General features: G+C 39.5%; 10 protein-coding genes and 1 long non-coding RNA gene across 14 annotated transcripts; 3 read left to right on the top strand and 8 right to left on the bottom strand.

Annotated features, from left to right (window-relative positions):
• Nucleotides 1–11,631: 11,631 nt before the first annotated feature.
• On the bottom strand, nucleotides 11,632–31,350 carry LOC135476198 (P2X purinoceptor 4-like). Of its 3 annotated transcripts, XM_064756143.1 has the most exons (12): nucleotides 31,214–31,350; nucleotides 28,690–28,846; nucleotides 28,221–28,292; nucleotides 26,051–26,126; nucleotides 25,019–25,121; nucleotides 24,095–24,181; nucleotides 22,054–22,201; nucleotides 21,252–21,382; nucleotides 19,651–19,807; nucleotides 19,333–19,434; nucleotides 16,936–17,001; nucleotides 11,632–12,232 (listed from the first exon to the last, which is right to left on the bottom strand). In XM_064756143.1, exons 1-11 carry the CDS (start codon nucleotides 31,348–31,350, stop codon nucleotides 16,942–16,944), a joined length of 1,230 nt encoding a protein of 409 aa, XP_064612213.1. In that variant the 3' UTR covers nucleotides 11,632–12,232; nucleotides 16,936–16,941. The 3 variants fall into 3 exon arrangements, with proteins under 3 accessions (XP_064612213.1, XP_064612212.1, XP_064612211.1); XM_064756142.1 differs by lacking the exons at nucleotides 16,936–17,001; nucleotides 22,054–22,201 and adding an exon at nucleotides 22,859–23,000; XM_064756141.1 differs by lacking the exon at nucleotides 16,936–17,001.
• Nucleotides 31,351–33,432: 2,082 nt separating this feature from the next.
• Nucleotides 33,433–41,049, bottom strand: LOC135476199 (eukaryotic translation initiation factor 4H-like). Its single transcript, XM_064756144.1, has 8 exons — nucleotides 40,987–41,049; nucleotides 40,446–40,650; nucleotides 39,360–39,408; nucleotides 38,712–38,776; nucleotides 38,009–38,096; nucleotides 35,931–36,170; nucleotides 35,335–35,559; nucleotides 33,433–34,732 (listed from the first exon to the last, which is right to left on the bottom strand). The coding sequence occupies exons 1-7, from the start codon at nucleotides 41,046–41,048 to the stop codon at nucleotides 35,369–35,371; spliced, it is 900 nt and encodes a 299-aa protein (XP_064612214.1). The 5' UTR covers nucleotide 41,049; the 3' UTR covers nucleotides 33,433–34,732; nucleotides 35,335–35,368.
• A 6,061-nt stretch (nucleotides 41,050–47,110) lies between these two features.
• On the bottom strand, nucleotides 47,111–54,344 carry LOC135476485 (uncharacterized). The gene is made up of 10 exons (XM_064756517.1): nucleotides 54,339–54,344; nucleotides 53,459–53,529; nucleotides 52,997–53,048; nucleotides 51,888–51,938; nucleotides 51,019–51,090; nucleotides 50,485–50,529; nucleotides 50,274–50,339; nucleotides 49,163–49,264; nucleotides 48,406–48,503; nucleotides 47,111–47,638 (listed from the first exon to the last, which is right to left on the bottom strand). Exons 1-10 carry the CDS (start codon nucleotides 54,342–54,344, stop codon nucleotides 47,203–47,205), a joined length of 999 nt encoding a protein of 332 aa, XP_064612587.1. The 3' UTR covers nucleotides 47,111–47,202.
• Nucleotides 54,345–54,788: 444 nt separating this feature from the next.
• On the bottom strand, nucleotides 54,789–55,975 carry LOC135476207 (uncharacterized). The gene is made up of 3 exons (XR_010445100.1): nucleotides 55,896–55,975; nucleotides 55,574–55,623; nucleotides 54,789–54,902 (listed from the first exon to the last, which is right to left on the bottom strand). It is a non-coding gene; the product is annotated as an uncharacterized LOC135476207 (long non-coding RNA).
• A 1,024-nt stretch (nucleotides 55,976–56,999) lies between these two features.
• Nucleotides 57,000–70,491, bottom strand: LOC135476484 (myb-binding protein 1A-like protein). Its single transcript, XM_064756516.1, has 16 exons — nucleotides 70,372–70,491; nucleotides 69,551–69,643; nucleotides 67,366–67,494; nucleotides 66,565–66,632; nucleotides 66,044–66,218; nucleotides 64,944–65,037; nucleotides 64,056–64,180; nucleotides 63,259–63,312; nucleotides 62,734–62,835; nucleotides 62,110–62,173; nucleotides 61,478–61,626; nucleotides 60,696–60,753; nucleotides 60,063–60,292; nucleotides 58,569–58,702; nucleotides 57,692–57,749; nucleotides 57,000–57,143 (listed from the first exon to the last, which is right to left on the bottom strand). The coding sequence occupies exons 1-16, from the start codon at nucleotides 70,489–70,491 to the stop codon at nucleotides 57,000–57,002; spliced, it is 1,797 nt and encodes a 598-aa protein (XP_064612586.1).
• Nucleotides 70,492–72,027: 1,536 nt separating this feature from the next.
• LOC135476483 (uncharacterized) lies at nucleotides 72,028–81,321 on the bottom strand. The gene is made up of 7 exons (XM_064756515.1): nucleotides 81,133–81,321; nucleotides 78,923–79,030; nucleotides 78,234–78,323; nucleotides 76,816–76,887; nucleotides 76,102–76,212; nucleotides 73,166–73,282; nucleotides 72,028–72,204 (listed from the first exon to the last, which is right to left on the bottom strand). The coding sequence occupies exons 1-7, from the start codon at nucleotides 81,319–81,321 to the stop codon at nucleotides 72,028–72,030; spliced, it is 864 nt and encodes a 287-aa protein (XP_064612585.1).
• Nucleotides 81,322–81,581: 260 nt separating this feature from the next.
• Nucleotides 81,582–103,311, top strand: LOC135476528 (THO complex subunit 5 homolog). The gene is made up of 19 exons (XM_064756574.1): nucleotides 81,582–81,699; nucleotides 82,701–82,853; nucleotides 83,552–83,659; nucleotides 83,956–84,053; nucleotides 84,658–84,733; nucleotides 85,425–85,495; nucleotides 85,680–85,794; nucleotides 86,643–86,775; nucleotides 87,560–87,634; nucleotides 88,119–88,165; nucleotides 94,243–94,342; nucleotides 95,158–95,269; nucleotides 95,893–95,994; nucleotides 96,407–96,612; nucleotides 99,514–99,617; nucleotides 100,438–100,525; nucleotides 101,108–101,223; nucleotides 101,734–101,924; nucleotides 102,677–103,311. The coding sequence occupies exons 1-19, from the start codon at nucleotides 81,592–81,594 to the stop codon at nucleotides 102,738–102,740; spliced, it is 2,067 nt and encodes a 688-aa protein (XP_064612644.1). The 5' UTR covers nucleotides 81,582–81,591; the 3' UTR covers nucleotides 102,741–103,311.
• Nucleotides 103,312–105,795: 2,484 nt separating this feature from the next.
• Nucleotides 105,796–108,346, bottom strand: LOC135477240 (protein adenylyltransferase SelO-like). The gene is made up of 2 exons (XM_064757413.1): nucleotides 107,726–108,346; nucleotides 105,796–107,043 (listed from the first exon to the last, which is right to left on the bottom strand). The coding sequence occupies exons 1-2, from the start codon at nucleotides 108,216–108,218 to the stop codon at nucleotides 105,959–105,961; spliced, it is 1,578 nt and encodes a 525-aa protein (XP_064613483.1). The 5' UTR covers nucleotides 108,219–108,346; the 3' UTR covers nucleotides 105,796–105,958.
• A 311-nt stretch (nucleotides 108,347–108,657) lies between these two features.
• On the top strand, nucleotides 108,658–112,124 carry LOC135477206 (bolA-like protein 2). The gene is made up of 3 exons (XM_064757363.1): nucleotides 108,658–108,759; nucleotides 110,791–110,885; nucleotides 111,783–112,124. The coding sequence occupies exons 1-3, from the start codon at nucleotides 108,691–108,693 to the stop codon at nucleotides 111,877–111,879; spliced, it is 261 nt and encodes an 86-aa protein (XP_064613433.1). The 5' UTR covers nucleotides 108,658–108,690; the 3' UTR covers nucleotides 111,880–112,124.
• Nucleotides 112,125–117,560: 5,436 nt separating this feature from the next.
• LOC135476777 (cytochrome P450 2J6-like) lies at nucleotides 117,561–122,404 on the bottom strand. The gene is made up of 5 exons (XM_064756908.1): nucleotides 122,167–122,404; nucleotides 121,586–121,873; nucleotides 119,733–120,518; nucleotides 119,290–119,389; nucleotides 117,561–117,819 (listed from the first exon to the last, which is right to left on the bottom strand). Exons 1-5 carry the CDS (start codon nucleotides 122,171–122,173, stop codon nucleotides 117,561–117,563), a joined length of 1,440 nt encoding a protein of 479 aa, XP_064612978.1. The 5' UTR covers nucleotides 122,174–122,404.
• A 144-nt stretch (nucleotides 122,405–122,548) lies between these two features.
• Nucleotides 122,549–130,732, top strand: LOC135476301 (nuclear cap-binding protein subunit 3-like). Of its 2 annotated transcripts, none has more exons than XM_064756290.1 (10): nucleotides 122,549–122,724; nucleotides 125,411–125,476; nucleotides 125,818–125,912; nucleotides 126,714–126,868; nucleotides 127,553–127,681; nucleotides 128,333–128,538; nucleotides 128,878–129,025; nucleotides 129,458–129,528; nucleotides 130,272–130,299; nucleotides 130,621–130,732. In XM_064756290.1, exons 1-9 carry the CDS (start codon nucleotides 122,695–122,697, stop codon nucleotides 130,275–130,277), a joined length of 906 nt encoding a protein of 301 aa, XP_064612360.1. In that variant the 5' UTR covers nucleotides 122,549–122,694; the 3' UTR covers nucleotides 130,278–130,299; nucleotides 130,621–130,732. The 2 variants fall into 2 exon arrangements, with proteins under 2 accessions (XP_064612360.1, XP_064612359.1); XM_064756289.1 differs by having other exon boundaries at nucleotides 122,549–122,801.
• Nucleotides 130,733–144,179: the final 13,447 nt, after the last annotated feature.

The following is a 144,179-nucleotide window of genomic DNA, read 5'->3' as shown; positions in this document are numbered from 1 at the left end:
CCACAAAAAACTACTGCTTCTATGTTGTGTTTGTTGCAGGCTGCAGATTATTCTATAGTCATGACCCTTACAAATACCGGGAGTACGTGAACGGTAAATATATCCTGAGGCCGTGTGCCCCTGGCACGAAGTTTGTCCAGAAAGATTGCGGCTGCACCAAAACATACGAGGTCACTCCAAAAAAGGCAAGTTTTCAGTTAACTACCTGGGTTTAAAGAGGTTAAGATAAAACAGTTTTCTTTGTATTAGTAATGTTTTTCTTACTTTTTAAACACAAAGCAATATTTCTAAATGTGTTTAATTCCCAAACAATTTAAATAACCGTCAAAAAAGTTTTTAAAAGCTTTGATACTGCGTAGCCTAAGCGTGTTTCAGAAAGACTGATAAGAGCTAAAACGTTATCAGGACATTAATACATTTGATGGATCGTTTCGCTCCCCTCAGCCCACAAGCAAAGTATCGAGGCGTTGGCATTCTTCATGTGTAAAAATATTCACAAAAAAGTTCAACTACCATTCCTTCCGTTCACTCTTGCACACACAGGATGCCACCCGGAAGTCTTCATTGACTTTAAATACGGCATCAGGGATGTTTCTGGTAACTTTGTGTCTGTTGGCAACGAGTGGAACCGAGTCAAAAGTGTGAGGAGCTCTGCCGCCAAAGACGGCTTCGCCGGCGAGTTTTACAACGGTCAGCTCATCCTCTGGCGATTTGCCAACGCTCCTTTGGGACCACCTCTGAAGATATCCTTCTCATTCGTCGAAAAGGCACACCAGAAAGGTGGATACGGTGGCAAAAATGAAGTCCTCGTGAGCAATGGGGACTGCGGCAAAGGTCCTTCAGTCAGCATAACTTTCGACAGGTCATCCAACACTGTCACTGCTCTTGTTCTCACAAAATCCAGCTACAACAAATATTACAAGCCTGTCACGGTGACAGTGAAATATGCAGTGAGTACTGAAGTAGATATGTTAGATATTAGATAACCAGCGTAGCGGTGTACTGCAGAAGTTAGAACCTTACACTTAGAATGATGTCAGTGTGTCAATGAAGCGGGGGGGGGGGGGGGGGGGGGGGGTATGGGGATGGATGGTTTTGTAAGTAACTATGCCTTTACATGAACAGTTAGAATAATACCTTAACTGAGGTAAACTGATTCATCGCTAACGTGCGACCATTTGCCAACTATCACACTGTTGTCGCTGCTCTAGTTTTACTTTTCATGCTCTAGTCTTTTGTAATAGATATAACTAAGACAACAAACGTCAGAAGGATGTTAACTGCAAACAACAGCCGCCCTCGCAATCATCACTTTTGTTCTGGAATCAGAAATATCTGGAAATAAAGGCAAACACAAGACTATAGAATCGCTCATTAGTCTTTCTAATTGTGCTTACAAATGAATTCCCTCGTAACATATAACAAAAAATTGCATTTTTTGGATTGATAACATCAAGAAAAAAGAATATGAAAGTACTTCTGAACTGAAGTACAGTATTGGAGAGGCTGTTGATCTATAAGTTAATCAAGCTACCATTTCATCACTTTTAACTGTCTCTGTTTCAGCCCGGTGAATTGAAACATGTGACCTATCATTACGACGGCAAATATCTTACTCTTACAGTCAACAGCCAGTCATCTAAACAGACCAAATACGTGGCCGTCTACGGTATGTTCTCAGAATTTAGAAGGGCGGATTGATGAAAAAGACTGGATTATTCAGTGCACTTAATTACAATCGCAGCGACAGGAGATAATGCAAAATTAGGTCCAGTTCCACCCCTCTTCCGAAATTACAATTGTTATATTATTTGTTGTCTGTTCTTTTAACGTTGTATGTACAGATTTTTGACTGATATGAAGACGGTAATGTTAACGGGTGGAAGTTAACGGACAGAAAACCACCCATACAAAAAAGCCACTTCCCTCATGATTCAAAATTTGAAATACTATTTGACAGCATTTTATGAACCCCAAAAACTTAAAAGCTTATTTTAATTTTAACTTAACGCGGAAAAAGTTTTGCGGAATCTGCCCATGGGTTGGATCTATGTCAAGCAAAATTCAAACACAGCTACAGTTGTCCTGTATGAAATTTAAAATTACTGTTTACTGAAGAAATATGCACCACCACAATTTGAACTGTTTCCTGTTCTGAGTTCGGCTTTTTAAGCACTCGCTATTTCTTAAGTTGCTTTATAAATAAGAGATGTAAATTAATATAAAAGACAATAGCACTGAAAATAAAGCTATTCGTCGAGGACAGTGGAAACAGCTTTTTATCGGCTCATAATACAGGACACTACCAACATTCAGCATGTTTTGTTATGATCTCACTCTACCAATGAATGCTTGCGGTCTGTTTAGGTGACATCGCAATAAGCCAATGCGCTCTCAGTATCGGTGGCGTTAAAGGTGCTACTTACTTCTACGGTCTCCTCGATGACGTAAGTGTTCATTATTTACACACAAAATAGTGACTATTTAATTACAATGTGCTTTGTCTCTTTGTAAATATATGGATGGTATGACAAGCATATTTACAAATCAGTCATAATGATTAAGAGCTACAGCAATGTGAAAAGGCCTGATGTAGAGTATTGTGGACATAAAAGACTGTTAGGTTTGAAAGCTGGAAATGTATCAGTGTGAAAGTCAATGATTTTCAGTCGTTGGCAGGCATTGTGCTGTCTTATGTTGTAGTTTAGTCTGAAGGGCAGATTTGAATTTTTCTTTGCAGAGCTAATGCCTCTTTAATTAACCTTCGCTACTGAATTTCTCCAGTTCCAGCTTTTCCAGTGTGTACCTAAACCCGTGGGCCCCACACCGTACTACCCTGCCCGAGGAAACCCTAACCCGGCGTCTGGAAATCCATACCCTGCACCAGGCAGCCCTTACCTAACCCAGGGAAACCAAGGGCCCGCATACCACCCGGATGGAAAGCCCTATGACAACTACCCAAAATACCCAGTCGGCCCCAGAAAACCTTACCCGCCCCCAGGGGATGCCTATCCACCCTCTGGTTCACAGGGTGGAGTCTACACTCCACGTTCGAATGATCGCAAACAAGGATATTTTGATCCGTACTATAACAACCAGAAAGTGGCAGAGCCGTTCAACAATCAATACTAAATCGACTGCCAGAGGGCAGACGCCCTGTGTGTCGTGCCTACACCAAAAAGCATTGTGGACAGATTTAACTATGGACATAAAGCAGGATGCCGAACATGTATCTGCGTTTGAACTTATTGACGCGGATTGTCTCATGATTTAAAATGTTCAACTGGCCTGTGATTGAGTCTCTGATGTTTGTTACAAATCATGGCCTCAATCCACAAAGCAGTTGTAGATTATGTTGAGTGTACCTACTTTGGCAACAGTTGACTGTAGCGACGGTGGCAACAGTTGACTGTAACGACGGTGGCAACAGTTGACTGTAGCGACGGTGGCAACAGTTGACTGTAGCGACGGTGGCAACAGTTGACTGTAACTACGGTGGCAACAGATGTTGTTGGGATGCGTGGCCATGGTAGTTACAATCAACTTGATCTGCGACCATTTTGTGGAGTCGGGTCTTGAAGGAGGCCAGCTTTTTACTTGTGCTACATCTGCGGTTGGCGTTCTTACCTTGACATGAATATCAGCAATTGAGAGGAATTGTATACAAAAACTCACACGAGTCGATACGTTATTAGCTGTCCGTTTTATACACGAGTATCAGAAATACCTCGTACTTAATATGGATAAGCCATGACAACTTAGTTATTCTAGGAATAACTATTTTATTCTAAATTATTGAAATGGTGCGGGCATCGTTTTGTATATATCATGGTATGGTTAAATCTTGGAGCGACCTTTCATTTTGATGTGTGTAACAGACACACTTACAGCCGAGTTGGCTTTAATTGAAGCTTTAATGTGTGGTTCATTTATTCTTTTATTATTTTTAAACCTCATAAGTAAATACAGGAAACAAAATGCATCATGCAATTTTTCATTTCGTAACACTGAACAGTAATATGGCTTTCGATTGGTTTAGGTTTGCATTATTAGTTTCATTTACCGTATAATACCACTATTTCCATTGGATGTTACCACTTTTTTCCTTAGCCCGCAGATCATACTGAATGCGTTAGCTATTGATGGAAAATTAGCGAGGCAAATGAAAGCATTTTATTCTTAGACTGTTGCGAATTTATATACTACTTAAAACTATTCCATCTAAGACAATGTTATTTATGACTTAAATGTTTTGTACTTTCAACAGATGTGTCAATTTGCTCATATGGATCTGATCGGTATTTCGGTCTTGTTATGTTCATGTGCCATAAATAGCAGAATAAAGTAGCTTATGCATAACATGTAGTCTGTGGTGTGGTTGATACTGACATCCTTGTTATCATATACGTCGCAGATTTGATTTTATTTGTCTTGAGTGCTGTCTGACTACCCACTCAAGAATATTTCACTTATACCACGATGGTAAGGGCCCACATTAACAAAAGTTGGTAAGTCATATTTCTCGTAATTTTCTTTTCTTAAAAGACCTTGTCTGGGTTATAGTGCCTTAAGCAAAGTAAAAGTTCCAAAAAATTATGAAGTTTTGTGCATGTGGGCCCTGCAGTCTACCATTTCATAATTTTATGGGCGGATAAGCACCGTTCCGGATTAAAGCAACGAACTTAGGCAAGTAGATCACAAGCTTTCCCACATGTGATTTGCATAGTTGATCACCCGCAAAGCAGGCTCCATGTACACGTCATGATTATACTAAAAGCAAATGAACACCCGCAGAGCAGGCTCGATGTACACGCCATGATTATATTTAAGGCAAATGATCCCTCGCAGAGCAGGCTCGATGCCCACGCCATGCTTATACTTAAGGCAAATGATCCCTCGCAGAGCAGGCTCGATGCCCACGTCATGATTATACTGAAGGCAAATGATCCCTCGCAGAGCAGGCTCGATGTACACGTCATGATTATACTGAAGGCAAATAATCACCCGCAGAGCAGGCTCGATGCCCACGTCATGATTATACTGAAGGCAAATAATCACCCGCAGAGCAGGATCCATGTGCACGTCATGATTACACTTAAGGCAAATAATCACCCGCAGAGCAGGTTCGATGTACACGCCATGATTATACTGAAGGCAAATGATCACCCGCAGAGCAGGCTCGATGTACACGCCATGATTATACTGAAGGCAAATGATCACTCGCAGAGCAGGCTCGATATACACGCCATGATTACACTGAAGGCAATGATCACCCGCAGAGCAGGTTCGATGTACACGCCATGATTATACTGAAGGCAAATAATCACTCGCAGAGCAGGCTCGATGTACACGCCATGATTATACTGAAGGCAAATAATCACCCGCAGAGCAGGCTCGATGTACACGCCATGATTACACTGAAGGCAATGATCACCCGCAGAGCAGGCTCGATGTACACGTCATGATTACACTGAAGGCAAATGATCACCCGCAGAGCAGGCTCGATGTACACGCCATGATTATACTGAAGGCAAATGATCACCCGCAGAGCAGGCTCGATGTACACGCCATGATTATACTGAAGGCAAATAATCACCCGCAGAGCAGGCTCGATGTACACGTCATGATTATACTGAAGGCAAATGATCACCCGCAGAGCAGGCTCGATGTACACGCCATGATTATACTGAAGGCAATGATCACCCGCAGAGCAGGTTCGATGTACACGCCATGATTATACTGAAGGCAAATGATCACTCGCAGAGCAGGCTCGATGTACACGCCATGATTATACTGAAGGCAAATAATCACCCGCAGAGCAGGCTCGATATACACGTCATGATTATACTGAAGGCAAATGATCACTCGCAGAGCAGGCTCGATATACACGCCATGGTTACACTGAAGGCAAATAATCACCCGCAGAGCAGGCTCGATGTACACGCCATGATTATACTTAAGGCAAATGATCCCTCGCAGAGCAGGCTCGATGCCCACGCCATGATTATACTGAAGGCAAATGCTCACCCGCAGAGCAGGCTCGATGTACACGCCATGATTATACTGAAGGCAAATGATCACCCGCAGAGCAGGCTCGATGCCCACGTCATGATTATACTGAAGGCAAATGATCACCCGCAGAGCAGGCTCGATATACACGCCATGATTACACTGAAGGCAAATAATCACCCGCAGAGCAGGCTCGATGTACACGCCATAATTATACTGAAGGCAAATGATCACCCGCAGAGCAGGCTCGATGCCCACGTCATGATTATACTGAAGGCAAATGATCACCCGCAGAGCAGGCTCGATGTACACGCCATGATTATACTGAAGGCAAATGATCACTCGCAGAGCAGGCTCGATGTACACGCCATGATTACACTTAAGGCAAATAATCACCCGCAGAGCAAGCTCGATGTACACGTCATGATTATACTGAAGGCAAATGATCACCCGCAGAGCAGGATCCATGTGCACGTCATGATTACACTTAAGGCAAATAATCACCCGCAGAGCAGGCTCGATGCCCACGTCATGATTATACTGAAGGCAAATGATCACCCGCAGAGCAGGCTCGATGTACACGCCATAATTATACTGAAGGCAAATGATCACCCACAGAGCAGGCTCGATGTACACGCCATGATTACACTGAAGGCAAATAATCACCCGCAGAGCAGGCTCGATGTACACGCCATGATTATACTGAAGGCAAATGATCACCCGCAGAGCAGGCTCGATGTACACGCCATGATTATACTGAAGGCAAATGATCACCCGCAGAGCAGGCTCGATGCCCACGTCATGATTATACTGAAGGCAAATGATCACCCGCAGAGCAGGCTCGATGTACACGCCATGATTATACTGAAGGCAAATGATCACTCGCAGAGCAGGCTCGATGTACACGCCATGATTACACTTAAGGCAAATAATCACCCGCAGAGCAGGCTCGATGTACACGTCATGGTTACACTGAAGGCAAATGATCACCCACAGAGCAGGCTCGATGTACACGTCATAATTATACTGAAGGCAAATAATCACCCACAGAACAGGCTCGATGTACACGTCATGATAAAACTGAAGGCAACTAATCACCCGCAGAGTAGGCTCAACGTACACGTCAGAATTATACTGAAGGCAAATGGTCACCCGCAAAGCATGCTCGATGTACACGGCATGATGTACACGTCATGGTTATACTGAAAACAAATGATTACCCGCAGGGCAGGCTTGATGTACCCGTCATGATGTACCCGTCATGATGTACACGTCATGGTTATACTGAAGGCAAATGATCACCGACCAACCTCATGTAAGACTACCTAAACGAAAAATTAAAAGATGAATACCAAAGAAATTAAAGTATAAGTATTAATGCGTGAATGTTTCAAGAACAGTTACAATCAAAGCGCAACTGAGATACACATCTTATTATCGACAACTTATATTCTGGCATCCTCTTAGTTCTTTGGTGGTAGTTCGTGTTAAACCTCGTTTTGGGAATTGTCCAGGAACGTCCTTATTCGTTGACGACTGGTATACGAATGTCTGTTTCGTGGCATAGATTCTAATTTATACTAATTTTAGATGCACGTATTTCTTGTTTTTTAAATCACCTGCGGATGGTCGAGGGTTTCCTCCGGTGTCTGCAAGATTTCCTACCACCATAATGTGGCCGCCGTCGTCTCAGAGAAATATTCTTGAACACGGCGTAGAACACCGAAGAAATATTTTTTAAATCCTTACAATATCAAATTCCTGAATAACAACCAAGCCATGAATTTATTTGCTTGGTGTTTTACGGCGAACTCATGAATATTTCACTAATACGATGGCGGCCAGCATTATGGTAGGAGAAAACCGGACAGAGACCGGGGGTTAAACCCACCACAATTTGCAGATTGCTGGCAGATCTGTCCAAATACGGCCGGTGATAAAGCTAGTATGAGCTAATTTGAACTCACAGCGACCACATTAGTGAGAGTCTCACGGGTCATTGCTTTCTGTTGGCACGCTGATCACCTCGGCCACGGAGGCCCCACGAAGGCCCGACGAAGCCCTGAAGGATCGTCCATCAACCTTCAGCCAGTCAGAGAAAGTTTCCCAACTCAAATATATAAAGATGTCAGAAGTGAATTTTGTCTGTTTAAAACAAGCCTGAAGAATTTGTTAGAGTTATGGCTTATTTTATGTCGGTTCGAAACCAAAAGGTACCAGAGCAACGTGCCAGTCTGTATTACCCTTTTTTAAGCATCATTGCTGTAACACTTACTTGAAGGTCCTACAAGTATCACTGCTCTAACACCTACTTGTAGGTCCTATTAGCATCACTGCTCTGACACTTGCTTGGAGTCCACATAAGCGTCACTACTCTAACACCTATTTGGAGGTTGTATAAACTACACTTCTCTAATCTATCTGTGCATGGAAACAGACATTCATCCAACAACCGTCAACCAGTGAGGACGTTTCAGGTCAATAATCGTAAGGCCAATTTCCCAAACGACGTCTAACACAAACCACCAAAGAAATAAGAAAGTATATGAAGAATGAAAATGGGCCAAAATCAATTCAAAAAAGAAGTGGTCAACAGTTTTCAATGTGGCGAAAACTTGAGCATTCCTGTGAACCTGCAATGTTTTTGAGACATAGATCAGTTGTTGAAAGCTGCCAATTTTTGACAATACTGCCCCAAATTGAACCATTTGAAGACGAGACATGAAGAGAAAAGAGAAAAAATAGCAGTAAAAAAAAATCTGAGTAAATACATGGTTTAAAGTGGAAAGAGAGACTTGTGACACCATATGGTGCTCATCAGCCCCTAGTCCCAAGTTAGAAGCAATTTTAATTCCCTTGAATATCATGGAAATATTCACAATCAAGCAGAGTGCCGGAGATTCTGGATCAGTTATAATATAAGAGAATTATATTAACTGAAAAACGTAAGAAATTCAGAAGGAGCGCGATTGATGGAATGGCCATGACACAATAGTTTTGACAGTAATAAAGTGTGGCGTTGATTGAAATAGTAACATAACACACAGGACCTAACCAATGCTACTAGGCGAGATGTGTGCACCCGAGATTCAGGACCTTTCGATATAATGATATTCAAGTATGCATAATTTTAAATGTCAAAACTGAAACCATCCCTCTTTCATTCAGTAGCAGGTTGTGAAAAAAATTACGATTATCTAGTGCGGAAAAGGTGATAGACGACAAACTATCAACCACGAAACAGCACAAATCTAATATATACTGCAACACTTTGAAAAAACAAAACAAACTTAGAACACAAAAATATCACAAACAGTGTAGCATTGAATCTTTTCCTGTGACATTCATCACACGAAAGAACACAAGTCAATTATTTCAAAAATAATCTAATTTTATTCCTTTTTTATCAGAAAATCACAGATAATGTCATGAAATTGATCCCGTTTGGATAAAAAGGGTTTTATAACAGTAAAGCATATCACATCAACTACAACGAATTCAACATTGTTAAGCACTCATATCGTAATAATAACTGGGTTATGTTACGTGTGAAATGGCAAGACACAAACTAAGTAAGTAAACAGGCCAAGCTGGGAAAAGCACTCAGTATACATACATGTAGTTTCGCTCTCTGAAGGTCAGAATGACACCTTAATTAGGATATTTCTACGCAAGTAACTTAAACAAATCATGCAACAAATCTGAAACATTTCATGTGTCTTAACTAAAACAAATAATTCTCTGATTGCAATGTTGTGAATGAAATACAATGTAAATATGTTTTTTTTTTTTTTTGGGGGGGGGGGGGGGGGTACATGCCACTATTGGGTACAGAAAATTTGTCGCAAAACCGCTATCAATGTTTGCAGAATAAAAATGAGAATTATGCAGCATACCAACTGTGTTATTGCTCAAGAAAATTTCTGCCACTAACGATAAATGATTTTTTGACGATTACGCCATTTTGAATTTTAGTTGACTTTTTTAAACATTGCACAAAGGAAGGGGAAAAAGTGGCATGTTTTACAATTGAAACAGCCTAGCTTTCGAATAAGAGGAGACAGGAATCACGCATGTTTTAGCGGTGAAATACCCTAGCTCTGAGTAAACCAAGAATATTAACCTTTTGGGAATACATAATCTCATGTAATGCATGTATTACCCATAAAACAATTTTTTGGCATATTTTAGCATCGTCCCCATGTAATTTATAAGCATAACACAGAGCGTAAATACATATAATAAGCAGGACATTTTATGTTCTTAGGCCTCAAAAAATTAAGATTCTTTACCCTTTCAGAGATAAATAAGAGTGATTACTTTTCAATCCTTTTAGAGGGGAGCAATGCCATATGAGGGCGCCCTCAACCAACCCCTTGTAGAAAAATGCCGAAACAGCCAATTTTTGGTGTCAGTACCATAAATGCAAATGCCTGTTATTTTCAATTTTTCATTCTGGCAAAAACCAGCTATTTTAGGACGGCTATGTGATGATTTAGAAGACTTTCACTTTCTAAGAACGTTCATACTCCTCACATTTCGCAGAGCAATCCACATGAATGGTGAATATCACTTGTCTCCAAATTCCTCATCTTTTCTTAGCACTCACTGGTAAAATTGTAAAATTTTTTTGGAGAACATATACAGTGTATTTTAAAACTGCTACCTGATACTACGCATCTGCAATTTCTCACAAATTAATTCTATCTTTTAAATCAATATGCATAACATTTATACCCATTTCTGAGATACTCAAATTAGAACAGGTCTGAAGGCAATTCATCATTCTTAGATAAACTGCCTAGTGATATTGCCCGCAGCACAATTCTTTATTTAGTAACATGTGATATATATATCTTTATAATAGTTTATAATATAAATGTATTTATCCCTAAAAGATCCCAGTCTCAAATGCCCAGTACTCTGCAACTTGTATGTTAACTACATCCAGTATGCAATGCCAAATGTGCAATGTCAAATGTGCAATGCCAAAAAAAGTCTTTCATTAATACCTATACTATAAAGGTCAGTAGTTGATCTACATGGCGTTAAGTCACTGCTCTTTACCCCATCATTTTATCCACAAAATTTGTTTCCATGATATATCTATTACATTCACAGCCTTTTCAGCTGATACATCAAAATATTAATGTCCATATAAAGCCAGAGATGAAATCAGCTAGACATACATGTCCATCCATATCACACACAGCACCCTCATAAACTATCTTTATTAACATATGCCTCTTAAATGATCTGGAATTGCATCTGAGCAGGGTATTATCAGAGGAAAATGAATGTTATAACAAAATAAGTAACAGGTTGTTATTTTTGGTGCAGAAACACATTTTACCAATAGGATAACATCTTACCTTCCAAACAAACCTAAAAACACTTTTCTATTAAAAAAAATCGAATAGAACTCTCAGAATCAGGCAAAAGGAGCACCTTAGTCAATGACCTGTGGTTTCTACACATGGAGCACTTTAGTCACTGACACCATTCAATGCACACATATAACGTGGGATTTCTACACATAGGGACTTGCATCAGGCAAGCCAACATGATCCCCCAGCCCCACCCACCAAACACCCACAATCCCCACCCCCCGCCACTTCCCTTCATACCCTCACACCCCAATCCTGCCTACCTTTCCTTATACTACTTCCCACACTCCAGATAGGTTCTGAAACACACTTCTTAATAATTACATATATAGTCAAGACAGAAAAAGTTTTCAGGAAAGATTTTCAAACTTCCTAATAAGTACATGTACCATGTGTACATCATAGCCACAGAAATAATCAATTTCCTTTAGAAATAATTAATCATGGCTGAAATAATCTGTAATAATAATATAACCCGCAAAAATGACACTTCATAAAGGTAGATACGTACGCAAGCTTAAACAATGACTGTCATGAAAAAAAAACAACAACGTCGATTCCAATTTCGTGTTTACGGATTAACAACTCTAGCAGACCTCTGCCTTAGCACTATAAAAATAAAAGTCTTAATGAAACCCAAGACATTTCATGTTTCATTATTTGACCAACTTTGGAATGATACTGAAAGGTTAGCAGGCGGCTCGTGGTCCTGGTCATGTGACCTCCTGTAGCTGTCAATCTTCTGCTGCCAATGAGCCATCTTGCACAGTTGTTCTCTTACGAGGTGTTCCGTTTTCTACTTTAGCAGCACTCTCATTTGTTTCCTCTTCCATTATCTACAAAAATTATGAAATATAATGATGAAAAAGTTAAAGAGGCTACTGAAAACTGAAATCTAAGCATCATATTAGACATTCACATACCAAACATCAACCACATTGAATACTCCAGGTCAGTAATTCCAAAACCAGTTTCCAAAACAACGTTCAGCACAAACCACCAAAAAACTAAGAAAGTATACAAGGTGAGAAATTAGGCTAGAACCACGCGGACAGAAGCAATCAACAATTTCTTTTGCCGGAAAGATGAAAGAAATGTTTTAGATGGGTAAATTGAATCAATCCCTCAATGGTTTGGGCCCTATCATCCTAAATAATAAGTCATTTCTTAAGTTTAGTTACAACATGTCTGAAGGTCTTCATAAATGAAGACCTGCTTAAACCTAGGAAGATAAGGTCTACAATCTCCACACAAGAAAACAGACATGTTTCATTTCAAATGATTTGTGTTTTTTTTTTTTTTTTTTTTTTTTTTTTGATTGGTGTTTTACGCCGTACTCAAGAATATTTCACTTATACGATGGCGGCCAGCATTATGGTGGGTGGAAACCGGGCACAGCCCAGGGGAAACCCACAACCATCCGCAGGTTGCTGGCAAACCTTCCCACTTACGGCCGGAGAGGAAGCCAGCATGAGCTGAACTTGAACTCACAGCGATCACATTGGTGAGAGGCTCCTAGGTCATTACGCTGCTCTAGCGCGCTAACCGACTGAGCCACGGAGGCCCCCCGATTTGTGTTTTATGCCATATTCAAGAATTTTTCACTTATACGACAGCAGGTAAAGCGTTATTGCTGGAAGAAAGCAGAGTGTCTGGAGTAAATCAACTGGGTTAAAATGCTGCCGTTGAAGACAGGTTGAAGCTGGGTTGAAGTCATCAGGAATAAGCAGAGAGAGATGCAGATTTCCAGACACAGCCTCAAGTATTGAAGTATGAGGAAAACAGCTAGATGTCTAGTCAAATATGGTATTTACTCATTTACATATTTATTGGCTTGGTGTTTAAGGCCTTACAGTCAAGAATAATTACATTTTTTATTATTATTTGTTACATTTTAAGAATTTTTACTTGATTGCATTTGGATTCAAGTGTGTCTTGGTTAAAAAAACAAGAGGCCTTTAACTACCACATAGCGCACAAATCACCTAAAGCCGTGGCGAAAACAGCGAGAGAGATTTGAACCTGCGACGTACTTTATCTAATCAGACCAATACTAAATGAGCCAACACTGGAAGAGGAGTCAGGTTTACAATGATGCCATTAGAAGAATATCATATATATCACTTATAGACGGATATCAACAACAGCACTAGTATCACCAATCTACCTACCCTTAGATCTAGTACAGATACAAACAAATATACTAGAATACAAATACATGTACAGAGCCCTTCTGCTGTTCAACTAGCATTCATTTTCTTGCTTCCAAATTTCAGAAAGTGAGGTGGGCTATTCACTTTGTTAAGAAACAATTTAGGAACTTGGTAATTAACTTCGATGTCTCTATTCAAAATGGTATCTGTGACCGAAATCGAAAAGGCTGAATCAGATCTACATGTAGCAAGTGACATGTCAACACAGAAAGTGGCTGAATCAGATCTACATGTAGCAAGTGACAAGTCAACACAGAAAGTGGCTGTATCAGATCTACATGTAGCAAGTGACAAGTCAACACAGAAAGTGGCTGTATCAGATCTACATGTAGCAAGTGACAAGTCAACACAGGACGTGGCTGTATCAGATCTACATGTAGCAAGTGACAAGTCAACACAGGACGCGGCTGTATCAGATCTACATGTAGCAAGTGACAAGTCAACACAGGAAGTGGCTGAATCAGATCTACATGTAGCAAGTGACAAGTCAATACAGGAAGTGGCTGAATCAGATCTACATGTAGCAAGTGACAAGTCAATACAGAAAGTGGCTGAATCAGACATACATGTAGCAAGTGACAAGTCAACACAGGACGTGGCTGTATCAGATCTACATGTAGCAAGTGACAAGTCAACACAGAAAGTGGCTGAATCAGATCTACATGTAGCAAGTGACAAGTCAACACAGGACGCAGCTGAATCAGATCTACATGTAGCAAGTGACAAGTCAACTCAGGACGCAGCTGAATCAGATCTACATGTAGCAAGTGACAAGTCAACTCAGGACGCGGCTGTATCAGATCTACATGTAGCAAGTGATAAGTCAACACAGGACGCGGCTGTATCAGATCTACATGTAGCAAGTGATAAGTCAACACAGAAAGTGGCTGAATCAGATCTACATGTAGCAAGTGACAAGTCAACACAGGAAGTGGCTGAATCAGATCTACATGTAGCAAGTGACAAGTCAACACAGGACGCGGCTGTATCAGATCTACATGTAGCAAGTGACAAGTCAACACAGGACGCAGCTGAATCAGATCTACATGTAGCAAGTGACAAGTCAACACAGGACGCGGCTGTATCAGATCTACATGTAGCAAGTGACAAGTCAACACAGGAAGTGGCTGTATAAGATCTACATGTAGGAAGTCACAAGTCAACACAGGAAATGGCTGTATAAGATCTACACGTAGCAAGTGACAAGTCAACACAGGAAGTGGCTGTATAAGATCTACATGTAGCAAGTGACAAGTCAACACAGGAAGTGGCTGAATCAGATCTACATGTAGCAAGTGATAAGTCAACACAGGACGCGGCTGTATCAGATCTACATGTAGCAAGTGACAAGTCAACACAGAAAGTGGCTGAATCAGATCTACATGAAGCAAGTCACAAGTCAACACAGGAAATGGCTGTATAAGATCTACATGTCTCAAGTGACAAGTCAACACAGGAAGTGGCTGTATCAGATCTACATGTCTCAAGTGACAAGTCAACTCAGGAAGTGGCTCCGTTTGTATTATTTGTATCATTTTGCCTGGACTGCTAGGATCTTGGCATCAAATCAGACAAAATGTCAGCTTTCAATCAAAATGGACACCCTGGGTCAAAAATCACAAGGCAAATTCCCAAAACACAAACCACCACAGAGCTAAGAAAGTATTTTAAGTAGAAAATTTGGACAGATTTATGCAGTCAGTAATTTTCAATGATGTTGGAAAGACTAATTTAAATTAGCATCCAAATCATGTACGGTTCTAATTTTTAAGTTGCCAGTAAGCAAAATACAGAACGCACCTCAGTTCTGTGCTCTTTGATGGCATCTGTTCATATATCTGTTCATATATCTGTTCGTATATCTGTTCGTATATCTAATGTGGCAATCTAATTCAACACAACAGATATATTAAGTGCCAGAGATTTTCTGGAAGCTCTGTCCGTATTTACTTACAAAAGAATTGCACTCATTGCATAACTTAAGAAATTTATGGTAAAGACATGGGATGGAATAACCCTGTAGACCTGAGCACTGGTGGGTGGGAGAGTTAGGGTGGGAGAGAGTGAGAAGGAGTGAGAGGGGTACATCAACTACAGGTAAAATACGGTACCATGTAAAGCACATTCTCAAATTTCACCATGCTTTGAAATCCAGGTGTACCATTCACACTTTTTAAACTATATTAATTAGCTCTCTCACATTAGTTCATCAAACCAGAGCATCTCCAAGATGTCAAGGTTTCCCCAGGCTTGAGCTATTATGATGCGTATAACATATGCTACATGTAATATGATCTTGTTGCTCACTGTGGTGAAGTATCCATGTGAAATAGACTTCAAATGTGATTCTTCCATCTGTAAATTGTCACACGTGAATTTATTTTATTTCACCAGTTCCGTCCCTAAGTGGGAAGTGGCCACCGTAGCCGATATGGTTAGCATGCCTGTGCGGCACACTGACCCTGGGGCCTCTCACCAATGTGGTTGCTGTGAGTTCAATCCCAGCTCATGCTAGCTTCCTCTGCGTTTGTACGTGGGAAAGTACAACTGTCTGTGGATGCGGATGGTCATGGCATCCCCCCCCCCCCCCCCCCCCGGCCATTTTCCTCCCACCATAATGCTGGCCGCCATCGTATAAGTGTAATATTCTTGAACAAGGCATAAAACATCAATCAAATAACTAAAAGTAAGTAATGCATGTGTACTGTATAAGGTTTCATCAGTTAGCTATCAAATGTTTTCTTCTGTTCTCTAAAGATAACTTCTTCCAATCTATAATTAATTTCATTTATTACTAATTATTTCATTATTATTATCAATCAATAAAGATCCACCATGTAAGTACAGAACGAATTATCTTTTCACGCCAAACTCAAGGCTATCCAAGAGATATTTAGCAAACCATCCAATTTCTCTTATTAAACCAAATTTTCTGTATTTACCAAGAATACCTCAAATTACTGCTTTTCAGTCCATAAGCCTCGTAAATGTTCTATTTTGAAGTATTAGATGATTCTAAAATTTGAAAAAGTGACACGATTTTAGGAACTTTATTAAGATTTTGACATTAACGAGGGCACACATGAGGCTGATATATTGTGAATTTATTTGGTCTATTCTAAACCAATGGCAAAAATCTGAATGGATTTGCATTTATTGATTTTTGACCAAAAATCTTTTAAAAATTATGAACACTTTTGTGTTTGTGTGTCAAATTAAAACCATGCTCCCCAGGACAACTGGCAGGAATAAAGCTCTGGGTCCATACTAGGGAGAAATACACTGAAGGGGGGAGGGGTGGTGAGAGAGGTTATCTCACAATTTACCTGTGCCTAACGAGGAAATGACTGATAACTAACGACCTTTCGATTGGCAACGCTGTTTCTTTCAACCTGTATGACATGGATTAAGAAAGGATTAGCTTGGCTAAAATTCTGGATCAAACTGTTGATAATTGTGGACCAGTTGCTGGGCCAGTTGTCATTAGGATGCTGTCAACAGAAATCGAGGTTATTCTCTTCTTCATAAAACACCTCAATTTAAGTTATTAGCTCCTTTTTCTATCCTTTAGATACACTACTGTAGCTCCAAACCGAGAGACCGGCCCCAATAGCACAGTTGGTAGAGCGTTCGCTTTGGTGGCGGTAGATCCAGTGTCAATCCTGGGTCAAGTCACACCTAAGACCTTAAAAAAGGAAGTTGTAACTTCCTCGCTTGGTGTTCGGCATGAAGGGGATAGTGCAATGACCCGTATCAGTACAATGGCTCGGGCGGGGCCGCTTACTTGCCTTCTGTAAGGCGCCTCAGTGAAGCAATACTATATAAAAGAGCAGTGGAAATCCGTCCTGCAACAAGGAGGCACATTACAAGCACTCTAGGGATTCCTTTATTGTCATATGACTGAAAAACTGTTAAGTACAATGTTAAACCCCAAGGACTCACTCACTCCAAACCGAGACACACCAGCCACTCAAATAGTTTTAAAACTTTCTAAATACGGTTATACCCTATCTTTGTCAATGTACATTAGAGTATGATGATCAGCCATCTTAAAATAAAGCTTTATGTATTTATTCAAATGGTTTTTTACCCCATACTCAAGATTATTTGACTTAATATACAAAGGTGGGCAGCATTATGCTTGGAGAAAAGAGGTGAAATTTGTGTGACTTGGAAAATGCAGCAGGTCTCGAGGCAGCGTAGTAAGCATAACATTGGGGTGACGTGAAGTAGCAGGGGCGGTCAACTCGTCAAGCATAGATTAGATATAAATTATCCTACTTCAAGGTCCGAAACAGTGAGGTCTGAGCAACCAGTCCAATTCAGTTTGGCAATTTGAATATCAATGCTCAATAATATCTCCGAAAAAATTATCAATAGAGTAGATTAGATCAAACTCTGGACTCTGGAATTGTATTCACAGGTGACACAGCGCAGTCATACAGGTAAAGATAATAAGGATTGAGTAGCTTGTTCAAATTGGCCCACGTAGTACATCAGCAGGTCCGTGGGGGATTCAACCCCACAACCCAACGTTTTCTAGACAGCAGTCATTTCCAAAGGCAGACCATTAGACCCTCACCTAAATATTCAGTTTGTCCAAGTTCCACATGAAAGAGCATGCATGGTAAATGCTGATCAAAATGTACAAGCAGTGATAAATGTAAATGTCTGTTCCAGAGGTATTTGTATGTACTTGTACATGCCATATTTTGTATGTTCTAAATAGTATGCAGGTGTGCTTGTGGTTTTATGTCGTTTTCAGTCATATGATGACTAGGAGTTATTTCATGTCTGTGTGTGCGTTTGTACGTACATATACTGTGTCCAAGCAGTAAAAGTAATGTAGTAAAGTAAGACATGTTTTCTGCTACAGTAATGTAGTACAGCAAGACATGTTTTCTGCTACAGTAATGTAGTACAGTAAGACATGTTTTCTGCTACAGTAATGTAGTACAGTAAGACATGTTTTTTGCTACAGTAATGTAGTACAGTAAGACATGTTTTCTGCTACAGTAATGTAGTACAGTAAGACACGTTTTCTGCTACAGTATACACAGTGACTACATATATATATACTTGTATTTTACCACAAAATATTTATTTGTTTATTTGATTGGTCTTTTACACTGAACTCAAGAATATTTCACTTTATTTTATGGTGGGAGGAAACCGTGCTCTCTGCCCAGGGAAGCACTTGACCGTCCGCAAGGTTGCTGGTAGACCTTCCCACAAAATATGCTCAGTGGTACATGACATGTGTTTAAGTGATGCATGTTTAACATACAAAAGTTAAACACTGGCTACTGTATGTCAGTGTACATGTACAATATGTGTGCAGTTTGTGATGTTTCGTAAGACCAAAACACTGAACAGCTGCTATAAAAAGATATTCAGTTTCATTGAATACAACAATTGATCAACATTATCACAGCAATGTTTTGTACATTTTACTCTAAAGTATTTAGCTACATGTGTACAGTGACAAGGACAGAGACCTGCTATATCATCCTTTACTGATCTCTTCTACAACTTCTGCAACTCAGGTCTGGGGGTATGACATGTACAGTCAATGTTACAACTGCCATCAAGCGGGCCACATTACAAGTGCATGCAAACTCAGCGGTGGAAAAACCAACGAACAAAGAAGCTCTCTAGTAAAGGAATACAAGCACATGTACAGGTAACTAAATTATATCACAGAGACAAAGTCATGAACTCACCTCATACGCATCATCCCCTTTCACCGTCAGGTATTTCTTCTCTTTGTAGAGTGTCCTGGCTTTGAGAACGTATAACACGACTATATCGCAGATGATGGTGGCCTGAAAAATGGGGGAGAATTAAGAACTCATTAAGCAAGGGCCATGAGAAAAGAAACAGGTTCACACGAAAGAAGCTAATTCAGAGAATTTCTGTCCTATGATTATTATGTAAGAACAGAAGTTATGCCTGGATCAAGCTGATTTTGAACTTGATCCGAGTTTCATGTTACATACTTTTGTGACTGTGATGACTGATTAGCTCAATGTTTTACTTACCACAGAGAGTAAAGCCAATCCACTGCCCACATTCATCAGAAGAGGGACCACATTAAACTTCCCAGCCCGACCCATCACGTTGACGATGAACAGAATCCCGTAGGCTTTATACAGCGTTCTCTTGGATTCACTGTCTTCCATGTAGTAATTAGCATATCTGAAACAGTAACCAAATAACTGGCATGAACTACTGAAACTTTCAGTACCCTTTAAGGAGAAGAAAACTTAAAAACATGACACTATAGGCTGAAAAGAGCACATTTTTTCTATCTGGTGGCGCCTGCTGCATAATTTTGCCATTTTTCCTCGCATAAAGATTGAAAACGGTAAAGCTGGCATAAATCTTTCTTTAACACCCTGTAATTTATGCTGGGGGTGTGTTGCCTCTCAGCCACTGACAGTCATTAAAACTGATGGCTTGTTCCTGTCATCTTGGAACCTACGTCGAACATTCCGGTTTCCTGATCGTCAAGTGGAAAACAGTACTGTTCGTTACCTCCTGGGAAGAAAAGTTCTACCGAAAATGTATGAACTGCACTTTGGCGGTTTCAGATGGCAATTCTCCTTCTAACACAGAAGACTTCAGGACTAGTTCTTTGGCAAAATGGATTCGCCACAGTGGACTTTGGCGCTGACTTTGTTTATGATTTATCAACTTGAGGGACATATTAGAATTTTTTTAAGGCATGCACCTGAGGAAAAGCACTCTTTTCAATGGTAATTGATTGATATTTAAATTTTCTTCTCCTTTAACAGATTCCCCCAAACATTTGTACAGATTTATTGGATTAACATTGAAGACGTACTCTTGACCAGAATATTTCACTTAATACTGTTACCCTACTTTTTCTACATTTCAATCATCTCTGCAACTAGTATTTTGAAACTTTCTGAAATGAAATGAATCATTTTAGAGTCATTTCAGAAAAAATGCATACATAAATTCTACTGAAAAAAGTGCTTTGGAGGTCGGAAAGTTTGAAGATTTACGGTACACTATTTAATGGTTGGAGGAGGCTGCAGTGTGCTAAATAGACCACTGCTCTTTAACTGCTACCCGAATAACCTCCTGACTTGAAGTCCCAGCTAAGCTAACAACAACTGGATATGAACCAGTGTGCTCAATGTTATGGTCGGAGACCAAACAGCCAAAACAAGACCAACATTGGTCCTCGTTAAATGTAAGGGGAAAATTCCTGAATACAGTAAAAACATCTATAAAATAAATAAAATATAATATCAGCAAGGAAACTGACAGTAGGCCACAGCAATTTAAATTGTTTAAGGAGCAGCCTATTTTTTTTTCAATGATGGAGGAGGGTATGCAAATAAAACTGTACCTTGAAACTCATTTGATTTGTGGGAAATGTGGACTATCCCAGCAAATTTGTCCTATTGAAGACATATTTACATCAATGCAAAGTCTTGAAAAACGGAAATTCATAAAAACCTCAAGAATGGACAAAATAAAAAGGTGGTTTTTCAGTTTTAGTTTTATTCAATTTTGAATTTTTAAGTGTCAGTTCAACAGTCAAACACCAAATAAACTTGGTGTACCCTGTGTACACCTGTATTCTGTGAGGTTGGAGCATGTGACTGACCTGAAGTTGTATCCCTTGGAGATCGTGTAATCGCTACTGTCTAGCCGGCGGAACTCGTACTCGGGCACACAGTTGTCCAGGCTGTAGTCAAGGTTACAGTCCCATCGGATGATAATCTCTATCACACCACCCTATAGTAGAGAATGTCTTTCATTTATATATTTACTAATTTACTTATATTTTTTAATTGTCTATTTTATATATTCTACTTGACCTTTACCTGTTTTTATTTATCTGATTGTTTCAAAATAATGACATATGTTTTTCGCTTATACAATGGCAATCATGTTCATGCATGGAAAAAACCACAGTGACTCAGGCAAGTTACTAACAAACTTTCCGACGTGACTGATGAAAGACAAATGAATGTCATTGCCCATTTACTGTCACCAAGGTCCCATGATTACTTTGAGTCGGCAAATCCACAAGATGCTTGATCAACTGCATTTGAGTCCGTCCAATACAAAACCTTTAAAACATACTACAAAGGTAGTTTTTGATGTTTCCCGTGGCATTCTCACTGACAACTACTTTCTGTTTTCTGTCACATATAAAATAAGCACCAACATTCTGTCATATATCATCACAGTACCATGCATTACATACACATCTTAGCACCAGGGTCTGAATTTTTACCACCTGTCAAAGCACGTGTATTCAGAAGAACTGATATCCATTAACGTCCACTTTAAATTGATGTATTTTACCCCTGCCGGTCGTGTCTCTAACAGGGCTGGGAGGAGGGAGGAGAGGGGGCGTGGCAGAGACTCAGATCTGACTTATCTAAATAATAACAGCCTACCCTTCCTGTAAGTTCATCAAAATCCTGCCCTGCGAATTCAGCTATTTCTCCCAGGACAAAAATCGGGCAGAATTTGTTCTCTGGATGATATGGATCAAAACGACACGTCTTCAAATCGTCATTTGTCAGGACATTTATAATATTCCGTCTGAAAGTGAGACATCGGTGGAACAGTGGATATTCTGGTATTCTCAAAGGACAGAAAAAAGGTTTAACACAAGTTTAAAAAACCAGCTCACTTTCTCTGGAAGATTTCAGAAAACACCTTCAGCATTAAAAGCATCAGGAACAGGTAAACTTCATGTTTGATGATTTAAGAAAAATTTGATTCAAGTTTATCATGTTTGGTGATTTAAGTAAAATTTGATTGAAGTTTATCATGTTTGATGATTTAAAGTAAAATTTGATTGGCACCCAAAATCTACCAAAGCAAGTTGGCTGTGTATGTCACATGACCTCCTGTTGAACAGTACATTCCCAGCATGCAACATCAGTACATACATGAACATTTATATAACACAGCCACGCAGATACTCCATCAGAGAAGGACTTTCAGAAAAAATGGTGCTAAAATACAACTAGCATATTACCTGGGTCCCCAAAAGAATTTCACGACTTTTTAAAACAAAATTCCAGGTTTGTAAAGTTTTGGCTGGACTTTAAACCATTCAATAAAAATTCATATATTTTCTATTAAAAAGAATTTCAGAATTATGAATATATGGTGTTATTTCAGAGGTGGGGTGGGGGGAATGTAATGTCCAACAGGTAATCATGGGCATATCAAGAGTCACTCTGGAACTACCTTTGCAGCCATTTCATCATAATTGTTGTTCGATTCCTTGACTATTGTATCAAGCTGAAATATAGGACAGGAGTTATCTGTGGCTGAGTTATACTTGCAGCTTTGTAGGTACGTGTCATTTGCCTTGCTGGGGAGGTTGCGCCTGCAACAACAACAGGTACACGTTATCACGACAACTAATGGCAAGGTAAGCAAGAAATGATGACAACATCACACAGATCAATGACATTAGGTGTATTAAACAATAACACTAACAGAAAAAAGAAAAACGAGAGAATACATCACTGCTATGTCAAAATTTACATCTTTGTATTACCATAGCTATCAGAATGATATATAACATGGAGTCATGGAATTATCAAGTCACAGTTTATCAGGTGGATTTGCTCTTAGTAGTGAAATAACAAATTCAGTTTACTTTGAGCTATGATTTTATCAAGTCACAGTTTATCAGGTGGATTTGCTCGTAGTAGTGAAATAACAAACTCAGTTTACTTTGAGCTATGATTTTATCAAGTCACAGTTTATCAGGTGGATTTGCTCGCAGTAGTAAAATAACAAACTCAGTTTACTTTGAGCTATGATTTTATCAAGTCACAGTTTATCAGGTGGATTTGCCTGTAGTAGTGAAATAACAAACTCAGTTTACTTTGAACCATCATATCATCATTGCAAAGCCAAACTTTCAACATTATCCATTTACTTACTGCATCAACACAAAAAACCACACAGAGATTTGTGTTTCAACTGAAGTTTGACTTGTAAAAATGCACTTTCATAACATAAAGGCCTTTAAATGATACTTTGATGCCAAGTTTTCTGAGAAGAAACTTCACACAAAACCTTTACAATGGCCCTATACTGTGACTGAATCAATCAGAATCAAGTAAAATGTATTAAAAATGTAAAAAATGTGAAAAATGTAAAAATGTGAAATACAATATATTTTAGTCTGTTTGGTGAAAGTTACTGTGTCCGCTGAAATTTGGAAATCAAAAGGTGATTACTTATTTCCCATGTTGTTTTCATTTATGTTAAAAACTTTTTTCATTGTTTGTTTTTATTTTATTGCTCTTGAAAATTGCCAAGCTCAGGGACAATGGAAGCTTTGTAGTTTTTAACATATAACTTAAGCATATTAAATGAAACAAATCACACATATTATTAATGCAAAGAACACAGACAGGCTGCATTGAGACTTACAAGAAGTAAAACTTTTCACCTGTTATCACTTACCTTTTAACTGAAAACTTGGGAAATTCAATGTTGTTCTTAATGAAGACTGTGAAGTTTTTGGAGCCCTTTAAAACTGGTTCTTTAGGTCTGCAACACAACAAAGCATAAAATACATTCTTAATGTGAGTGCTTAGGGTTTAATGTTGTACTTAACAATTTTTCACTCATATGACGACTAAGGCGTGCAAGCGAGGAAGCTACAACTTCCTCTTTTAATGTCTTAGGTTTGGCCGTGTACAGGACTGACCCCGGATCTTCTGCTTCCGAAGCGGACGCTTTATCTGTCTTTAGAGCAAAATACTAGATGTATGTGCACAACAGATGTATAACTCTCCTCAGGACGAATAGGTAGACAGGTGTCCAATAGATAATAAACTGAAAAATTTTCGCACCTGAGGCATCATTGTAATAATTTAACATCCGTTTGTTTGGGGGTAACCCTACCTGCCCACTGAAAAACATTTGATCCAAATGGTTTTCTCTTCACTGAATCACAAACACAAACTGTAAGGGTTCCCACCTAATCACAGCTTACGGTACTCCTAAATATGTGCTATTTAAATGGAAAACTGAGCTAATGGGAGGTAACTCAGTGTACCCTATTTAAGCCTCTTTTCGGGGAATTCCTTATACATGTTGATAATTTCTAGAATAACTTTAACATGTAATACCCAATCAGGAAAACAAAATAATATATAACACTGTTGAACTCCAAGTTTCGCTGTTGCAACACAAAAAGATGACTCTGAATAATTGGACTGCCTAAAAACCCCTAAAGTAAACACTGCATAAAAAAATTCACATTGTCAATATTACTGTATATACCAGTTCATTTCAAAACACACTGACCACTTAGCTCTCTTGTGCTTTACAGTGACATCATGGCTCTTGCATAGAACACCGATCATTAAGCATGTGACTTACAGGTTAGGATCTTTGGGGTTTTCCACGGGGCACCAGGCGTAGATTTCACACACCTTCAGAGTGGTGTTCTGTGTCGAGTTGACACACAATCCTGTCCTCACACCTACAAGTGACAGTATTAAACTATTAACACAGCTGCATTTGACTAATTCCTTAAGGATTTATGCTACAGGTGTTTTTACTTATTGATTTGAAACTTAATAGTAATACAATGGCAGTCAGTGTTAACGATGGGTTTTGGGAACCAGTACCTTAAATCACCAATCTTTGGCAAATTAATATGGGACATTCCCACCAATGTACACCATCTCGGTGCATATCAGACCGCACAAAAGGTCACATGAGTATCCTCTAGATTACTGCTTACTGTCCTTAAGACCCCATGGACAGTGAGAGCAGGGGAATCCACAGATTCCATGTAAGTGCTTTTAACCACATGACCAAAGCCTCATTCCAACCTTTCCATATGAAGAATGAATGAATGATTATGGCTTAACTCCCCTTCAGCAATATTTCAGCCATATCGTGGCGATCCATATTAAAAGGAGTGAGAATTCTGCAAGTGTTGTCAAAACAATACTTGAAGCTGGGAAAAATGGAACAAGATTTTCTACACGTTTTTGACTGTTGATCATAGTAGCAATCAAGCATACCCATACATTCAACATTTTCACTAACATAGGGTAAATTAGACAAAACAAGTCTTGCATGTATCTTGAGCCCTTGAGACGAAGAAACATGACAGTATCTCTGTAAGTGGATCTGTAATACAGAACTTTACAGCAGGTTCTCACTGGTCAGGACAATGAATAGCTTTTCTCCGACCTTGACCAATGTCCTGACAATGACCTTTAAGTCAGGTGAACTGTTAGCAGTCTGGTGAGCTGCTGTGTCTTGGCCCAGGCTCTTCATGGGTTCTTCCCACAGCAAACCTGATCTCTATCATGTAAGTCACATCCTCTTCAGTATACAAATAATATAAACAAACACATGTAATTCCAGGTGAGAATTTAGGAAGGCTTTGGCACCCACCATTTCCTGTGACAACTGGTTCTCCTGCAGTGCAATCAGAGTCAGACTGACATATGACATCGGGCATGGAGGGGTCCTGTAATAACACAGAGAACAGACAGAACATATTAACATTAGGCATGGAGGGGCCCTGTAATGACATAGATAACAGACGGGACATATTAACATTAGGCATGGAGGGGCCCTGTAATGACACAGAGAACAGACAGAACATATTAACATTAGGCATGGAGGGGCCTTGTAATGACATAGATAACAGACGGGACATATTAACATTAGGCATGGAGGAGTCCTGTAATGACATAGATAACAGACAGAACATATTAACATTAGGCATGGAGGGGCCCTGTAATGACATAGATAACAGACGGGACATATTAACATTAGGCATGGAGGGGCCCTGTAATGACATAGATAACAGACAGAACACATTAACATTAGGCATGGAGGAGTCCTGTAATGACATAGATAACAGACAGAACATATTAACATTAGGCATGGAGGGGCCCTGTAATGACATAGATAACAGACGGGACATATTAACATTAGGCATGGAGGGGCCCTGTAATGACATAGATAACAGACAGAACATATTAACATTAGGCATGGAGGGGCCCTGTAATGACACAGATAACAGACAGAACATATTAACATTAGGCATGGAGGGGCCCTGTAATGACATAGATAACAGACAGAACATATTAACATTAGGCATGGAGGGGCCCTGTAATGACATAGATAACAGACAGAACATATTAACATTAGGCATGGAGGGGCCCTGTAATGACATAGATAACAGACGGGACATATTAACATTAGGCATGGAGGAGTCCTGTAATGACATAGATAACAGACAGAACATATTAACATTAGGCATGGAGGGGCCCTGTAATGACATAGATAACAGACGGGACATATTAACATTAGGCATGGAGGGGTCCTGTAATAACACAGAGAACAGACAGAACATATTAACATTAGGCATGGAGGGGCCCTGTAATGACATATATAACAGACAGGACACATTAACATTGGGCATGGAGGGGCCCTGTAATGACACAGATAACAGACGGGACATATTAACATTAGGCATGGAGGAGTCCTGTAATGACACAGAGAACGGACAGGACATAATCAGGCATGGAGGGACCCTGTAATGACATAGATAACAGACGGGACATATTAACATTAGGCATGGAGGAGTCCTGTAATGACACAGAGAACGGACAGGACATAATCAGGCATGGAGGGACCCTGTAATGACATAGATAACAGACGGGACATATTAACATTAGGCGTGGAGGAGTCCTGTAATGACACAGAGAATGGACAGGACATAATCAGGCATGGAGGGGCCCTGTAATGACATATATAACAGACAGGACACATTAACATTAGGCGTGGAGGAGTCCTGTAATGACACAGAGAACGGACAGGACATAATCAGGCATGGACGGGCCCTGTAATGACATAGATAACAGACAGGACATATTAACACTGGGCATGGAGGGGCCCTGTAATGACATAGAGAACAGACAGGATACATTAACATTAGGCATGGAGGGGCCCTGGAGGAGCAGAACACGCATATGTAGTGATTGAATAATTATGCAAAACAGAACATTTCTACAGTCATATAACCGTAGAGAACAGACCAAACAGAACATTTGTACAGATGTACACTCATACAGAACAGAACAAACAGAACATTTGTACAGCTGAACAATCATATAGGAGAGGCCAAACAGAGCATTTGTACAGCTACAGAATAATACAGAACAGGTCAAACAGAACATTTGTACAGCTGTACAATCATGCAGAACTGTCCAAACAGAACTTTTGTACAGCTGTACAAATATACAGAACAGGTCAAACAGATCATTTGTACAGCTGTACAATCATATAGAACAGGCCAAACACAATATCTGTACAGCTGTACAACTATTCAGAACAGGCCAAACAGAACATTCGTACAGCTGTATAATAGTGAAAAACAGGACATTGGTACTGACAGCTCTGAAATCATAGAGACCAGAAAGAACAAAACATCTTCAAATCTAAGAACTGAATTTGGAGTTTTATAGTTTTTTATAGATTTTTATGTACATGTTTTAGGTGAAGACTAAGCATAATACTCAGTAAGGATCTTTCACGGTGCAGTTAAGCTTACCTCATCGCAATGGGACTGAGTCTGGTTTGGAGTAACGATCGCATTTGTCGTTACAAAGAAAGCTGCATTTTCCTGAAGCCAAAAAAAAAAAAAAATATTAATCAGATTGCATGAGTTTTCAGACAAGGTCTAAGAGTGACATTAACCAGCCAAGAAAAGGTCAGAGAGTGGCATTAACCAGCAAAGAATTATTGCTGGATTTACATCACAAAATCAAATTGAAAAAAAAAAAAAAACTGCATGCTAGTGGCAATCTAAATGCTTATTGCTAGTGGCCAGCCAAATGCGTACTGCTATTTGAAAGTTCATAGTCATGCAAAAGAATTTTTTGACAGATACCATGGAGGTCTTGGCAATATAATGATATGTGATGTTCTCTTTATATGCACACCATACTTGTGGAAGCCAAGTGGTCTTCAATGAAGGCTAGACTGCTCATACAACTGCACACATTAGTGTCCATACTAACTTGAGAAGGCACAACGTAGTCTGCCACGTCCCATATCCGGGCGCCAATACCTGGTACATCTGTCAAGTTCGTAAACACAACACCTTTCACTTTTGTAGTCACAGAGCTCTGCACATTGTCAAATTCTTGGTAACCCTTCTTGTAAACAATTGCAAATCTACAAAATAGAGGTCAACTTCTTGGTAGCCCTTCTTGTAAACAATTGCACATCTACAAAACAGTGGTCACATTCTTCTTGGTAGCAATGGACAAAATGATTTCCAAGATGAACCTACAGGAAAGGCTTTGGCACATTAAATGAAATGTGAGGGACATGAGGCTCAAATGGAACATCATGAGGCAAAAACTGAACAACATGAGACACAAACAGAACATCATGAAGCACACACAGAACATCATGAGGCATACACAAAACACCATGAGGCACACACAGAACATCATGAGGCACAAACAGAACATCATGAGGCACATACAGAACACAATGAGGCACAAACAGAACTTCATGAGCCACAGACAGAACATCATGAGGCACAAACAGAACATCACAAGGCACAAGCAGAACACAATGAGGTACAAACAGAACATCATGAGGCACACACAGAACATTATGAGGTAAAAACAGAACATCGTGAGACACAAACACAACATTATGAGGTACAAAAGCAGGACATCATGAGGCACACATAGAACAACATGAGACACAAACAGAACACTAAGAGGGACAGAACATCATGAGGCACACACAGAACATCATAAGGCACACACAGAATATCATGATGCACACACAGAACATCATGAGAAACAAACAGAACATCATGAGGTACAAACAGAACATCATGAGGCACAAACAGAACATCACGAGGCACAGGCAGAACACAATGAGGCATAAACGGAACATCATGAGACACAAAAAGTACATCACAACATCATGAGGGGCAAAGAGAACAAAGAGTTACACCTCCTCAAATTTATTTGTTTTTCTATTCACTGCAAAATGACTAATTTGGTTTCTGCGGATTATGTTGCTGATGCCTGAGTGCAAGTGCACTTAAACAGGACCAGCTTATATAAATCATCAAGACATTTGACCAGCAAAATTTATACGCAATTTGAAAACATAATTCATAAGATTTTAGAAAATAAAATGTATTGTTCAGGTAGAGGCAAAATGTGTATCAATTTAAGAACTTAAGTGTTAACAGAAATAACTAGTATAAATATATCCAGTCCACAGCAGATAACATTCATCTAAACTGCAAAATGTCTGGTGGAATTCGTTGAGGATTACGAATTACTCTGTAGAGTACAGAATCTATATCCTCCTAGGCTGAGTACCAAGCCAGGGGAGTGCCAGTTGTCTCACAGCAATACACCCTGTAATTAACACTGTAGTTATTTATTTAAACTGTTGTGTGACAGGGCTTACCAGAGCTCCGGGGATTTGAACCAGCAATCTCTGGGTTACCATGCTTCTACCACTAGACCAAATTGAAATGCCCTCCAGCCCAGAGTTACAGCTGTAGATACCGTTAATATGTCACACTGTTACATTTGTATAATGCAATGTGGAGAACTGCATGCCATACTGGTGGGACACTAGCCCTGGATGGTTATTTTTGCTTTTCTATATTTGGACAGTACTCGCATAGTCATGGATTGCTCCCATTTATCCATGAAGGACGCAATGTAAAATATGGCCAAACACTGATTACTGTACTTGCTGGTCTGTTCAATTACATGTACTTCTTTCAACTTATCCACTTGCTTGAACTTCACAAAACTCAAGAAATTTCCACTTACATAAAGAGTCAGTTTTTTGGGTGGACAAAACCCAGGTTAAACCATGCACTAACTGTTGAAAAGTTCCCACATATGACGTACAGATCAATATGCCCACCATACTGGTACAACCTTGAGTGCTCTTAACGAACATTATGGACTGTGCATGGCCATAACAGCATCACTGACCAACCCATTTATTGTCCTCAAGACCGCATAAACTGTGAGACCAGGAAAATGTACAAATTCCATGACCAAGGTCAGGTTTGAACTTACACCTCGCTGTCTTTAATGCTAAGATATTTCTGGAGATGTCAGCTGTTTTGTGATCATTTTTTTGGGGAATTTGGGGTTGAAATACCGTTAATGCGCTATATGTTTATATCTGGCTAATTTCGATGAGACAATCAACATTTAGACAAGCCACCTGAGTCTCTTCAAAACGAAAGTGTATGCATACATGTCGGTCTACTGAAATGGCGTTAATTCTGAACCCAGTATCTAAATCAGAAAATAAATTCTACTGGTAAGACTACCATATTATATATTTAACTGTATAATAACAGTCGAGGTCTTGTGGTGGAAAAACCGACACAGCAAGACCATATACCCTCCCTGGAGCTACTGTCACTGTTCATTGGAAGTCTCTGACACTGTCCGACTTGCAGCACATCAAAGCGTAAACCGTAAACGTGCGTAACAGTCAACATCACCGCGGTATTTGGTTAGAACCATGCCTGCTCACCCAATGACGTATCCAATGATCGTCAGCTGTAATAATCTGTTGATGACACCAACTTTCTTACTCTTGATGTGAACGATCCTCGGTGTATCATACTCGAAGAACACGCTGAAAATGGAGCGCACTGGCTTGGGCGCCATTTTGTTCAGTCACATGACAGCAAGCACGCCCGCATTCGTCAGGGCCGTGAGTGTCACTTCTCATCATTGGATGCCCTTGTCATGTGTGTAGGCGGGCAGAAGGCAGAAATAAGGTATCATGAGAAATTCAGGTGCTTCCTGAAATGTTATATCACATTTTGGATTGTGTCTAAAATAAATGATGAATCAATTTTTTGGAATTCGGGCATTTATAGGCCTAGGAGATCATAGGAGATGCGACTTCGCAAACATGTGGCAACACCCCCTCGGAAGCGGGTGGGGGAGGGGGTTACACACGTAATGTATTCAGTATTATTAATTTGTTTTTTGCACATACTGTATTTCACTTCAAATTTGGCTTGAAACAATGCTCTTTCATCAGCACAAAAGCCAACTGATACGCCAGTACTATGTTTTTCATGGGACCTGATCTGTTATATTGGTCCCAGGTTTTTATGAAAAGTGAAGCGAAGTTCCCGCTTCCCCAAAACCAAAACTATAAATGGATATATAGGACAGAATCAAGCAAAATGTGCCTCTTGAAAAAAAAAAACAAAAAAGAGCTAATCTCAAGGTGATTGACAGTAGTGCACTTACTTAGCGGCCGGATGACTGCGAAATGGGAGGAGGAAACTGGGCGTACAGAGCATGGGCAAGGTTATGCGGGTGCCGTTCATGCTTACTAAATGCACCAGTGGGAGATGCCCAGATTTGAGCTTGCAATATTTTATAATGAAATGTTTTGGGTTTTTTTTCACCATTGTGAGCAAGGAAATCTACAAATTCTCTGCACAAGGTCAGAATTGAACCCACAATCATAACCATTTGAGAAAATCCTTGACATTCATGATATGGATTTCAGTCATCCAAGTACCTATGAGTTTCTCACATGTCAACTGATACACTTAAAGTCAGAATCATCATCATTATCAGGAATGGAATGAAAGTATTAAATGTATTTTGTTAAAAGTCTTTTGTTAACAAAAGTGGTGGTGGGACATTCGATGTGTTGGATCCCTCTTTTTTCCAGCAGACTTTAGAATATCATTAATGATGAGATCTACATTTATGACTAACAATGTGGAGGGCATTCTCCTGGTTTCTAAATGAGCAATTCAACCAAAAAACAAACAAAAAAAAACAGAAGAACACTGTTTACACCATGTCAAAGTTTTATTTTTTATACAGTTCATCAATACCATGATGAAAAAGGCTGGCAAACAAGTTTATATACAGGGTCACATCTGCCAGAAAATGTAACAAACGCCATGCACCAAACATTTTATCTGGTAAAAGTCATGCAAATTTACCTTCCTTTATTGCACTGTTCGTGGAAAAAACAAGTACAACAGAAAGTCTTGACATATTTTGATTTTGAACACTGTATATGAGTTGTTTTTTTGTTTTTTTTCAAAAGTACCAGTTACCAGAATGTGCTAATTATAATGGTATGAAACATGCTTCTACCCTGACTGATGCTAACAAGTTAAGGAAACTAAGAACATTAAAGCATTCAATTAAGGCTGGGAATACGAAGTTCTGCATCCACATGTATCTATATTAACCAAACATGACCTTGACCTTCTCGCATGGACAGAGTATTCGGGTTCCACTGGAGAGAAGCTCTCTAACATCAAATGCTCATGACGAGTATAATTACTAGCGATCATGCACAAATTTTCAATTCATTTTTCAGCCCCAAACTTTTTATCCACAGCATGTATGTGAGGATGAACAAGAAAAAAACTCAATATAATAATATTAGATTCTTTAAAAAAAAATTACACTCCAATGGGAAATGACATTGCTGGTGATTGACAATCAGTGATATAAAACTGGGGAACACCGCACTTTTTACAAGAAAACATCATGATCACTACAAATGGTACTGGTTTGGTCACGTGCCCTGAGGGGGCTATGGCATATTAACACCTCAACCACCCAGTATTCCTTTTTATTTTCCAATAAATATCAGATACAATTTGGCAGCTTTGAGAGTGCTAAATAAAGCATTCAGCAGGGCTTCGTACATAACAAGGCAGTTCATTTTGCACATTTTTTTGTTACCTTTATTCTTTTCCGTTTCAACAAATTTCTCAAGTCGGATACATCTTTTAATTTTCAAATTTATAAGGTACACGAAAGGTCAATAATAAATTGACTCATTGTCTCTAAATAATTTAAATAAAATAAATGCCTTGCTCTGAGTTGTATCTTGTATTAGTTGTATCTGGGACACAATCTACATAAATCAATCAGATCAGTTTTAATACATGCCATCCTGGTTTTGGACCTGATCATTTCCAACTAAACTGCGTTAGTATTATTCTGAAATAATTCTGCAGTAAGATTTCGTAAAATAAATGCAAATAACTAAAACCTTACACTTGTAACCCAAACAAATACATATCTGAAATCTTATGCATAGGTCTATAAATTTAAGACTTCATAATCAAAGGTGGAGTCAAGTGATGCTGCTGAGCAAAATTTGTTTCCAAAAATTTCATCATACTATTTTGTCGAGTTTATAACAACAAAGATGAAGCGTTGAACTTGTGACCATGGTCACCATGGCTGTGTTACCAACAAGTCTCCCAAACCTCTTCTCCCATCTCACATCTTTTGTGTCAGCCAGCCCCCATGTTCTTGTCTTTGCGAGCGGTGAGGATATAAGAAGAGCGATGACAAACCGAGAGAGCCACTCAATTAACAGTACTAAAACAGCTACCTTTGCCACGAGTGGCTATCAAAATCTACTAATGTGTCCTCAACAGTTGACATTCTGACAAGGCCAGGCGCATTTTGTTTTCAAGATGAAGCCTGTTTTGCTGGATACATCAGGTATAAATGTCAATCAGGCATATTACACTCTCCAGTAACATCCCAAAAGTACATCTCCTACCAATGACGTCTGGTTGCTTCATCCACAGCACACACATGCTCTTAAAGTAAATCTTAAACAATGAGTTGATTAGATTGATTATTTTCAAACATACAAAAACAAATGACACCTTCAACGAACCAATAATATGAATTATTACAGAGTACTCATAGTCAGGTGGAGGCAATTTGGGTGATAAAAGACGTTATCTGCCGTTGTCGCAACACTTCTCCACAATGTCTGCTTTACAGTGCAACAAGCTACTAAAAATTTCTGTCCAAAACACAAAAATGCGATCTCATTATAACCACTAAAACTGTTCATGAAAACAGATGACTTCAATGCAGAAAAGTTTTTGAAGGCTCCCCTAATCGTCACGTCCGACAAGGGGAGACAACCATTACTATGTACACACTGGGCTCGAATCAGTTTCTAGCCAAACCATGGTGTCGTCTTCTGTAGCTTCTTCTTGGAGAAGTATCTTGGCTCAAAGGGTGTGACCTGTGAAAAACAGTTCAAGATTGCAGATTTATAATACCATTCATCGCTCTCAAAGAATGTGGGGACCACCTTACAAACCTGTCACAACCCCTGTCAATAGCGTTTAAAATAGTGAATGTGCATCTGTTCACTAAATGTTGCCACTGATGTTATGCCATCTAAATGCTGTTACTACTTCATGAGATAAGCAAGGTGCAAGGTGACTAGTTAATAATACCAGACTCAATGTCTTCTCAGAAGCGAACTGAGCCTACCATAACTGAGCTACAAGTTGAGCTCTCTGTTGCCGTCTCCTTGACGTCAGTTATTATGAGCAGTTGGCACATGAAGCAAACTGAGCCTACCATAACTGAGCTACAAGTTGAGCTCTCTGTTGCCGTCTCCTTGACGTCAGTTATTATGAGCAGTTGGCACATGAAACAAACTGAGCCTACCATAACTGAGTCACAAGTTGAGCTCTATGTTGCCGTCTCCTTGACGTCAGTTATTATAAACAGTTGGCACATGAAGCAAACTGAGAGTAACATGACTGAGCTATATGTTGCTGTCTCCTAGAGATCAGTTATTATGAACAGTTGGCACATGAAGCAAACTGAGCATACCATAACTGAGCTATAAGTTGCCATCTCCTTGACGTCAGTTATTGCTCCCCTCGCTGGTCGTTCTGGACTTGCTGTGATGTTCCTCAGGTTCTTCTTCATCGCCCTTCTCACGAGGTTTTCCCGTGCCAAAGATGTCAGCGTTTCGTGTTGTGTGGGCGATTGCATTGACAGGAGCCTTCACTGTGCGAGGTAAGAGTTTTAATCTTGGCCTGGCTGCCACGGACTCTGCACAAAGCAAAAACCAAGAAGATGAGGTACAAAATGACAGATTTATCCACCTGAAAATTTGCATTTATTTCTTTTATTATTGTTTAACGCCAAACATTTTTCACTTACATGATGGTGATCAGACACCAAATTTTGATTCACTGATTTATTTATTTCATTTTTACAACTGCGGCCAGCATTATGTTGGAAGTAAACCGAGCAGAGTCTGAGGAAAGCCCATGATCATTTGCAGGTTGCTGCGAGACTTTCCCAAGTATGACCAGAGATCAAAAATGAGCACACTAACCACTTGGCCTGGCTTCAACTATGCTGGCCATCAAAATGAACTATTTCTGGACTTTCTAGCCAGCCGACATTATGGCGCTTACCAGGCGAGGGTTCTCTGAACTCTGGTGGGTTGCTTCCCCCACTGTCCCGTCTGGGGCGGGAACCACCGTAGCCCCTCCCACCATCCCGGCCGTCTCGGTAGCCGTCACGACCACCCCGGTAGCCTCCCCGACTTGGCCTGTCATAACCTCGGTCATCTCTCCCACCGGCTTGCCATCCCCCACCCCGGTCATTATACGAGTCATACCCTCCCCGGCCACCCCTACCGCCTCGATAGCCTCCTGGAGAAAGAAAGAGAAGAATAAAAAATAGCATACACATGAATTCAGACCATAAAGATAACAGTCTCAATGAGATCCCAAGTATTCTTCTGAGGCATGACAGCAGGCCTTGTCCTCTGAGCTCTCAATACATAGACATTTATTATATATACGTTATCATTAATTTATTTGATTAGTGTTTTATGCCATATTCGAAAATATTTCACTGATATGATGGTGGCCAGCACCTATACCTGCAGAGGACATTTGTTTATGCATCTGATCATATTTTAACATCCACATCCAGGAATTGTCTGCTTATTTCACAAGTCACAGAGTACAAGCTAGTGACAGTGTGTACTCTTTCCATTGTCTTATTAATGCCTGACTGAACGATTCATACTTAACTTCTTTGCGTAGGAATATTTCACTTAATATTGTAAGTTTTAAATCACTACACCTTTCACAAGTACATGCCTCCTTCACCAGCAAAATCTGTGAAGGATCGCAATTATCAATTTGATCACAAGTACCTGAGTGAGTTCTTATACAGCCATGTAGGTAGAAAAATTACTTCAAGGAACAATTTCCTAAAGAACTACAAATAAAATTGTGAATTTTTCCCTAAGTTACGGTTGATATGTCATCCAACAGTTTATGTATTTACTGGATTTGGGTTTAACAGTTTACTGAGGAATTTGCCCCTCATGTGATAGCGATCAGGTTTATGGGTGGAAGAAACTGGAGTGCTCATGGCAAATCAATACCTGACAAACCTCCAGACTCTTAAGCTGCAGACCCAATCCCTAATTCAGGAGTATCAGAGATTATATGACAACCTCTTGACTTTAATGCATCCTGTCGGGGCCTCCATGGCTCAGTCGGTTAGCGCGCTAGCGCAGCGTAATGACCCAGGAGCCTCTCACCAATGCGGTCGCTGTGAGTTCAAGTCCAGCTCATGCTGGCTTCCTCTCCGGCCGTAAGTGGGAAGGTCTGTCAGCAACCTGCGGATGGTCGTGGGTTTCCCCCGGGCTGTGCCCGGTTTCCACCCAACATAATGCTGGCCGCCGTCGTATAAGTGAAATATTCTTGGGTACAACGTAAAACACCAATCAAATAAATAAATAAATTAATGCATCCTAAACAGCTGAATTCAAAACGGCAACCTCACTGGTTAAAAAACATGACGGTTGCAGTGAGCCAGAGCTTTACCTTTAGGGACAAAATGTTGTTTTGGTTTGACCTGTCATATGCATCAGACACAGACTTTTCTTACATGTCTCTCCTGAATTTTAATTGTACCAGTGTTTAGTAACATTTCTATTGAATATTCACAAATTTATTCTATGAATGTTTGGTTCAAATTCACTGCATTTGTACGCGTACTTATACAAGAATCTGTGTTTTCATCAACATTACAGTCGGCCAAATTATCTTTAATAATAGGATGAGAAGGTTGAGACTCGCTGATTTCCATAGATACAGTAGGTGGCTTTTATGTGAAGAAACATTCCATTTTTAATAACAGTTTACGATGTGCACACCAAAGAATAAAGTTTCCCCTATGGACAATAACTCTGACATTCGTGTTAAAAATATATTAGCTATCATCTCTGACAATCCTCTTCCAGTTGTAAGCTTGTACTGCCAAAAAAGACAATGCCAGTATACATGTCACAGTTGCAATTTAGGTCATCGAAAACAGATGTTTACGTTTTCAACACCTGACTTTTTTTTTATCTAGTGATACACACTGATTTGAACTGGATTTAGTCAATTTTATTGAGCATTTCGCACACTGTTCAATCATATGACCCTACAAGGCCGCCCTTACATGTGTGTGTATATACCTCACTTACCTCGATCATCTCGTCCCCGTCCCCGGCCTCCTCTGTCCTTAAACCGACTCTCAGCAATATCTACACGGAGGTTTCTATCCTCGAACAGCTGCAAACAAATATAACATAACTATGTCAGCTTGCTCAAATATTTCTCTAGGCTAATCGCACATAAAGAACAATGGTGCGGTTATAGTGACATACATAAATTATCATACGACAAATATACAATAAAAAAAATGTTGTACGCCATCTTGTGAAACTGTGCCCTGATTATTCATGTTTTACATTGTACTCAAGAATATTTCACTCATATACTCAGCACCAGCATAGGTGGGAGGACAACGGGTTGGAGCCCAAAAGAAACACACCACCATCTGCAGGTTGCTGCAGACGATCCCACGACCCAGGATTGACTCTGGATGTACCGTCCCCTAAGCGGTGTAGAAACGAAGGCACCTGGCGTGGACTGGTTATTTGATTGACTGATTCATGATTAAACAGCATTCTCATTTATACAGCCGTGGCTGAGAGGATTGACAAACTGGTTGTTCTTGAGCACCATACTCAAATCATTCACTGGCAGATTATGCAAACTTAATGACTGCCACACCCGTACACCCTACACGAGGAATGTTGAACATTCCCTGTTAGTACGAGGCTGGGATTGAACTGACACCTTATAGACGCAATTTGGGTCACACGTTTAAATATGTATACTTACAGCTCCATCAAATGTAAGAGCTTCCTTAAGTGATTCCACATCATCAAATTCAACATATGAGTAACCTGAAGTACAAAAACATTTACCACTGTTCAAAGCATGTACACAATTATGTATTCATTTCACTGGTGTTTTACGCCGTACTCAAGAACAGTTCACTTATACAACGGCTGCCAGCATTATGATGGATGGAAACCAAGCACAGCATGGCAGAAACTGAGGACTAGTAGCACATTCCTGGCAGAACTTCCCACCTATGACCAGAGAGGAAGACAGCATGAGGTAGACTTTGATAACAGCATTTGCAGCTGCTGCACAGGGGAAGAGACTTCTGGATCACTGCACTGAGCTGGTATGCTAACCTCTAGGCCACTAAGGTCCCCTTATGTAAACGAAATATTCCTAAACAATAATACTTTCAAACCTATCAGAGATAAGTAATTCATTATTTCTGTTCAAAGCCATAATAAAACAGACTTAAAATGAGAAAGACATAACAGAAGATAACCAACACTCAACAAAACTAATACAGGTAATGTTTAATAGTTGTTCAGTGTCTAATAATGTTGACAATAACTGTCCAAGTAACACAATTACAAATTTCATTAAAATGCAAATTCTGTAAAATGAACCTATATAAGTTTTTACCTTTAAACTTGTCCGTTTCTCTATCTCTAACAATTCGGACGCCTCTCACCTGTGGAGTATAATAGATACAAATAGTGTCAATGTATTACTCAACATTATGTATCCTTTCACTTTACCAGTTATTTGATGTTTACCACAGCATATTTCTTGTGTTAAATAATATTTCTTTAATCTAAAGAAACCACAAACCAATCATTGTAGCGTCATTTCATAATAAGTGTATGCATATCATATTATATTCCACTGACAAAAACTGCTTTAGAGTTTGAAGAGACCAAAGATTTACAGTATTTAATGCTTGTTTGTTGCTACAGGTATCATAAGCTGAAGAGCCATAGCATAGAATGTACAACGTTTATATATAACTACTATTAAGCAATGCTTTCTGCAGCAGTCCAGTACCCGTTTCCTTGTCTATTTACTATATGTCACATACAAATTGTCTGCTTTCCTGTTTTTGAAATGCACATGCTCATCTGTGTTAGGTTATGGTTTTCAAATGGTTTTAAATGAAGCAAAACTTTGGTCAGAACAGCCCATAATCAAATTTATGATATTATTATGATATATTTATGATAGTTCAAAGACTGAATATACATCATGAATAGTTAAGTCTGTTGGAACTGTCAAAATGTAATGCAAAGCGACACCTATTTCCTGATTTATGCAGAAAACAAAGGGGTCATCTATCAAGGGGCCATGCATATATCCCAAAAAATAGAATAATCTCCATTACAAATATTGCTGTAAAATAAAGACAAACAGCGGTAAGAATAAATGACCCCTACAACATTTTGCCACCTTTGACTCTGGCATACTCTCGTCCATATTTCTAAACCAAGAGGCAGACAAGACAAGATGGGGTAAAACAGCTCTTCTAAAAGTCCAGTTTCATTCTATTTTCAAATATCCTTATCACTGTAAAAAATGTATACAAAAGCCTGTCCATATGAAATTCTGAATCTTTATGCACAGGTAAAGGCTCCCAACTCTCAATTTGAGATTGGCCGGAAGTGCCATAAGCATTCATTCTGACTTTCGAAGATGCATGGCAAGGATCTGTAATGCCTATTTATAATTACACACCTTTAAACCTTTGAAAATTAGTTCTAAATCTCCTTGGACAATTCCATTTGGCAGATTCCCAACGTAAGCTGTGTAGGGAGGTTCAGTGGGGAGAGGTTTGGGTCCTCTCTGTCCCCCGTAACCGCCGCCCCCGCGATCTCTTCCGTAGCTACGTCCTCCTCCACCTCCGCCATAGCCCCGGCTGCTATTATAACCATAATCATCTCTGAAAAATCAAACAAAAACACGGATATAACACAGACAAGGTTATCGCTATCATGTAACAGAGCGATTATTTCAGCACCACTGATCAGTCTTGTCTTGTTTTAGTTCGGCTTACATCACACCATGGTCTAAACTTTCAATCAGGCGCGGTGACGTTGTTGTTGCACACAAATACAATACATGCTTGCGCATCCACATGCGTTGCAAAGAGGTAGGCAACAGCTTGAGGCAAACAGCGATCAAGTAAAATTCGCGACAGGGAAATCCAAGCAGTTTTGTTCATTGGTTGGTTTTCCTTGTAATCATAGCTTTGGTTTCCCCTGATTACAATACGTACCCGCCATAACCGCGATCATCGTAGCCCCGGTCTCCGTACCGATCATCGTAAGAATCCGCCATATTGACCGGATATAATAGTAACCTTATCTGCGCATGCGACTTCTGGTTTTGTACCCGTTGACCTTTTCACAACATTTCTCTGTCTGTGTTCATGCCCATGTCGACAAAAAAGCTAGACCTTCCTGGCCTTATCACCAAAGATGATGCTTTCATTATTGTTTTATATATATTTATATTTTGCTTCCCACACCCATAAAAATGTGATCACTGAAAAAATTTGTATATTAAAACTGTGACATTAAAGAAGAATGAAATGTAGCCTATCATTAAAGATAGATAGGGCCTAATGCCGGATACCAATTCCCCGCGGAGATTTATTAGAAAAGGCAGAAAATTCATTTCTGTTAAATTTAACAGCTTATTTTTCACATGTCTTCTTGTACATGTATGCCTACATGGGCTTAATACAGATAGGCCCTACAATATGTAGGGTAATATGCACATGGAAAGTCGAGATGGCGCCCCCAATTCACACGTCATGTTCCCGGCGATTGAAAGTAAACCCTCGACTAGCGATTGGACACAAATAATTTACCAACTGCTGAGTTCTCACAACAGAGTTTAATGCACGGTTGTGATAATCTGCATGGAGATATTGGTGATATAAAATTGTATTTATGTCATTGGTGTTTTACGCCGTACCGGTACTCAGGAATATTTCACTTACAACAGTGCCCAGCAGTGAGGAAACCTTTCAGAGCCCTAGGGAAACCGACGACGATCCGCATATTGATGGCAGACCTTCCCACGTGCGGTGGTGATATGAAGTTAAATATAGCCAACAGGCCTACCGGTATAGGCCTACATGTATAGCCTTTTTTTTACCCGATTGGTCAGTTGATTATGCACCAAAAATGAATGCTTATTTTTCTGCACAGGAGCATATGGATTACATTTTTGGACTTGTACATTTACCTTCGACTGAACGTAAACGATCGAGACAGTTAGCGGGTCTACCAATTAAAGCGATAGGCCAAACCGTTCCCAAACCTATATTTCCTTTCTGTTTTTAGAATACTTTCTACGTCATAGAAAAGTATTTTAAAACAGTAGAAAATACAGAGGCATTTTCCCCACAAAACCTAACTGTTCGGACCCTAATAGTTTCTGTTATTGAATACCGGTACGTAACTTTTTAGAAATTTTTCATTTTTGTAAATCCATTTTGTGATAAACAAGTCTTAAGAGTATTCTAATAACTTTCATTTTTGAGGCGCTTAAAACAATTTATACAAGTAATAATGCACTGACAGTTGGAAGCCTCAAAACCCCGCCATGAAAAACAACTGCCTGCCAACCATTTTTTTTTCCTAACCATAAAATGTGAAAAATAATTTCTGGGTTCTCACAGTTCTCTCACTATTGCCTTTCGTTTGAAGCACACATGACTTATTACTTTACTTAGGCGTGTACTGCAATTTAAACTTTAAAAAAATTAATAAAGTAGTGTTTGGCGGCATTGAGTACTCAAGAATTTCAGGGTGGAGCACTCCAAAGCCCGGAGGTATACAAAAGTGTGGATACAATCGAGCTTGAGGAAAATTGGAAGTGAATAATTTTCAGATTTCCATCAAATGTAATACGCGGTATGGATGAATTATGTTGCATTATATTGTCATAATCTATCAGTATTGAGTAATCGCGTTCAAAACTCCCCCAAAAGCTAGCACTTTATACCATTCCCACTGGAAACCAGTATAGGCCTACGGCTTTCACTGTTGCCAGTGACTATTCGTAGAATTATATTGTCAGCAATTTGTAATTTCAGTTTTGACCTTTTCATGCACGCATATATTATATAACGACACTGTAAAATTACTATTGTGTAGAAAACCGCCTAAATAATCAGACATCAGTATTCTCATGTCACAGAAAGTACATTAGATAATCCCCCCAAAAAGGTACACCAACACTCTGCGTCAAGTACCCACGCCACAACTCTCATTGGGATATAAAATCATGTAGGCTACAGCAGAACCAGCGAGAACTGGAAAATAGGACGCACTCTTCGAGACAATTTCTTAATTGGCCGTTTATAAAATGCGATGAGTTTATATTCTTCATGCTCCAATACATGTGAACAGAGATTTATTCTTTATCTATATCATTTAATGCTATGCAATGATTCCAGTGACGACAAAAAAAAAAAAAAAAGGGAGGTGGCCTCCGTGGCTCAGTTGGTTAGCGCGCTAGCGCAGCGTAATGACCCAGGAGTCTCCTACCAATGTGGTCGCTGTGAGTTCAAGTCCAGCTCATGCTGGCTTCCTCTCCGGTCGTAAGTGGTAAGGTTTGTCAGCAACCAGTGAATGGTTGTGGGTTTCCCCCGGGCTTTGCCCGGTTTCCACCCACCATAATGCTGGCCGCCGTCGTATAAGTGAAATATTTTTGAGTACGGCGTAAAACATCAATCAAATAAATAAATAAACAAAAAAAAAAAAAAAAAAAAAAATAGTGACTCGGCTATTATGCAGTGGGGTAGGAAGCGAAGGTGGGAGATTACTCCGCCCATAAAACGACGGCTCATTGTTCTCGATGAATGCATCCTCTAATATACTGCACACATATATTCATCACATTACTCCCACACGAGTAATTCGCCGGTATCTTGTCAACGATTGGTGATTTTCCCCCACCAATAAAATTGACCACCATCGAATAAGTGGAAAATATATATATATGATCTGTAACTTGTCATTGTGGAGTCATCAACCAAGTTTCAGCGCAACACGATCATCCGTTTTGAAAAAAAAAAAAAAAAACAAATCCCGAAAACTGATTCTTGATGGACCGACACGCTGACCGACTGACAAACCAGATGTATACAGAGCTCAATGCAAAGAAAACTTGACAGAGCTCAGTGCAGAGGAAACATGACGGAGATTATTGCAGAGGGTGCTCACTGCAGAAGAAACTTGGCTGAACTCGCTGCAGAGGAAATTTGTGGGACCTCGCTCGAAAGGTAACTTGACAGAACTCACCGAAGAGGGAACTTGGCTGAGCTCACTGTAGACGAAGCTTATCAGGCCTTACTGGATAGGTAACTTGACAGAGCTCACTGTAGACGAAGCTTGTCAGGCCTTATTGGAAAGGTAACTTGACAGAGCTCACCGTAGACGAAACTTGTCAAGCCTTACTGGAAAGATAACTTGACAGAGCTCACTGCAGAGGAAACATGGTGGAGCTTACTGCGGAGGGTGCTCACGGCAGAAGAAACTTGGCTGAACTCGCTACAGAGGAAATTTCGGAGATCTCGCTCGAAATGTAACTAGACGAAGCTTGTCAGGCCTTACTGTAATGGAAACTTGGCAGAGCTCACTGCAGAGGAAACTTTTCAGACCTTGCTGGAAAGGCAACTTCGCCGGGCTCACTGAAAAGGAGAGCTCCCTACAGAGGAAACTTGTCAGAGCTCACTGCAGAGGAAACATGGCAAAGCTCACTACAGAGGAGACTAGGTAGAGCTCACTGCAGAGGAAACTTTTCAGACCTTGCTGGAAAGGCAACTTCGCAGGGCTCACTGAAAAGGAGAGCTCACTACAGAGAAAATATGGCAGAGCTCACTGCAGAGGAAACATGACAGAGCTCATTACAGTGGAGACTTGACAGCTCACCACAGAGAAAACATGGCAGGGATCATTACAGAGGAAACTTGGGAGAGCTCACTGCAGAGGAAACTTAGCAGAGATCACTGCAGAGGAAACATGGCAGAACTTACTACAGAGGAGACATGGCAGAGCTCAATGCAGAGGAAACATGGCAGAGCTCAATGCAGAGGAAACACGGCAGAACTCACTACAGAGGAAACTTTGTAAACTCAACTTAACAGACTACTGAGGAGTTCCGCGCAAAGGTACCTCGGCAGAGCTTGGTGCTCGGAAATGAGGCAGAGCTTAATGTCGAAGGAAGTTGGAAGAGTTCGCTACACAGGAAATTTGGCAGAGTTTACTGCAAAATAAACCACCTCACTATACCATATAATTGGTGTATGTACAAAATAACAACAGGACAAAAATGGATTTTACAGTGATTAATTTGTCTCTGTACATCATGTAAGCTACTTGTACATTGTTGATAAGACTTTCCTCGGACATGTATTAAACATAGATAATTCCTTATACCTACAGGTAAAAATCAACACCATTTACGCAAAATGGCTTTGTAATAAAGGTATACACTTTCATTAATGTAATTATCATTAACAAAATTGGATATGTCTGTAAATCTTCAACATTTTCAACAACTAAAGCACTTTTTTCAGTAGAATTTGTGCATACAATTATTATGAAGACTGCACTAAAAATAATGTGTTTGTCTCAAAGAAAATGCAACCTTAAAGGAGACGAACATTTAAATATCAATCAAATTCTACTGAAAATAGTATGCTTTTCCTCACAGGTGCATGCCATAAAAAATTCGAATATGTACCTCCAACTGATAAATTATAAATAAAGTCAGCGCCAAAATCCGCTGTGGGCGACTCCATTTTGGCTAAGAACTAGTCCTGAAGTCTTCTGTGTTAGGAGAACTGCCGTAGGAAACCGCCAAAGTGCAGTTCGTACATTTCCAGAAGAAATATTCTTCCCAGAAGGTAGAAACAGTACAGTTCGTTTTCCGCTCGATGATCGGGAAACTGGAATATGGGACGTAGGTTCTGAGTTTACACGAACAAGCCGGCAGTTTTAACGGCTCTCACTGGCTGAGAGGCAACACACCCCTAGCATAAATTACAGGGTGTTGAAGATGGAGAACACGATGGACTCGAACGCAATTTATGCCAACTGCGTGTATGGCAAGTAATGGCAAATTTAGGCAGCAGGCACCACCAGATAGAAAAAAAATGTGCTCTTTTCAGCCTATGTGTCATGTTTTTAGGTTTTCTTCTCCTTTAACAGAACTGTGCAAATTACTTCTCTACACCCCATAGTTTTCTCAGAGGGTTTTACAATACTGGTTGCAGAGGCGGTTGAAAAGGTTGAAGAAGTAGGGTAGCTGTAACAGATTTTGCAGGCTTCCTCCCCTAACATAATTAAGCTCTTTAAAACATAACCAAACTATCCCTACAATAATATACAACCAGCTTGGTTCCTCAAGTTAAAAGAAAAGAAAAAACAAAAACTCACATTAGTTTGAATATACTGGAAACAAAAGCCTATGGGCCCTCAAGTAAAATTTTTGACATCTTTTTGCCATAATGTCAGCCTGTATTTACATGTAGATCTGTGGTCTATTAGTCTATGAGAACACAGAGTTGCAGCTAGGTTACACATGCGCAACTCAATCCACGATTTGCCTCCAAACTGAAGAGTGCAGGACTGCCACAGAGACATTTTAGGTTGTATATGGACAATAAATTTCTGCACTGTATGCACCTAGGTAAAATATATATCAGAATTTTGTCTGTTTTAGACAGAACTGAAAACTTTTTTGCCAGTGGAAGTTACCAAGGTAACAAAATGCTGTGATTTCATTTCTAGCAACCACTGCTCAAAAAAAAAAAATGGTAGTCATCCTAAGATGATTTTTTCATATTTTGTAGGAAAAGTGCAAGCTGCATGTGGTGGTATGTCATTGTACCACGCGAAAGTTAGGGGATATATATTTTTGGAGGTTAAGTTGACAAATTTTCTACATAAATAGTAAGGAAAATCAATGAGCACTGTCAACCTCTATTTCCAAGTAGATCTGTGGTCTGTTAGCAGAGTTCAAGCTACATGTATCCTTTACAGTTCTCACAACTTACAGAGCGCCCTGTGTTGGCTGACACAGTAAACACGAAAAAGCCCAAAACTAACTGACTAGTTTGCGTCTTTCAGGCGAACATGGCAGTTTTATGCATTTGACCTCATACTTAGTTTAATGAACAACCAGACCATCAGAAACTTTTTCAATTTTCAACAATTTGGAAAGTCAACATTGCTGGAGTTTTTCCTTTCTTAAGTGTAAGAAAACAAAACAATGCACCAATCACAAAACTGTCTACACCACAAGAAACGGATTGTTGAAATGAAGAGCATTTGCATTAATACCTTTAGTCTCTGCATCTTTATGGAAATGCTGATTATTAGATTTTCTTCCAATATCTTACTCATCCAGACAGTATATCAACAATAATGAACCAAGATTTAGGCATAATCACTGATTCTCTCTGTTTACTTCATCAAGAGACCATAGATTTACGTGGGGTTTTACATTTCCGTTTTGTAGAAGGCGACGATAAGACACTATCTTCTGAGACCGCTATGATATCATCCCCTGATTCGAGCTTTGACTTTTTTTGGGGAGTTACGTCCCCTGAAGCTTCACTCAAAGAAGAGGTAACTGTGGAGTCGCTCAACAAATCTCCATTTTCATCGTTGTTATTTGAAGACTTAGTTCCCATTTTCTGTGGTGAAGCAGTTTGCTCACCGCTTCCTGAGGAATTGGTTCCCTTTTTGTGTTTGCTTGGCGATGGAGGCGGCTCAGTGATTTTCTCATGGGCCAACTTTTGTGTCTTTGCCGGACTACCTATCTCCATCTTTCCAACCACCTCATGGCTATGTATCTTCCTCTTCTTTCCTTTTTTTTTCTTCCTCTGTGCCAACTTTGTGTTGGGACTACAACATAAACAAAGAAATGCAAGTCAGTTGTACATTTCATTATGTGACGATAAAAATTACACTGCTCCGAGGGAAGGTCTGCAGCAACCTGAGAATGGTTGTGGGGTTCCCCCTGGATCTGCTTATTTCCTTCCGCCAAAACGCTGGCTGCTATCGAAGAAGTGAAATATTTGCAAAGAACACCAATGAAATTTATAAATAAATATTTACACTGAAAACTGTACACATGTTCAGGATTTTTTCTTGTTCATTTACCTGATTAGGGACTGATGTTGTGCTTATGAGTATATATTGATGACCCAATAGACCCAATAAAGGTTTACGGGGGCAGGAAACTGGGGTCAGCTCAAAGTAAAGCGAAGCTCTTCAACAGCCATTGACTGAGTGATTTATTTGACTGGTGTTTTATGTTGCATTCAAGAATTTTTCAATTATATGATGGCAGCCAACATTACAGTGGGAGGAAAATGGACAGAGCCCGGGGAGACTCATGACCATCCTCAAATTGCTGGAAGACCTTCCCACGTACATATACGGCTGGCTTGGAAGCCACCATGAGTTGGTCTTGACTGTCAAACTGAAGTTTGTCAAACTCATTCATTCCAAAACATTTCCTTCTTCATGCCTCTGTCTAATACCTTAAGAGTCTTGACTTTGGCACAAAGGGAGACAACAGTAATCTAATATTTTTCTCTTTGCCCATCAATTGTCTGAGCAGATTCTTGTAGAGTACTCTCTCGAGTTGCGAGGGAAAAGTTACTTACTATGCTTGTGCTAGGATTTTTTTCCACACCTTCTTACAGTCACTGTTCATGGCACTGCTTAATGATTTCAGGTTGTCTTTCACATTTTCCACCAATTTCTAAAAAGAAACGACCATGTCAAATGTTGTAAAGAGAAGTCAGGAAACTTATAACTCTACTGGGGCAAGGCTGTACGCAAATCTATAGTTGCCTATCTAATCAGCATGTTATTGGCTAAAATACAAGTACACACACTATGGTTCCTGATCAAAAAATTTTACTGTTATATTTCATATTTCTTTTCATAATTTCTCAGAAGTGATACTCTTATAAGATACATAACACCAGCCAGATAAAACACAACAAACACCAAACCGAAAGCTAAAGCAGTCACACCTGCATGTATTTATCAATTTCATGAGTAGAACCATCAGCCTTTGGCATACAGCTGATAAGCTTTCCCATGCTTATATCACTCTAGTATTATCTAATAACTCTCTTTTCCATGTAGTGTATATTTATCTCATTACAGTCTGACACCATATTCAAGAATATTTCACTTAAATCACGACTGTCATCATCATGGTGGGAAGAAACAGGTCAGAGCTCTATCTAGGGAAGCCCGTGACCATCCACAGGTTGTTTGAAGGCCTTTCCGGAAAGCTAGATGGATGTATTGGTGAGAAGTATTGTGCTGTGCAGGCATGTTAACCACTTGGCCACGGAGGCCTATCTACATCATAACTGAGTATCTCTGTAATCACTGTGCACTGCTCACCTTGCCCTGAATCTTGTCTGCCATCAGAAATCTGAGCAGCAAAACCGTCATTTCATGAGTGTGCTTCGGTTTGAAATCTTCCTTCTTTAGACGGAGTAAGATCTGCAGTTAGAACAACGAAACAGAAAATCAGTAACATGTGATAAACATGAAAAAAAAAGAAAAAAAAAAAAAAGAAAAAAAACATACAGCAAAAATCTTCCAAATATTGAGATCTTTATTGTAATATAATGGTCTGAAAAGCGTGCACAAAATTTGATTGCTCTTGCTTTATCAGTTTTTGAGATACCTTTTTTACACTTATGCCGTAATCAACAACATTTCACTTATGTGACTGCAGCCAGCATTACGGTGAGAGGAAACCATGCAGAGCCCCGGTGAAACCCACGATCATCAGCAGGCTGCTGAAAGACCTTTCTACGTACGGCTGGAGAGGAAGCCATGAGCTGGACTTGAACTCGCAGTGACCGAGGGGCCACTGTGGTTCAGTTGATTTGCGCGCTAGCGGAGCGTAATGACCATAAAGCCTCTCACCAATGAGGTCACTGTGAGTTTCAAGTCCATCTAATGCTGGCTTCCTCTCTGGCTGTAAGTGGGAAGGTCCGCCAGCAACCTGCGGACGGCTGTGGGTTTTCCCCGGGCCCTGCCCAGTTTCCTCCCACCATAATGCTGGCCGCTGCCATATAAGTGAAATACTCTTCAGTACTACATTAAACAGCAATCAAATATACAAATAAATCAGAGCGACCGCATTGGTGAGAGGCTACTGGGTCACTGCACTGCGCTAATTTGCTAACCACTTCGGCCCCACCTTGTTTACAAGATTATTAAGTCACACAGACAGCAGGTAGATGAAGGATGATTGAACCTGAACACTGCATTTATTTTATTGGTATTTTACCCCTTACTCAAGATTATTACACTTATGTTATTGGACGGCAGCAAGCGAAGAAACCGGCTAGGAAAAACCGTCCTATTTTTCTATAAAAGTACAAATAAACCTAAGGCAATACTAAGGAAAACAATGGATACATATAGGCCTGAATGAAGATATCTTACAGAAATAAATAAATATGTTGTGTTCAGTTCAATATCATACAAGAGGACTTACTGGGGTAAGTGAAGCAGTAAACTTTTTGGTAAATTTGATCCACTCTTCCTCTCCAACTTGAACTTGCTGAATAGAAAATACAAATGAAAAATGTTTAAAAAAATAAATATGTTTGAAAACATTTTCCTGAACAATAAAAAAGTGATTTAAAGTATATTGTCACAAGTAAACTAACGTCAATGAAAAAGTACTTTTACGGTCAAACACTTACCATATCTGGTTTCAGAAGCGATGACAACATTGAACAGGCCTGGGTCTGAAATTACACAGGTGTCTATTAGGCATAGTGTTAAACTATGATTTTAAAAAATATTAAAATTTAAATAAATCATAACATCTTATGATTTTATTTATTTATTTACCAGCTTTCCCTAAAGAACATCATCACTTAAGCCTTATGCTTAGCAAAAGTTGCTCCCAATCTTTCTCGCTCTGAAAATCTCTCCCAGTTGATGTCTATAAATGAATGATTTTGGTTTAAAGCTACTTTTGGGCAATACTGCTGCCACATTGTCTTGACTGATGTCTATGAGAACAATACATGCATTATGATTTTATCCTAAGTGTGACACAAGGAGTGCTAAGCCAGCTAACACTTATATCCCAAGTTACTACATTCACTATATTTATGCTGCATTGCCATTTTAGTTTGACACAAGCTGACTTGGCAATCAACTCAACAACCAAATTCTCAGAGTGTAAGAGCGACTTTACACAAACAAACCTCAAGACTGATCAGACTTACCCTAAGGAAAACTCTGACAGACTCGTCTTTGACACAGTCCAGTAACACATCAGACAGAGGCCAAGTGGTAGACTAGAACATAAATAACAAGCACCGGTTATCACAATCAGGTGGCAACCAAGACTCTAAGGTGTCAATGAGTGATATTAAAATTTAAGCCCGGATTAACTTTTATTACACTTTTGAACACCTGGACCTTGAATATTTATTTATTTATTTGAGGTGTTTTATGCAATACTCAAGAATGTTTCAGTTAATCAACACTGGCCAGCATTATGGTGGGAGGAAACCGAGCAGAGCCCGGGGGAACCCACCACCATCCGCAGGTTGATGGCAGACCTTCCCACCTAGAATGGACCCTGGATATAACATTGTAGGTGCACATATGACCTGAATTCTGGAAGCTCTGGATGTTTTGCTCATGAGGCAGAAACTCTATTGCAGTGAGGTCTTATTTGTTTTTTTTTTAACTTGTGTTTCACCTGAATGAAGGTAAAGGTCAATCAACAGTATTTTATTTATTTATTTATTTGATAGGTGCTTTACGCTGTACTCAAGAATATTTCACTTATACAACGGCGGCCAGCATTATGGTGGGTGGAAACCGGGCACAGCCCGGGGGAAACCCACAGCCATCTGCAGGTTGCTGACAAACCTTCCCACTTACGGCTGGAGAGGAAGCCAGCATGAGCTGGACTTGAACTCACAGTGACCGCATTGGTGTGAGGTTCCTGGGTCACAATGAACAGTAACCATGGTAACATATGATAAAGACATACAGTAAGGGACCTAAGGTTTCGCCCTGGGACCCGGAAATCCCGGGAAAGTGTACCCCAGGATTCATTGCATTAGTTGTGGTTGTCACTGACTGAGTGTCGCGGGAGAGCATCAGGGGTGGTCAGGGGCTTATACTGGCAGTTCTAGAATGTAATAAACAAGCTCACACTTTACTGAGCAGTCAGTCTATGCTCCTACCACCAACAGTTTCTATTTTTCTCACCTTTAATCATAATAATTTTGGTACATGCACTTCACAACATGTTGATTGTTTTATCACTGTTATTTTGTAATAAATAGGAGTTTACGAGAACACTCTGTGGAGATTAAGCATGACTACCTTTACACATGTGGAGTGTCATGTCAAATATCCGTTTTTGACTGCAGGGCTCTCTGTATACAAAGCTGTAGCAGAATTTAGCATACTACGAATCAATACTTGCAAACTAAGCCTACCAGCAGACGAGATGAAGATGTCAAAATTGCCATCAAAGCAACATCTACATACGGGAAGCTGATGACAGATATTTCTCAGTGAAATTCGTTTTCAGCTAAAATGCATTTGTACACATACTTGATGCATAATGACGGCTCGCAGCATACAGATAACGGTGTGAGTTGACTTCCACGCAGGCCTAACCCGAATAATCAGTATGTCTGCAGTGTATATTGTGTATGTACTTTCCTTGTTTGGCGGGGTCATGCTTTCAAACAGTGTTTGAAATTTAAAGGTTTGTAATGAACACTGCCCGTTTTAACACTTTCTCCAGTTTCATTCATGGGTATATTTAGAGATGTACAGATGTACGTGTAGGCCTACAAGTTGGGAGACCTGCACACCTCCCTGTCAGTGACTTGACCCATTGTGGCGAGGATTAACAACCAGAGCTGCTAAGTGCAATGCAGAGTAATGGAACGAAGATTGTGGAGGGTAGGAGGGGGGAGGCTAATCACTCTCTTCTGTCATCTTGCGGCCAATTCAGATCATGCAAAAGTAAACGACAGCAACTCACATGCAAAACTTTAAGTCATTTACCGTATGTTGCCATAGTTACCATCAACTACAGCATAAGACAGCTTTGAGATACAGGTATGTTATTCAAGTTCTTTGCATAATTTCTGAATTTTGTGGAGTTACTGTTTGATAAATCAACACTTTATCCACCTTATCCTATCTAGATTCAAATCTACAAGTACCTACCCAATGCCTCTCCAAGGTGGTCTGAAAAAATATATAATGCAGACGGGCATTTCTGCAAAAGTGAACAAAAAAGAATGGTAAAAAACAGAATAACAAAACAATAAATATAGTGCCACATTACCAGATTACCATGCTGTAGGCACCAAATATCACACACCCACTCAATCACAGCACAAGGACACCTGGCTGCCCTTTAGTCAGATGTCACCATGATGCAGTAAATATCTAATATCTCATTTACTATGTGCACCTAGAGTAGCTGGACACTGTTAACATCTCAGGCAATAAAAGGCGACAAGTCCTGTACCAAATACAAATGAAAACAACTGACCTCAAACCTAAAAAAAGCTGAACATTGAGCAGGGAGGCAGATGGTGTAATTACTTTTTGTTTAGTTGAGAAATACTATCAAATTTAAGAAAACAAAATAACAAAATGTCTCATGACATAGTGTTAACTTACTTCTTTTGCAAGTAATCTGTCAGCGCTGACTTCAGCAGACCAAGGGCTTTCTCCAGGTAAATGTCACATTTCTATTCAAACAAAACAAACCATTCAAACTGAATTCATTACCCATGATTTATTTATTGGATTTGTTTTGAAGTGAGTGCTTGGGGTTCATCGTCGTACTTAACAATTTTTCAGTCATATGATGACCAAGGAATCCTTAGAGTGCATGTAATGTGCCTCTGTTACATAACGGATTTCCACTGCTCTTTTATCTAGTGCTGCCTATCTAGTGCTGAGACGCCTTACCGAAGGCAAGTAAGCCGCCCCGCCCGAGCCATTATACTGATACGGGTCAACCAGTCATTGTACTATCCCCTTAATGCTGAATGCTTCGTTTTTAACATCAAGCTCAAGAATTTTCCAAATACTGTGAATTTTCAACCTTTTCAACCACTAGAGCACTTTTCTCAGTGGAATTTATGCATGCACTTACTATGAAAATGATGCTAAAAACGATTTGTTTGCGTCATTAAAGATGCAAGCTTTATAAAACTGAGTAAATTATTTCTCTACACCCCCATAGTTCTCCCAGGATATTTCAAAATATAGGTTGCAGAGGCGGTTGGAAAAGTTGGAGAATTAGTATGTGATGGCAGAAAGTTTTACGACTGGAGGAAATGAGAACGACTGGAGGAAATGAGAATGTCTGGAGCAAAAGCGCGAGTCTTCTCCGGGCACCTGACAAAAGTGATGACTCATGGACACGATGGAATTAGCGAGAGATGAATTCTAACACTCGATATAATTGGTCCAAGTCAGTGAGTCAGCATTTTAGCCTTCCGAGTCTGCTCAGGGCCAAGTGTTCAAAAGAAATGAGATTGTATAGATCTACCCTCATTCCTCATCCATTTTGCATATGAAAAAGCAACTTTTATGGCTATTTATGCACATTTTGTGGAGTCAAAACTACACTGGTTGCGTTGGTCGATTTCAGGGCTTCACAAAAAGTATAACTTTATCAGTCTACAAGGAAGAATGATATATTAATATGCTTGAATGAACACATTGCAGATATACGGAATGGTTGAAGAGTTACAGTAATAAAATCTAAGGCAAGATTGCAATGTCAATTTTTATCAGCAAGAGTGGTAATTAAGAGAGTACACACAAAACTATGCAAGTCTCCATGCAAATATAGCATTAGGAAAGTTTCTGAGAGGGATAAAAACTCAATGGGCTACTCAAGGCATTATTTTTTTAAATAAGAAGAAGAATGCAAAAGCTGAAATCATACAACAAATGTACGGGTTTGACAGATTGATTTACTTTATTGAAATCCTACCTGTAGGCGTATGGTTTTCTCTTCCGTCGTGTTCTTGGAGGTGGCTCTGGATCTTGTCTTGACAGGGGATACACGTACATCTGCCTCTACCTCACAGTTCAATATAACACGCATCTGAAATACATCATCTAGTATTTATCTCCATTACCCGACAGGTGTTTAACGACGTGCGCAAGAATTTCTCAATCACTGTATGGATGAGGGAACAAGCAGCATCTCATTCAAATGTGATCTTTTTCACGACCATTACTACATGTTCTGCATCTGTTTAATAAGGTGTGGCTAAGTAGATTTATTTATTTGATTGGTGTTTTACGCCGTACTGAAGAATATTTCACTTATACGACGGCGGCCAGCATTATGGTGGGTGGAAACCGGGCAGAGCCCGGGGGTAACCCACGACCATCCGCAGGTTGCTGACAGACCTTCCCACGTACCACCGGAGAGGAAGCCAGCATGAGCTGGACTTGAACTCACAGCGACCGCATTGGTGAGAGACTCCTGGGTCATTACGCTGCATTAGCGCGCTAACCAACTGAGCCACGGAGGCCCCCTTGGCTAAGTAGAGTGTTCATATTATAGAATGTTGAACCCAAATTACGGGAAAATGCCAACTTTTACTATTTTTAACGAACGCCTTACAATTCTTTTTTTTTTTTTTTCAGAACATATGGTGTAAAGATAAACCACATATGTAGCTGTTTCATTACTGTGTGCCATTTTCAGTGTTATCATACCTTGGCCATCAAAGTCTAAATAAAGTGATTTACCACTGTATATCTTACCAGAAAATTAAATGCCAACGATACTTCCTTCACCATATGAAGACTTGAGACTGAAAAATAGAAAAAAAGACCAAATACTATGTCTTTCAAAAAAATCATTCATTTTTGTACAGACTGTGAAAGTTGATTTATATTGCTGTCAGGTTGTGTTAAAAGTTGCACTCTAGGGTGCGGTTTCACAAAGATGTCCTACATGTAAGATGATCGCACGTATGCGACAATGGTACGGTAATTGTGACGTATAAAATATCGCAGGACAAACATACGATAAGAAAAATGTTGTACTCTGCTTTGTGAAACTGGGGGCTGGATCTTTGCTGACCTTTTGTGGAATACTGAATGAGTTCGTCCATTTTCTCCAGAACTTCCTCTTTGTCCACATCTGGGTCTGTGTGTCTCTTGAAACAAAATTGTGCAACGAATTATTGATATTTACTTCAAAATAAAATACTGGAGTCTACCATGGACAACAGTTTTGCTTTAAACAGTTTATCTTACGGGAAATCATCTCGATTCCACGGCATCACATTTATTTAAAATGTAAAAATTTTGTAATCACAACACAAATAATGGCAAACAATCCACATGTCCTGTGATGTCTCTAAACAGGCCTCCATACACAAAAACGGGACTATTTCACTGGGCAGTCTATTTCCTGTGATGTGTACTTCATTTTTAAGGTCAACATGAATCTCTACACAGTCTTATCTACAGCCTCCAGCCCAGAGGCTAGTCTACTATCGGAGCAACTCTCACTTAAATTGATCAGTTTTAAAATTATTTATGTAAGTGTAAAATTAACCTACCAAAGAGCAAACAGAAATTCCCAAATGATGCTACATGTACAAGTGAAAAATAAAAACCCATCTTAATCACACCCACGTTTGTACACAGGTGTTTTTTTTCTCCTCGTACATGTATGCGACGTGAGTAGGGTTTATATTCATTTATTTATTTGATTGGTGTTTAACGCTGTGCTCAAGAATGTTTCACTTATATGATGATGGTCAGCGGAGAAAAAAGGGGCAGAGTCAGAAGGGAACCCACAACCATCCACAGGTTGCTGACAGATCATGAGTTTTATACTCATTTATTTTATATGTGCCTGGTGCTTTTTGTCATACTCAACAATATGTCTCTTATACTACAGCAAACAACATTATGGTGAGAGGGAACCGAGCAGAGCCTGGGGGAGACCCACAACGATCAACAGACCTTCCCACGTACAACCGGAGATTAAGCCAGCATGAGCTGTATTTAACCTCACATTGATCGCATCTGTGAAAGGCCCTCAAGTCATTGTTTGGCACTGGCATGATAATAGAATAAAAAAAAATATGGCTTTTGTCCTGGAGGAATTTTCACGACACTTTCTCTGGAACATCTGGATTGAAGTCTGATGACATTCCACCCACTAGGTATCGGCTCAGGCATTGCCCCCCAAGTGTGGCCTCACCTTCCGTAACTTGAGGATGTGGTGTAGAACTGTAGCAGCCCTCTTCCCCAAGGATGACTCTTCCTTGTGCCTGTACCCAGACTCCATCAGGTCTAACATAGGACCTACCAGGTGCTGACAAACACATAAAGAGTACACATGTCACTTACTGATCAGAGCAAAGGATCTAGTCTCGTGTAAGTGAGTAAGTGAGTGCTTGCTTAACAATTTTTCAGTCATATGACGATGAAGGACTCTTTAGAGTGCATGCAATGTGCCTCCTTGTAGGACGGATTTCCACCACTCTTTTTATCTAGGGCTGCTTCACTGAGATGACTTACCGAAGGCAAGTAAGCGGCCCCGCCCGAGCCATTATACTGATATGGGTCTACCAGTCGTTGTACTATCCCCTTCATGCTGAACGCCAAGCAAGGAAGTTACAACTTCCTCTTTTAAGGTCTTAGGTGTGACTCAAACGAGGACTGATCCTGGATCTACCACTCCCGTGTAAGTGTGAAGGACAAATCATGGGTGATAAGCACAGGACTAACAGACTAACAAGTGGACATGTAGCTGAAGAGTTAATTTCCCCATAAATCATAACTCATGATTTTCTTTCTCTCTCACTTTCAAGTTTTGTTATACAATAAGTCTCATTTTACAACTAATTTTGACCATCTTACCACAAGCAGCCCAGCTGGAGGTTGACTTTTCACAAATGTCTCCACAAGATCCACAGTTCTGAAATCACAATCAGCAATCTAATATCTTTACGCTTTCTCTTAACACTTACCAAAGCCACTAGTACTCTTAATATTATGAATTTAAAGGGAAATTTTGATACAATTTTTTGTAAAAAGCTGCCTTATGTATCATCCCGTTTAGTTTGCTCAGTTTTAGCACCATATGGATTTTCACATGCAGCCCTTATAATTCTCCAACCTTGTCAACCAACATTGTGACCAATCTTTTGAAACATTTTGAGATAACTACAGGGTGTAGAGAAATAATTTGCACAGTTTTATGAAGCTTGACACAAACAAATCAGTCTTTAGTGTCAATTTTATAATAATTATATGCATAAACTCCACTGAAAATAAGCGCTAGAGGTCGAAAATGCAATATACATATGTAAAGGTAGTGAAATTTGTTGAGAATGCATCATTGTCAAAAGTGTGATCTTATCAAGTGGGGGATATGTTGTCTGATTATCTGAAAATCCACCCAAGTCTCTGACAAAACTTTACAGGTACCCTAAATAACCTAAAATTTCGCCCATGACTAACTTTTTACTCAGTTTACTATATTCTGATGATTCTGGAAAACTACTTTAAGGCTGGATTGGAAGGAATTATGAAATTCTGCTGGAAAAATGTATGTTTCAGCGCCAAAAATGATATTTTATGGCATTTATTTGCCTTTAGAAATGCTCTTTTGCGGGTGAAAATTGAGGTCATTCAGGGTAGATATAGTAGATATTTCTGTGGCTGAATACTCTTATCAGTATTTGTTACTTTTCCCCAGATTTATCACACTGTCCACAAGAGTTTTAAGACTTACCGTAACTTGAATTTCAGCAACTGTTGTTTGCGTTTTTTCATCTCCTTTGTTTTGCCTCGTTGCATACTTTTGAATGCTTCAGACAGAGTATCATCAATCCTGAACATCTCTTCATCTCCCATCTCCTCATCACTCTGAGAGAAGAACAATGATGAAGAGGTTAGTCCAATTTACAAGACTACATGTACAACCATGAACAAACTACGGCTTATGTATCTACCCTAATTCTTCAACGTTTTAACCTTCATCTGCAACCAATATTTTGAAACATTCTGAGAGAGTAACAGTGTGTAGAGAAATAATGTGCACAGTTTTATGACGCTTGCATCTTTAATGACACAACCGAGTCATTTATAGATCCATTTTCACAATAACTGTATCATACATTCCACTGAAAAATGTGTTTTAGTGGTTGGAACATTTGAAGCTTTACAGATATTATTTCATTAGTTATTTGATTGATTGGTGTTTTACGCCAAGAGAATATTTCACTTATACGATGACAACCAGCATTATGACACGATGATTTACTTATTCCACTGAAATTATGAAAGAATTTTCAAAGCAGAGTGCTTAGATAAAGGCATTACACCTAATAATATAACCGGAGGTATTTAGAAACACGGGTGAAAACAGACCTAAGCGGTCACAGATTTTTTTTTCTGAGTTGACAGGTAAGTTTTACTAAGGAATTCTTACGAGATGAGAATGTAACAGCTCAAAGCAACCGGAAAGTATATGTCGCCTCACTCATACCCAAAATTCGTAAATTTATTTGTTTGTTTCATTGGTGTTTTACGCCATACTCATTGTTCGAGTGACATAAGCAGAAACAGAAGCTACCTCGGCTTGTAGTTGATTGGATAAAACTATGGCTGTGATTTCAACTGTCTCAATGTGCATGATTTTTCTTTACATGAACTGCCACTGTGTAACATTACAAGGATGAAACATTATGTCTTTAAAATTCCTGTGGGATATTTTATTGCTGTACTGTAATTCTTCAACCCTTTTGCATGTTTGCAAGGTGTTTATTTCAGCATATTCTGAAGACATTAATTTGGGTAGACTGATAAAATTATATTTTTTGTGCAGCCCCGAAAATGGTCATTACATGTACATAGATGTATGCTGTATCTTCTTGTAGCTGGGCGAGTCCATACCTCTAAAGTGCAGCTGACACTGAAGTATCAAAAGACACCAGACATGACACCGACACCAGGTCAACAAGTCCAGTTTTCTTGCTCTGACCTCTCAGTGCTGAGCGCCAAGTGAGGCAGTTTAAGCCTTTGGTTTCACCTGACCCAGGTTTGATTCCTACTCTAAGCCAGACACTCTAACCAACTGTCCAGAGAAGCGGTTGACTTGTAAACTGTTTTACTCATATGGTCTAAAAATAAGCAATTAAATCATATTTCAGCTTCTGAAACAAGTCAACAATAGTCTTGTGGAATCTGTCCCTGGTGTGCAAATGCAACTCTGAATGGCACTTACTTCCTCATCTTTGTCCGACTCAGCAGCTGCTGGGCCTAGCGCTGCCTTGACCGTCTGTCTCAAATGATCAACATCAACATCTTCACCACTGTCATCACCCATGTCAACATCATCATCATCTTCGCTGACATCATCATCACCATGATTGTCATGATTACCATTCTTGTCATGGTTACCATTTACAGTTGTGTCATCCTGTTTGTCATCATCTTCTTCATTGCTATCAGCATCTAAAATTTTGACGACTTCTTTGTACCTCATTTAGCAATTGTTTCATTTTATATGTACATGGCAGTAATCAGATTCATAAAAAATATGAAAAAAAAAAAAAGCGGACAGTCAGCTGAAATTCCATAATTTCAGTTTCTCATAAAGTACCTCCAAAACTCCAGGCTACACAGTGCTAACAAAACACATATAAGTAATTATGTCCCTTTCCCACTATACTTTACTTTACAGTACATTGTAACTATGCAGTCACTGTGATTTATTTATTTATTTGATTGGCAGATGATGTTTCACAACTGCATGTCGTCCTGAATTTGAAATCATATCAATTTCATAACATACTTCAAGAAGAATTTTTGTCTCCTTTGATGAAAACTGGAGCTTTATAACAATATTCATTTTTACCTTCATCCTCAAATGTGATTGGTCCTTCCTCACCCTCATCATCTGTGGTATGGAGCACCTGTCAGAGGTCAAAGGTCAGATATCAAAGATCAGATGTCAAAGGTCAGAAGTCATCTCCAGGTGCCATGTGTTGACAAGAGTATAATGACTTGAGCCCTGTATTTATGTTTATATTCAGATAACACTGGTAGTAAGATTTAAGCTTGGATTAACTTAATTACAATTCTGAACACCTGGCACCAAGCTTACAGTGCAGGACAAACAGAAGTGTAAGGGTTAATATTATAGGTACAACCGTAGGAAAAAATCTTCCATGGAACACCTTTGTAATATCTTCCTTCTCTATTCACAGTATTTCAGGTAAAGTTTACCACATAATAATGCCTTTGCAGAAGCATATAAAGGCCTTAAAATGATACTTAATGATAAAAATTAATCAAAATTAATAAAAACAAAATCCTTTAGCTGACTTATAAGATGGATGAATCAATCAGAATCAGGAAAATGTATCATTTTAAAAATGCTCAAGTTCAGCTTAAATTCTGTATGCAACAAATCTGGAGTTGGGAAAAAACATGGCTCCTCCACCTCCAGAATTTATTTATTGGATTGATGTTTTACGCCGTACTCAAGAATATTTCACTTATACAACGGTGGCCAGCATTATGATGGGAGGAAACCGGGTAGAGCCCGGGGGAAACCCACGACCATCCGCAGGTTGCTTGCAGACCTTCTCACCTACAAGCCTTCAGAATTTAGACTTATGGCATAGGCCTACTCACATTAATGATAAGATCAAGGGCATTTTTGGTGACATGTTGGGATAGAAGACGAAACACAATTCTGGATACGCTCCTCGTGAGTCGGGACTCCTGTGACATCATGCTGATGAGTAACTCTGTGAGCACCTCAATCCACGCTAGGTCATCCCCTATAATACAACACATGAATGGTAAACATGGTGAAGAGTTTTTCAGCTTTGACACTAACTAGGTCTAACAGATTCACAGGTTATACAATCTGCTATCTTACTGCAGATTCACATTTCACTAGAGATTCACATCTTACTGTAGATTCACATCTTACTAGAGATTCACATCTTACTGTAGAGGCACATCTTATTGCAGACTCACATCTTAATGCAGACTCACAGCATACTGCAGATTCACATCTTACGGCAGATTCGCATCTTACCACAGATTTGCATCTTGAGGCAAATTTACATCTTACGGCAAATTCGCATCTTGCTGCAGATTCACATCGTACCACAGATTCATATTGTACCACAGATTCACATCTTGAGATGAATTCACATTCACAGAAGTGAGAACGAACAACATTGAGCAGCCTTGTGAGGATCACAGAATAATTTTTAAGTGATATTTTGTTTGGGTATGGTTGATTTATTTCATACCTTCCTTATTTTTGCTGGATTTCTTGACCTTTTTCTGAGATTTTTCAAAACAAATGTGAAGATCCTGTCAGCAAAACATAGAAAATAGCAAATGATAACATAATTGTTACACATTAAAATAATTCATCATGACATTGTAATTTGTTCCTAAACATGTTGAAAACTCAACAGAAATACATTTAATTAAATGAACTTTATTTTGTACGGAAAGGGGCCTCCATGGAGAAGGGGGTTAGCACTCCAGCGCAGCGCAATGACACAGGAGCCTCTCACCAATGTGGTTGCTACAAGTTCAGCTCATGCTGGATTCCTCTGCACTTGTACGTGGGAAGGTCTGCCAGCAGCCTGCGGATGGTCGTGGGTTTCACCTGGGCTCTGCCTGGTTTCCTATAACCACAATGCTGGCTGCTGTTGTATAAGTGAAATATTCTTGAACATGGCGTAAAACACCAATCAAATAAATAAATAAATAAATAAATTTGTCCAGGAAAGCAGTACTGGTGCAATTCATATCATCAGGGAAAGAATAAACTTTTTTAATTTTGTCAAAATCTCTGAGAAGATGCAAAACTTTCTTACAATAAACATTAACTTCACAAACATCCTCTGTGGGGAGAGGGTTACCTTTAAGATTTCCAAGGCATCTTTGGGTTCTGCCAGCAGCTGGAGACTGAGATGGAGATACAGCATCTGGAAGGCCTGGCTGTCAGGGGTGCTAGATGTTTTCTGTGGAATTTCAACATAGCTATTAGTGCTTCTGCTCATAAAGTCGTTCAGAAGGCAGTAGGAAAGTGCTTTTTATATATGTCTTATCTTAAGTGAGATTGCAGATATACATAATTCATTTCAGTACATGTTTTCTAATTATACCTATGGGGAATAAATCCAATACAATACAGTACAGTCTTTGCAATTATACGTAAATTCATTTAATAGTCATCAAAGTACTAGAAAAAAGCTGAAAACCTCTGCAAATGAAAATTTGAAAAACTCATTTGACTTATTGAATGACTGAATGATTACTGTGTGGGTTTATGCTGATTCCGCAGTTTTGCCTTCATATTAAAAACATAAGATAGAGTTAAAGGGATAAGAAACCCAAAAAATTAACGAAATTTGATAGAACACATGACAAGAGTAGGGTTGCACCTTTGCTTGTATCTTCTGTACTGTGTCCAGTGCCATCTCCAGTTCCTCAACAACCTAATTCAGAAATATACAATTTTACAATATCTTATAAATATACAGTCTCTGAAAACTGTATCTTGAGAGAACATATATTGTGCAAATTTCGTTTGACCATGTTGGCCCAAAACTAATGTCAGAGAGCATCTCCATTTAAAAATATTAAATATAATATAAAAATATTATATTAAATACATCTTCACGAACTTCAGTTTGCTGACATATTCCTTATCTTTTTATCTGTCGATTTACCAAAAGCACAACGTCGACTGGTTATTTCCTAGACTGTGGGCCCGAGATTCCTTGGTGATTCACAAAGCAAACGGCTGTACTGACAGCCTCGTCATTATTGGGTAAGGGCAGGGTAACTGCATGATGTTTTCAAATGGAGCGCGCTCTGATGTTGGTTTGAGACTATCCTTGGATGAACAAAATTTTTCAAATATCAGCTTCATTCACCCTAGCTGGGACAGAACACTCTCGGGTGTTGCATAATTCAATAGCACAGTCAAAACGGTCAATTATTCATTGTTAGATTTATTTCTTTATTTACTCAATTATTGGTTGACGCCGCTCTCAATAAATATCACCTTAATTCACCCTGGCTGGGACAGAACACTCTGTGTGTGTCATATGATTCAATAGCACAGTCAATCCTGTCATACTGATAAACACAATCAACCTTCAGGGTTGTTACCATGGAGATGACAATATTAGGCTCACAGTAAAAGAGACTCCTGGAATCACCCAACATAACATACCTGTTCAGGAAGTTCCTTAACCGTCGAGACAGCGTCTGCAGCCAGCAGAGATTGAGCATACCTCGTTAATTTGTACAAAACCTGCAGGTAGGTGCTCAAGTCTCTTCTCTGAGATTTCTCTGAAACTGTCAATTATTCAATGTTAGATTTATTTATTTATTTATTTATCTGATTATTGGTTAATGCCACACTCAATAAATTTTCCCTTGTACAATGGCAGTCAGTTTTATGGACAGAGGAAACTGGAGTGCCAGGGGCACACTACAGATCAGGGGCGTCAGTGAGGAATTATCTTACTCACTATATTGGTATAAGATTATTTATTTATTTATTTGATTGGTGTTTTACGCCATGTTCAAGAATATTTCACTTATACAATAGCAGCCAGCATTGTGGTTATAGGAAAACCAGGCAGAGCCCAGGTGAAACCCACGACCATCCGCAGGTTGCCGGCATACCTTCCCACTGTGGCTCCTAGGTCATTACGCTGCACTAGGGTGGAAGATAAAGTTGTCTTCAATAAACTTCAAATTGCTTATTGTCACTGAACCTACCAATTCTCTGTCCAACACCAGGATCCAACACCACACAGCAGGGCAAAGAGAAGGAATGGAAAAGGGGAAAGGAAGGGAAAATAGATAGGAAAGGAAGGAAAATTGGAAAAGAAAGAGGAAGGGAAAGGGGAAAAAGAAAGGAAAGGGGAAAGAAGGCAAAATGGAAAGAAAGGGAAAGAGAATGGAGGGCAAGAAAAAGAAAGGGGAAGAAAAAGAAAGGGGAAGAAAAAGTAAGGGAAACAAGGGGAAGGGAAAAAAGGGGAAAAGGAAAAAAGGGGAAGGGAAGGGAAGAAACAGCAGCAGTACGATGACAAAACCAAATCAATGCACTAACCTGGAATATTAAGGTTGTTGATCGCACCAAAGAAGCAATCCTGTACACAAATTCTAACAGGGTCTAACAGTGGCTGAGGCACTGGGCCATTCACCTGGAGATAAAGGAAAGCACAAGATTGATAGAAAAAACAATGCATTTTACATAAAGCTCAGCAGCACAGCAAAATGGCCCAGGAGCCTCTCACCAATGCTGTCGCTGTGAGCTCATACTGACTTTCTCTATAGCTGTTCCTAGTCTGTTCTCCCAGACCCTACCTAGTTTACTGGCCGTCATTGCATGAGTGAAATAGGCTATGGAGTAGGCAGTAAAACACCAAACAAATTAATTGTTCAAGCGACACATTTTGCTAGATTCTGATTCAACTTCTATGAACAAATTCAGTATTAACACCAAAAGTTAAATTTTTAGACCTTTAAGTGTTTCTGAACGAGCTTTTTTACAGGCAAAAGTTAAAAGTCAAATACAGTATTTAAATATTAATTCTTTCTATTCTCAACAACCAATTAATTCAGGGTACATCTGTAAAAATAGTAATATTTAAGACAATTTCATCTGACTTTATTGGGGGGTGGGGGGTGGTAGTTGCGACTTTCTATAGAATTTTTAATAATCATTACCTACTTCATCTTTAATATCAATTTCTGAAACAATGAAGTGTTTGGCTTACAAATTTAAGAGTGAATTTCAAGGTACATGTAATATCTACATATTTATGTGATTAGTGTTTTCAACACTGTATTCCTGAATTTTCACTTGAATAATTTATATATTTATTTATTTGATTGGTGTTTTACGTTGTACTCAAGAATATTTCACTTATACGATGACGATCAGCAGTATGGTGGGAGGAAACAGCAGTATGGTGGCAGGAAACATGGAAGAGCCCAGGTGAAACCCACGACCATCTGCAGGTTGTTGACAGACCTTCACTTGAATAATGGCGGTCTAATTTATGGTATGAAGGAACCAACAGTGTCGGGGTGAAACCCTAGTACACCCAGGTACGTGACCAACCTCATTTGTAGGACAAACACATGACAAATACAAGCTGCATGTATATATTTACAATATATTTTCAAGGTTATCTTTTCACGTACATGTTTCAATTGATCAGCAGATGAGTTGACAGTGAAGAAGGAATGAAGACACAAGAACTGGAGAATGCTGAGTAACTGGTTATTGTCAACAACCAGAGCAGGCTTAGAGACCAGAAATCTGAGCTGTAGTGCTGCCCACTTCCTAATGGAGTCTTGAGTGAAAGACACATCCTTCCTGAACAAAGAACAACAAATGGAAATTAGAAATAATCCCCCTCTAAAAATTTTTTAAAAAATGTGTTGCACAGTGACTTTTTGATTTTTTTCATTTATTTCACAGATGTTGAAGAATTTTTACTTTCAAGATGTCTGCCAGGTTTATGGTTGTGACCAGAGTATGCCACCAACTTAGCCGAGTATCTAACTTACAGCCCCAATCTCATTAGTTAGTAGAGACTTTGTGGAGGCGAGAACAATGTTAGTCGTATGAGCTAGCAAAAGTCCCCTTCACATCTATCCGCTACACTTGGCTTAAAATCACAAGCTGACAAAATAAATTAACATCATTTTAGATACAACACCTGAGTTTTTCACCGATCAACAGCTTCATGAGGTCACAGGAAAACATGCTGGCCCCCTCTGGGTTCAACTGAAAAGATAGCCAAGTTGAGACTCGTTCGTTAATATTACCAGGGCCATATACACCCTGGTTCGGAGCTCAAATTTTAAAGGTGACATTGTCACAATTCAGATATGTGGGTTACGTTTTATAAAATACATTTATTATGGCCTGTAATCACAATGTTTTGGGGGAAATATCTAAAACCAAGTTAAAGGGATACAGAATCGATTCTGATTGGCTGATGTGAGAGATAGGCAAGTCCAGGTTATGCCTTCTCTATGCTGAAGTTTAGGTATGGTACATTCATTCATGCGTGAACTAGGCTGCAAAATTTAACCTAGGAGACCTATCTCCATTGTCAGCCACTCAGCGTTGATAACTGTTTCAGCATCCCTTTAAAGTAGAGCAGACTTAAATAGTGGTATACTGTAAATCTTCAACCTTTTTGACCTTTAAAGCACTTTTTTTTTTAGTGGAATTTATGTGTACAATTATTATGAAAATGATGCTAAAAACGATTTATTTGTGTCACTAAAGATGGAAGCTTCATAAAACAGGGCAAATTATTTCTCTTCTCCCCATAGTCCTCTCAGAAAGGGTTGAAGAATTAGGGAATGTAAGAAAATTTACATTAAAAATTTCAAAATTCCTATACAAATCTGGGATTGAATCAACAACTCTTGAGGTAGTAAGGCAAAAAGCACGTTTAAGTCTGCCCCTATCATATCTCTCTGAAGAAAAGCTAGGTTATCACATTTACCTTTTTAATGATTGCCAGAAAGAACTGAGCTTGAGCATAGCGGATGCTCAAACACAACAGGTGACGGAGAATGGCAGACTGAAGGTGGCCATCTTGACTGGTAGCTGCCAAGGTTACGATACTGTCTCCCTGGTAACCAAGAATAAAGCAATACATGTAACAATGTTTTGTACTTATTTATTTATTTATTTGATTAGCGTTTTACGGTGTACTCAAGAATATTTCACTTATATGACGGTTGCCAGCATTATGGTGGGAGGAAAACCATGATCATCCGCAGGTTGCTGTAGGCCTTCCCATGTATGGCCGGAGAGGAAGCCTGCATGAGCCGGACTTGAATTCACAGCGACCGTATTGGTTTGTTTGAGTTATCACATTAGGAGTTCGCACAACACCGTCACTGGTTTTATAAACAAAATGTTTTATGATTTTGTCCAGACCTGATTCTGAGACCTGATTCTGCCAGCAACAGATGATGTTATTGTTTTGCTTTTCAAAATTTCATCCGAGGGGACTAGATATTAACAGAAAAGAACACATTTATACAAACTATACTTTAAAAGAAAAAGTTGTACAAGTTGTGTGAAATTCTATTTTTTTTTTTTTAAAGATTTTTGAAAGTTTTCATAAGGGAGAAAAATGGTTTTAAACATTGTCATTTTCTGCAAAATCCACCAATTTGTGGTACATTGGAAGTTCTGCCATGTTTTAGGCTTGTCCAATGAAAAGCCTCCTTTCCTCCTCTTGAATATTCATTGTGATATCAAGTGGCTTAACATTTTACTCTTACCATATGATTAAGGTTCATTTCCCAGTCTCAGTTAAATATCGTGATTATCATCAAGGATTTTTAGTTTGTGAAAGCCAACTCTAAAAAGGAAGAGTTTGGGATATACTAGAGGATCACATTATGCCTTCCTTGATGGGTGTTGTCTGCCAAAAATGCGTCTGTAATTGCATGACCTGAAAAGTTACTGGGCAAAGCTAAGCACGATGACATATGTAATCTGTTCAAATGGCAGTGTAAAGGAGACTTATTAAAGGAGACTGTATGACTATTAAATACTCAAATAACAAGCCTTGCTGAGAGAAAATTTAGATATTTTATCTAACGTGAAGTATAGCCCTTTCATTTAGGGTTGTATAAATGTGTTCTTCTCTTTTAAGAAAACTCAATATTCCTGTTAACGAAATATGGGCGGAAGTTGACAGTCTTTCAAATTACGTCAGAATGAACAAGAAATGTTTAGCTGCAGTGGTGCAAACGCATTTGTGTAGGTGTTGCTTTGATCGCAATTTGACATCTTCATATTGTCTGCTGGTAGGCCTAGTTTGCAGGTATGGATTAGCGGTGTGCTAAATTCTGCTACAGTTTTGTTTATGGAGAGTCCTACAGTATAAAACTGATATCTGACAGGACGTTCCACACGTGTAAATGTACTGGATGCTCTCCCACAGTGATCAGTAAGTAACACCCACAACCAAAGCATGTGACCAATGATACACTTTCCCAAGGCGAAACTTTAAATCAGTTAGCGTATCTCCATATTTATTTATAAATTTAATTGGTCATGGTGTTTTAATGCCATACTCAAGAATATTTCCTGCAGACAACAGTGGCCATCATCATGGTGGGAGGAAAGGAGGCTTTTCATTGGAGCCAAGGGGAAACCCACAACCATCTGAAGGTTGCTGGAAGACCTTCCAGCATGAGCTGGTGACAACAATATTGACAGGCTACCGGGTCACTGCCGGTCATGCTAACCACCGTGGGGAAACGGGGCCCCCCATTGTCTAAATAGTGAAACTCTTCAACCTTTTTGTATGTCTCCAAGGTGCTAATTCAAGCATATTCTTATTCTGAAGGCATTATTCTGTGTTGACTAATAAAATAATACTTTTTGTGAAGCCCTGAAACTGGCCAATCCAACCAATGAGGTTTTGTCTCCACAGTCAAATTAAAAATGTGCATAGATTACACTGAGAGTTGCTCTTTCATTCGCGAATAGGTTGAGGAATTTGGGAATGAGAGGTAATAGATAAAGCAGTGATGTTTTATTAACATTATCACCTTCCAACTAAACACATTAGACCATGAGTACACGTAGATAAGTAAACCTTACGTCAGTATTATAAAACGTCACAATCCTACAGCTGGATCGTGACTTTATTTCTTGCTACTCACCACAGACTTGGTGATTTCCCATAAACCTCCGTGCTTAGAGAAGAGATTTCGCAACACACACTGAGAAACACCATGGGAGAAAACCTCCACAAACTGAAAAGTGAAAATTAAAAGTAGGGTAAAATATAATGGTTTTAGTGATAGAGAAAGAAACAAGATATCAAAACATAAGTATTTGTCTATTTTAACACTGCGCTATTACGTTTCAATCGACCTGGATTGGCCTGGATCACAAGTATGTGATGTGACCAGTCATATCGTATGTCAACATTTAATATTCTATCATAACACTGAACTGAAGAAAATTGTTCTGAAAAACAACAGTTTGGCAGCCCAAAGAATTAAAATCCTTTATTAATTTATAAAATGGCAGTATGTATGTATGTATATATGCTAGGGGTCTATGCTTGAGTTTAAGGAGTCATTAGGTGTGTCTACATATATTGTGTCTCCGTGTGGCAGGGTGAGCTCATGCTGCCTAAGTGCTGCCACCACTGAAGTATCACACTGAAGAAAAACCAAATATGACAACCCGCCCAGCCACATTACACTAACACCAGCCAACCAGTCCTGTTTCCTTGTTCTAACCTCTCAGCGCTGAGCACTAAGCGAGGCAACAGCAAATACCATTTTTAAAGTCTTTGGTATGACCCAGCCCCGGTTTTAGCTGAATGCAGATGCCAGGTGCCCTGAACAGCTAATGTTCAATTATTTTAATACTTTTTGTCCATGTGTATTTGCCCACAAATGATGTATTTTTTAATAAAACCTCTATGTGAAGAATAACCAATTCATTGCCAACCAGTTCACTGCCAACTCACCTGTGTTGTTGTGGTTATGGCCGGTATGACAGATTTCAGATAAAACAATCCCAGGTAATTCAGCTTCCTCTTTTCTGGCTGGAATAGCTCGGCTGGAGAGACAGGAAAGAAATAAAACATAATGGTGTACACTGTACAAGTAACAATGAATTCTGTAATTTCGGCGAGTTTTATGATTTTAATTTATTATATTTCAAATGTTCAGTCATGGTAGAATAAACTTTCAAAAAAAACAATGGGGAAAAAACAAACCTAGAGCCTGGAGCTTTGAAATTTTTTAAAAACCTTTAGTCATTTTTTTTTTGATTGTTTATCAAATATTTCCATCAACTTTATGAAGACAATATGCCAGACAGTGTAAACAACCATCACATCTTGTCATGTAACTAAAACTCTTTCAGACTGTATTTTGAAACATGGCACTCTTGAGAGATTGACCAGCAATTGCCCCTTTAGATTCTTTAACATTACAGGCTAACTGTCATCTGTGATTGCTAACCTGAGACATGTGACCAGAACTCCAGCAGTGATTGGTCAGCTGTCACTTGTTCCAGTATAAGCTCATTCACTGGATGGATGATCGGTGGAATTGACGCAGAATTCTACAACAAAACAAAAAATTAAATGGGCTAAGTGAAATTTGCGACGTTTTACTATTAATTACAATATTTGTATATGCATAGGTTATGGGTTGAAATAACAGATAAGAGACAACAACAATATGTAACCGACATTTTGCAAGTTTTACTTACTTACTTTTTCACTTCATTCTTCAAATTCGGACAATCTTTGTCTTCAAACTTTAGTGCACTCATTTTCACATTAATGTTCCTTTACAACATCTCTTCTACACAGGTCTTAAATCATTAAGTGTCAAAACAGTTTTGCTATAAACACACTGACATAGATAAACAAACAAACAAACTGAATATAATTTAACCAATGAAATTGTTCTGAAAGTTTCGGAAAGCATCATTATCTCAGATTTACTTTGAAGACATTATCCCATGACGTGTTAGAAATATTTATTTTAAATCAGTTTGTGATTAAAACATAGCCAAAGTTGCACACAATATGTTTCTTTAGATGACTTATTTTTAACAAGTTCTACTACTTACAATAACAGAACCTACCTAACAGAACCTACCTAACAGAACCTACCTAACAGAACCTACAAACAGAACCTACCAAACAGAACTTACCAGCACTACCTCCTGAATTTTACTCCAATTCTGTTTATCCATTATTGATCGCCCATTCCAGCAGCTCTTCAGGAACTTCCTGTCCAGAAAACCCTGAAAGCATACAGATCAAAATTATCACTGATTTATTAATAGGACTGGTTTTGAATATTCAAAAGACTTCAAAGACAGGTGGCCAAGTTTTCAAGTGGAGTAAACCACTCCTCCCCACTTAACCAGGTACCTGTCCATACCAACCTTAACTATGTACCTTTGATTACCGATCTTATACAGGTACCTGTCCACACCAACCTTAACCAGGTAACTGTCCATACCAACCTTAACCAGGCACCTGTCCATACCAACCTTAACTATGTACCTTTCATTACCAGTCTTATCCAGGTACCTGTCCATACCAACCTTAACCAGGTAACTGTCCATACCAACATTAACCAGGTACCAGTCCACACCAACCTTAACCAAAACCAAAATCCAAACCAACCATACCCAGGCACCTGTCCATACCAACCTTAACCAAGTACCTGTCCATACCAAACTTAACCAGGTACCTGTCCATACCAAACTTAACCAGGTACCTGTCCATACCAACCATAACCAGGCACCTGTCCGTGCCACCCTTAACCAGGTACCTCTGCGCAACAACCATAACCAGGCAGTCAAACCCAGTTTCCCATTTCATTTTGTGATTAAAAGAACAATACTGGTATTAAGAGTTAAGCCTGGTATAACTCTTAATACACTTCTGAACAACTGTATCCTTTGGATGATGCCTCTGCATGCATTAAAAATATGTTCACCCACAAAAAAAAAAACCAAAAACAAAAAGCTCTACTTTTAAAGTTTTAATTCAAATTCTGAAAATTCACTGTTATTTTTTGTACTCTCTCTATGTATTTATCATTAACCAGTGTAAGAAAGAATTGCCCACAGGCTGACCTTATTATTTCAGGTCAAATTTACAGCCCACAATGAATTTTCCAGAACAGCCTGGTCAGATGCAAGAAGTGAGTGAGTAAGTGCTTGACGTTTAAGGTCATACAATTTTTCAGTCATACGAAAACGAGTGCACATAATGAGCCTCCTTGTTGCAAGACGGATTTCCACTTTTATCTAGCGCTGCTTCACTGAGACACCTTACCGAAGCCAAGTACGCCACCCCACCTGAGCCATTATATTGATACGGGTCAACCGTTTGTTGCACCCGTATCCCCTTTATGTTGAACTCCAAGCGAGGAAGTTAGAACTTCCTTTTTTAAGTTCTTAGATGTGATTCGCCCCAGGATTGACCCTGAATCTACCACTCCCGAAGCGGATGATCTACAAACTGTGCTATCATGGGCAGTGGGTGCAAGAAAAATGAAATAAATAAAGTAACAATTACCATAATAGTACACAACAACAACAAAATTTTCACACTTGCGAAAATGTGAAATATGAAAATCTCGCATAACTATGTAGGTCACATCACGTTATGAAGCTAAAACCTTGACAATGTCTTTCACAAAATAAAGTTATGATAAATATGACATTATTATTATGTGAATGTGACCCCTGTTGTCCATGTACACAAGTGCCTTGGCAATAGGTCTCACCTTGCTGGCTGCCATGATAGCCAGCAGCAGTCTGTCAGGGGTACACCCCTCCCACCCCGCAGATAGTTCTCCTCTCAGCTGGGGCAGGATGTGCTGTGTGAATGTCACCTTATCCACCTGCAATAGGAAGAAGTCAGGTAATCTGAAGAGTTGTGAATATACCTGAGGAATATCACTTTATTACTTATAGATAGCTGAAATGTCAGATGAATGACTGACAAAAGTCTTCAAGTGTAATTTCACATGCTAGATATTTTATTTATCTATGAATTTACTTGATGGGAGTCTTACCTAGTAATCAAAGATATTTCACGACGGCGTTCAGCAATATAATGGGAGGAATCTGGGCAGAGCCTGTGGGAAACCCAAGACAATCAGGAGGTTGCTGCCAGACATTCCCACATACGACAAAAGAGGAAGCCAGCATGAGCTGAACTTGAACTCATAGCAATCGCATTGGTAAGAGGTTCCTGGGCCATTGCGCCTTGCTGTCCTGCTATGGAGGCCCCCCATGTTAGATATTTCTTTTGTTACTACATTTGATATTTCACACCCAGATGCCATGACATCAAAAAAAGAACATTTGTTTCATGACATTCTAATCTTTTAACATTCCTACATCATGCAACATGCGTTTTATAGGCACCATGTATGACGAGGTCAAAAAAAAAAAAGCTCTTATGAAAGGTGAAAAGGATAACCCATAAGACGTACTTGTTATTTCCACCTCTCCCTTACACACTACTTACGGTGTTTTAAAGGAGAAGAAAATTTAAATATCAATCAAATACCACTGAAAAGAGTATGCAATTCCTCACAGGTGCAGGATATAAAGAAATTCTAATATGTACTTCAAGTCGATAAATATACATAAAGTCAGCGCCAAAATCAGCTGTGGGTGGCTCCATTTTGCCTAGTCCTGAAGTCTTCTGCGTTAGGAGGAGAATTGCCTTTGGAAACCGCCGAAGTGCAGTTAGTACATTTCCAGAAGAAATATTCTCCTTTAAGCTTCACTGTGTAATATTCTTGATATTAGAGTTTTCTGTTAATGACGATGTGCCTCTGGGTTGCAGGAATTTTCCCTTCAGCCTAGTGGTAGAAGTGTGGACTGGAAATCTAGACATCTGTGGTTCAAATCCCTAGCTGTTGAGTCTGGTTACATTTAACTTTTAGGTGAGATGAATAATCAGTCTTATTTCAACTTACACTACAGCCCTGGTAAATACAATGCTCACACAGACACAATATACACCCTAGACTTAAGGTCACGTGGACATATGTGGATTTATTTCTTTGCTTGAATTTTTTAAAACGCTGTGCTTAAACATTTTTCATGTGTAAGCTGGCAGTGAAGTTTAAAGGTGAAGGAAACCAGAGTACCCAGAGAAAACGACCGACCTCCACAAGGTACCTGGCCAATCTTTTGACTCACAGACAAAACAGCCTGATGGTCACAGCGAACCAGCAACGCCACAAACACAGTATCGTGTCAAGAGTAATGAGAGCCATAAATCTCATGTGGTCAGTCTGGAGGCTCCCCCTAAACTACCCCACCCTAGCAGGTGCTTGACAAATCTCGTGTGGTCAGTCTGGAGGCTCCCCCTAAACTACCCCACCCTAGCAGGTGCTTGACAAATCTCGTGTGGTCAGTCTGGAGGCTCCCCCTAAACTACCCCACCCTAGCAGGTGCTTGACAAATCTCGTGTGGTCAGTCTGGAGGCTCCCCCTAAACTACCCCACCCTAGCAGGTGCTTGACAAATCTCGTGTGGTCAGTCTGGAGGCTCCCCCTAAACTACCCCCACCCTAGAAGGTGCTTGACAAATCTCGTGTGGTCAGTCTGGAGGCTCCCCCTAAACTACCCCACCCTAGCAGGTGCTTGACAAATCTCATGCGGTCAGTCTGGAGGCTCCCCCTAAACTACCCCACCCTAGCAGGTGCTTGACAAATCTTGTGTGGTCAGTCTGGAAGCTCCCCCTAAACTACCCCACCCTAGCAGGTGCTTGATAAATCTCGTGTGGTCAGTCTGGAGGCTCCCCCTAAACTACCCCACCCTAGCAGGTGCTTGACAAATCTCGTGTGGTCAGTCTGGAGGCTCCCCCTAAACTACCCCACCCTAGCAGGTGCTTGACAAATCTCATGCGGTCAGTCTGGAGGCTCCCCCTAAACTACCCCACCCTGGCAGGTGCTTGACAAATCTCGTCATATAGCCAAGAAAACTACACCACCCTGGCAGGCGCTTGACAAATCTTGTCATAAACCCAAGAAAACTACCCCCACCCTTACAGGAGCTTGACAAATCTCATCACAAAGCCAAGAAAACTACCACCACCCTTACAGGTGCTTGACAAATCTCATCACAAAGCCAAGAAAACTACCCCCACCCTTACAGGAGCTTGACAAATCTCATCAAAAAGCCAAGAAAACTACCCCACCCTAGCAGGTGCTTGACAAATCTCATCACAAAGCCAAGAAAACTACCCCACCCTAGCAGGTGCTTGACAAATCTCGTCATATAGTCAAAAAAACTAACCTCACCCTCACAGGTGCTTGACAAATCTGATCACAAAGCCAAGAAAACTACCCCCACCCTTACAGGAGCTTGACAAATCTCATCAAAAAGCCAAGAAAGCTACCCCCACCCTCAAAGGTGCTTGACAAATCTCATCACAAAACCAAGTGTTTAGGCTCGAGATATTAATGGCCAAAGTTTGTGCACCCTAACCATGGGACGAATTCTACTAGCCTCGTTAACACTGTCCCCATCTTCTCTCCCAATACATGTATGGGGAGTACTCTCCGCAAAGTAATGTAATACTTGTATGCTTCATAATTTGAAATGCATTATCCTGCATTTGATCAGATCCACAGGCATAGACAGTTTGTTAACACCCCCACCCCCACCTCCATCCCGCCCTTCCCCTCAGAGTGTACTCACAGAGTTGATGAGGATTTGTAGTCCACAGACACAAGGCTGTTGTAGGTAACTCTTCTTCCCCTGGAGCTGGATCAGAGATGACACCACACCCTCAGTCTCTTCTCCACAACCCTACAATGTTAGAATGTTTTAATTACTGAAAAAGAGAAAAAAACAAACAAAAAACAAAACAAACAAAAATAAGCACAAACAATAATTGATTATTTGACTGATTAACTTATTAGTGATTATTATTTAAACCACCTGACCTTTGGCATGTAACTGAGAGAAGCTTTCCGACTTGTGACACATAAATTTTCACCTGCACAGCCAAGCCTTACTGTATGTTGTTTGTGGTTTTTGCTTCATAACATGGAAGACAACGTTATCACACAGTGGAAGTTTACAATTATTAATATTTCTTCATTAAATTTTATCCTCGGTTACTAGCATTATGCTATGTGAAAACCAGTACAGCCTCAGGAAAACCCACAAACAGCCCACAGATTCCCAGCAGACTTTCCCACTTACCACCGGAGAGGAAGCCTGCACGAAACAGACTTCAACTACTGACAATTGTACTAATGAGAGGCTCCTGGGTCACTGTGCTATGCTAGCACGCTCACCACTTGGCTATGGAAACCCCAATCATCCAATCAGGTAGAGGGTGTACGAGGTTACCGAATCATCTCTATACGTGAATTTCCCCCAAACAAATAATTGTGCTGCACATACCTGATCAAGTCTTCGTGAGCGTATGATTGCCATCAGGGCTGTCACTTTACCAAACATAATGTTCCCCTGCTCCTGACAAAGACAACCAAAATTCATAATGTCATTCTATGTGACATACACATAACTATTTATTTGACTCTTGTTTAATGCCTTATGCAGGAATTTTTCACTGAGCGATACAAAGGCTGTTAGAAGGCAGAAAAGGGATTTATTTATTATTTATTTGATTGGTGTTTTACGCCGTACTCAAGAATATTTCACTTATACGACGGCGGCCAGCATTATGGCGGGCGGAAACCGGGCACAGCCCGGGGGAAACCCACAACTATCCGCAGGTTGCTGTCAGACCTTCCCGAGTACGGCCGGAGAGGAAGCCAGCATGAACTGGACTTGAACTCACAGCGACCGCATTGGCAGAAAAGGGAGGGCCCACGGCAAACCACTGACCTTTGGCAAGATAATGACAAACTTTTCCCTTCTTGATATATTTATTTATTTGATTGGTGTTTTACGCCTACTCAAGAATATTTCACTTATACAATGGTGGCCAGCATTAAGGTGGGAGGAAACCGGGCAGAGCCCAGTGGAAACTCACTACCATCTGCAGGTTGCTGCCAGACCTTCCCACCCTGCTTGATATACACGTGTGAAATACATATCCTGCGGTAGAAGGATGGGAATCAGATTTGGTTTAATTTTGGAACTTTTGTGCCTTTGAGTCTCCAAACTGAAGAGTACCAAACAGGATGCTCGCAAACACTGGTTCTGTGCTCAGTCGAGGTCAGAAGATACCTTGTAACCTCAGATCCTGAGCAAAACTCACCTGGGCTTGAGACTATGTTCAGCCTAGCCAGAGTTTTTGTAACCTTGGGCTCAGTTTGTCAAGTATTTATGTGAACAGAGAATCATGTCTACACTAGCAGAACAGGTACTCGCATGTATGTACACTGCAAACACACAGCCAATTGGATAGCTGTCAATCCAGAATCTATCCTTATTAGATCAGACAGAATAAAATCAATAAACAAATAGGATTTGTTAACAACAATGCAAAGATTTAAACAGTAAAAAATGATATAAATGTTATATATGACTTGCTAGTAAGGCAACAAAATTCAGGGAGCAAACTAAGACACAGACTGAGTGAAGGTCAAAGTCACCTGTACAAAACATCACAAACTTACCCCTTTACTGTCCTAGGGAGTGAAGGTGGAAGTCACCTGTACAAAACATTACAAACTTCCCCCGTTTACTCTCCCGTTTTAAGAAAGTCAAAGTCAAAGTCAAAGTCAAACTTATCCTTTACTCTCCTTGGGTATGAAAGTCAAGATCACCTGTGCAAAACATCACAAACTTACCCCTTTACTCTCCTGGGGAGTGAAGGTCAAAGTCACATGTACACAACATCACAAACTTACCGCTTTACTCTCCTGCTGTGTGAAGGTCAAGGTCTCCTTGATTAGGGCTAGCACATCTCTGATCTGCACCTCTGGAAACTCCGACAGGATCTGGACGAAAACAAACGTAGAAATGGTTTATGTTTACATATATGGATAAAAATTGTGCAATTTGTAGAAGACTAGAGGCCTGTATCTTGCTCTCAGTTTTCCTGACCAGCTTCTTACAACTAAATGGAGGTTTTGTTGTGATATAAATCTGAGTTTATATCAATCTGAACACCATAGAGCTTCTCAGGAAGAAACAAAATTCTTACTTTTCAAATATTATTACTTCTGTACTTTTTAAAAGATTTCACCAGCTTTAACATGAAATCTATGCTATCAATTCAACATCATCATGTCATGGCAATTGATTTAACACCTCTGTGCCATGGCAATTGATTTAACACCTCTGTGCCATGGCAATCAATTTAATACCACTGTGCCAAGGCAATCAAGTTAACAACACTGTGCCATGGTAGTCGATTTAGCCACACTGTGCCATGACAATCAATTTAACACCACTGTGCCACAGCAATCGATTTAACACCACTGTGCCACAGCAATCAATTTAACACCACTTTGCCACGGCAATCGGTTTAAAACCACTGTGCCATGGCAATCAATTGAACACCACTGTGCCATGGCATTCAACCTTGCTACATTACCTGAGTTAGAGCTGTGGCAAATCCCACTCTGGCCCATTTTTTGCTAGAGGGTAACCCTTTTACTAGTCTTCTCAATGAATACTGAAGATCTCCACATAAGGGAAAATTCTACAACACACAATCACACAAAACATATGAAACAAGAGCACATTTCAATCATGAATCCAAAAAGATATGTTTTATGCAGTTGCTTTCTTTTTGAACATGTGAGAACACACTTATTTCTACACGAGACAGGACTGAAGATGAATGCGATAAAAGTCTGCTACCCAAGGGCCTTGATGTTTGAGTCATGTGATTAATACCTGCACAGTAAACAGGGAGTTAACCTTATCCAAGGAATTTTTGATCTGTAAAATACTGCCATTCTCCACATACAATACATTCCTGGATAGCCTGTTACCATGATAAATATCCGTGCCGTAGTTTTTGTTCTACCGTCACTTCTAAAATGTAGTTGACCCCTCTCAAACCCAATCTGTCATTCTCATCTTTGGGCCAGTCCTAGATCAATTGAGTTAATAGCTGACAATCTGGTGGTTAACAATCACAACGACACTTAATAAAAGAATTTCTAAACCCAGTTGGAATTTCCAGACAGGTATGTGCATCAGCTCATTTAACTGACTAGTTTTGAAAGAAAAGAGAATGAAAGGCTTTTGAATAACTTCTGTTCTGTTTCCCACTATATAATGGTGCGCCCAAATTGTGGATCAGTTGACAGATCGACAAGGTATTTATTTATTTCATTGGTGTTCACGCCGTACTCTGATATGCAAAGTATAGATGTGTCTCGTGACTCCCCTTCAGTCTGCAGCTTCTGAGACAACCAGTGAGCCTTCTGCAGCCTGGAAACTGCATTCTAGCATTATCCTATTTTCATTCCAAGTGTGCGGTCAAAGTCCAAAGCAACACGTCTACACTGCTGATCCATGAGGCAGACCTCCTCCTTATACTTTGACAAAATCAGTATTCATCTATCCTGAAATGCGCTCTTTTTGACTTTGTTGCTGTGATAGATGTCTGTACAGTAATTTGTTTTTGTTACTGGAACATGTGTAGCCCACCCCTCTCAAATCTAGTCTTATCATCTCGGCTATCAATCTGGTCTAGTCCTGCCTGGTCACTTCCTCAGTTGCGATAGAGCTACAACACTATGGAACTGGGTTTTCGCCATAATCATTAAGTCATAAAATGCTGCTGTCTACTATCAGATCATCAAATATCACCACTATCAACATTTACTTCAACAGAGCCACACCGAATTACCTTCCTTGAGGTCACTCTCCCGTTTAAAAGGTCCGTTTTTTGGAGTAAAACTGTGAGACCTCAGTACTATATCCCTAATGACAATTTCCGTCAGTACTATATCCCTAATGACAATTTCCATCAGTACTATATTCCTAATGACAATTTCCATCAGTACTATATCCCTAATGACAATTTCCGTCAGTGCTATATCCTTAATGACAATCTCTGTCAGTATTATATCCCTAATGACAATTTCCATCAGTACTATATCCCTAATGACAATTTCCGTCAGTGCTATATCCCTAATGACAATTTCTGTCGTTACAGGAGGGTGAACTAGTTGAAGACCTAGCTTTAAGACAAATTTTATTTTTGTAAACATAGCTGGAAAGCCTCGTCGTGTATTTTTTTTTCAAATTCATTCAGAGCTAATTTTATAATCCTGCCCCGAGCAAATATGACAGACAGCTTCGCCGAACTCTTTTAGACTGAAAAATATGGACTTCATTTAGCATATCTGGACATCTGCAACTCTCAACGGACAATGTTTTTTTTTTTTTTTTTTTTACATTTTGTTGCCTAGAAAATATTTGTGTCTGTCATGAAATAACCTACATGCTGCATGATTTAATAGACTCAGTCCAAACTCTCGTAGTTTCACTGCTCAAAAACTAGTTTCGCGTTATCTCTTAGTCGAGGTCCGGTAACAAGGGAGGTAATTCTGAGCAGATGAATTCACTTACTGCGAAGAAAAAAACAATCTAAATGAAAAACACTTTGCTCCTTAAGTTAACATAACATTGTCTCTCAGAAGCTGTTTACTTCGTATGATGATTAACGACATATTTATCCGAGGATGTGTTGCCAAAATGCCATTACCACTTCCAAAGCCACTGCCTGCACTCTGCACAGTCTTTCTGGCTGTAGTCAACTTCAAGCCTACACTTACATACACGTACCTTGTTCGGGAGATTGTTATGATCCAACTGCTTAGTTTTCAGCACAGTCAACAGGTTCTTCGTTTCACGCAGTCTCTTTACTTCTTTTCCCTCTGAAAGAACCCAAAATTTATCTAAGATATCCTTACTGACATCTGTTGTTTTAACTTTTTGAATCCCTCCAGCGTCGCCCATGTGGTTTGCCTCCATGCTTGATTTGTAAACCATCAGAATGGTTAGAATTGTCTAACCAGACCCATAACCGAACACGTTTACTCTTTTGTAATGCATTTACCTTTTTTTTCTTCAAAACTCTTGAAATTCTTTGCCTTGGAACTGATTATTAATTTTGGGAGTAATTTTATTTAGAAATCATGGTAAATAATGGAAACACTTTACTTGGACCAGTGAGTCCTTATTTCGTTAGTAATATGTAGTCCGAGTGTTAGATTGTATTGCTGATACTAACTACACGACAACATGTCGACTAAGGATAAAGAAAAAGATAAAGTTAAGCGAAAGCGTGCGATTCGAAGCGAGGACCGTGGAGGATCAGGTGACAACAAGAAATCTAAAACAGATGGAGAGGTGAGAAATGTAGCAAGGTTGGAATGAGTGAAAATGAATGAGACTAACTTGAAATCAAACTCGTGTTACAGTGACGAAAATTGAACACTTTGTGAATGATACAAAGTCGCTCTCATCAGTTGTTGAAACGTTGAGGTCTGTATTCAGCAATGTCTGATACTTACCTGCCTCACCAGAAATTGTTGAAAATAGAACTCCACGTACCATGTAACTGAAGGAGTGAGTTGTATATCCATGGACCTTTTTATTCTCTGTTATATTTAGTTGTTGACATGCTGGCTTCATCTCCATGAAGTGGATGGTCGTGGGTTTCCCCCGGGCTCTGCCCGGTTTCCTCCCACCATAATGCTGACCACCGTCGTATAAGTGAAGTATTCTTGAGTATGACGTAAAACACCAATCAAATAAATAAATAAATAAATATTTATGTGTTGAGGGGGCCTCCGTGGCTCAGTTGGTTAGCGCACTAGCACAGCGTAATGACCCAGGAGTGTCTCACCTGTGAGTTCAAGTCCAGCTCATGCTGGTTACCTCTCCGGTGGTATGTGGGAAGGTCTGCCAGCAACCTGCGGGTGTTCGTAGGTTTCCCCCCGAGCTCTGCCCGGTTTCCACCCACCATAATGCTGGTCTCGGTTGTATAAGTGAAATATTCTTGAGTACGGCGTAAAACACAGATCAAATAACTAAATGGAATTTAATTGTTGAGAGACTGAATTGGATTTAAGTGTAGATAAACTGGATGAAAGCTCATGTGAAATGATATGTATATATTCCTAACAGCTATAATAGGAAAATGAATATCCAGTTGTGGGAGCTGCCCTGATCTAGTGGTTGGCATGCTAACACAGTATAATCAGCCAGGATCAAGCCTCTCACACACGCAGTCCCTGTGAGTCCAGCTCATGCTGGCTTCCTGTCTGGAATTTGGTCTGAATTTTTTTCTTCCCATCAAATACCAATTAATCATCTTCTATCCAGACGTTGTCTTCATCTTGTTGAAGGATACAAAGGTTTCCCTGTTTTATGCCGAGGAAGAAGAAGTGTTGAATCGTGACCCTCAGGAAGATCTAGAGATGCACAAAGCAGCCTGTGATGAAATTAGGCGCTGTATTGCCGACGTCCGAAAGCTGAAATCAGCCCAGGGAAAAGAATCGGTAAGCTGGGAATGCAGAATGCATTTGATTGAATTGCCAAAAACCTGATCAACCTAATTGCAGGTACTCTGATTTAAAGTTTTTAAAACTTCTGGGTATACCATTTAAAAGAAACTGCAAATATGATGTCATATCACTCATACCCCACACCCAGTTGGCTAAAAGGCAAAACAGTGTTAGCCTGATTTTGTTTAGTTTGAACTGTGATGTCTTGGTTATGTTAGAGCAAAAATAAATATTAAGTGGTATGTATGTTGGATACTGTATTGGTGCATATATATCTTTGGTCTAGTGTTGTCTTTTATTTAATTACACACTTGAATATTGGTGAAGACTTATCCGAGTCAGCCTTAGGCCAAGTGACCTAAAGGGATGGTAGACTAGCCACTTGTGGCTATGGTCGGCAATTCTAAATGAGAGTTCAGTCATGGCCTTAGATAGGTTTTTTTTTTTTTACATCCCCTTGCTCTCATGGGGTCTTGGTGACAGTAAGTGGTTCATCCCAACAAGTTCAACAAGTGAGGCGTACAAATCCTAATGTCACTCGAGGAAAGGTAACTTGGCAAAAGGTGACTGCACTCTGGTGTCTTCTGCTCATAAAACTGACAGCTGTCATGAGTTGGAAAATTGGGATGTTTGCCATTAAAAGAAAAGACAAATTAATCTGACTAAATCTGGCGTATGGAATTGTTCTTCAGGCCATAGAGGAGAAGCGGATTCAGGCTACGCTCCAGTTTATCATTCTAAAGAAGATGAATCGCCTTGCACATATCCGCTGTAAGAAAGTCAGAGAAGGAACAAATGAGGTATGGAAGCTGTAGAAGAATTAATAGTGGCAGCAGATCACTACATATACGTGATGATATATTCAGCTGTCAAATTTGTGATGACAAGAACAGTATCCAAAAAAAAAAAATAAATAAATAACTAAGCAAATAAATTTTTATAATGTTCTCTATACATGAACATTTCTGTGGCATTTCGAATCTAAGGTGGATCTGTTTATTTGTTTACTAAAAGCATCTGTTTACTTGTGTAACATTTTGGTATAGATACTAGTCGTCTTCATGTTCTCTATACAAATTTGTTGACTCATTTTCAGGCTAAACAGAAGATTGATCAGCATCATTTACAGCTGGAGAATCTGCTGTATGAGGTGACTCATCTACAAAAAGAAATCACCAAATGTCTGGAGTTCAAGTGAGTCTTCTATTTGGGTCATCAGCAGAAATGTTCACAACAGAATGGCACATTTTTGTAAATTGCTGTAAATAGTAAGAAACATGTTCTCGCTTTTTACTACTGTAATTCTTCAACCTCTTTGCAGCATGTTTATTCAAGCATATTCTGAATTCATTATTCTGTGTTGAGTGATGAAATTATACTTTTTGTGAAGCCCTGATACTGGCCAATACAACCAGTGTAGTTTAGTCATCAAAATCAAATTAAAAACATACATAAAATGCACTGAAAGTCACTCCTTTATATGCCAAAAGGTTGAGGAATTTGGGCAGCCTAAATTTGAAACTTTTGTTTAGCATTTTATTTGTGGATTTCCAGATCTGAATTTTATTCTCTGTGAAGATGAAGGATTCACTATGTAAATAGTCATTCTTGGTGATGCAGATCAAGCCCTGATTTCATCCAGCACACACTAGTTCTACAGGCGAAATTCATGAGCACATTTAACTGCGAGTATCTGGTAACCTGTACTCCCATAAAGTTGACTGTCATCATAGAAGTGAAAACTTCTTGAGTATGGTGTTAAACAACGATCAAATAAATAATATACTGAATGTATCAGATCCAAAGATGAGGAGATAGAGCTGGTGCCCGTGGACAAGTTTTACAGAGAGGCCCCCAAAGAGATCTCTAAACCGGTGAGTTGTTCGGAGTTGTCAGGTGTGTGGCAATCCGTAGCAGTGTCGGACAGGCGTCCGCAGCTGAGGGGATTAGCATGCCAGCATGGCGCAATGACCCAAGGGCCTCTCACCAATGGCATCGCTGCGAGTTCAAGTTCAGCTCATGCTGGCTTCCTCTCTGGCTGTAAGTTGGAAGGCCTGCCATCAACCTGTGGATGGTTGTGGGGTTTCCCCCCAAGACTGGTTTCCTCCCACTGCAATTAAATATTCTTAAGTACGGCATGAAACACCAAACACATCAAATAAATAAATAAATAAAATGTAGCAGTGTCGGCCTTGTCCTGCTTCCTCTTAAAGCTAATGGGATGAAGTGAAATGAACTACAGTATTTACGTTATTTTAAACATTTTTATTTGTTAACATCTAACATAATGATGACAGTATTTTTGATGCTGGATTTGAGCTGTCACTGGTTACACTAGGTGTCCCTTAAATATCAGAAGATATGTCACATGCTTGTTCTACGACTGGTGTATTTTTCCATGCTCTCAGTTTTCCTCCATCAGGAGAAAAAAAGCACCTTGATCAAGAAAAACTTCTTGTTTGGCATTAAGCACTTATCAGATTATGAATTGATTGACACTGTGTGTTAATGGGTAGGATATTTGCTTTAGTTTTGTTTTTCATGTGAGTCGTTGTCTGTTTATAGACAGAGACTGAGAAGAACCTTCACAAGCAGACCTTAGCAAGGCTGGACTGGGAACTGGAACAGAGGAAAAGGTGCTATCTCCTTTATTTTATCAACAAATTATTCAGTTATTTTACTTTTTTTTAAGCTTTCTAAATCAGTGCTTTTAAATATACATGTAACTGAAAAGATGCCTCTATATTTGAAGCAGATAAGAATTACTGTAAATTACACATTAATTCAGAGAACATAATAAATTTGTTGTTGTTGTTGTAGACTGTCGACCCAGCTGCAGGAATCTGAGAATAGCAAGGAGCAGATAGAGAATGAGATCAGAGAGAAGAGAGATCAGCTGGAGAGCCTACAGCCCAAACTCCGGGATATCCTACAGGTAACCACAATGCTGGCACTGATAATTCTTCCTCTAGATCCTGCAAACTTACACGTATTTACAGCTGTATATCACACAAATGTCTGCACAGTCCATTGTACACATAGGTAAGGGTGCTTACTCAAAGCAGTTGTACTGATTTTTTGTAGAAATGAACAATGTACGTGAGTGACTGCTGCCTACATCCAGGTTTAAAAGATTTTTATGTAGTCATTTTTTTTTTTTTTTTGATTGGTGTTTTACGCCGTACTCAAGAATATTTCACTTATACGACGGCGGCCAGCATTATGGTGGGTGGAAACCGGGCACAGCCCGGGGGAAACCCACGACCATCTGCAGGTTGCTGGCAGACCTTCCCACTTACGGCCGGAGAGGAAGCCAGCATGAGCTGGACTTGAACTCACAGCGACCGCATTGGTGAGAGGCTCCTGGGTCATTACGCTGCGCTAGCGCGCTAACCGACTGAGCCACAGAGGCCCCTGTAGTCATTTTGGATCTAATATCAATATGTAGCAGTCCGTCTGAGGCAGGTATTTGTTCTTATCGTTGATGAGCTTGTGAATATTTTAAGTAGGTCCCAATCTATTGTAATTTTTTACTTTTAAATTCAGATTTTTGTAGATGGGGTAGTGATAGTATTTATTTATTTATTTGGTGTTTTACACCATGCTCTAGAATATTTCACTTATATGACGGTGGTCAGCATTATGGTGGGGGGGGGGACCCATGACCATCTGCAGGTTGCTGATAGACCTTCCCACGTATGGGTGGAGAGGAAGCCTGCGAGAGGGTGTTTCTAGACATTTAATAGGAAACAAATCATGACTTCACTATTTGTCTCTTCACAGTCGACCAAACCAGTGCAGGAGTACCTGTGCATGCCATTTGACAAGATCTGCGAGCAGCATGAGATTGCCTCACATCTCCCGTTACCTCTGTATGTTCTCTACATGCAGTCCAGCGCCTACAAAGAGGCCTGCGGTAAGATTACCTGCAAAAGCCTATAATTTACCTGCAAAAAGCCTATCATATAAAGATTAGACTACATGCAAAAAGCCTATCATATAAAGATTAGACAACATGTAAAATGCCTATCATATAAATATTAGACTACATGCAAAATGCCTGTCATATAAAAATTAGACTACATGGAAAAAGCCTATCATATAAAGATTAGACAACATGTAAAATGCCTATCATATAAAGATTAGACTACATGCAAAATGCCTGTCATATAAAAATTAGACTACATGCAAAAGGCTATCATGTAAAGATTAGACAACATGTAAAATGCCTAGCATATAAAGATTAGACTACATGCAAAATGCCTATCATATAAAGATTAGCCTACGTGCAAAATGTCTATAATATAAAGATTAGACAACATGTAAAATGCCTAGCATATAAAGATAAGACTACATACAAAATGCCTATCATATAAAGATTAGCCTACGTGCAAAATGTCTATAATATAAAGATTAGACTACATGCAAAAAGCCTATCATATAAAGATTAGACCACATGCAAAATGTCTATCATATAAAGATTAGACTACATGCAAAAAGCCTATCATGTAAAAATTAGCCATGGAAAATAGGAACATCAGACAAAATAAAATGGCCGATTTTCATCTTTATTTTATTCCACATTTGGATTTTTCTAATGTCATCTTAAAACACAAAATGAAGTTCTTGTCACCTTAATACATTGTGAATGTAATAATTTCTCTGTTGTGTCTGGTCATCACTTTCATTTTCGTTTTTAGACAAGTACCTCACTGTGACTATTGAAGGGGATTACCAAGCTGCCAAGGGAAGTAACTGGGACAACATGGTGTTAGGTGAGTGTTGTCAGATACAGACAGGTGGCAGTTCAGTGTGGTACAACAATAAAATGAATGTGGCTTATATTAGCTATAATTCCTGATGAAGAATGAGACTTTCTTGGGTCTTGCATTAGTACAGAACATTTGTCTTGTGCTTTTCTTTAATACGTTTTTACTAATGTGGCTATTGTTGCCCCCCAAAAGTGCACTGGTTTGATCTAAATGTTCCGGTTGTAAGGAATGTAAATTGACACGAAGTTTTGATGGAGCCTTATGGATTGTCAACTTAGTTTCATGGCCTCCTCAATCTCCACCATCAATAACCATCAACTTGTTTCAACAACATATTCTTGAACATGCCACTTAATAATGCTAGTGACAAATAAGAATTCAAAAAGTATTCTTACAAAATATTCTTTGGAAAACTGAGAATATGTAAAAAAAAATACTGCCGAAATTGTGATATGTACATGTATGATTGAAATGTTGTAATTGACAGATGAGGACAGCGATAGTGAAACTGAAGAGCAGGAGAAAGCCAAGTCGGTGAGTCTACCACACCAGTTTTAACTGTTAAAAAAATTCTGTTCATCTAAAACTTGTAAAATCAGCCTTTTTGCTAATCACTTAGCTCTAAGCCTAAAGCTATTGGCCTATTGTTTGCACTGTGACTTTGTAGAACGTTAATTTTGGTGCTCAGTCACCCAAGAGCTCGTGGGCAGTTGTAGCCTATTCATCGCCTTATGAAACCCCAAAAAGTTGTTTAAAGTCACTCCTATAAAACTGTTGCCATCATTTTGCCGAAGTGATGTTAATCCATAATCATCCATGCACATAAAACTGACCATTCAGTTCTTTACAGGACTTTTATTTGGCCTTTGTAATCACTGATTGATTGGTTGAAATCAAAGGCACTTGGTGACAAAAATATGCTTGTAGTTCATAACGATGGTATATGATGTTTAATTCTTCGATAAAAACCCAGCCAGTGGAGATTAATCAGAATGAAGATACCCAACGATAGCTTTGTGACCACTCTGACAGCCTTCTGATCACAGGTGATATCCTCAGATTCATCAAGATTCACCAGCATTCTCGATAACTTCTTGTACTACCAGCGGCCTTCTGATCACAGGTGATATCCAGAGATTCATGAAGATTCACCAACATTCTCCATAACTTCTTGTACTATCAGTGGCCTTCTGATCACAGGTGATATCCAGAGATTCATGAAGATTCACCGGCATTCTTGATAACTTCTTGTACTATCAGTGGCCTTCTGGTCACAGGTGATATCCTCAGATTCATCAAGACTCACTGGCATTATCCATAACTTCTTGTACTATCAGTGGCCTTCTGGTCACAGGTGATGTCCAGAGATTCATCAAGATTCACCATCATTCTCCGTAACTTCTTGTACTATCAATGGCCTTCTGGTCACAGGTGATATCCTCAGATTCATCAAGACTCACTGGCATTATCCATAACTTCTTGTACTATCATTGGCCTTCTGATCACAGGTGATGTCCTGAGATTCATGAAGATTCACCGGCATTCTTGATAACTTCTTGTACTATCAACAGCCTTCTGATCACAGGTGATATCCAGAGATTCATCAAGATTCACCATCATTCTCCGTAACTTCTTCTACTATCAACAGCCTTCTGATCACAGGTGATGTCTTCAGATTCATCAAGACTCACTGGCAGTATCCATAACTTCTTCTACTATCAGTGGCCTTCTGGTCACAGGTGATGTCCAGAGATTCATGAAGATTCACCATCATTCTCCGTAACTTCTTGTACTACCAACAGCCTTCTGATCACAGGTTATATCTTCAGATTCATCAAGATTCACTGGCATTATCCATAACTTCTTGTACTATCATTGGCCTTCTGGTCACAGGTGATGTCCAGAGATTCATCAAGATTCACCTTCATTCTCCGTAACTTCTTGTACTATCAATGGCCTTCTGGTCACAGGTGATATCCTCAGATTCATCAAGACTCGCTGGCAGTATCCATAACTTCTTGTACTATCATTGGCCTTCTGATCACAGGTGATGTCCATAGATTCATCAAGATTCACCATCATTCTCCGTAACTTCTTGTACTATCAACAGCCTTCTGATCACAGGTGATATCTTCAGATTCATCAAGATTCACTGGCATTATCCATAACTTCTTGTACTATCAGTGGCTTTCTGGTGACAGGTGATGTCCAGAGATTCATGAAGATTCACCATCATTCTCCGTAACTTCTTGTACTATCAACAGCCTTCTGATCACAGGTGATATCCTCAGATTCATCAAGATTCACCATCATTCTCCATAACTTCTTGTACTATCATTGGCCTTCTGGTCACAGGTGATGTCCAGAGATTCATCAAGATTCACCGGCATTCTCCATAACTTCTTCTACTATCAGTGGCCTTCTGGTCACAGGTGATGTCCAGAGATTCATCAAGATTCACCGGCATTCTCCGTAACTTTTTGTACTATCAATGGCCTTCTGATCACAGGTGATATCCTCAGATTCATCAAGACTCACTGGCATTATCCATAACTTCTTGCACTATCAACAGCCATCTGGTCACAGGTGATATCCAGAGATTCATCAAGATTCACTATAGATATGTTTTCATGGGACAGACCTACCACAATGAACAAGGGCCAAATTGTAAGCCCTGAGTAGTCAAATGAAACATTGATTTGTCATTTGTTATTCACAATAATTTGTCATTTGTTGTTATCAGAAGCACATAAATAAAGAGAAGTGTGTGATGCTCTCTTTATATGATTCCCAGCCTAAGTACTCCCACTCCTCATTGATTGGTGTACTCACATGATTCCCCATCTAGGTACTCTCACTCACATTGATTGGTGTACTCATGGTTCCCCATCTAGGTACTCCCACTCCACATTGATTGGTGTACTCATGATTCCCCATCTAGGTACTCCCATTCCTCATTGATTGGTGTACTCACATGATTCCCCATCTAGGTACTCTCACTCACATTGATTGGTGTACACATATGATTACCCATCTAGGTACTCCCACTCCTCATTGATTGGTGTACACATATGATTCCCCATCTAGGTACTCTCACTCACATTGATTGGTGTACACATATGATCCCCATTCTAGGTACTCCCACTCCTCATTGATTGGTGTACACATATGATTCCCCATCTAGGTACTCCCATTCCACATTGATTGGTGTACACATATGATTCCCCATCTAGGTACTCTCACTCACATTGATTGGTGTACACATATGATCCCCCATCTAGGTACTCCCACTCCTCATTGATTGGTGTACTCACATGATTCCCCATCTAGGTACTCTCACTCACATTGATTGGTGTACACATATGATTCCCCATCTAGGTACTCCCACTCCTCATTGATTGGTGTACACATATGATTCCCCATCTAGGTACTCCCATTCCACATTGATTGATGTACACATATGATTCCCCATCTAGGTACTCCCACTCCTCATTGATTGGTGTACACGTATGATTCCCAGTCTAAGTGCTCCCACTTCACCTTGATTGGTGTACACATATGATTCCCCATCTAGGTACTCTCACTCACATTGATTGGTGTACACATATGATCCCCCATCTAGGTACTCCCACTCCTCATTGATTGGTGTACTCACATGATTCCCCATCTAGGTACTCTCACTCACATTGATTGGTGTACACATATGATTCCCCATCTAGGTACTCCCACGCCACATTGATTGGTGTACACGTATGATTCCCCATCTAGGTACTCCCATTCCTCATTGATTTGTGTACACATGTGATTCCCCATCTAAGTACTCCCACTTCACATTGATTGGTGTACACATATGATTCCCCATCTAGGTACTCCCACTCCTCATTGATTGGTGTACACATATGATTCTCCATCTAGGTACTCCCATTCCATATTGATTGGTGTACACATATGATTCCCAGTCTAAGTACTCCCACTCGCATTGATTGGTATACACATATGATTCCCCATCTAGGTACTCCCACTCCACATTGATTGATGTACACATATGATTCCCCATCCAAGTACTCCCACTCCACATTTATTGGTGTACACGTATGATTACCCATCTAGATACTCCCACTCACATTGATTGGTGTACACATATGATTACCCATCTAGGTACTCCCACTTCACATTGATTGGTGTACACATATGATTCCCCATCTAAGCACTCCCACTCCACATTGATTGGTGTACACATATGATTCCCAGTCTAAGTACTCCCACTCCACATTGATTGGTGTACACATATGATTCCCAGTCTAAGTGCTTCCACTTCACATTGATTGGTGTACACATATGATTCCCCATCTAGGTACTCCCACTTCACATTGATTGGTGTACACATGTGATTACCCATTTAGGTACTCCCACTCCTCATTGATTGGTGTACACATATGATTCCCAGTCTAAGTACTCCCACTCACATTGATTGGTGTACACGTATGATTACCCATCTAGATACTCCCACTCACATTGATTGGTGTACACATATGATTACCCATCTAGGTACTCCCACTCACATTGATTGGTGTACACATATGATTCCCCATCTAAGCACTCCCACTCCACATTGATTGGTGTACACATATGATTCCCCATCTAAGTACTCCCACTCCACATTGATTGGTGTACACATATGATTCCCATCTAAGTGCTTCCACTTCACATTGATTGGTGTACACATATGATTCCCCATCTAGGTACTCCCACTTCACATTGATTGGTGTACACATATGATTCCCCATCTAAGCACTCCCACTCCACATTGATTGGTGTACACATATGATTCCCAGTCTAAGTACTCCCACTCCACATTGATTGGTGTACACATATGATTCCCAGTCTAAGTGCTTCCACTTCCACTAGGTACTCCCACTTCACATATGATTATCCATTTAGGTACTCCCACTCCTCATTGATTGGTGTACACATATGATTCCCAGTCTAAGTACTCCCACTCACATTGATTGGTGTACACGTATGATTACCCATCTAGATACTCCCACTCACATCGATTGGTGTACACATATGATTACCCATCTGGGTACTCCCACTTCACATTGATTGGTGTACACATATGATTCCCCATCTAAGCACTCCCACTCCACATTGATTGGTGTACACATATGATTCCCAGTCTAAGTACTCCCACTCCACATTGATTGGTGTACACATATGATTCCCAGTCTAAGTGCTTCCACTTCACATTGATTGGTGTACACATATGATTCCCAGTCTAAGTACTCCTACTCACATTGATTGGTGTACACATGTGATTCCCCGTCTAAGTACTCCCACTCCACATTGATTGGTGTACACATATGATTACCCATCTAAGTACTCCCACTTCACATTGATTGGTGTACACATATGATTCCCCATCTAGGTACTCCCACTTCACATTGATTGGTGTACACATATGATTCCCCATCTAGGTACTCCCACTCCTCATTGATTGGTGTACACATATGATTTTCAGTCTAAGTACTCCCACTCACATTGAATGGTGTACACGTATGATTCCCAGTCTAAGTACTCCCACTCCACATTGATTGGTGTACACATATGATTCCCCATCTAGGTACTCCCATTCCACATTGATTGGTGTACACATATGATTCCCCATCTAGGTACTCCCACTCCTGATTGATTGGTGTACACATGATTCCCAGTCTAAGTACTCTCACTCACATTGATTGGCGTACACATATGATTCCCCATCTAGGTACTCCCACTCCACATTGATTGGTGTACACATATGATCCCCCATCTAGGTACTCCCACTCGACATTGATTGGTGTAAATGATTCCCAGTCTAAGTACTCTCACTCACATTGAATGGTGTACACATATAATTCCCCATCTAGGTACTCCTCCCTCCTTATTGATTGGTGTACACATATGATTACCCATCTAAGTACTCCCACTCCACATTGATTGGTGTACACATATGATTCCCAGTCTAAGTACTCTCACTCACATTGATTGGTGTACACATATGATTCCCAGTCTAAGTACTCCCACTCACATTGATTGGTGTACACATATGATTCCCCATCTAGGTACTCCCACTCCCCATTGATTGGTGTACACGTATGATTCCCAGTCTAAGTACTCCCACTCACATTGATTGGTGTACACATATGATTCCCCATCTAGGTACTCCCACTCCCCATTGATTGGTGTACACATATGATTCCCAGTCTAAGTACTCCCACTCCACATTGATTGGTGTACACATATGATCCCCAGTCTAAGTACTCCCACTCCACATTGATTGGTGTACACATATGATTCCCAGTCTAAGTACTCTCACTCACTTTTACTGAGAGACAAAACTGACTTCTTGCAACCATACTTCCCAGAATTCCTCAGTATGGTCTTTGGTATTTTAGTAGCATTGATCCAGTGAGCTATCAGACTCGATGGAGTACAGACATGCAAACTATCAAATAACATAGTGGCAATCATCTCTCTCTGTGTGTGTGTTTACTTTGGTTTGTTATCAATGATTTATCACATATTAACCTTGTGTAAGCTAAATTCTGTTCTTCCTTGCCTGTTTTTAGAAGCGGAGGCGCAAGACCCATGATGAGAGACACAGTACTGCCAAAGACAGAATTTTCAGGAAGCATCCTTTGTTCATCACTCTGGAAATACGTTGTAAAGGTCGGGTGCATTTTTCTTGACACCTGTTTTAGTTTGCATTGTAAATGTTTTGCACTCAAGCTAATGCAAAAAAGTCCACAAATCAAATAAAAATTTAACAGTAAATGCACAATTATATGTTTTGTCTGATCTTGATATTTTCATGATTTTCCTGTTTTTATTTCGAAGTTTTCTGATCATACAAATATGTCTTTATTTTCAAAAGTGCTGGGACAGTCCACATTTCCCAGAAAATAATATTCCCTTTCAACCCAGACATAAGATATGCTCCATCTGTAAAACAACCATTTAAACTGGTGTGGCCTTAATCAACAGGAAGTCAGAAGTAATAAAACAGAACATGATCAAGTTATTCAAGGCTCTACCAGTTGGCATACTATTACACTGTGCTTAAAGGAGATGTGGAAGGCAGGGTAACTAGCTATTTTGGCTGTGTAAAAACTACCCTATTCTCATTTTTGGGACGCCTGGCCTGCTCTTGTTTGCCAATGTGCATGTAGCTGTAGCAAGAATATTTAGTTTCATTTTCATAATGAACAGCATACTTGCATCTTTACTTTCCCAAAAAGCTGAGAAAGAAACGCAATATTCTGCTTTCAGCAGTACTAATAACTGTCTCGAAAAACAGAAGAATTAGGGTAGACGAAATGTGGAAATGCAGAGCAAAAACCAAGCATGTTGTTAATTGCAAGAATGAGCCAGACAGTTGTAGTTTCTGTGATGTAGGAAGTAAATTATAGTACAAATGTCACATTTGAGTTTACTCCTGTGATCTGTCTCATTTTGTAATTTATGATATAACTGTTTTTTCCCAGATGGCAGCTCTCTCCAGTTGAGTTTTACATACATCGTCATGCTAAACATCGTCACAGTAGGTGTCAAAGTTCAGGCTGCTGGAGACACCAATTTGAACTCTATTTCTGGAGGGTGAGTCTTAGTATTCAAAACTGGCATTTTAGAGGAATTCCTTTTTTTTATTTCAAACAATTTTCAGAAAAATGCTCAGGATTTGGCATGGAAGTGTTAAAATTGACAAAATTATGAGGCATGTGAGGTAGATTTCACTTGGTGTCTGTCTCATCATGTGGTAACTATGGTTACACCATCCTCCAAAACAGCTGCAGTTATGACTTATATGGTACAGGGGACTTCCGTGGCTCAGTTGGTTAGCGGGCTAGCGCAGCGTAATGACCCGGAAGCCCCTCACGAATGCGGTCGCTGTGAGTTGAACTCCAGCTCAAGCCGGCTTCCTCTCCAGCCAGAAGTGGGAAGGTCTGTCAGCAACCTGTGGATGGTCGTGGGTTTCCCTCTGCCCGGCTGGCCGCCGTCGTATAAGTGAAATATTCTTGAGTATGGCGTAAAACATCAATCAAATAAATCAATAAATCTTTATGTACAAGTAAGTCGGCAAATATGAATGTGTGACATGTTATAATTAGATAATTAGACTCACGTATGGAAAATTGAAGGGCATTTAAGTCCTAAAAGGTTTTAAATAAAACACATAAACATTGTTCAATAATTTATGTTTTATCTGTTTTTCTCTCCAGTGATCTGCTGTCACCGGATTCCATTTTAGATGATCTTTATCCTGGTGACCATGGTAACAACACGCCCAATCCGGCCAATCACTATGACTTACGACGAGTTGGGTATGTCCTATTCTTATGAAACCATGAAAACACTTCTGCATTTATTAAAGATCGTTTACCTGACCATTTTGTGCTGAGATGTCAATCTGTATGTTTGGCTGTTTCTTCAGAAAATGTAAGTACTTAAAGACTAAAAGTTCACAGTATGGTAATTGATCTTACATTTTCGCCCATGTCAGATTTTTCACATCTTGTCTGAGTTGGAGAGATCTAGTGACTGTAGAAATGTGGTTTTAAGGTTTGTTTGAAAGGTATGATGATATCCTACTGGAAAAACTTTCAGCACCAATAATAGTATTTTATTTGCTTCTAAAATTGCACTGCTTTGGGCGAAGTTTAGGTCATTTACTCTGCATACATGAATTCTTTCATCAAATCCAAAGTCAGCCAGAATATTTGTGTTTCTCTACAGATCCACAGATTTCAGTGAGCATATCTGCCACACTGGTAAGCCGTACCGCTGGGCGCAGTGGCTTGGAGGCCTCCAGTTCCTGGCGGACACCGAACAGGTCAAGGCCAGAAGCACAGTCAGCGCGAGTTATATGCAGGAGACTATCCGTCTGTTACGACAACGGCTCAAAGCACGCCTTGCTCTGCTCAAACAGCTCATCTCATTGGGTAAGGCAATCTGGCTAGTGGATGTACTCAGAATATTTAAGAGAAAAAAAAAATGAAGCACACATCAAAAAAAAAAAAAAGGAGTCTAAAATGTTCCAAGAAAACAACTAGATATATTTTTTTTATGACTTTTTAAAAGTATTTGGATTACATTGTGGTCTGTTTGCCCTTAGGACATATTTCTGTTTTAAATAGTACATGTAACATTTGTCATCAGTCCGAATCCATAGCACTACAGAGAGGTACATCAATTTAAAATTTAGAAATCATGGAATCCCAGCATGTATCATGCCATGTGCCATCACTGTATGCCATCGTGGACTCAACAGGCCAATGCAGAATCCATTATTTTCAATGCGTTAATATTAAAAAATAATATTATATGTTTTTTTTTGTCACAAGTAATATCATAGAGAAACGTAGTGCTGCAACTGTTTATGGGATAGGACTGCATCTTTACTTTTGATTGGTGGACCATTTTCCCATTTACTTTTGATTGGTTACCCATTTTCCCATTTACTTTTGATTGGTTAACCATTCTCCCATTTACTTTTGATTGGTTGACCATTTTCCCATTTACATTTGATTGGTTAACCATTCTCCCATTTACTTTTGATTGGTTGACCATTTTCCCATTTACATTTGATTGGTTAACCATTCTCCTATTTACTTTTGATTGGTTGACCATTTTCCCATTTACATTTGATTGGTTAACCATTCTCCCATTTACTTTTGATTGGTTGACCATTTTCCCAGTTTCACTATCACATTATTGACCCTTGTATGGTTGTGTTGACTGAAATCAAGTTATTCTGCCTATGCTGTGCTCAAATGTCAAAGCCCTAGGCTACAAAAACAGGATTCTGTTGAACCCTAGATACATTCTGTACTTTTGCTTTAACATTATTATGCTTGCTATAAATGGGATCCTGTCAAATGCCCGGCAGTAGGACCTTGACGCCATTTCATTGAAGTCAAATGTTCGTTTCCCTGCTCGTCAATATGACATCACAGTAAAGGAAGAATTACGTTACAGTAGAAACTAATACACTTCATTATTGCAACAATCATTTTTTCACGTAACACTAGATTGAGGTCCTACTTTACACTATCTCCATCTTAAGGCCAATTTCCACTGCCGGGCTCGCTGCAAAATCCTCGCAGCACGTTGCAACGTCACGCCACATGGGCAGTTTCCCTTTGCGCCGTACATCCGATGTCTGCCGAACATCGCGGATGACGAACGAGCCAGTTGTTGATACAAAGTGGCTGCCACCGCCAAACATAGCAACCGCGACCCTGCTGAAGACGACTCAGAAGAAGAATTGCTTGTTTCACTTATTGTGGCCATGCGACAGCGGAAACGGATCTCTAACAGTCACATTTTTTTCTTTTCTTTTTTTTTAGTTATTATTCTTTCTTCTCTTACTTCTTTATTTATTTATTTGATTGGTGTTTTACACCGTACTCAAGAACTTTTCACTTATATGACGGCAGCCAGCATTATGGTGGGAGAAAATGGGGCAGAGCCCGGTTGAAACCCACGACCATCCACAGGTTGCTGGCAGGCCTTCCCATGTACAGTCGGAGAGGAAGCCAGCATGAGCTGGACTTGAACTCACAGCGACCGCATTCGTGAGAGGCTTCTGGGTCATGACGCTGAGCTAGCGATTTCTGGTAAATGAACTATATCAAAGTTTTTATGTCTATGTGACATGTATGTTTTAATGTGACAATATAATTTACCTAGATTATGGTCGTTGTAGTTTTTGTAATGGGGCTAGTCTGAGGTGGCTATATCATATCTCTCATTATGGGGAGAGGTGTGAAATAATCAGCCAGGGCTACCTTGTGTGAAAGTCTGATGTGGCTAGACCCATATTTTCAAGTTTGGGGTAGAAAAATGTGAAGTGACCGAATTTAATTGAATTTAATTAATTTCAATTTAATTGTCACCAATCAGCATGGATGACGTTGACCTACATTAGTGTGGTTCCTGTATGATGTTTCTTACATAAAACCATGCGCATGTACGTTTCTACTCTCTCCCTCATGTCTCCTCTCTCATTACGTTTTTATTTATGAATCATGAAATTCACAGTCATAGTGGTTGCACTGTGGCTTGTCACAAGAATCGTTCACTGGTTGTACTTATCAAATTATCAGGAGGTTAACTCCGTCTGTAATTGGGTAACATACACACACACCATGATTAAAATTGTATAGGTATGAATGCAACCAACAGGCCAAAAACCGGTTCTGAATCTGGACAAATTTTCCAGCCTAGTGTCAACATAGCAGATTTCCAGGATCACCTGCATAGAGGAGTTGAGTGAGGAAATACGGCCTATTTGGGCCGCAGGTGTACGTTCTGATCTTGGGCTACATTTTTTTTCCTAGGTTAACTAACTCCTAGGTTTACAGTAGCTGCTCGGCCATTTACTGCCAGGCATTGTCATGAATATTTAGATCTTTGTAATCATTAGTGGTTTTGTTAAAGAAACCTGGTCATTCAGAAACAAGGTTGATGAGTTTTTCAGGGAAAAGATCGTCTTCAGTCCGAGATGGAAAAGTTATTGAGCTGCTCCGCAGAAAATGATGTGCACTGGAGCCACGCCGAGCATAGTGGAAATGGTTGCCCGGCGTGCACTGGAAATTGGCATCAACAGAGTTAAAAAATATACCATCTTCCCAATGAAAAGAGGATATATTCACAATTTTTGAAAATGTATTAGAAATTGGCATGCTTGATTTTTAATGAGGAGACTGCCTTGCATGACCAAAGGAAGTAGATGTGCCAGTGAACAAAACCGAGAACAGTACTGAATATCTGTGGCCTTGGATTGAGCACCCACATGTAACCACCAGAGGTTTTATTTTTGATCTCTTGTGTTTCTCCAGAGAGGTACAGCGTTCCTGTGTCCAGTGAACATCAGAATCTATTCCCAACCAAAATCCTGTCTCAACTCACTTCCTGGAGACGGTCTACATATGCAGACTTCATTGTAAGTTCACATATCAAGATTGCATTGTAAATTCACGCATGAAGACTTCAGTGTAATTCACCTATCATGACTTCATTGTAATTCACATATCAAGACTTCATTGTATGATCACGTGTCAAGATTTCACTATTAGTTGATGTATCTAGAGTTCATTGTAAAATGGCATATCAAGACTTCATTGTGTGATCACGTGTCAAGACTTTATTGTAAGATCACATATCAGGACTTCATTGTAAGATAACATATCAAGACTTCATTGCCAATTGACATATCAAGACTTCATTGAAAGTTCACATGTCAAGACTTCATTTTAAGTTCACGTATCAAAACTTAATTGTAAGTTCTTCAAGATTCAAGAATCAAGATTTCATTGTTAGTTCTTGTATCAAGACTTCATTCATAAAGATGTAATTGTCAGTTCATGTATACAGATTCTTCACTGAGTTCACAAATCAAGCTTTCATCCTGTGTAGTCCTCATACATGTCATGACCAAAGCTAGCCAGCTTAGTATTGTAGGATGCTGTGGTGCATTGGCATTATGTATCATGACCAAAGCTAGCCAGGTTAGTAGTGTAGGATGCTGTGGGGCATTGGCATTATGTATCATGTTCACATCATGGCTTATAATTATAATTTCACATTTCATTATTCTGTGTGTAACTTCCTCACCTGGCGTTTAGCATGAAGGGGATAGTGCAATTACTGGTTGACCCGTGGCCGGGGTGGCTTACTTGCCTTCGGTAAGGCGCCTCAGTTTAAACAGTTTGTTTAAAGCCTTATTACCTCCTGATATTGATACATTGTTTTACCCCTTCCAGAGCCTCCCCTACACACAGACGGCAATAGACAGTGGTCTTGCGGAGGAGGCAGACATCTTCTTCACAGCTGTGGTGGACAGAGGCTCAGGTTTTTATGTAGTTGGATTATGTTTGCCCATGATGTACAAGTAATTGTAAAACAAAGGAAGCTATAAAATGTATGTTGGTAACAGAATGATTTTGAAAGAAAAACTGTTCTAATACAACATAGGTAATCTTGTTGTATAAATGTAAAGTTTGAAATTATTCAGTACGCCCTCACCCTCAATGCGCACAATATGCACTGATGCACTTAAAGAGCTAATCTGACCTTTTAAAACAAGGTGTAGGGCCAAAAAGATAAACCTGTTATGTTAGCAACACCCTTGAGAGTTGGTAGGATCCATAAAGACAAGGTCAGAATTCAAATATTCAATTGCATTTTATAATTCTATACAAGAGTACTCGAATGCCGAGAAGTGAAGGTATTTTGGATATAATTTTCAGTGCTGCATCTGATCACCCTTTTTCTTGTTTCATTTCTTTGAATGGTGTGCTCTGTTTGTTTTATACATGTATCAAGAAGTTTGGAAATAAATAATACATGTAGATAGGCCTTTTAATGTTTCCAACCAACTGTCATACCACAGGCCTACTATTATGAGACACCTGTGCCTGTTTGTGTTTTCAGCCAAGCTGACCTCTCAGATAGTGTTGAAGCCGGACTATCCCAGCTCAGCCCCATTCTTCCTGGTTCATGTCCACTGGAAGACTGAGAGAACTGGCCTGACCGACTTCCACATCAGGGTACATTTTCTTGCTTTTCCTGATCTCATTTGTCACTTTAATGCTGTGTCATTTTTAAGGCTCTTCAAAACGTAATGATCTCCTTGTAGAAGTAAAAAGTTTTTGAATATGGTTTTAAAACAAAAATAAGAAAAATAATCATTGGGAATTGAATTCATATTCCAAGGCCGGTGTATTATCCCATTTTCCTTCCTGATTGCACTAAATCTAGATATCCCTACCTTAAATTGATTTGTGACTTTAATACTAGATCTAAAGTAAAACATTTTCCCCTTGTTTTCTGACTCACTGCCCTAAAAACCTCACTGAATCATTGTCCCGTCCCCTTAACTGATTGTGACTTTAATGCTAGATTTGTAGTAAAATGAAAATTTCCATCCTCACTGCACTGAATCTCGCTATGAAATCTGTGCGCATGACAGGTCTCTGTCCTCTACATGTACTCGACTGCTGTTCTCCTCGTCCTGACATGTGACAATCTGACAGTAACACATTCTGACCCCATTCCAGGAAGTGGAAACGGAAGTCAATGTACACTGGGATGAGCTCATCCAGGGGAAGTCACATGACCAGCTCTTGTCCAATCAGCTGCAGCGATTGCTCGTCTGTTTTGATGTTTACCTGGAGACTGAAGCCCAGAATATGTCCTTTGAAGGTCCAGCGGAGATTCCCAAGGAGAAGATTTTCCCCAGGATGGGAAAGTAAGGCTTACAGCAGGGTCTGGAGTAGGGCATAAAACCCAAAGCAGCTAAATAAATCAAGCTACACTTCTCTTTCTTCAAGGTTCTCGGCACAGTGTATGATAAAAATAAAAAAAAATAACAATCACACAGGGTAAATAGCTTGGTTAAACCAAATAACTGTAGTCTACATGCCAAAGCCAGTAAAATTCCATGTTGGAATGTGTTGGAAGGTTATCATTCATTTGAGCTTTGCTAGTGTTATGTAGAACAGGAATTACAGGTGATTGAAAATTTCAGTAGTTAAATGGGAGATATATACATGTGGAAAGTTCCATAACTTGTAGTTTGTCACATAGTGCAGTTGTCATCAGTAAAAGAAAGAGTATATATGTCAGCTCAAATCTGCTGGCACTGCCCACACTGACTAGGTCAACTGTAGAGTTGTTCTAGTAGCAGAAAATGGGCCCAAGATCAGTGAGGCAGCAAGTTCAAATCCAGCTCTTGCTGCTTTGGTTTTAAGTCAGGAGATACAGGTACATGTACCTGGCAAAGAATGGTGGTTTTCTCCTGCTTCTCTTTCCAAGTGAAATATTATTGAGTGTGATGTTGAATACAAAGCAAATTAAGAAATAGGTTAAATAAAATGATGTCTGCAGGTAGTATCTTTAATGGAGATATCATTACATTGCTCTGGTCTTGATGTCAGACAATTTTCATGGCCCGTTAACTCCTTTATAACAAGCATCCTGCATTTATTTTTTCAATTCCAGAGGCCCTCAGAGAAGCAAGCCTTACAGGTACAACCCCCAGCTGAGCTTTTTCCTTCATAGATAGGTGACTCACGTACAGGTGGAAAACAAGATAAACAAAACTGTGAAAATCAACCTTTATCATCACTGTTTGGAGTGCTATCATGTTTCATACGAAGAACTGAAAGACACGCCGTGAAAATCAGCCTTTAGTATCGGTTTGGATAAAGTGTTGTATATCCACAGATCTCCAGTCTGAAAGGCTTAGACTGTATCACAAACTGTTACAACTCAGTCTTTATTAACACAGTTTGGATGGAGAATAAAAACACAAAATGTTGAAATGTAGTATATTTACAAATCTCCAGTCTGAAAGTCTCTGGCTGTTTCACTCATCATTTCATGTGAATCCGGATCACATCACGACATCATTTGACAAACACCTTGGAATGTCCATAATCATGTATCAGCCATGATGAGACAATAAATGTGTTCAATATTTTGAGAAAACTTGACACAGTGCAGTTGTCTTTTAAGTCATTGTCCCTTATTAGCTCGGCTGTACGAAGTACAAGTGTAGTTTATGTAACAGGGAAAGTGAGTGAGTGCAAGAGTGCTTAGGGTTTAAAGTCGTACTTAACAATTTTTCGGTCATATGACGATGAAGGAGTCCTTAGAGTGCATGTACATGTAATGTGCCTCCATTTTGCAGGATGGATTCCCACCGCCTATTTATCTAGTACTGTGTCATCAAGATGACTTACCAAAATAAGTAAGCCGTCCAATAGCCATTATACTGATACGGGCCATTATACTGATACCGGTCAACCAGTCGTTGCACTATCCCTTAATGCTAAATGCCAAGCGAGGGAACTACAATTTCCTCTTTTAAGGTCTTAGGTGTGACCCGACCGAGGATTGACCCTGGATCTACCGCCCGCAAAGTGGACGCTCTACCAACTGAGCCATCGAGGCCGGTTAAACAGGGAAAGCAATGGTAAACAAATTGCTAGGGGTGGGATCTTAAAATGTACTGCAGGTATTGAGATCAGGGTTTGAACAAATGTAGAGCACAATAACATGAGGTGGGTATTCCATCGTTGATTCAGTGTGTACATATTAAATACCGTAAATTACCAACTTCCTGACTTAGTGAGTGAGTGCTTGGGGTTTAACGTCATACTCAACAATTTTCCAGTCACATGACGACGAAGGAATCCTTAGGGTTCATGTACGTGAAATGTGCCTCCTTGCTGCAGGACGGATTTCCACCGTTCTTTTATTTAGTGCTGCATCACTGAGACGACTTACTGAAGGCAAGTAAGACGCCCCGCCCGAGCCATTATACTGATACGGGTCAACCAGTCGTTGCACTATCCCCTTCATGCCGAACGCCAAGCGAGGAAGTTACAACTTCCTCTTTTAAAGTCTTAGGTGTGACTCGATCAAGGATTGATCCTGGATCTACCGGTCCTGAAGCGGACGCTCTACCAACTGTGCTATCCAGGCCAGTCCTGACTTAGTGTATTGTGTATTACAACTGAAGTTAAACAAAATGTTAGGGGTTGTACCTCACAAAGTACAGCATGTATTAACCTGAAGTTTTACAAGCTTATAAAGCACAATGACTGTAGGGGGATATTCCATCGCTGATGCTCTGTGCACATACTAAGTACTGGGAATTACCAAATTCACGAATTCAGTACTGTAGGTACCGAGTTGGAAGTTTTGTATAAACGTGCCTCTTACAGGCTAGCGCTTTGATAGCTGTCAAATCCAAGTTAAGACTTGTAATTTAAATTAAATTCTTAGTTATGTGCATCAGATCGATAAAATTTTGACTGCTGATTATATTGGTAGGTTATCATTCATTTGAGCTTAAGTTTTGCCAGTGTCACGTAAAACAGAAATTACAGCTGACTGAAAACCTCAACAGTCTTGTTAAATCTGAGACGTGCTGATTGTGCTGTGCTAATACAATTTAAGCCAAGATTAAATTATTTTGTTTTGTAAAAATCATTTTGGTTTGTGAAACAGAGAATGACCGTGGTTTGGCTTTAATCGGAGGGTTTGTCAGGTATCTGCTGAAGGTTGGTGGCTCAATCCAAGCACACCAGTTTCCTCCACACGTAAACCTGACAGTTGTCATACCCTTTACAAATCCTAGAATACTACCGTTGCCACCAATCAACTTAATCATTAAATTAAACACTTTGAGTTTCTTTGAGAAACAATTCCTGGAACATTGCCAACTATTAAAGATAAACGTTCAAATAAAACAATAAACATTTGGAATAATTTGACAAGATTTCTTCTGTTTCTCCTGATATAAATTTCTGGTATAACCAGCAAATGTTGATTTACGGCTACAATGATTCAATACTCCATGAATGACAATGTTTTATCTTCCGTTACTGTCTGGGTTCAGCGTAATAAAGCTCTGTACTGTTTCTTGTCAAGCTGTGTTGTTATAGAGTTTGTCACCTTTATTTTTTATTTGCATTCAAATTGAATGCTAGGAATATCTTTGCTGAGCAGAGTTTGGGGTATGGAGGGTTCTACAGTGGAACACCACATTACTGTCCCACAATTCTTAATCTGTGGATGGTTGTGGGTTTCCCCCTCCCCCCCCCCCCCCGGCTCTGTTCGGTTTCCCCCGGGCTCTGCCCGTTTTCCTCCCACCATAATGCTGGCCGGCTTTGTATAAGTGAAATATTCTTGAGTATGGCGTAAAACACCAATCAAATAAATAAATAAATTTGACACTTCTGAAGTTTGGAACTGTGTGCTAACGTCTCTGTATTTATGATATAGGTACTGTACCTCCCAAACAAACCACTTGTTCAACATGACAAAGACAACATACAGTAAAATTAACCATTAAAGTCATGATAATAGGCAGAAAACCTGAATAAATATTGTTTTTTGCATATGAGGTAGAGAGTGTTATAATATTGATTATTCAATTGTTCAGCATATTTTTTTTTTTTTTGGCTCCACAGCCATGTTTGGTTTCACTTCACAGCCATGTTTGGTTTCACTCCACAGCCATGTTTGGTTTCACTTCACAGCCATGTTTGGTTTCACTCCACAGCCATGTTTGGTTTCAATCCACAGCCATGTTCGATTTCACTCCACAGCCATGTTTGGTTTCACTCCAAAGCCATTTTTGGTTTCCCTCGACAACCATGTTTGGTTTCTCTAGGCAGTTGTGTTTGGTTTGTTTCTAGTGGCAGTAGGATGGTCACCATGGCAATCAGGGTGGAATACTAATGTCTATCACCATGAACTTGCCTGCCAAGGTCATGAAGAACAACTGACCTTGAGAGACGATGCCCAATACGGGGGCGGACCACTAAAACCCAATTCTTCTGCTTCAGGCTGCTCCGTAAATGGCTTTTCTAATATTTGCAAAACTTTGTAAACATATGAAAAGTCATTTACTTTAGCCTTTGCTATTGCATTTTGAGCTATCCAGTTTCTTAAAACATACCTGGGATTAACATTGAGCATGGAAGCCATTCTATCCAGGTCTGAAATACCCTGAGCGCTTAACAGTTGTCCATACATACGAGTCCATGCTGGGAACCACTTGTGTTTACTGAGAGTCCTCAAGGCCCAAACTTCCTCGTTTACATCTCCAATTTTCATTTCTGCTAGAGATATTTCCCCAAGCTGTCGAAACGTCATTGTGAAATCAGCCTGGGTATCTTCCATCATTTTTAACAGCACTGCGACAAAGTTTTCATGGTCTTCAACAACACTGAGGTTTAGGCCAAGTTTTTCACCGTACAAACACATAAACTGTTTCTTGTATTCCTCAGCGTAATTGTCAAGAACAGTCTGGGAAAGGGCTTCCTGTGCCTTGTTCAGCAAAGGCAAGAGAGCTTGTCTAAGCTTCTCCATATTAAAATGACCAACATCTGGCTGCTTTTCGAAGCTGTACCTTCCATCATCATCAGACGCATTTGGTACAAATCCAGGATTGTAACTGTCCAAGAACCCAAATGGTCCAAAATCAATGGTTATGGAGAGCAAACTGAAATTATCAGTGTTACAAACACCGTGAGCAAAGCCAAGACTCTGCCACAAAGCCAACAGCTTGGTAGTTTGCAAAACAACTTCACGGAAAAACTCAACATATTTATTTGGGTTTGTTGAGGAGATATGAGGGAAATAATTGTGAATGACAAAATCGACCAATTGTCGAAGTATTTTGAATTCTCCATTGTAGGAAAGAATTTCCAAAGAGCCGATCCGAAACCAGGACTTTGCCAATCGTAAAACAACTGCTCCTCTTTCAGTAAGGACATTTCCGTCATAAAACTGGTCCCTCATGACTGGGTCGTCACTGACCACCAAAGCAGCTGCTCGACTTGTTGGTACCCCTGTAAATAAAAAAGTTTGCCACATTTGAAAGTTGTAAAGAAAATTCTTAGATGCTCCAGAACTTCATGTTTTTTCCCCCCAAAATATCATCAGGAAAAGAAAATTCAAACTACATATAAATGTGTGTATATCTCCTGAATGAATATACACTGTGCCTGCTACATCAATATACATTTTACCTAAATCCACAGATTTGCAAACATTAAGTCTCAATCTTCATATTTGTACATTGAGAAGCACAAATGATGGTGGGGGCCGCCAGCGTGGCTCAGGGATCCAGGAGATTCTCACCAATGCGGCTGCTATAAGTCCAGGCCATGCTAGCTTCCTCTCTGGCCAAATACCAATTTGAACTCTATCTCTGGAGGGTGAGTTTTAACATTCAAAGTGGGCATGGTTTCCTCTCTGGCCATATCTGGGAAGGTCTGCCAGCAACGTGCGGAAAGTCGTAGGTTTTCCCCTGGCTCTGCATGGTTTCCGTATACAATGATTATGCTGTTCGCCCTTGTATAAGTCAAATGTTCTTGAGTACGGCGCAAAACACAAATAAAATAAATAAACAAAAAACGATATAGAAACACTTAGAAACTGTTTTCAATCTAGCTCTGTGATTTAACATTGCGAGATATCTGTACAACAACAAAATGAGGGAGCCAAATTTGGATGTCATCATGACAGTACCTAAATGATAGAGTGCTTCACTACAGAGGAACTCCCTGACTGACGATCGCAACACTGCTCGCCCATCGCCCCGCCTAGAGTACGGGGTACGGCCAGACCCCTTCAATTGCATCTCCCACCTCTCCCCTAACATGTTTACGAACTCTCCCAGCATCACTGCCCGTCCGTCACCCAGTTGCCCAGCCCACTCGCCGAACTGGTGTCCCCCGTAACGGTGGGCGAGAGGCGTGCTTCCTGACGGCAGGTAACCGCCAGCGACAAACCTCACAAAGTTAACATCGGAGGAAATGTTTGGGTGCATGTTTAGAACGTATCTCAAAGCCGAGTCTGAAACAGCAACCAGTCTCACTTTGGTTTTGAACGGTTGAGGATAGACGCGAGAAAATACCACATTCTTTACTCGCCGCACATAGTTTGTTTCCTCTGGATCAACTGGAAACATTTTCGACAGAATTTGTCCAGTTTCAGCAAAGTGAGTTTCCCACTCTGCCATAGTTCTGGAAGTTGAAACACGATTCGCGCCGGCCGGGCATGTGCGGGAATGCAGAAAGACATCAGACAAGTTCCCTGAATAATTATCACAGACAGATATGTCACTGTCATGAAAATTCCCCCTGATGTCCTCAGTTAGCATCAAAAACAGGGAAGAAAACAGAAGTTTTGACATTTCGCTGGTCATCCACGTGGAACACCCCATGGTTTGTGTACGGAAATGACGTCAGACCGACTAAAACTGTCACCTTTACAACACTCCAAAAATAAACCATTCCTGCATTTTTCATCTACTTTTTAGGTATCGGTATCAGATATTCACCTTAATTTATAGGAAAATTTATTTTTATTTCTTTGTCACCATTGGTATTGAAATTAGTGACGATCGCATTATTTCCTGGTTTCCGTTTTTGTACCATGTTTTGAATTTTGTGCGAACATTTGGAAAAGGCAAAAGAAGAAGGGGGTGAACGATGGGAGAGCAAATAAGCACAGAATTTATTGAGCAGAAGCTGAAGAAAGAGCTCGATGCTACACATTTGGTAAGTTGAACGTTTTTGTCACATTAGGTTTACACGGAATAAGTGACTAGATTGGTAGGTGTGATATTGTGGGATTGACTAATGACTACCGTGCGCACTAAAGGGAGAGCACTATAAATGACGCCGGTCTCATGTGGTGAAGAAAATATCTTTGTTTGCACGTGACCTTTACTGTATGCCTGAAAAGTTCGCATACCTCTTACAAGTAAACAGGAAAAAATATCCAGTTTTGTTGTCAAAATATTAGTTAATCTCATGCACTTTGTCTGTTTTTCCACTAAGAAAGTGAGCACCGCAAAGAAATATATTCCAGAATCCTAAATTCAGTCTTAAATATAAAATATATGATCGTATATTTAAGTGCATTTTAGTTCATGGTGAAGGTGAAAAGAATCTTTCATTGAACTATGGTAGACCTGTGCATAGTGAAACACATGTATTACAATGTATTTTGTTACTGTTCATTTTTCCAGATGATAGCACATCATAGTTGATATAATAGCCGAACTAAAGACTTCAACTAAGACTTAAATATGCTGCATGACTTGCTTTATATTTTATGCAAAACTGATCTGTGGAATGTAGCGATTTTCTGATGTGTGCAGCTGCAAATAACAACCACATCCAATCAAATAGCATTATAGGCCGTGTGATAGTCAAATTTAAAGAAAGAAGTTCACTGTACAGCTTGAATAGTACACACCTACATCTCAGTTCTGTTTTCTGTTTGGCACACCAGTGTGTGTGATGTTGCCATTTCACCTGCCAATCAGGAATATTAATTGTTACCGGTAATCCACAATGGTAATGTGGCATGTTGCACAGCATTGCAAGCACTGAGCTGTATACTGATTTATGTAGTGCTACATGAACTTTGTTGAAAATTATGTGCCTTCCTCCAGTATAACAAACATCTGTATGTCACTTATGTCAAATCTCAGTAGTTAGGCTTGTAAGGCAACGTCAGTTTTAGTTTGTAGTTTGTTTTTGACTACTGAGCTCCCACTACTACAGAGAATCCAAAAATGGAACAATAATAAAACTGAAAATTCATCTCAGTAGTTAGGCTTGTAAGGCAACATCAGTTTTAATTTGTAGTTTGTTTTTAACTACTGAGCCCCCACTACTACTGAGAATCCAAAAATGGAACAATAATAAAACTGAAAATTCATCTCAGTAGTTAGGCTTGTAAGGCAACATCAGTTTTAGTTCGTAGTTTGTTTTTGACTACTGAGCCCCCACTACTACTGAGAATCCAAAAATGGAACTATAATAAAACTGAAAATTCATCTCAGTAGTTAGGCTTGTAAGGCAACATCAGTTTTAGTTTGTAGTTTGTTTTTGACTGCTGAGCCCCCACTACTACTGAGAATCCAAAAATGGAACAATAATAAAACTGGAAATTCACCTTTTTTGTGTTTAATCTTGATTTTCTTTATGATTTAAGCGTTTCCGATCATATAAGTACATGTATTTCTTCGAAAGAAAAATTTGCCAAGATAGATACATTTTTCACAAATTAGATCATTTTCAACTTTTATTTTTTTTTACCCTCCTCTGACACTGAAAAAAGTTTCTTTAGCTCATAAAATGACAGCAGTCAAAATTGGTGTGTTCTTTACTGCCAGAGGTTTGCTATGGTTTCTTCCAAGAATAAAACTGACCACTATTGTATTTACATAAGTGAAAAGGGGTCTGTGGGGCCTAGGGGGTTAGCAAGCCAGCATGGCACAATGACGCAGGAATCTGTTACCAATGTGACCACTGTCCAGCTCATGAGACCGTATGTCAGAAGGTCTGTCAGCAACCCGCCGATGGTCATGGGTTCCCCCCAGGCTCTGCTCGGTTTCCTCTCACTGTACTTCTGGCGGCAGTCAAATAAGTGAAATATCCTTGAGTATGGCATAAAACACCAATCAAATAAATAAATAAATACATGTAAATAAATGTACGTGAAAAATTCTTGAGTATGCCATTAAACATCAGTGGAACAAGTAAATAAATAAATAAATACTCTCCTTGTGTTCACAGGACATAGAGGATGTATCTGGTGGATGTGGCGCTAAATTCCAAGCATTAATAGTCTCTCCAAAGTTTGAAGGGAAACCTCTCTTACAACGACATAGGTGGGTTGTTCACATGTACATTGTAATCTGCATTGTTACATGTATGCATTAATCTGCCTTTTGAATTAGGCAGTCGAGGTCAGATGGTGGCGGTGCTTTTATTTTGATGCCTGAATTCATACAAATGCTAGAAAAGACCATCACTGACTGCTTGAAAGATTGTTACCATTATTCCAGTGATACTGTACACCTTGTTGCTGAAGTAGAAATGACATACATGCATTATTGGGCACATTAAAACGGGTGTTCTCTACCCTCATGGATCATTGTGGTATCTCAATTAGTAATATGAATGATACATGTAATTGATACTTGACTGATTGATTGATTTTTTATTAACCATGCAATAATAAATATATACACTGGATTTTAAGACATCAACAAAATACAGACACAATGTGATAACGATAAAGTGTAGAAAGGTATAATACACGGTGAGTATAAAGCTCAGTTTGAGCTTGTTCGATCCCATGTATAAGTAATAACAGCATTGACAGGATCTTAGTTCTGTTCAGTTTTTGACTTGATTACTTTACAGAAGATTACATGAAGTACATGTTGCATCCTAAATGTGATCAGTCCCACGATCAATCCCTTTGTTGAGATATAATTGTACGGGGTCATCTAATTTCCCCAAATATGTTGTCTCCGTGAAGAGTATAGTGCAGTGCTCCATAATTTCACATCTTCATCATACAGTTCCGCATTTAACTGGTTAAACAAAGAGTACTTTCCGTATCATCTGGTCATGAAATTGTTAGGCAGCATGTTAAACAAAAGGTTTTGATGCATTTCCTACTCACGAATGAGAAAAATCTAGATAATTCTAGAGCTGCATTACTTCTTTGACAAAAGTGAAATCCTTATATTAACTCTGTTGTTATTCTGTTGTAACAGGATGGTGAATACAGCTCTGCAGGAGGAGTTAAAAACCATTCATGCTTTCCAGATGAAGACATTAACACCAGAGCAGTGGGAGAAGCAGAACAGCTGATGATAGGACACTGTGATGATAGTCATATGACACCAGAGCAGTGGGAGAAGCAGAACAACTGATGATAGGACACAGTGATGATAGTCATGACACCAGAGCAGTGGGAGAAGTAGCAGCTGATGATAGGACACTGTGATGATAGTCATGACACCAGAGCAGTGGGAGAAGCAGAACAGCTGATGATAGGACACTGTGATGATAGTCATATGACACCAGAGCAGTGGGAGAAGCAGAACAGCTGATGATAGGACACAGTGATGATAGTCATATGACCCCAGAGCAGTGGGAGAAGTAGAACAGCTGATGATAGGACACTGTGATGATAGTCATATGACCCCAGAGCAGTGGGAGAAGTAGAACAGCTGATGATAGGACACTGTGATGATAGTCATATGACACCAGAGCAGTGGGAGAAGCAGAACAGCTGATGATGGGACACTGTGATGATAGTCATATGACACCAGAGCAGTGGGAGAAGCAGAGCAGCTGATGATAGGACACTGTGATGATAGTCATGTCCTGTTAGTGAGTGCAGAGTATTAACCAGCGGAGCACTTCATAAGTTTTGCAGAATCAGACATGGTAGACACTGGAGAAACACAAAAGATTGATTTTATGTTTTTACACAATGGCTTTGACATGCTATGAAAGTCTGGTGAAGAGATGATTGATGTCACAGATTGTTGGGACACGGGAAATGAGACCTTCACAGAAAATTCAGAATTTCATTAATTTCCATATTCCTATAAAATATTCCTGATTCACAGGAGATTCTCAGAATGGATTAAAAGTAAACGTGACAAATACATAGAAAACTGAAGAGAATTCCCTTACCTATGTGTAGATGTACTATCAACTTTTGTCGAGTTACCGTAAAAAAAAAAAAAAAAACCTATTTCCTCTCATTTTTAGGACAGATATAAGTAGTGCTGAAAGCAAAGAATTACATTTCCCTTCCAGTTTTTTGGAGAAGTAAGGATATGAATATGTAAATTAGATGGACTAACCCAAAAAATATTTTTGATACATTTATATGTATAGTCAAAAAAAAAAGGCAGACCAGGTGTTCCAAATATAGAAGTATTAGGGTATTCATGTCCAATAAATTGTTTAATATAAATTTAGGATATTTAAGTTTAGAAATATGGAGTCCGAGCGCACGTTTGCTTTTATGCAGTGTAAAATGTTGTCATCGTAGGATATATTGTAGGAAATAATATTAAAATCAGTGATACTACAATACCCGACACCTGGCTATGCTCTTGTGGAAGACAGAAAAGCAAATAAACACGTCATTATCAGACAAAGGGTTTTTATTTTTTTTTGCTGTGTGGACAGATGAATGTTCGGTGTGGAACATAAGGAAGTGGTACATGAAATCATTTATGACAATACCGTGCATATTTTATAAATTTGAAGTACATGTAAACAGACATTTTATACATCATAGGTTGATAGAAGGGAGTGCCAAAGAATTAACATATATTGCTTGAGCACTGCAAACTGCCTGCACCAGCAATTTCACTGTCTGACGTTATAGTCCTTGCACAAGAATTGTGGCAAACACACAGATTGTCTTTACATTAGGTATTTAACAATAGTGCATTCATTTCAATACACAAAAGTGTTATCCAATTCTGACAGACACTATAAAGGCACACTGCAGCGCTCTTTCCAAGTTATGTTTGTTTTGAGTTTCATTTAGTATTACTCCCTTTATTCTAAAACTCTGTCTGGTTTTAAAGAGTGTTGCCAATACAAATGATATGGTAAGTGGCCTAAAATTTGTCCCATGATTTTAGTTGCGTATTTTGCCAGATTCTTAACAGTCGGTCTTACAAGGATACAGACTCGTTGTTGATTGGCTGGCAGTGGAGACAGGATATCTTGTGTTAAACCCAGCTACCTTGGTCATGCATGAATAAATGTACCGTACCTAAAATCCAGCTTACGCTAGGCATATTCTGGGCTTGCCTACCTCTTACACAAGCAAATCGGAATCGATTCAGTATCCGACAAGACAGCACCTGGCTAAAATGTATTTCGATCGAAAGCAGGATAGTCAAGCTTTCTAAAAAGTATCATACTTTATTATTATTTTAATGAGATTTCACAGAGTAACATGTAGAACATGTTATTGTAGAACATTTGATTTACAAGCGGTGTATTATGCAATGACGGTATCACAAATAATGTCAGACAGCAGCATACCATCTTGGCCCAAACCACATTCATCTCCATAGCAGACCTTAGACCTACTTAGACACCCCTGTTCAAAATATACAATTAGTGTTTTATCATGCATGTCACCATTGAGTCAGCATGCAGTTGCTAAATAACAAATATCACAGGCAGTGAAAAATTCATTAGTGATTAAAATTAATTTATTCTTATGATATAATTAAATTTGGCCTTCTGACTTTCTCAAAAACAAGGGATGTTTTTTTTTTTTTGTTTTCTTATATAAAATACAGTAAAATTACTGAAACTCTGTGTTTAAGATGAGGTGCTTTCTCTGACGTCCACGATAGGTTGGCACTGCAAATATTTAATAGGGGTCACAATTACCAGCAACAGCACACCCCTTCCGAGGCTACGACCTGAACCAGGAATACTCCGGCCGTGCATCTGCAGACTGCTCGTAAACTATAAATGACATGGTAGGCTGCTTAGACTATTACACGGGAAGTACTTTTGACATTGGAGAGCTAGAGTAATCGTGATGTCACCTTGATGTTGATAATATAGACACGCTGAAGCTGTAAAAAGACGAAGTTTCACTGAACTTTTACTGGGTTGAAAAAAATTTTAAAAAATATTTAATGCCAGTTCAAGATACTTTGAATGGTAGTCTTTCAGTGGACATAAACATTAGTCAAGTGCTGTCTTTCACTTTTAAACTGGTGTTCACTGTTACCGAGGTTTGTTTGCAAGGTAGGGGTGATACACTTATTGAAAATTTAAAGTATTGGCAACAAAATGTTATGACATTAATGTGTCCTCCAAAATGAGGTTTTCACGCAATATTAAAGGCATTTATTCTATACAACATTGTCAACTGTGACAAATTGTGAGATTGCCTTTATAGTAGATATTTAACAATAGTGGATTAAGTGTCAATACACAAAAGTGACATCCAATTCTGATATAGACAATGAAAGGGCAATTTTCAGTGCTCTTTGCAAATTACCAAGGTATGTCTGTTAGAAGTTTCTTTCAAAATTATTCCCCTTATTTTAAAATTTTACAATTTTCAAGGTCATTTACTGTATACAATGATTGACAACAACAACAACAAGGTGTCAAATAGATTCTTAAATGATGCTTATATTAACATGGTGCCTCCAGGAATGTACTACTCAGATCCAACTGTTGTAAATAAGGTAAATTACACGTAAAAAATCAAATTTATTACATGTAGCATAAATGTTTTTTACAGGTGTACATGTATACACAACCTTTCGTGGTAATGAGTGCGAGAGTTTTACAAATGCGAAATGCACAGAATGTACTTGTAGCGTCCATCCAATGAAGGAACAGGTGAAAATAAAATACAATTTGATTTCCTGAATAAAAAGATCTCTGGGTTGAATAACATACAATGTTTTTTTTTTTCTGTGTGTTGGTAAGTTTGACAAACACAATACTGATTACTGGTCTAGACTGCGAAAAACACAATGGAACAACCCTTTGCGTGGGACGTACAACAAAACATAATTCTTTCTGCCAACACATAGGTGATATTTCTGACGTCACAAAAAGGTGAGTGTTCAATGCCATCTGTATAAATTCATGTGACATATGGAACCATTTGGGTATTATTGGTCAACAATTCACAAATCTTATTCTTTTCAAACATAAAATGTTGTGAACAAGTCATGACAGTACAATGAGATTTTTACCTCTGATTGGTTGTTTCTCTGCTCAAGAATTTTGTCTTCCATATCAGTTGTTAGGTTTATAGGTGGAGGGAAGCCAGTCAATCACACTTTACAGTGCTACTTCAGCCCCACCTTCCAAGAGAGGCCAGTCTAAACTAATGTGAATAATACAGTATGGAATATAGCTAACATAACGGTTAAAACAAAATTTACCATGAATAACACTATTTAACCCCTATAAGTGAAGAGTCCTCAAAAACAAAATTCTCATCATTTTCCCAAAAAATTGTGACGTGATAATATTCCTCATGTGACGATGAATCGGGCAGATATGACGTCGCGTAAGTCAGTTACGCTGGAATGACGTCATGCGCGTTCGGGAGTACGACGTCGAGTTGGGTGTTTTTGCAGGGCGTCACACCACGCAAAACTGGAAATGACAAAAGACTTTTTGTTCTGTATTATCCTCAAGAACTAACAACAACAACAGCTTTTAATACAATGCATTTTTTTTTTAAATTAAAGAGAGCAATTCTGACTATCTCGATCCTTATCATTTACCCTTGGTTTTAAAACATACAAGTCTTGACACTGAAGTAGCTCTTTAAGCTTGGTATTTGTCTCTGGCCATACCAGGGAATGTCTGGCAACAGCCTGCGGGTCGTCGTGGGTTTCCTTGGGATCTGCCAGGTTTCCTCCGCACATAATACATGTACTGGCAGCCATCAGGTAAGTGAAATATTCTTGAGTATGGCATAAATCCCCAATGAAATAAATAAATAAATAAACAAATAAATACATAAATTAAGGCTGGCATACACAAGTGCTCTAGACCCAACTCAACTTAACCCAACTGCTGCATGAGGCTTTAAGCACCTGTGTAAGCTAAATAATGACACAACTCACTTGGAGTTTTACTCCAGTCATTACACGTATGCTGTTTCAATCCCATCAGCTTCTCGGACCATCTGTGAATGACCAGTTCATCTCAGTTGAGTAGTGTCTTAAACTCTCACGTACAGTATGCCAAACTTAATTATCAGAAGCCATAACCGACGCAGCAAAACTACATGTATAACTTGATTGGTCGTTGGCCAATGCACTGTAACTAGAACAAGGCTTTAGCCAACGGACTCTGCTTTCTGTCCAGGGATTTCAACTATTATACACTTCTACATGTGCATCAATGACAACAAAACCTTAAATAAACCATGGGAAACTTGTCTCCTGTAAATAGATTTTGAAGAATAGTTAGGTATATGAAGTGTAAAAGTATCTACAGCCATGACAGTGGTGGAGCGCAGAACACAACTGTTTCTCATGATGACACAGCCACAGATCTGTCCAATGCGTCAGCCATTCTTCATAGCTTGTAAAGTTGAGGTGACAAAGCTAAAAAACAACAGTCTCACACTTCTGGTCATTGCATACCACTAGTAAGAACTCATCTGGTCAATACCTACTTCTGGTAATGCACACTCCTGGTCAATGCACACTTTGATAATGCACACAGTGGGTAAATGCACACTGCTAGTAATGCACACTTCTGGTAATGCAGACCTCTGGTAAATGTACACTTCAAATATTGCACACTTCAGATAATGAATACTCCTGTTAAATGCACACTCCTGGTCAATGCACACTTTGATAATGCACACAGTGGGTAAATGCACACTGCTAGTAATGCACACTTCTGATAATGAATACTCCTGTTAAATGTACAGTCATGGTAAATACCCACTTTGGGTAAAGGCCCACTTGTGGTAAATGCATACTTCTGGCAATACACCCCGTTTGTCTCTAGTCCACAGATTCCAGCTCAATGTCTTTCCTATCCAGAGCTTGTATACGGAATGATTGCGGCCTGAGAATCGTGTTAAACTCGCCATCCAGGCTGATCTCATCGCCATCTGCTGGCTTGATGTGGAACTGTTGCATAATGTTGACAAAAAACAAGAAGATCTCAGCTTCAGCTAAACTCTCACCGACACAGCACCGTGGACCGAGCCCATATGGGAGGAAATAATCTGGTATGGTTACTGTGTTGTTCTCCACAAATCTGAAACAAACAAATTTGGATTTACAGTTTAGACAGCTATACACAGTCACCCCAAAGGCCAGAACCGACCTGATACATTGGATGTATTTAACTATGTGACTGGCGTGTAATATTGAATTTTTCAATCATGCGCTGGTCAGTATTTAAAAGTAGTAATCTAGGCAGGAAAACCCCAACTTAAACTGGTCAGTGCCAGAACTTGCATAGTAGGCTTTATTGGGGCATAAAATGATTCGAGTCATATCATGACTGATTGTGTGTTCATAGTATGAACCCACTTATCCATACTGCTGCCTCACAAGAAAATCATGGTTATCAGGTCCAAGACACTGGACATGACACTCCACCCCATCACTGTGAACTGACTCCAGACATGACACCCCACCACACCACTGGGTCATGACACCCCACCCAGTTGGTGTACTGACACCAGACACGACACGCCAACACATCACAGCACACTTCCACCAGACATGACACCCCACAATTCACAGTGTCCTGCCACCAGACATGACACCCTAACCCATCACTGTGCCGACACCAGACATGACACACCACCCCATCATAGGGACATGACACCAGACATGACACCCCTCCTGCCATAATATACAAACACCACACATGACAGCCCATTTAATCTTTGTCATCTGTATACTAAGTGTCCATGCCAGATATAAGCGTGATGTCCGACATGCGTATACCACTCGTAGTCCGTAAAGGGCGTTCCAGGTCGATAATCGCAAGATCCATTTCCAAAACAACGTTTAACACTAGCTCCCAAAGACCTTTACGGCCCCTAGCCCTGGGTTAAGCGGTATTAGATACAGTCCGAAAATGATGAGCATTACAGACCTTCACCAAACAGACTGTGTTTCAAAAGTAACTTTTGATTACTTCTTTCCCATTAATATGTAAGGGTCTCATACTACAAGAGGCATCATCTATGATGCTACACATGACATGCTGGTCTGTATAAAAGCTGTCTACAAGATAGACTGTTACACTGGGCACCATCTGTGTTAAACACCATGTACGCGACAGATATGTACATAAGCATAACAGCACCGCTATGTGGTTGATCACAATGCAGATCACCAGAGGTTCTGAACGCTCTGTCCATACCTGCCAACAAGTCTTATACTCATTGTAAAATTTGAGAAACTTAGAATGAAGGCGTTTGATGAAGTATCCTTGACATACTAGTTTTTGAACTAACAATTGCAAACGCCATAGGCAGAACCCTTAGGTATATTGCTATTGATAATTTACAATATCAAAATTGAAATTATCCCCTTTGTCGTAAAGGTGGCATGAAACTAATGATAACTGATAACCCACATACATGTACAACGTGGCAGAACAGCGTTGGAACCTGTTTTTGGGATGCTGGATGCAGTGCATACTCGATGCTTGCACCAGTTTTGAAGATAACCTGAACACACATCAACAACATGTACTACTTTTTTTTACCTATTGGGATCAAATTTCATGGGGTTTTTCCACATCCTGGCATCGTGATGAAGACTCCAGACATTGAACAAAATCCAGGTGTTTTCAGGAATATCATAGCCTGGAAAACAAAGTACTGATCAGTATTTATCTCACTTGCATCATGGGTTTATTTACTAAATCAAATACAGCTAAATACAGGTGGAGAAAACCAGCCACCTTTGCTAAGTTATTGATGAGCATTTCCATGTGGGCAGTACATTAGATTTTGCAACAAGTTACCAAAGATTTGCTCCCTGTTTACTGTCGGCATGACCCTATGGTCAGCGAGAAAGATGGAATCTACAAATTTCTCATTCAAGGCCATGTCTGAAACCTATACCTTATGGGTCCTAGCCACAGAAAGATCAAGCACCTTAACAGCTGATAGCATTAATGAGACTATGAATAAGACAATGAGTTACCTTGTAAGATGCACTTGTCTGCCACACGATGTGGAATAAGGAAGGGGCAAACACTGGCCAGTCTTTCTACCTCTAGTATAGTTGCTACAGTGTATGGTAGTTTCATTTGATCTGCCAGGCTGGGAATTCCAGAGCCTCTGACAACAGTGTCTATTTCCTCTTGAACTTTGACCTGTATTTGTGGATAACAAGCCATGTAAGCCATGAGCCAGGTCATGGTGACCGCTGTAGCCTGGAAGCCGGAACCTGTTATGTCCAGTAGTAAATAGGTCATATCCTCAGTTGTCAAAATGCCACGGTCTTCGTCGTTTTCTATGAAAATCAGAAGCTGATCAATCATGTCACGCACAACATCTGGATCATACGTGTCTTTGTGCTTATCGAGAAGCTTGCCTTGGAATGTGGTTTGAAGAGCGGTTCGATGACGCACTTCATGAATTTTTTTCTCATCCAGAAAACGACACAATGGGATGTCTGTCAGCCACAGGCCTTTTAAACTAGAACGCAGTTTGAAGGTTGCTAGTATTTCATGTAAATTATTATCTCGCTGGTCGAACTGTTGGCCGTACACCAACCACAGAGAAACACGCAAACAGTTCAAAAAAAATATGTCACTGGGATCAAACGGCTTGCCTTCATATTCTATAAATGCCAGCAGAATGTCTGTAGCATGGATCGCAATCTTCTCCTCAATAACATTGTCATTAGCATAATGTCCGTCTAAACATGCTTGGATAAATCCTCTCTTAATGTAGGATTTTTCTGTGTAATCACTGGTGGAAATCCCTGCAGGAAAACACAAACAAATTTCGCATTTTAAGATAAATATAACAAACCAAATACTAGCTATACATATAAGTTTAATTACAAAAAAAATTGTGTAATTGACTATTGTAAAAAAAATTACTATTTCGTAAGTAAAATATAAAAAAAATGAACTTAATAATAAAAAATTAAAGGATGTTAGCATCTTATTCAAGTACTAGAAAACATTTTTATACATGTAGTGATATAATGGAACATGTATATCTAGCTAATAGGCTATGGGGTACAATATGCAATTTTTGCCTTGCATGGCCGCAACGGAATAGTGATGTCCCAGTGAAAAATGACGTTATCGCTTTCAGTATGATATATCTGCTAACATACATTTAACATTACAGTATTAATGTTTAGATAAAATTTCCAGCAGAATGTCATTATTTTTGTAATATTCGACATCAAAACCTACCCAAAAGCACCCTTCATAAGTTTGAGCTAATGGTCTCTGCTAAGTGCTCTACATTTTATATATCCCATGTTAAAATTGGCAGAATGACCTATTATGTCGTTAAGCATCAACTTCAAATCACAAGGGACATCAATCTTTCGTCGTAACAAGCTACCTCAAAATCTGCGTATTATTTGGATATGATGTCTGTCTGAATTCAGTACATTCTATTTATTTATTTGATTGGTGTTTTACATAGTACTCAAGAATATTTCACTTATACAACAGCGGCCAACATCATGGTGAGTGGAAACCGGGCAGAGCCCGGGGGAAACCCATGACCATCTGCAGGTTGCTGACAGACCTTCTCACGTACGGCCGGAGAGGAAGCCAGCATGAGCTTGTCTTGAACTCACAGCGACCGCATTGGTCAGAGGCTTCTGGGTCACGCGCTAACCGACTGAGCCACGGAGGAACCCGAATTTGGTATAATAAATAAGTAAAAACACATGAATCAGTTTGGGAATATATTTACACATTAAATGCACTAACCGTATAACAGCTCCTCCCAGATAAAATACAAATAGGAACACAATCCAGATTCATCTGGCACATATCCCCCTCTTAAGACAACATTACCTACCATTCTGCCTGTTTCCATTGTACAAAGCATTATACACCTGACTATTTGGACGTTCTGCAAACGTTTCTCCTCGTTCTTGGAGCCCTTCTTGTATACCAGCCAAAGAACACACAACGACTACATCTTGCGTCCCAAGCTTTAAGCTGAATACATCGCCATACGTGTCCTTCAGATTGAAAAGTCTCAAGTGAGGCTTATACGAGAGAATTTGCACATTCCCTATGAAAGGCCAGGCTGTTGGACCTCTGGGGTAATTTTCACGAGGACTTCTCAACAATGTGTAGACTCCTGACAAGACAGATATCACACAGAAAAGACATAGTAGTTCTGGCACAAAGAAGGTCGATGTTAGAGGTGTGGAATCAAAACTGAACATTGTGATGTTCATGGTGATAAATCTAAATTAAGAATGAACGCAATGATATACGCCTGTTTGATTGGTACAGTAACATATATCCTGTTTTCTTCCATAGTATACCAAATTATCAATCAATCATAAAGCATGAATTGGTTTCATCCATGTTCACGTAGACTTCTAATTTACAGCATCGTGTGTTAACAAATGATTTTTTTGCCCACACCATTCATATTCCAATACGCTCAGTCGCATCACTGAGACTCGCGGGTTTTCAAGTTTCTAAACTTCCACTCTGGTCCATCGTCAACATCACATTTCATCTGTGCAGTAGTTTTGCACAGGCAAGGCTTCTCCCCAGGTAAGGCACATATCGCTACCCAGCATTATCTAAAACTAACATACACCTCTGCCCCACTGTTTGTTGCATCGTTTTTGGCTTATCGTCAAAACCGTCATCTTTGTTTACCCTACATCAGTTACATGTGAAGTAAAGCAGCGGAAGTGAACATTATCCAATGATATCGTCAGAAAATCGAAAACCTGGGGCTGTGATTCTATTTCGACCAATTGGATCACCGTAAAACATCATCTGCTCCTCAGAAAAGGAAGATGGCCGACTCTTCGAGCAAAGAGAAACCAAACCTGAAAATCTGTATTGATAATACAGAAAGCGACAGTGAAAATGAGGCCAGCTTGGTTCTAACAGACTGCAGTGATATAGATGATGACATAAGAGACCAAGAAGTGGAAAATGAAAAGGTGGAATTCAATGTACGCATTGGTAAGACCCATCCTTCTTTGGCCTCAACAACAACCAACACCACCTCGAAGCCTGTCAATTCCGGATCCAAGCTGAAAGTACGTTATACTTTACATTACTGGAATTTGATTTTCAGCAGAATGTCTCATTGGGGGCGGGACACAAGATTATTTATGCATTGAGTGTCTGATGTGGTACGTCTTAGATTGTCACAAGAATCTAACAGCTGTCTAACCCATAATTACTTACGACGTAAGATAAGGTAAACTATAGCTATGTAGGGCTGTGATTACGTATACTGCCACGGCCCTGTCTTGTTCCATAAGCTTACCTTTTGTTCACTTTTGTACTTCTCTTGCTGGCTTCAGTATCCTATTGCAGGGCAATGATTTGTCTGCCTGTAGTCAAAATTGTCTCGGCTGTCAATTCCAGGTATGTGTACCCATGTATCATCACTAGTGAACTCACACAAGCATGAAACTCTAGTGGATACTGGATAAATTCCAACTCCAACCGCCATGTTTGAATGCATATTCCTCATAGGGAGGGGAATCATGCATACAATTATTACTGCCACTATGAGGCAAGTTACACCTTTTGACTTGCATTCTGACTAATTGTGTAGGATCAGTCTCACCAGTAATGACCTAGGGGGAACCATGATCAAAAATTGATCACCAAAACATTTCTCAAATAAATTAGACAAAATTGAAGAAAAGATTAAACAAGTACAAAATATGCTAGAAGTGTCAATAGTTATCTCCCTTGTATAGGCTGTGATGGATTTACTAGTGATGACACAAAGGAACACCTACCTGGAATTGATAGCTGAGACGACTGTGACTACGGACAGACAAATTATTTAGTGCCAAGCAGTGGTATACTGAAGCCAGGAAGGGAAGTACGGAGGTGTTCAAGGTAAGCTTATGGAACAAGACAGGACTGTGATAGTACATATACGTTATCACAGCCTTACAGAGCTAGGTAAAAAAGTAAAGTTTCTCCCTCAACCTGGCTAAATGTATCCCATGATTCATTAGGTTGATTGTGTTTCTAACTCACTGGCCTCGTGAGAGCATCGGGGTTGTCAAAGGACTATATTGATAGTTCAAGAATGTAATAAACAAGCTCATGCTTCACTGTCGTCCGAGTACACTGACTGTTGGTTGAGAAATATTTGGGTATGCCATATTCATGACTGCTCAATCTTCAGTCAAAGCCCAGCTCATTTGGCTAAATGGTGTTGAACAGAGAGCGACCCAAACAACCACACTACTTACCTCTAGCTGGTCAAATCCACGTTGTAACATATCTGTTTCCAATTGCCACACAAAATTTTGCAATGATAATCCAACAAAGTATCGTTTCATGCATAAAATGCCTCCAGGCCACTTTGTTGCTAGCGATTGTGACCCATTTGACCAGGTCACATGAAAACTTAAACCGTCACCAACAGTGGAACTCCTGGACTCCATAATTCGTGGCGTATTTTATTTAAGATAGTGCAAATTATTATACTATTTATAACTCAATTCCGAAAAATTAAGAATTACGCCTGCAAAAGTGCATGGGCTGTGACCTGTTTCACACCATGAATATGGTGTATGCAAATGTTTCTCAACCAACAGTGTACACGGATTAGTTTCACAGGGCAGTCAGTCTATCCTCCTACCACCAACAGTTTAAGTTTATACATTGTACATAGCTTGTTTGGCTTGGCCATGGATCGAGACAGTGTTTGGAATTTACAAACTTGTAGTAGTCATAGCCTGAATTAATACTTTCTTTCGTTTAATTCATGGGTATAATAGCTGCCATGCTGGGTAAAGAAACGTGCAGGGGCTTATCACCCTCTTCTGTCCTCTTGCCGCTAACTCATCTTGTGTGAAAGTAAATGACAGTAACCTTACCAACGGACTAAACATTTACCGTACTGTACATGTATTCTGTAAGATGACCCGAAAGCTAGTGAGAGACGGCGTGAGTAAAAAAAAAAAAAAATGTCCTCATAATGTTATAGCATAGGAAAAGACCTATTTTTTAATCTGTGTTAGAGATTGTGTATTCATTGGATTTGTATAATTTTCAGTTTTCAAGGTAGTCTGATGTCCATGGCAAGAAAGACAACTAATTTAGTGATGTGACAATGCTTTTGGACTAACAAACTACTTGAGTGGCTAGTTATGGCCTGTACCTAAGCCCAGCTTGAATTGTTAACATGTGTCATTTATTCTTCCTTAGCCAAATACTGAACAGAAAGGGCATTTCTGCATGCCACTACAACAAGCTGATAGCTAACAAGGAAGGCAGGAACATACAGACTGAAAAATCTGCTGCAAGGGGCTGCAAGTTTTAATAAAAACAACACTTTTCTTGCCCGTAGAGGCAAAGTGTATTTTGCAGATCATTCTGTTTTCCTGTCTTACTATAAATCCTGGTGTATGTATAAAGGCATACTTATCTCCGATACTTTCCCACGTTTAAACTCACTACCTTCTACTGTCTGTTGTGTTCAACTGACTCCACACACTGGGATATCCATAACAGCCAAAAATCACCCTACTGTATCCCAGTCTGTGTGCCAAAATCCTTACACCCATATTCCTAACCAGATCCATCCTGAATTATAGGATCTTGTTTTCGTTCGGAAACATCAGTAGTAATGAAGTGTTTTTCATTGGTTTTTTTTTTTTGTTGCTTTGTACAGCTGTCTTCTAAACGCTATGAGAATAAGGCTGGGGAGTTTATCACTGGCCTGGATATGACAGTTGAGGTATGTTGCTCTGTGTTTGTATTTGGGAATATCTGTCAGCAACTTGTGGATGGTTGTGGGTTTTCCCAAGTCTCTGTCTGGTTTAAGTGAAATATTCCTGAGTATGGCACCGTAAAACACCAAACAAATATATAAATAAATAAATAAGTGTTGATTGATTTAGAATGATGTAACAGTATGTACCAATCGTTGCATTTTTTTTCTTAAAACAGTTCATTTAGTCTGTTAATTTCTGTGTTTTCATATAAAAAAAGAATGTGTTTTGGTCTCCTTTTTAATACTACTACATGGAATTCTCACTGCATGTAAAATATTTTTGATTATGTTCAATGTTCTTTTAGCAATTAAGGGAGAAGCGAGAGGAAAGAGCCAAACGTTTTGGAATCCCTGCAAAACCACATGATCCTAAAGTAAATTACGAGGAGCTTTATAAAAGGTAAGACATTACAATGTCATAAATTCTGTGGTAGGAAAGTGTTAAAAAAATTTAATAAAAATGACACGAATGAGAAAAAAAGGCATTTCTGTGTTGACTTGTGTCTGCATGTATGTCTGCGTGTGTGTACCATATTTACTTTTAGCCATTTTTCAATGATATGCATGGATTTATTACCCAGTGGTTATTTGTGTCCATCTGTCAGCTTTGCCCAGTTTCCTCCCACCATAATGCTGGCCACCTTTACGAAAGATGCAGTATTCTTGAGTACAACGTAAAACACCAGTTGAGTAAATAAGTAAAAAATAGGTCTTCCTGTCAGCTACTTTATGGATACATTCATGTAGGGAGTTATGTAGGGATTTGGGTTAGAATTTGTACACAGGTTGGCATTCGGTACAGACCAGTCCATTCAATTTTGGTGGTGATCCAGATCAGTTTTTTTAAACGATTCCTTTGCTATTGTAAAATATTTTGGAAAGGTAGAGTATTGCCCCTTCATCTGTAATGAGATATCCAAGAATTTGTACATTTAACTGTTTCAGAGGTTTGCACACTCGGAGTGCCTTCTGATTTAATTATTTGGTTAGTGTTAGATGCCCTACAGACATATATTTTTGATTGTATGAAAGCACTAAAATGGGGGCTGTCAAAATGATCTCTGTATGTGTATTTTTAGTGAAAATTTGTGTGAATCATGCACCTGTTAACTGATTTGAGAGCTTTTGTTTTTCAAGGGCGTTACAGTGCTTAAACAAGTGTTATATTCACTGTTATTATCGTCTGTTGACCCCTTTACAGTTTGGGCATGAAGGCCAATGACAGACATGATGAACGTGGTATACGACCTGAAGCTATCCATGTGCGAGGGCTAGAGGAGATGAACACACAGGACGTGTTCAAGTACTTTCAGGAGTTTGGACCAGGCTCAATTGAGTGGATTGATGATACTTCATGTAAGCCAACATGATTGTCATTGTATACCATAAAACCTCAGGAGTACCAACTCAGCTCCCTCAATAATTGCCACATAAAAAGATTTTCTTCTGCAAACCATGCTCTCACTGACATAACCCAATAGATTGAAGTTTATAGTTTATATTCTTAAGCTGTCATTTCGCATATTCATATTTAATATTACTATGTTTGCTTGTCATCAATATTCAACATCTTAGCAGAATGGAGGTGGTTAGAGTGCTAGCGCGGCGCAATGACCCAGGAGCCTCTCAGTAATGCAGTTGCTGGAGTTCAAGTCTAGCTCAAGCAGGCTTCCTCTCTGGCTATACGTGGGAAGATCTGCCAGCAACCAGTAGATGGTCGTGGGTTTCCCCCTGACCCTGTCCGGTTTACTTCCAGCATAATGTTGGTCGTCATACAAGTGAAATATTCTTGAGTAAGGCATCAAAAAAAAAAAACAATCAGATAAATAAATAAAAATCAGAGTATCTTGATAAACTGTACCAAAATCATTTGAAACATTAAACACTGCCAGTCAAAGAAGCACAAAAGGTAAGCCAAAAGATTTAATCTTGTATGCTATTACATGTTTCAGGTAGAAAACGTAATGTATTTTGTCAGCTTTATCATGCTGATGACATGATAAACCTGCCACATGAGACAGTGACTGTGTTCAATTTCAGGCAATGTGGTTTGGCTGGATCCCATTTCTGCTGCCAGGGCGCTGATGAAACTTAGTGTGAGTCATGCCTCTGTGGAGAAATACCTGAAGAAAGATGACAAGTCAGACACAAGGAAAACAGATTCTTCAGGTGCGCAATTGCTGTTAGAATTGTAAGAGAAGAAAAGCAAATATGATTATAAATTTGCTCACACATTCTTATTGAAAACTAGCAAACAAATTAGTCTAGCCTTGTTTCCTCCTACCATAATGTTGGCTGTCATCGGATGTGTGAAATATGCTTGCATGAACAAAAACACCAATCAAGTAAATAAATAAAATAAACTAAAATCTGCAACAGCTTAGCAGAATTTTTAAGTTACTCTTTTACAGATAGACAGAGTTTGCAGATAGTACTTGTTTGTACCATTTGAGGAAACAGAATTATAAATTTCCGTTTAAATTTAAATGAATACTGTAATTCTTCAACTTTTTCACATTGTTGGAAAGGTGTTTATTCAGGCATCTTCTGCAGGCATTATTCTGGGTTGATTGATAAAATTATAGTTTTTGTGAAGCACAAAAGAAAGTGGATTATCTAGCCAAGGTAGTTTTGTTTCAAAATCAGATTAAAAATGTGCATAAATTGCATTGAATGTTGCTCTTTCACGTGCAGATAGGTTGAGGAATTAGGGTAGATCTTACTTGTTTCAGTAGCAACTGTAAAGTTCATAACTGGAAATGGTGGACTGATGTCTGAAGTTGTTGATGTTATATTTAATGGTTGGTATGTTTACTTAAGTTTTTAAAAAACAGAAGTCCAATTCAAAGCCTGAGGTTGAAGAATCAGAGGATGATGATGAATTGGACTTGACTGAAGATCCTGCGTCCAAAGAGAAAGAAGAAAAGGAAACTCCCATGGACACAAGTGAAACGGAAGATAAAAATAGTACGGAAGTTAACAGAACAGAAAGTGAAAGTAAAGAAGAGGAGATGGAGGAAGGAGAGGTAACTCTGAGCAACTGCTCTGTTTGTATTGTTGAAGAGAATTCACACTGTTAAAAGAGTATAGTTGATCGTAAATGGTCCATGATGCTCGAGTAGCTGTTAACACGTCAAACTTTTGTGGAAGATCCTTGATCCTTCCAGTGTGGTTTATGTATTTGTTTGTGTTCATCACCAGGGAAAGCTAGTCAGTTACTTGTCAAAGGTCAATGGTTTATCCATCCATAAATCTGACTGCCATTGTTTGAGAGAAAAGTGCTTGAATACGGCATTAAATCAATTAAATAATAAATTAAAACAATTAAATGAATGAAAAAATAAATAAAGTATTTGTTTCTGTAGATCTCAGACGGGAGTGAAGCTGATGAGGAGGGATTTGAGGCATACAAGAATGTGACCTTGTCCCGAGTCATATGGCCTCCAGGGGAGTGGAGGTTAGGTGTCCCCAGCCCCAAGGCCAAATACCTCTTCTTCAGATTTGCCACAAAAGGTAATATAGTGTCACACTGCTTAATAACAAATACAAGCTTAAATGCAAAGAGAATACAAAGAGAAGTTCCAGGTGAAAGACCACTGGACACCATTCAGGAAATCATCATTGTAAAATTTTTTTTTTTAGAATTTTTTCCAGTCAAATGCTGTTACAACATTAGATTTTATGGTGATCTGTTGGCACCAAATGTATATCAGTGATGTCACAACCAAATATTTTCAAGGCCCATTCAGTGAATGCATAGCAATCTGTTCGTGTAAAAGGGGCAAAACTCTGAAGTGACTTTGCTGGTGGGTGCAAACATTCACATTTTCTCTGTTGAAAAAAAGTTATTTCATTTTTCGACATGACCACTCCTGACCTCTAGCCCATGAGTAAACAGGTCTGTAATATTGCTCAATTCATAGATGTGTTATATTTCTTTTATAGCTGATGTGAAATTACCTGGGCTGAAAAGAGAAGTAAATATTATGTGCGTCATGGAAACCCAAACTATGGAGGTGAGATTTTGCTGTTGGTTTAACAGCTGATAGAAAAGAAAACGTAACCAAAAGTGATCAAAATTATGTCTACAATTATCTTACTCATTTTGCCAGATCTGAGAGTTCCATTGATCATAGGAAGATGTTATGAATTTGATTTGAAGGTAGATGATATTCTAGTGGGGGAAAAAAGTGTATGCCAAAAGATGTCTTGTGACATTTATTTGCTTGTAAAATGCACTTTATGGCCAAGTGGTTAGCAAGCTATCTCGGCACAGTGACAATATAGTGGAGCATCTCACAAATGTGGTTGCTGTAAATTCTTGTCCAGGTCATAGTGGGTTTTCTCTCCGGCCATACGTGGGTAGGCCTTCCAGCAACCTGCAGATGTAATGGGTCTTCCCCAGACACTTCGGTTTTTCTCCCACTATACATGCTGTTGTATACATTTAAGTGAAATACTCCAGAGCTCAGTGTAGAAATCTAATAAAAGAAACAAATAAATACATCTTGGTCGATAACTGGATCTCCATTTGGTTATATCAGTACTGAATTACTGTAATTGGGTTTTTTCAAACATTGGTCCTGAGTGGCAGATTTTTTTAACTGACTTATTGGGGCACTGACTTACTGTAAACAAAAGTGAGAGTGTAGAAGTGATATGGCAAAAAGTTCACAAAATCATGGACATGGTGTGTGTGAATGACAGGTGTGTTACAGCTTAAGTCAGCTGACAGATCTCCCATTTTCTCTATATTCAGGTATGAAAGGTTTGATCAGTAAATCCAGGTAAGTCAATGGCTTCATTCATTATGAGCAGAGGATACTGGTGTAGCAAACTGTAGAATTTGTACCAGTTATTTTTAGTTAATCATCATTTTTTTCTTCCATCTTCTTATGTATATAAAAACTCATACTCTTTAATTTTACTGTAAAGAATTTTTGTATGATCTGATATGTCATTTTGCTCTGCACGATTTGCTCCAACGATAATACTGGCAGCCATCGAATAAGTGAAATATTCTTGAGTTTGGCGTAAAACACCAATGAAATAAGTTAAATGATTAATGCAATTACGTACAGGTATCTTGTTTCAATATTTGTGTGCAGAAAACGACAGCACTGGTCTCACAGAATAAACGACCACTCGGACACAACTGATGCCAAGTTTGACGTGAAGGTTCCTCAGGGGAGAGAAACTCCCAGGACTACTCTGACGTGGCGATGTTCACTGGTGATGTTACAATTGGAGAGAGGGAAGGGTTTGACAGAAGACCAGCCAGGCCTTTACCAACAGCTTATGGTCAGTGTACAGCTTTTACAATCACTTATTGTGGTGGAATTCACATAAAAGATGTACAGATGTAAAGATAGCTTTTATATTGTGAAATTAATGATTTACTTTTTTCTGTAATTGTGGATTTCTCCTGTTTTACTAAACAAGTTTTTATGAACATGTGGACTAATTAAAGTGTAGTTACTGTCACCAGCAACCTGTGGAAATCTCATCAGAATGACTAGTTGTCTGCCACATGATTTGATTCACCGTAATCAAATGGTTTTCAGATTTATGACTGTGGTCAGGTAATGTATGAGTGGAGGAAGTAAATTTTTTAACATGATATTTTTTTGAAGTAACACATTTTCCTTCATTCTGATTCCCTCTAGGGACACTTAAAAAGGTTTTTTTGTGATGTATAACAAATTTCTTAGCAGAAAAACTTTGTATCAAAAGTATGAGTTAAGGCCTTTGTGTGCTTGTGAAAAAGCATTTGTGTACATACAGTATGTGTTTTTGTTATCTACATTATGTGCTAGTTGTATTTACTAGGTGTACCTTTCTCATGTGTATTTAGGATCTGAAGGTGAGGAAAGGGAGGATGAAGAGGAAGTGGAGGATTATACTGAGGATGAGGGGCATGAGGTGGGGTTGTCATTGGTGAAGGACGATAGAGAGACTCTGGAGTTGGGAGAATCAGACAGTGAGCAGAACACAAGAGCTGCAGAGTTAGAACTGCAGAAGTTACTGGCTGTTCCGCGGCGCAGCGGGAGGATGTACGCAGATGATGTGGAGGAGGAAATCAAGGCCAAAATAGCGAAAAGGTGAGGGATACACATGGGTTGGAGTGAACAGGTAACATGATGACAAGGTAACATGATGACAAGGTATGCAAATGAGGGAAACATTTTTAAAAATGCAGTGTTATTATAAATCTCCCACTTTTTTGGATGATACTGAAAAAAATACAAACTCAATCATTTCAGATATTTGTCTATACATTTAAAGTAAAAGAAAGCTAAAATATTCAAGTAACATTCATCATACAGACAACTGAAAACTATGCGTAGAAATATTTCTATTTATTTTTTCAGATTTTTTTTTTTATGAGTTTTGAAAGGTATTCAAATATTTGAAAACTATGATGGACTTTATGGGCCATACTGACGATATCTAGGCACTCAGACGTCATATCACCTTTTTTCCTGATGTTCACCAGAAGGAAGGAATTTTTGAGAACATTATTTCAGTAATCTTTCACTCATGTAAAAAGAGTTATTCCAACATTCAGTGTTGTGATTAGAGTTGGATAAGCATCCTGTGACGTCAGAGTTCCTAACCTCGGATAGTATGGTCCATAAAGCCCACCTTAGAATTCAAATGTTTGATCGCCTTGAGTTCATTTCACAAAATAAATGAAAGCGTATTTATGCATAGTTTTAAGTGGTCTATTTAGTGATGCATACTTGATTTTTAGAGGTTTTTCTCCTTTAACATTGTAAACAGTGACTTTAAATTTCTTATTTTAGCTTCATCATTTTTATCTAACCAATGAGATGACTTGAATTCAGCTAATTACAGGCTTCACCTGTATGTCAGGACATTCATCAGATACCTGGCAAAGGGCATTGGTTTACTTCAGAAGTTCTGGTATATTTCAGTCACAAACCCAAGAGCTCATAAAAAATAATGAAAATGAATGAAAAAATAATATTGATTACAGGATGCACACCAAATATGCAAGGTCAAAGCACTTATCTGTTATTCTGTAATTTTTGTTACCTTACAGATCTGATGACCTGAACGACCTGACCGTGATAGCTGACATACGGGACAGATTGCAGCCCCGCAGGGAGAAGACGGCCAGCCCCCTTGACTCCGTCCGTGACGCACGTCAGCTCATCACTGGAAAGGGTCTCGACCTTAGACGGAGACTAGAGAGCAAGCGTCACAAAGCTGTGCCGAAAAACACAGATGACAGGGACAGCTCAGGTTACCATTCATTGCGGATCAAAGTTGTGGACTGACAGATTAATATCTACGCATGATAGAGTATATTTTTGTACATTTTGTTCAGCTGCCATAATTCAGGCGCATTGCTGACCCCAATGACTTTTCAGGACTACTTTTTCCTCATCTGTGCGTCAGTGTTGTGATGTGTCCCTGGGTCAGTTCCTCATGATGCATTTTCACTTGTGAAAGTTTCTGTATTAGAAATACTCCTCGAAAACCTCAGCCGCATTATTTGCATGTTATCCTCATTTGTTCTGTATACAATATGACCCATGAGCAGGTTGAGAAGTTGTGATACTGTAGTCAAAACCTCAGACTGTGAGATGACACTCGGGGGTTTGGGCAGATCTCCCAACTTTTTAGAAAATACCTCTAGCAAATGGGTGCAATGTCCTCTTACCTCTTTCACATTTACCAGTGGATAGTGTGGGAAAAGGTAGAAATAAGGTGGGAAAGGAAATGGATATGGTCTGAATAAGTTGGGAAAAGGAAGGGATGACATGGAAAAGGTAGGGATAAAGTTGGAAAAAGGTAAGGGTATTGTGGGGAAAAGTTCAGAAAAGGGAGGGCAAAGTGGGAAAGTTGGGTTACATAAAGGGGAATGAGTTGGGAAAAGGTAGCGATGAGGTGGGAAAAGGTAGGATAAGATTGGGAAAGATTAGGGATAAGTTGGGAAAAGTAAGGATAAGATTGGGAATAAGGTGGGGAAAAAGTAGGATAATATTGGGAAAGTGTTTGGCAAAAGTAAGGATAAGATTGGGAATAAGGTGTGGGAAAAGAAGGGTAATATTGGGAAAGTGTTTGGGAAAAGTAAGGATAAGATTGGGAATAAGGTGGGAAAAGGTAGCATATGGTTGGTTAAATTTCATTTATTTTAAATAAAAATTTCTGTAAATTTTGTGAAATGCTCAAATGCCTGGGCATACATGTACATGAAATTTCAATTTTCATTTCTATCAACACACTACATGTATGTGTATGGAAGAAGTGTGCACGAAGTTTTGAATGAAAGGTTGAATGTGATATATAGACACAAATTGTGTGTATTGAAATCTTTCCACTGGAAAGGAGTTTTCTGAATATGTCAAAATAAAAACCTGTAAAATTGATTAACTCTGAATACCACGTCTGTGCTTCTTTTTATTGACAACATTTGATGCTTGAAATTTGTTTCAAAATGGGTTTTGAGCAATGCACGTCTGAGCAGAAGTCAAGCCATGTTTATAGGTCTCGTGCTTTATGTGTTACCTACCCATTGACATACCCATTGATATATTTTATGGCAGCTGTTGGCTTTATGGTTTATTTATTTGATTGATGTTTTACAGGATACCCAAGAACACTTACACGGCGGCGGCCTTCATTATGGTCAGGTGTATGGATTGGGGCAACTGAATTACTGCCCTTAGCCGGTTAGCTGACATAAGGTCGAATAATGCTTGGGTTGGATCTCACCGACTCATTGGCCAGGGGCAGATACGCAGCTGTGAGAGCAACGCTTTAGACAATGAGCCAGCCACAGCGTTTTTATGTACCCTAATATGTATGGTGACAGATGCAAACACACTGCAATTCTTCTCATTTTTGGGACACTTTGGAATATTCTCCAACCTTATGTCTATGTATCTATGTATCTTCTTTCTTCATGGTAAACCGCTGTTGTTCAGTTCGGGTGTGTGCAAATTAGTTGGGAAAGCATGAACTTGGTTTACAGTAATATTTCGCGGCAACAGCCATGCATTTAAAGTAACCCATAAAGTTAACATGTGTACTGATACCATGCCGTTATAACAAGTGTTAATATCTGTATTGAGGGGTTGCACGTGACCATCATCGGCACTGGCTGAACAATAATCAGTCAGCCATATTGGAGGCTTGCTTACATGTGCTGGTATAGTCATAGTACTCCAATATGGCTGCTAGATGGTGTCTTTGGCGGGGTGTGTTAATGAGACTGCACTACTAACACGCCTATAGAGGGCGACGCATCGCAATAGGCATTAAATGAAGTCAGACACTTTGGGAATGGCTACACTTTTATATGCCTAAAACGCCTATATACGGCGACGCATCGCAATAGGCATCAAATGAAGTCAAGACACTTCGGGAATGGCTACACTTTAATATGCCAGAAGTGTGACTTATGAAGATGCCCAGTTATATAGGCCTATGACGCAAACAATACAGCCCTTAGTGTGGGCCGATATATTGCATTCGATCTAAACATCGGAAACAACTATTTCCAGTAGTCAAATTACGCATTATATGGCAGACAATTTTCTCGTATTATATATATAGAAGCGTTCACTTTAGTCGCACAAAATAACGTGACCGTGGCTTAATCGAATCCCAATGTCATTTCCTTGCACGGCGTTTGAAGCCAGATGGATTTAGTCTATAGTAAGAACACTGCCGAAGTGTGGCAAGTTTTACCTCCGTCAAATAACTCGTCCAAATGACAAATTTGTTGTGGGACTAGTCTGCAACATACAGGCATCAAAGATTCAAGACCTCCATTTCCTGAGGGTGCTGACATGTATTGTGATGTCTGGTTCTGTACACTATAGGAGTGTGCAGAATTTAGTTCCGACAATTTCTTTGTCTCTTCCAACTATATATAGGGTAAGTTTGGGAAACTGACATTTCAGAGAGATTTATTTTGCGAGGAAGAGAAATTGGGTGTACAGTGGGCCTCTTGCTGGCTAACTGGTCGCAGCGCTTTATTTTTCCATGACCATAGCAATCAAAAGTTCGAATCTAGTTCAGTTCGCTGATTGGTTCAGCTTTAGCAGGATGCTTGTAAGATACCTGCAACGCTTTTAACGTGCCATTAGACTTTTCTTAACCGTAAACTTGAGCACTGTTGAGTGAAAAATTTTTAATTACGGTGTTTTTTGTAAACTTATTGATAAATCTATATAAGAAAAAATTGACGGTTTCCTGGTATCTAATTATATGCACCCAGGGATGGAAAGCAGGGCAGAAGTATTAAAGGTAATGTCTAAAAGGAAAACCTAATAGGGCAGTCAGTTTGAACTTTGTGACAGGGCCGTGTGGTGAAATTAACGATGGTCAATTATACTATTGAAAGTTAGATTTAGTAACAAAGTTATTATATTAGGAGCTGTTTTTTTTAAAAAATACACATCAATACAAAACTTCAGCTCAGTATATTAGGATTTATATGTTTACCTTAACATGTAATAAACAAAAGAGACGTAAAAGTTTCTTTTGTAATTTACGGTACCGGTAAAGAACCCATGCAGAGCATCAACAATGGAGTGTCCTCCATTGCTGATGCTCTGCATGTGTTCATTACCGGTACAATGCATGTAGAACAATTTGAAACATCAGACCTAACATTTACCTCAGCAGTGATTCCAATGTTAATTTCAAAGAGGCTGTCGTGAACTTTGTAATTCACGGTCGTTAATATGCACATAGGACATGAACAAAAAAATTTCCCTTTGTTGTATCGTGCTTTACATGTATGAAAAACCTGAGCTCAATACATGCAGTACTTGTCTAAGACACCACCCAAAACATTTATCTCTACGTCACTTTTCATCGATATCAGACGTTGACGCCGGTGCAGACGCCGACGCTAGTAAAGGCACCGACGCCGGTACAGACGCCGAAATAAGCTATACGCAGGCTATCGTGCTTTACAAGTATGAAATACCTAAGCTCAAAACACGCAGTATTTTTCGCGACGATACTATCCCAAACATTTACCTCTACGTCCCTTTTCATCGATATCGGACGTCGACGACGATACAGATGCCGACGCCGGTACAGACGCTGACTCTCAAGGTAGACGCTGACGTAAGCTACGCCTGCATACTTCGTACAGGCGATTGTCAGTGCCAACTGTCAATATTCCAGTTGGCGATTACATTTCTCGAAAATAGGATTGTATAATGTGATTGAAAGAGGTACGTGTTTGCATTTATTCACATATGCATTTGGAACACATATCGATATTTGTTGTGAAAATTGTTTGTCAGTTCTCAAAATTTTGACCGATTAAATCAGGACTAAAACGTGTCTCAAGAGAGACTTGAGATAAATTGCAAAAACTATAGATACAGCTACACTGTCAAAAGAATTAAGATCGATCCAAACGGACCATAATTAAAATGTCAAGCAAACAGAAAAAATCCTGAAACATTTTAAAAATTATGTACTGCGTTTGGTGCTATGATCTAGGTTTTGGGTATCTGGGTGTAGAGACGGGGTAGGGTGACCAACCCGGTTATCGGCCACCTAACTAGTCCAGCAGCTTTGCGGCGATCTATACGTGACGTACGTCGACAGACCTTATATGCACAAGGATTTATAGAAGAACAATTACCTGCTTTTTAGGACTGACAACAATATTTTCGTCAAAATTCAACATAACAAACAAAAACATGAAATTTGCATGAAGCATGCACTTTTTTAAGTAATCGGCCAAGTAATTTGCAATTTCGGCCAGACCACGTCGGGCCATCGGCCCCCCGGGCCGATTATACATATGCACCATCGTATGACTGGCCACGCCACATTTTCCTTTGTTTGGAGTAAGACATAGATTCCGAATTAATCTTATTGACAAGAAAACGAGTATTCTGATAGACGAGCAGTTTTTTTTCTTAAAAACAAACAGGAGAACTTTCAACAAATAAACATCGATTTGGTATCGGCACGGTTTTGAAGGTAATAACGTGATCCTAGTGTGAGCATAATTCACAAACAAAAGATCCATCGGGAGATATGTTCGCACAACTTTCATAAGCCCACATTTTACAACCTGCGCACTGAACCCACTGTTCTCCAGGTTTTGAAAGGCTGAAGAGCTCACTGCAATACAGACAAGGTGCATCCAGCGAGTTACTTTCACCCTTTGCCCGCTTCGGTTTAATAGCTTCCTCTGTTTGGACACCCCGGATTCTCTTTCGTATTCCGACTCCCTGATCACCAGGAGCTGCAAGTGTTGCCGAACTAGTAGGATTCGTCACCTCTGTATCCAAAAAAGGCTCTAAACAGATGGTTACGGGTGGATCTGTTTCCCCCGAAGAGGACGCGCAGCCACCGTTAACAGGAGGTTCATTCGTAAATTCATTTCCCTGAGTGGATACAGCAATGGTATCCTCCGTTGTACCAGATGGATTCGTCCCCAATTCATTAGGTGCTGTGTGCGCATCAGACGACGTCGACGTGGAAGATTTAATGCCGGTAGATTTCTTCGCTGAACTCTTTTTACTTTCTCCAGTCTTTTTCTGAGCTTTTTGGATCTCTTTCTGTGTCTTTTTACTTTGTCTCTCGTCTTTTCTTTTTTTCTTTTCCTCCTCAAGTCTTTTGGTTTCCGCTTCTGCTTCTTCGATCATTTTTCTCCACTCAGACGACGATACTGCGTAAGGTAATTTTTTTTTGTCTTCTTTTTGGTTTCATTTGGTTTGTTTTCAGTCTTCCTAGGTGGCCAGAATAGATGCTTTTCAAACGCAGGAGACACATTTTCTGATCGTGGCACAATCACATCAGATGATGAAGAACTGCTATTCTGTTCTATGGGATCGGCGTTTGTCACTGTCTGATCATCGTTTATCACTGACCGGCTTTCATCAGTTGACACTTGTAACAAGAGCTGTTCCACGTCGGTTTGTACCGGATCATATACTGGCGTGCGTGTGTTTTCGGCGTCCTGTGAGTTCGAGACATCACTAATTTCAACAGAAGTGCCTGGAAGTAGGTGGTCTTGTAGTTCTCCCAGGTCATTAATACGCAGTCCGAGATCCGTAACAAGTGCTCTGAGAGAAATGTCCAGATCACTGTTGTCTGCCACCTGAACATCAAAAATGTTACCCATGGCTAATGGACCTGCACTACCCTGAACTGTCGGAGTGTCTTCGATAGCGTTGATTGACCGAATTTCACCATACTGAACGGCAGGTTCTCCATCTGTTTGAACTCGATCTTCACCACCCATGACTGCTGGATCTTCATGATCATTACCCTGAAGTGAACCGTTTGGACGTGAAATTTCTGAGAAACCGTCAGACTTCGATTTTAGCGTCACTAAAATGGCGTCCAAATCCCGTTCGTGACCTGCGTCTAGTAGCTACTGAATCACAGAAGCGGCAATCTGGAAATCTGACTTTTGCAAAGTGATATCAGACTGGAGACTGTCGTCAGATCTGGAAGTTGAAGGTAAGTTAGTGGGTTGATGAAGTGATGTTGTCATGTGGTTCACGCACTTGCTGTAGTTGACAGCGTCAGGATTGAATGGAAAGAGTCCACACGCCTTAAAGCCGTTGGATAATGTGTCAGCCGTGATTTCGGACATTGCTCTGTCCAATAGTGGGGCAAAATTCTTTCCTAGCTAAAGATTTCCCCGGATTTTCTGTCTGCCATGATTTAACACGTTTTCTCCATTCCAGCTTCAGGGGTCTGAAAACGGAAACATCTGCTGGCTGGAGAATGTGGGTGGCATTTGGGAACGGACAATACAGAATTATTCCGTTATTGGAGCAGAAGTCACTCAGCTGGTGTGTCAGATGGGTTTTATGTCCATCGACTATAAACAGAGCCGGTAAAGTCACCTCGTTTTCCTTAAGCCATGGATGAAGTACGTTTGCCACGTACTCCTAAAACGTCTCCGATTTCATCCATCCTGTGTCGGACCGTCCGATTGCCCAGTTATCCGGCACAGCACGTACCAAATCCTTAGGAGGACGTGCGAAAGGGTAGACAATCATTCCCTTGATGACTTCTCCACTGGCATTAAATGTTCCCAACACGGTTAGAGTTTCCTTTTCTTTCCCAGGGGCGATCTCGTAAACGTCCTTCCATCCTTTCGGTCCCAAAACCTTTCTGCTCTTAGGACACATTTGGAAATTTGTTTCATCCGCATTCAATATGCGCCTACCATCGCATCCTTTCTCTTGTAAGAAAGACTCCAGATCCTTAAACCATTTTCGAATGTTGGCTTCATTAACTAGGGATCTAGCTTTTGATATAGTTTCTGCTGTACGCTCTGAAATCGCTGGGTGTCTCTTAAGGAAATTTCTGTACCATGTGTCACTTGGCCTGTTATTAATGAATGGGTTTGGACGCCCGTCTTCTTCTACTATCTTCATTACAGTGTCGAGAAGATCATCTTTCTTTCTAGGAAAACCAGCCTTTAAAAGTTCACTTAACCAGTTCTCCAACTTGTTTTCCTCTTCCGGGGTTAATACTGGAGCAGGCCCCATCCGTCGCACCTCTGGAGATCGTCCTAGTAGCTTGTCCTGCAAGGTAGCCCTGGGCACTCCGAACTGTCGAGAAGCTGAACGCTGGCTACATCCACTTCTAACAGCCTCCAAGGCTTTCTGCATATTTTGGGCGGCGTATTGCAGTTTCTGAGACATTTCCTGGAATAAAAATAAAACAATTTCGTGTTATAAATAAAATATAGGCCTATATATCGATGCTCAATTTAAGGCTTCGTTGGAAGGCATTTTGAAAAGTATAATTGCAGAAACAGACAATAGACATGTGTTCATGTGCATGGACATGTGTACACTATCCAAAATTAGCAACAACTGTAATTATTACCGATTTACCTTAAACAAACTCGATCTTTACAGTGGTGGCCGATAACTCAACAACGTGAAGCATTCGTCACTTAAGTTATTGGCCACCCCGGCCGAACACTGAAAGTCATAATCTAAATCACGTTTACGCTCGTATAATGATAGAAACAATCGTGACATTAGATTTTCAAAGATGCTGGACTTAAAGTTTTCTGGGCGGTATATATTGAGTTATCGGAATTTTCGCACGCCTTGAATTTTACTGTTTATAACATTGTTTAGGTACAATATATATTGAATAAGGAATGTTGTTCAGGATAGTCTGAAAATGTGATTTCCTCCTACTATGGGAAATGCGTTCATTTAGTGTACATTTAAGCTTTCAGACGACAGCAGAAACTGTGACTCGCGATTTCTCAGCATTATCTACACTCGTACCTGTCGTGCTGGCCCCTTCAGCGATATTTCAAAGTCTCAGTGTTAATGGCATTGACATGTAGGCCTATAGGGCACATGCTACAATCAATATTTCTCTCAATACAATTCACATCGAAATTTCATTTCATCGAAATGTGTGTGAAGTTTTAAACTAACTGCACGTTTTTCTTAATTATTCCGCGTTGTGCCATCAGTGTCTAATATAAATGCCTGAGACCACGGTTAATGACAATCGGTGACCTGGCTCAGAACACATCAATGCCCATCAGTAATTACTATCTCCTACAGACATCAGCCTAATGATGATCTGCACGGCTTGTTCATATTCTGATGGCCTTACTGGATACCAATTCCCCCATATCTCCAGAGAGGTGAAAAAGGTTGATCTGAGAGTGGGATTTATCGAGTTACCCAGCTCCGAGATTGACCAGACGCTCCTCTTAAAGTGCTTCCTTGTCATCGTTATTCAATGCTCGATAAAGTTTATGATTACAAGATTCTCGGGCTGCGGTAAATATTAATAAATTACTTCAACATCCACTTTATGTAAATAAAATATTGTTGTCTCTGAATGGTTTTATGATCTGTTTCTTTGGAATTTGATCAGTGTAGAAAACAAGTTATGGCCGTCTAATTTATAATAATTCGTGCTTGCTTGTATATCGGTATCTTATCATTAACAGAAATGGATATCTGTATAACATGTATCCGCTAGCACAACTACGAGTTTAGATATACACATTAATATTTTGCAGCACCACAAATGAGTAAGGAAACATACGGTTCTCTCAATCACGTAATAAAAACAAACAAATCATTTTGAGCACATCGGCTGCTCAAGCTGAAGCTCCATTCGGCTCGTGTCAGATTTGGTCCTCACCTGACTTGGTACTGCGTAATAAGGGAAAGGCTGTTAGCCTTGAATGACCCCGTGTGAATGGGTAAGAGCAGCGGTGCTGATATTTGTTCTCCAATTTATATATGTATATTTGCAAAAGAATTGTATTTATTTATGTATATATATATATAGACCTAGAAAATATTTCCAAATGTGTACAGAAGTCTTCGACATGAGTCAGCATAAGTCAAAGTTGATCTCACCACAGCCGATAATACCCTGGTCCCCGAGGTTGCAAGTTCGAAATCAACTGCTCTTGCTGTAAAGTTAGGTTGTCGTTTTATGTTAGAAGTTTCGAAAAGTGAGATGTGAAAGTCGACAGTTTTCTTCCAGAACTACAATTTTCTATACACTATTAGCCTAATGGTTATTGTAAACGTGGAAAATTATCAAGTACGACGATTATCATTAAATGTGTTAATGATATCAGTTTTGTTTGGAACAAGGAACGACATCAATAATCTATGCTTTCATGTTACTTTTTCTGTAAAAAGCCATTGCCAAACAGCCCACACCCTACAGGGCCTAGCGATTGTTTTCATATAAACTTTGTTAATCAATTCCTACTTTGTAATCAAGACATCTGCATAAATTTCAGTATTGATTCTCCCCAATAATGGCTCCGTTACGTCAACAAAAGTTGATATAAAATTGATGGCAATTGGTAACTGTAATGAATATGACGGCCCCAGTTTGCATACAGGCCTACCGGATGGCGATGGAATATAAAGTAGAGTGCATTTTATCTGTTACCGCTTTAAGGAATCAAGACTTTCTGGTGTTTATTCAGGAAATTTCAAAGCCATATCTTTACCCCCCAAAATATTTTCATTTATACGAGAACGTGATAAATTGCGAAGCGTACATTTGCCAAAAATTGTACTTTGTTGTGACACACCGGAAGTTTCGAACGTCTTAAATTTTACTATTTATAACATTTTTTAAGCACCAGATATCTTTATTAAAGAATATTGTTGGGAATAGTCTGAAAATGTGAAAATACTGAAAACTGCCCTAAGCCAGACTTCCCACAGCCATGGGAAAGGCGTTCACGCACTGTACATTTAAGCTTTAAGCCACATACGACACCAGAAACGGTGATTAGCGCGTTCCCAGCATTATCTACACTCGTACCTTTCGTGCTTGTCCTTTTAGCGATTCTTCAAAGTTTCAGTGTTCATGGCAGCGCTACAGTCAATCTCTCTCTCAATAGAATTCACATCAGAATCTAACTTCATCGAAATCTTTGCGAAGTTTTAACATAACTGTACATTTTCATTAACTATTCCATTTCTTTTGCCATCAGTGTCTAATATAAATGTCTGAGACCACAGCTAATGACAATCGGTGTCCTGGCTCAGAACACATCAATGCCCCTCAGTAAATACTATCTCCTACAGACATCAGCCTAATGATGATCTGCACGGCTTGTTCATATTTTGACAGCCCTGCTGGATACCAATTCCTCCATATCTCCAGAGAGGTGAAAAAGGTTGATCTGAGAGTGGGATTAATCGAGTTATCCAGCTCCGAGATTTCCTCTTAAAATGCTTTTATGCCATCATTATTAACGAAAGCCATCACGCGGTTCCATAAGGTGTATGATTACAAGACTTTCGGGCTGTGTAAAATATTAGTAAATTACTAGAAAAATTCACTTGATGTAATGGTGTTTGTCTCTGAATAGTTTTATGATCCGTTTCTGTTTCTGTGAAATATGATCAGTCTAGAAAACAATTTCAATGTTATGGTCGTCTAATTTGTAAAAATTCATGCTTCTATTTATACTGGTCTGTTATCGTTAACAGAGATGACTGCCTATATAACACATGTCCGAACAGTAATCGCTAGCTGAGCTATTAGTTTCGATTCACACATTTACATTACGTAGCACCATTAATCAGTCACTACACATAAAGTACTCCCACTCACGCAAATAAACAATAAATCATTCTGAGTACAAATAAATGTAGGTTCAAGCTGAAGCCCAATTGGGTTCGTATCTAAAACAATCTTGGTTCTCACCTGACTTGGCACGACATAATAAATGGAAGGCTGTAAGCGTGGAATGACCCCGTGTTGATGAATGTTGGGAAGAGCGGTTTTGATGATTATTCTCCATTGTACATATGTATATGTGCAAAAAACTGGTTTTATTTTACATATATAGGGTTGGAAAATGTTTCCAGATGTGTACAAATGTTTTCGACACGAGTCAGCATGAGCCAAGGCTGGTCTAACCATAGCTAGTGAAACCCTTGTCACTGAGGTAGCAAGCTTGAATCCAGCTCTTGCGTCAGTTGTCGTTTTAAGTTAGAAGTTTTAAGAAGGTGAAAGTCTGGAGTTTTCTTCCGAAGCTACAGTTCTATACATAATTAGCCTGGCGGGTATGATGTACATAGAAAATTAATGCATACAGCTATTTTCACTAAATCAGTTAATGATATCAATTTTGTATTGATCGAGGAACAACATAAATAAAATCTAC

The sequence above is a fragment of the Liolophura sinensis genome, chromosome 10 (assembly GCF_032854445.1).
Source record: "Liolophura sinensis isolate JHLJ2023 chromosome 10, CUHK_Ljap_v2, whole genome shotgun sequence".
Lineage (NCBI taxonomy): Eukaryota > Metazoa > Mollusca > Polyplacophora > Chitonida > Chitonidae > Liolophura > Liolophura sinensis.
This window is presented reverse-complemented; position numbering and strand designations above follow the sequence as displayed.

Bases quoted from the DNA above. Each gene is read 5' to 3' on its own strand.
- LOC135476483 (XM_064756515.1), bottom strand. From the start codon at position 81,321: ATGGAGGCAAACCACATGGGCGACGCTGGAGGGATTCAAAAAGTTAAA. The intron at 78,324-78,922 runs GTAATGTAGCAA...GTTTTCGTCCAG, and splicing joins TTGCCACAGCTCTAACTCAG to ATCCTGTCGGAGTTTCCAGA. The intron at 72,205-73,165 runs GTGAGACCTATT...GTTGTTGCGCAG, and splicing joins CTATCATGGCAGCCAGCAAG to AGGTACCTGGTTAAGGGTGG.
- LOC135476198 (XM_064756141.1), bottom strand. From the start codon at position 31,350: ATGGCGCCCAAGCCAGTGCGCTCCATTTTCAGCGTGTTCTTCGAGTAT. The intron at 28,847-31,213 runs GTGAGCAGGCAT...TCTATTTTGTAG, and splicing joins ATCATTGGATACGTCATTGG to ATTTGCAATTGTTTACAAGA. The intron at 25,122-26,050 runs GTGGGTGCCAAA...TGTCACTTGTAG, and splicing joins ACCAGTTGTCACAGGAAATG to GTGTGAGGACAGGATTGTGT.
- LOC135477240 (XM_064757413.1), bottom strand. From the start codon at position 108,218: ATGGCAGAGTGGGAAACTCACTTTGCTGAAACTGGACAAATTCTGTCG. The intron at 107,044-107,725 runs GTACTGTCATGA...TTTTATTTACAG, and splicing joins TGAAGCACTCTATCATTTAG to GGGTACCAACAAGTCGAGCA.
- LOC135476485 (XM_064756517.1), bottom strand. The intron at 50,340-50,484 runs GTAAGTGTTTGA...TTTTCTATTCAG, and splicing joins CGCTTCTGAAACCAGATATG to CAAGTTCAAGTTGGAGAGGA. The intron at 48,504-49,162 runs GTGAGCAGTGCA...GTTTCTTTTTAG, and splicing joins CAGACAAGATTCAGGGCAAG to AAATTGGTGGAAAATGTGAA.
- LOC135476777 (XM_064756908.1), bottom strand. The intron at 120,519-121,585 runs GTAGGTAATGTT...GTTTTCCTGCAG, and splicing joins CAATGGAAACAGGCAGAATG to GGATTTCCACCAGTGATTAC. The intron at 117,820-119,289 runs GTAAAAAAAAGT...TGTTTGTTTCAG, and splicing joins ATGAAATTTGATCCCAATAG to ATTTGTGGAGAACAACACAG.
- LOC135476199 (XM_064756144.1), bottom strand. From the start codon at position 41,048: ATGGCGGATTCTTACGATGATCGGTACGGAGACCGGGGCTACGATGAT. The intron at 36,171-38,008 runs GTAAGTGAGGTA...TTCTTTCTCCAG, and splicing joins ACGGGGACGAGATGATCGAG to GAGGCTATCGAGGCGGTAGG. The intron at 35,560-35,930 runs GTAAGCGCCATA...TGCTTTGTGCAG, and splicing joins GTTCAGAGAACCCTCGCCTG to AGTCCGTGGCAGCCAGGCCA.
- LOC135476528 (XM_064756574.1), top strand. From the start codon at position 81,592: ATGTCGACTAAGGATAAAGAAAAAGATAAAGTTAAGCGAAAGCGTGCG. The intron at 95,270-95,892 runs GTGAGTCTTAGT...TTTTCTCTCCAG, and splicing joins TTGAACTCTATTTCTGGAGG to TGATCTGCTGTCACCGGATT. The intron at 101,224-101,733 runs GTACATTTTCTT...ACCCCATTCCAG, and splicing joins TGACCGACTTCCACATCAGG to GAAGTGGAAACGGAAGTCAA.
- LOC135476484 (XM_064756516.1), bottom strand. From the start codon at position 70,491: ATGTTTTATTTCTTTCCTGTCTCTCCAGCCGAGCTATTCCAGCCAGAA. The intron at 65,038-66,043 runs GTACGTGAAAAG...CTTTATCTCCAG, and splicing joins CTGCTGATCAATTGAAACAT to GTGAATGGCCCAGTGCCTCA. The intron at 57,144-57,691 runs GTAAGATGGTCA...TGTGTTTGTCAG, and splicing joins CTCCAGCTGGGCTGCTTGTG to CACCTGGTAGGTCCTATGTT.
- LOC135476301 (XM_064756289.1), top strand. From the start codon at position 122,553: ATGGCCGACTCTTCGAGCAAAGAGAAACCAAACCTGAAAATCTGTATT. The intron at 128,539-128,877 runs GTAACTCTGAGC...TTGTTTCTGTAG, and splicing joins AGGAGATGGAGGAAGGAGAG to ATCTCAGACGGGAGTGAAGC. The intron at 129,026-129,457 runs GTAATATAGTGT...TTTCTTTTATAG, and splicing joins CTTCAGATTTGCCACAAAAG to CTGATGTGAAATTACCTGGG.
- LOC135477206 (XM_064757363.1), top strand. From the start codon at position 108,691: ATGGGAGAGCAAATAAGCACAGAATTTATTGAGCAGAAGCTGAAGAAA. The intron at 108,760-110,790 runs GTAAGTTGAACG...TTGTGTTCACAG, and splicing joins AGCTCGATGCTACACATTTG to GACATAGAGGATGTATCTGG. The intron at 110,886-111,782 runs GTGGGTTGTTCA...CTGTTGTAACAG, and splicing joins CCTCTCTTACAACGACATAG to GATGGTGAATACAGCTCTGC.